This window comes from Vidua macroura, chromosome 2 (assembly GCF_024509145.1).
Source record: "Vidua macroura isolate BioBank_ID:100142 chromosome 2, ASM2450914v1, whole genome shotgun sequence".
Taxonomy (NCBI): domain Eukaryota; kingdom Metazoa; phylum Chordata; class Aves; order Passeriformes; family Viduidae; genus Vidua; species Vidua macroura.
In genome coordinates this window covers 73,223,701-73,349,706 of record NC_071572.1, presented here as the reverse complement: position 1 = coordinate 73,349,706, position 126,006 = coordinate 73,223,701, and the positions used below count along the sequence as shown (strand labels likewise).

At 49.0% G+C, this 126,006-nt stretch overlaps 9 protein-coding genes, 1 long non-coding RNA gene and 2 other non-coding genes across 27 annotated transcripts; 7 read left to right on the top strand and 5 right to left on the bottom strand.

The window, feature by feature from the left end:
- The first annotated feature begins 4,306 nt into the window (after positions 1-4,306).
- CHD4 (chromodomain helicase DNA binding protein 4) lies at positions 4,307-25,342 on the top strand. 6 transcript variants are annotated; one of them, XM_054004375.1, is made up of 40 exons: positions 4,307-4,326; positions 5,391-5,556; positions 7,505-7,632; positions 7,818-8,009; positions 8,357-8,475; positions 8,898-9,139; positions 9,224-9,351; positions 9,484-9,619; positions 10,056-10,237; positions 10,360-10,599; positions 11,323-11,526; positions 11,609-11,814; positions 12,048-12,179; positions 12,487-12,583; positions 12,961-13,152; positions 13,240-13,440; positions 14,401-14,538; positions 16,472-16,593; positions 16,703-16,876; positions 17,178-17,319; positions 17,784-17,915; positions 18,028-18,145; positions 18,385-18,509; positions 18,792-19,029; positions 19,193-19,365; positions 19,530-19,710; positions 19,787-19,897; positions 20,064-20,152; positions 20,241-20,374; positions 20,861-21,005; positions 21,183-21,348; positions 21,708-21,817; positions 22,050-22,185; positions 22,330-22,407; positions 22,523-22,660; positions 22,755-22,863; positions 23,182-23,314; positions 24,196-24,391; positions 24,493-24,668; positions 24,781-25,342. In XM_054004375.1, exons 2-40 carry the CDS (start codon positions 5,460-5,462, stop codon positions 24,796-24,798), a joined length of 5,778 nt encoding a protein of 1,925 aa, XP_053860350.1. In that variant the 5' UTR covers positions 4,307-4,326; positions 5,391-5,459; the 3' UTR covers positions 24,799-25,342. The 6 variants fall into 6 exon arrangements, with proteins under 6 accessions (XP_053860350.1, XP_053860368.1, XP_053860362.1 ...); XM_054004393.1 differs by lacking the exon at positions 4,307-4,326 and adding an exon at positions 4,458-4,549 and having other exon boundaries at positions 19,811-19,897; positions 22,053-22,185; XM_054004387.1 differs by lacking the exon at positions 4,307-4,326 and adding an exon at positions 4,458-4,549 and having other exon boundaries at positions 19,811-19,897.
- Positions 21,376-21,514, top strand: LOC128804433 (small Cajal body-specific RNA 11). The gene has a single exon (XR_008436071.1). It is a non-coding gene; the product is annotated as a small Cajal body-specific RNA 11 (non-coding RNA).
- Positions 25,343-25,982: 640 nt separating the features above from the next.
- Positions 25,983-31,996, top strand: NOP2 (NOP2 nucleolar protein). Its single transcript, XM_054004403.1, has 16 exons — positions 25,983-26,154; positions 26,231-26,276; positions 26,352-26,443; positions 27,527-27,792; positions 28,084-28,127; positions 28,249-28,403; positions 29,175-29,374; positions 29,477-29,566; positions 29,646-29,733; positions 29,826-29,966; positions 30,143-30,282; positions 30,547-30,636; positions 30,907-31,029; positions 31,116-31,213; positions 31,311-31,441; positions 31,541-31,996. The coding sequence occupies exons 1-16, from the start codon at positions 26,049-26,051 to the stop codon at positions 31,798-31,800; spliced, it is 2,070 nt and encodes a 689-aa protein (XP_053860378.1). The 5' UTR covers positions 25,983-26,048; the 3' UTR covers positions 31,801-31,996.
- Positions 31,997-38,754: 6,758 nt separating this feature from the next.
- IFFO1 (intermediate filament family orphan 1) lies at positions 38,755-49,181 on the top strand. Of its 4 annotated transcripts, none has more exons than XM_053970350.1 (9): positions 38,755-39,467; positions 44,378-44,438; positions 44,520-44,615; positions 44,843-44,983; positions 45,922-46,082; positions 46,562-46,682; positions 47,386-47,478; positions 47,668-47,798; positions 48,416-49,181. In XM_053970350.1, the coding sequence occupies exons 1-9, from the start codon at positions 38,779-38,781 to the stop codon at positions 48,516-48,518; spliced, it is 1,596 nt and encodes a 531-aa protein (XP_053826325.1). In that variant the 5' UTR covers positions 38,755-38,778; the 3' UTR covers positions 48,519-49,181. The 4 variants fall into 4 exon arrangements, with proteins under 4 accessions (XP_053826325.1, XP_053826324.1, XP_053826323.1 ...); XM_053970349.1 differs by having other exon boundaries at positions 45,898-46,082; positions 46,562-46,670; positions 47,389-47,478; XM_053970348.1 differs by having other exon boundaries at positions 45,898-46,082; positions 46,562-46,670.
- An 11,246-nt stretch (positions 49,182-60,427) lies between these two features.
- Positions 60,428-65,979, bottom strand: GAPDH (glyceraldehyde-3-phosphate dehydrogenase). 3 transcript variants are annotated; one of them, XM_053969175.1, is made up of 13 exons: positions 65,784-65,979; positions 64,169-64,737; positions 63,603-63,646; positions 62,915-63,014; positions 62,673-62,779; positions 62,499-62,589; positions 62,215-62,330; positions 62,016-62,097; positions 61,728-61,879; positions 61,548-61,626; positions 61,235-61,318; positions 61,006-61,103; positions 60,428-60,731 (listed from the first exon to the last, which is right to left on the bottom strand). In XM_053969175.1, exons 1-13 carry the CDS (start codon positions 65,803-65,805, stop codon positions 60,662-60,664), a joined length of 1,614 nt encoding a protein of 537 aa, XP_053825150.1. In that variant the 5' UTR covers positions 65,806-65,979; the 3' UTR covers positions 60,428-60,661. The 3 variants fall into 3 exon arrangements, with proteins under 3 accessions (XP_053825150.1, XP_053825159.1, XP_053825164.1); XM_053969184.1 differs by having other exon boundaries at positions 64,169-64,701; positions 65,784-65,977; XM_053969189.1 differs by lacking the exons at positions 64,169-64,737; positions 65,784-65,979 and adding an exon at positions 63,966-64,013.
- Positions 65,980-66,205: 226 nt separating this feature from the next.
- Positions 66,206-68,577, bottom strand: LOC128802641 (C-type natriuretic peptide 2-like). The gene is made up of 2 exons (XM_053969201.1): positions 68,370-68,577; positions 66,206-66,985 (listed from the first exon to the last, which is right to left on the bottom strand). Exons 1-2 carry the CDS (start codon positions 68,466-68,468, stop codon positions 66,713-66,715), a joined length of 372 nt encoding a protein of 123 aa, XP_053825176.1. The 5' UTR covers positions 68,469-68,577; the 3' UTR covers positions 66,206-66,712.
- A 73-nt stretch (positions 68,578-68,650) lies between these two features.
- On the top strand, positions 68,651-72,922 carry LOC128802647 (uncharacterized). The gene is made up of 4 exons (XR_008435521.1): positions 68,651-70,415; positions 71,642-71,807; positions 72,417-72,637; positions 72,761-72,922. It is a non-coding gene; the product is annotated as an uncharacterized LOC128802647 (long non-coding RNA).
- Positions 72,923-73,557: 635 nt separating this feature from the next.
- NCAPD2 (non-SMC condensin I complex subunit D2) lies at positions 73,558-97,290 on the bottom strand. 3 transcript variants are annotated; one of them, XM_054004802.1, is made up of 31 exons: positions 97,167-97,290; positions 97,000-97,075; positions 96,844-96,902; positions 96,210-96,391; positions 95,549-95,688; positions 95,099-95,226; positions 94,891-95,014; positions 94,662-94,809; positions 93,547-93,744; positions 92,901-93,035; positions 92,255-92,339; positions 91,472-91,649; positions 91,146-91,267; positions 89,998-90,207; positions 88,368-88,542; positions 86,784-86,868; positions 86,515-86,648; positions 85,394-85,526; positions 83,771-83,852; positions 83,505-83,666; positions 83,050-83,264; positions 81,225-81,336; positions 80,805-80,928; positions 80,453-80,608; positions 80,069-80,246; positions 78,937-79,031; positions 76,746-76,826; positions 74,507-74,693; positions 74,151-74,277; positions 73,859-74,017; positions 73,558-73,694 (listed from the first exon to the last, which is right to left on the bottom strand). In XM_054004802.1, the coding sequence occupies exons 1-31, from the start codon at positions 97,288-97,290 to the stop codon at positions 73,615-73,617; spliced, it is 4,194 nt and encodes a 1,397-aa protein (XP_053860777.1). In that variant the 3' UTR covers positions 73,558-73,614. The 3 variants fall into 3 exon arrangements, with proteins under 3 accessions (XP_053860777.1, XP_053825136.1, XP_053825140.1); XM_053969161.1 differs by having other exon boundaries at positions 91,472-91,646; XM_053969165.1 differs by lacking the exons at positions 73,558-73,694; positions 73,859-74,017; positions 74,507-74,693 and having other exon boundaries at positions 74,189-74,277.
- LOC128804437 (small nucleolar RNA U85) lies at positions 96,462-96,783 on the bottom strand. The gene has a single exon (XR_008436075.1). It is a non-coding gene; the product is annotated as a small nucleolar RNA U85 (small nucleolar RNA).
- On the top strand, positions 97,289-98,268 carry MRPL51 (mitochondrial ribosomal protein L51). Its single transcript, XM_053969196.1, has 2 exons — positions 97,289-97,826; positions 97,997-98,268. The coding sequence occupies exons 1-2, from the start codon at positions 97,289-97,291 to the stop codon at positions 98,191-98,193; spliced, it is 735 nt and encodes a 244-aa protein (XP_053825171.1). The 3' UTR covers positions 98,194-98,268.
- A 2,285-nt stretch (positions 98,269-100,553) lies between these two features.
- VAMP1 (vesicle associated membrane protein 1) lies at positions 100,554-106,241 on the top strand. 3 transcript variants are annotated; one of them, XM_053970724.1, is made up of 5 exons: positions 100,554-100,588; positions 101,206-101,365; positions 102,191-102,349; positions 102,596-102,647; positions 105,996-106,241. In XM_053970724.1, coding segments are annotated over exons 1-5 (408 nt in total). In that variant the 5' UTR covers positions 100,554-100,586; the 3' UTR covers positions 106,031-106,241. The 3 variants fall into 3 exon arrangements, with proteins under 3 accessions (XP_053826699.1, XP_053826698.1, XP_053826700.1); XM_053970723.1 differs by lacking the exon at positions 105,996-106,241 and adding an exon at positions 104,286-104,685; XM_053970725.1 differs by lacking the exon at positions 105,996-106,241 and adding an exon at positions 103,040-104,371.
- Positions 106,242-110,843: 4,602 nt separating this feature from the next.
- Positions 110,844-118,598, bottom strand: SCNN1A (sodium channel epithelial 1 subunit alpha). 2 transcript variants are annotated; one of them, XM_053970721.1, is made up of 13 exons: positions 118,375-118,598; positions 117,406-117,779; positions 116,753-117,008; positions 115,690-115,874; positions 114,797-114,897; positions 113,959-114,122; positions 113,546-113,644; positions 113,266-113,383; positions 112,943-113,021; positions 112,575-112,632; positions 112,392-112,447; positions 111,768-111,843; positions 110,844-111,542 (listed from the first exon to the last, which is right to left on the bottom strand). In XM_053970721.1, the coding sequence occupies exons 2-13, from the start codon at positions 117,753-117,755 to the stop codon at positions 111,216-111,218; spliced, it is 1,869 nt and encodes a 622-aa protein (XP_053826696.1). In that variant the 5' UTR covers positions 117,756-117,779; positions 118,375-118,598; the 3' UTR covers positions 110,844-111,215. The 2 variants fall into 2 exon arrangements, with proteins under 2 accessions (XP_053826696.1, XP_053826695.1); XM_053970720.1 differs by lacking the exon at positions 118,375-118,598 and adding an exon at positions 118,048-118,187.
- Positions 118,599-126,006: the final 7,408 nt, after the last annotated feature.

The following is a 126,006-nucleotide window of genomic DNA, read 5'->3' as shown; positions in this document are numbered from 1 at the left end:
GGCAGGGGGACTTGGGTTTTGAAGAGACACAGATTCTGGGACAATAATCAGATATTGAGTGAAAGTTTGAACCATTTTCTTGCTAATTCCAAGGTAAAAATTACCTATCTCAGAGTTTGATACCCCCTCTCCGCTCAAAAAAATGATCTAGGGCAAAATTCTCTGCTTTACCAAAGAAAAAATAAAGGTCAAGGCTTCTCAGAAATCCTGGGATCTTCAGGGAGGGCTCCTTCGCAGAAGTGGTAAGAAAACCTTAGTTCAGTCATGGCAAGCCTCAGTATGATCTGGAGAGCTTACAGGGCTGCTGAATGGCAAACACAAGAAGTAAGTCCATCCACATTAGATACAAACAGTCAAAACTAGGTTAAAGGAAGAGGTGAAATGTAGCTGCAGCCTTTGCAGAACAGCATCACATTCACAGGTACATCGGGGGCTGCCAGTTTTACACAGATACTGAAAGATATTTTTCATGTTACTGGTTGTATGTAACTAGACAGAACAGATATTACAGACTGGCCGGAGCAACCCTCAGTCCAAGAAACAGCAAAAATGAGGAGAACAGAAGTATGGCTGTGTCCCAGCACACAAATGAAGCAATACAGTGGCAGCATTGCAGTGCCCAGCGTCTAAACCCATCAGCCCCTCTGAATTGTTACGGAATGCAAGAGGAGCTGACAAAAAATAGCCTGAAAGACCATAAACTGATCTTTCAGATCACATTGTCTGCAGCGCCAGCATGTCAAGCTTGTAGTCTGTTATCTGTGTCCCACATACGAACCATCCATGCTAGGCTGGAGAGTCTCCCCTCTTTCCAAAATGCTCTGGAGTTCCTTCCTCCCTCGCGTCCCACACTGGGCAGCACTGAAACACACATGACTGAGTTTTCCAGCCTACAACCCTGAGTTCCAGGGTGAAACAATGTCAAAAGCCTTGTTCTTCTTGTTACCTTGTTTAAATATGTTTAAAAGTGAACATAAATTAAAAGTGAAAGTGAGAAAGGGCTGTGGGCCTGATAAAAGCCTGGACGGGGGCAGCTGCCCACAAGGTGGAAGAAGATGGGGCAGGACTCTTCTGGGTCTTGCGCAGGGACCTGAACCCTGACTAACTTAGATGATGCACAAAATGACAGAAATTATTTAGAGGTCACCCCAGCTTGTTGCTGTGGGAGTACAGAGTCCACTTCACCCAGTTGTTCTTGGAATCAGAGCTGGGCAGGGGTGTGTGGAAGGTCCTCTGGCCAGTTTGTGTTTCCCAACATGGGCGCAGCACCAAAGCAAGATGTTGCAGGCGTTTTCCCCATGGGAAATATGCTGTGGGGTTGTTCAGGGTGTTGACACCCATCAGCACAGGTAGGGAAGATTGAATTACACAGATCTTGCTGTAATTGTTTCCAAGCCAAGTGCTATAAACTCAAAAGATTCAATTAAACTGGGTAATTGAACCACAGTAAGGTATGGCAATTCCAAGTTTAAAGCAGCCAAATAACTGGAAATCTATCTCATGGAAATCTATCCTTTCCTCGTCAAAGGAAAATATTTAGAAATATATATTCTTTAAAATCCATTTAATTTGCTTGGCCCTCACAAACAGTAGAAACATCATAATCATAATCATAATCATAATCATGTATATCCCATATGGAGTTTTGTTTTGAGGGAAAATTAAGATTTCTGCTAAGAAACTTCAAGTTAGAAAAGAAAAAAGGAGTTGGAGCTGAGGTGGGGACCTTGGGCACATTCAGGATAAAAATGTGTCCATTTGTCATGCAGAGAAATATTTCAGGGAGGTGGTGGCTCATTGGGAATGGGCCTTCGGAGGCACTGGGGCACACATTGCCTAACCAGTAGCAAGCAGCCTTCTTCAGACCATAACCGTGCTGGCAGGAGCGTTGGGAATCACCTGCAGAGAGAGCCCCAGCACCTAACTCCCTTTGCAGGATCTTCATCTGCATCACACCTCTCCCCTTGTGGCCAAGCCAATGGGGAAAGAGGCAAATGTGGATGCTGGGCTGCTCAGCTCAGGAATTTGGTGTGGCTGTCTGCCTGGCTCCTGTTAAGAGAGGATTGCAGCTGTCAGCACACGCAAGAGGGAATGAGAAGTCCCTGCAGAGGTCCATGAGAGTTTGGTGGTGGTGTCATCCACCACGTTTCTGTAGCCCTGGATGGTCTGCTTGATCCATATGAAGGATGGATAGCATCTGTGGAAGACCAGTGTGCTCTTTCCTACCACTTTTCCTCCTTGAAGGTGAGATAAATGGGGCAAAGGTATGTACAGGGACAGTACAGGGTGCGTGCTGCTGATGGCTGGAGAGGTAGGTGGGATTTTTGTATGTGCAGGAACATGGATTACACAACAGCCTGTTGGGATGTGTTGGTCTAGTCTTTGCTGGCAAGGCGGGAACAGGGGCACGGGAGGCGCAACTCGTGCTGTGGAGTGGCAGCACGCGTATTGTGCATTGTGGAACTCTGCGGGAGCACGCAGCGGAGACGGGCACATGGATACACGGATGTGGTGGTGGAGCCTGGTGGTATCTCAGCAGAGCTGCCCGTGCGAGGCAGCGGTCAGAGCCTACATGCACAGGTAAGGGAGAGCTTGCCAATAGCCAGAGCCACTTCGGCACACGGCCGAGGTGATGGGAAGGCGTTATGGAACACCTGCGTGCCCACTGTGTGCACGGATGTATTTTCAGTGAGCTTTAGCAGACAAAGCCCGGCTTGTGTTACAGGATCTGTAAGCGACTTGTTGCAGTCTGTAAACAGCCAATCCTCCACTTGTGTTGCGGCGTGTTTCACTGTGGTGGGACGAAACATGCACATGCACCACCAGGCTTGGGACAGCGGAGGCAACGAGCGCAGTTGTTGACACCCACACATTTACTGGGAGAGACGGACAGGACTGCACCTCTTTGTTGAGATTAATAGTGTTATGAAAATGCTCAACAGAGGATAAGGCGGCATTATGGGATGTGATTTTGTTTAATGGGAAATTAATGATACAGTTGCATGTGCGTAATTGGAGTGTACTTATACCGAGGGACCGTTCCTGTCTGTGTAAATCGATGAGTTTCCTGGTGGAGGCTGCAGCAGGGAGCAGGGTGCTGGGTGACGGGAGGAATGGAGCACATGGACACACCGTGTATCACAGAATCAGTTAGGTTGGAAAAGACCTCTGAGATCATCAAGTCCAACCTTTGACCACCATGGTGCTAAGTGCCACATCCAGCCTTTCCTTAAACAGCTCTGGGGATGGTGACTCCACCATTTCCCTGGCAGTGCATTCCAATGCCTGATCACCCTTTCCATGAAGAAATTCCTCCTGATGCCCAACCTAAGCCTCCCCTGGCACTGCTTGAGCCCACGTGCTCTCCTCCTGTCTCTCGTTGCCTGGGAGAATGCGTATCTCTGGGGTAGGTAGTTCTGCAGGTACCAGCAGCCGGGAAGCCTCGAGGTGCAGGGCAGGCACCAAAGTCACTGCGGGCTCCCGGCACACAGGCTGGCGGTGGCAGTGACCGCGCCGGGCGTGGATAGCCTAGGAGGGGTCCTGCGGCCCCGCGGGCGGAGCGTGCGGGATGGGCACGGCAGGACGGGGCAGGGAAGCGAGCGGGGCGCTCAGCCCCGAGGTCGGGGGCGGTCGGCAGCGGGAGGGCGGTGCCCGGAGCCTGTGCCCGGGGCCGGTGCCAGCGCGTAGGAGGGCGGGAGGTGCGCGGAGGCCGCGCGGTGCCAGGGGTCGGCCCCGTGCCCCGTGCCGGAGCGGCGGCTGGGCCGGTGCGGGCCCCGCGCCCCGGGCAGGGCGGGCGGGGGGGCGGCGGCGGAGCCCCGCGGGTGCGGGTGCGGGGCGGGCGGCCGCGAGTATTATGGGATGCCGGGCTGGACGGTGGCTCCCGGCGACTATTATGGGATGCCTGCCTGGGCGCGAGGCGGGGGGGGGGGAGGTGTGACTATTATGGGATGTGCGCGCTCGGGGTGTGACTATTATGGGATGTTCGGGGGGGTCCTCACAGTGCGCCCTCCCCCCCCCCCACCGCGCTCTCCCCGCGGGAGGGGGACGTGCCTATTATGGGATGGCAGCCCCGGGAGGCGCCCTGCCCCGGCGCGCGGGGTCCCGCGCGGGGCGGGGGGGCAGTATTATGGGATGTTTCTCGGTGGGGGTCACTATTATGGGATGCCGGAGGGAAGGGGTGCGAGCGTGGGGGAGTATTATGGGATGTTTCTCGGGGTGAAGGTGCGGGCGAGGGGGGGACAGTATTATGGGATGTTACCGGCGGGAGGGGTGGTTATTATTATGGGATGCCGGGCCGGGCAGTGAGTGGGAAGTTCTGAGGGGAGGGTGAGTATTATGGGATGTCGGGGGGGGGGAAAGGGGGTGTGTGTTTGCCGGGGAGACGGGGGCGGGGCCTGTTGCCAGGGTCCTGGGGCTTATTATGGGATGTAGGCGGGAGAGGGCGGGGCCTAGCCGGGTTTTTTTCCCCTTTAAGAGGCGGTGCCGCGGCCGGAGCCATTTTCCCTTCAGCGGCGGCAGCGGCGAGAGAGGAGCCGGGGTCCGGAGCCGGGTGAGGAGCCGGGAGGGAACGAGGGCGGGCAAGGCCATCTGTCGCCTCCTGGGGCGTCCGGGCCAGCATACCCGTCTCGCCGCCGGACGCCCCGTCGGCTCCAGCCGCAGCTCCTCCGGGGACGCGCCGTCCCCCTGCCCGGGCGGCCGCAGGACGGGTCCGGCCCCTCCTCCCCCGCCCCGCAACCGCTTCGCCGGTGCCCGCAACCCAGGCCTGCGCCGGCCCCCGGGGAACGTCGGCCCCTCGCCGCACGCCCGCCGGACTTCCCCGGCCCCGCCCCGCGCCCCCGCCCGGGAGACGGTGCCCCCCGCCCCCGCCCTGCGCCGCGCAGCCCCGCTCCGGGCGGGGGCGGCGGAGCGGGGCCGCCGAGCCCGCCCGGCCTTTTGTGTGCGGCCGGGCAGGGGCTGGGCCAGCGCTGCAGTGCCAGCTCGGGGCGGGTTGGGACTGCTGGCCAGGGCACCGCGCTGACAGCCGCCTCGCTGGCCCCGGGGCTCCTTTGGAAGCCCGGCTGCCTTGCTTGCCCCTCTGTCTTCTCCTGGCCCAAGGCAGAAATAACCGAGGGCACCCGGCTGCAGAGGACGAGAGAGTTTTCCTTTAGGACAGCTATTTTGGCTTCCTCGCCAGCGATGAGTTGCTGACTCCGTTTAATATCTAGTGTCTCCAAAGCCTGCTTTATCACAACTCTAAACTGATACTTGCTGCCAGTGGTTCTATTATCCATAGGCTCCAAAGCCAGTAAAGTTGCTGTCTAAGCTTTCTCACTTATCCTCTTAGTAGCAGTATTGCTTGGGAGAACGGAGTCCAGGTTTGCTGTAACTTTCTCTTTTTCTTTTCAATGAAGTACTGACCAGACTGGCCAGAAGACGACAGAAAACCTGTGTAAGCCCAGGCCTCCCCCAGTGTGGAGGACATGGCTTCGGGCATTGGATCTCCATCACCATGCTCAGGGGGCAGTGATGATGATGAGATGGAGATCCTGTTGAACAACACTATCCCCCAGCATCCAGGTATGGGGGGCCTGCAGGGCATGTATGTGGGGTGGGGATTATGTTGGTCTCAAGTGGAATATGTGAAATGCGTGATGTGTTGGGGAATGTAATTTTTTTTTTTTTCTGCAAGTCACACGTATGTTTTTGATATCCGAGTCCCAGGGCTGCTTTGAAGTGAGAGGCTCGAGGCTTTGTGTCAGGTGGAGCTGACTTTGTTCCAAGCCATTACAGGTTGTCAGAGCCTCTGCTTGGAGGAGGTGTAGAGAGTGGAGGCAGAACGTCCAATTCTGACCGGGGTACCAAAATGCTTGCGAGTTTCAGTTTTCATGAATGGGGAGGGGGAAGAGGTGAACCTGCCTGTGAAAGGGCAGGTTGCCTGGCTTGCTTTCATCTGGGAACTAAGACCAGCTGACGTCCAGAGAAAACTGCCCTGGGCTGTTGCGTGACCCACTTTCCTTCATCACCACACCCAATTATTGAGGATTCTTACTCCGTGCTGTTTGCTCACCTTTGCTTTTTTTTAGTCTTTGTATCTTGCTTTTTTCCCTTGTATTTGCATCCTCATCATCAACATGAGGCTTGAGTTAGAGCCCTGGGATTTCTTCTGGTTTGTGGCTTTTTCTTGTTGCTGCTGCTGTTGATGACCTGCTCAGTGGACATGCATCTGGATTCTTCGCTTCCCTGTGAAAAAGGAGTGATGTATATAGTCAGTTGTAGGACAAGTGTGGGATTTCCTACTAACTCATGCTCAAGTGTTGTGTCATATATGAGAAACGTAACTGGAGGAGGGAAGATGGTGTTGTGGGAGTTTTGGATTTTTGTTAGTTTGGCATTTTTTTCTTAAGCCTTGTCTCTGGAGTTTTCTGGCACCTCTTGAGATCTTGGGCAGTATGGGACTATCAATAATGAAAATCCATTTGCAAAAAACTGGTAAAATCACTGCAAAATTGAGAGGTTGAGGTGATACCTTGGAAGGGGTGGGTCATTAGAGGCTCTAAATCAGAACTTGGGGGAGAAGATGCATGATCCTTGAAGGACCTGGTGTTGCAAGTACCATGGGAGCAGAGACATCCATTGGTTGGGAATATGGCAGGGGCCAGGCATGGGACTCCAGGTTCTGATACCTCTTATCTGTGCTGTTTCAACCCCGGCTGCAGTAGCTCCTCTGACCTGTAGCTTCCTCCATCCTGCCCAGCTCGGGTGGTCAGGAGGCCATTTTCCCTTGGAGGGAGAAGGAGTGACTCTGGCTGTGTGCAGTGGGCGGGGCGGCAGGGGAGGGCGGGTGGCCGCGCTGCTCCTGCAGCCTGCCACAAAGAGAAGGAACGGCTGTCTGGCTGCCTCTGCCCCCTCGGGCCAAGGGCAGCCAGGAACGGGGGCACACAGATGGAAGTGTGCATTGGTGCTGGGGAACTGGCGTGTATTCTGGCCAGGCAGTCAGCTTGCTAGCTGCTGGGGCTGGGGGAAGGTTCTGTCTAATCTGGATCAGAATAGAGTTGCTGAGTAACAACTTTCCTATGGAGGAGGAAAAGTAGTGGCTTACTGGCCTGTATTTTGCATGCAGCTGTAGGATGTTCTGTACTGCTGAAGTGGTTAGATTTTTTTTTTTTTCCTGGAGGTCCGTGGACTGAAACAGTATCCTACTCAGGTTCTCAAATGCATTCACTGTTTTGCCCCTTTTAAATGTGGCCATCTGTTTTATGCTCTTTCCTCTTCCTGTTGAGTTACGAAAAACTTCTCGTCCCCAAGTTCTGAGTGCAATTCTGCTTGGAGAAGCAAGATTGTGGAAATAGGTGGTGGAGGGAACAACCATGTTGGTGGTACCTTAAGATACAATTTTTGTGTATCTGTTGGTAACAGTAAGAGTTGTAAGCACCTAGCAAGAAGAAAAGTTGGTCTCTGTGAAGGGGGGCTATACTGTACTGTGTAGAAAGGCGTTGAATAAGACATATCACCCCTTCACATCCAGAACCTGAAGAAGAGCCAGAAGAAGAGCTTCTATCAGAGGCTGACACTCCCAAAATCAAGAAGAAGAAGAAGCCCAAGAAACTGAAGGAACCCAAAGTGCCCAAGCTCAGCAAGCGTCAGAAGAAGGAGGTAAGAAAAAGGATGCCTAAGGTGACAGTCTAAAATATGGATATATAGGGTGAGGGTGCTTACTGTTGTTGTTGGCTGATAGCAGCAATCTTTTGAATGAATCCTGTAGAGCTTGGGGAGAGAACAAACACAAAAGTATTTATCCAGGGTATTTTCTCATGCCTGATCTCTCCCTCCCTCTCCAGCTGGGGGACAGCTCTGGTGAGGGGAATGAGTTTGTGGAGGAAGAAGAAGAGGTTCTGCGCTCTGACAGTGAGGGCAGTGATTATACCCCTGGGAAGAAGAAAAAGAAGAAATTAGGACCCAAGAAGGAAAAGAAAAACAAAGCCAAGCGCAAGGAGGAGGAGGAAGAGGAGGAAGAAGATGATGACTCAAAGGTAAGAAGCCGCCCTGCTGACTGCTTGCTTCTCATTCCCATGTTGTCTCTGATTTGGGGGATCATTGTGCTCTCCCTTAGTGATTGCACAGGGAGTTGGGACTGTGTAGTCTCTTCTTCCACCAGACCCTTGACTTCACCTTTTTCCCACCTTGCATTCTTCCTTCTCTACTTCTTTAAGCACACAGGGAATGACTTTTTTCATTTTCACTGATCTGCTATTGCAGCTGTGTCCTATGGTAGTGATAAGTGGATGTGGGGGAACAAAATTCCCTGGGTCATCTGTGGAATGTGGAAGATGTGTGTGTGGAAGCTCTGCTCAGAGTTGCCATGATTCTCTTTTCATAGGAGCCAAAGTCATCTGCTCAGCTCCTGGAAGATTGGGGCATGGAGGATATTGATCACATCTTCACAGAGGAGGATTACCGCACGCTCACCAACTACAAAGCTTTCAGCCAGTTTGTCAGGTGAGCTGCAAGCCTACACTCGAAATTACTTGGGAACAAAAAAAGAGATGGGGCAAAAACTAGATTCCTTGATTTTGGAACCTAAAGCACACTAGTAGTAGTACCTAGAGTGAAAACTGAAGCAACAGTAAAATAATTGTTCGCTAGCTTTTTTGCTTTCAGTCATCAAGATGATGCAAGTTCTCCCAGTCCCCTTTCTTCCCTACTATGCTAAATTCCATTTATTTTTTCCAAGCCTCCAAACATTTCCATATTTCACATAGTGAAGGATGAAAGTGGGGAGATTCATTGGCTGTTGAGATCAGAGATTAGAAAGGAATGTAGTTTGAGATAAAGGTGCTGATGGGGGTGGTGGTGGGGAGGAATAATCTGGATTTCAGGGTAGTTCAGTAACCTTTCCTTCATTACTTAACTGTACACAGGCCACTTATCGCAGCCAAGAACCCTAAAATAGCAGTGTCGAAGATGATGATGGTACTGGGAGCCAAATGGAGGGAGTTTAGCACAAACAACCCCTTCAAGGGAAGTTCAGGTGCATCTGTGGCAGCTGCTGCAGCTGCAGCTGTTGCAGTAGTTGAGAGTATGGTGACAAACGTGGATGCTGTCCTGCCGCAGCCCCCTGTAGACGTGCCACTCAGGAAAGCCAAGACAAAGGAGGGCAAAGGTGAGATGAAGAGTCTGGCAGGAGGATAAAACATGAGTGGTGTCAAGGCCGTAGCCCTTCTGACTCTGCCTCCTGTGTTCCCAGGACCCAATGCTCGGAGAAAGCCAAAGGCCAGTCCTCGTATTCCTGATATCAAGAAACCTAAAACAAAGAAGGTGGCACCACTGAAAATCAAACTGGGAGGATTTGGTTCCAAGCGTAAAAGATCATCAGTAAGTGATGCTCCTTTCTTGACCTTGTGAGGAGGGAGGTCATGATGTGATAGTAATCCGGGAGTTGTGTCTGATTGCTTGCCCCTCAGCATGTGTGTCTGAGTAACAAAACTTTTCTCTTACCTACCTCAGAGTGAAGATGATGATCTGGATGTGGAGTCAGACTTTGATGATGCCAGCATCAACAGCTACTCTGTTTCAGATGGATCTACAAGCCGTAGTAGCCGCAGTCGCAAAAAACTCAAAGCTGGGAAGAAGAAAAAGAAAGGTAAGGATACTTGCCAACAGTTGGAGACAAGCACAGCTAAATGTGTAGGAAGATTAGAGGGATGTCTGTGTGGAGTTTTGATGTTTAACAGTGTACTTGAGGTAGACTTGATTGTGAAGAACCTGATATTATTTAGAATAAGGAAAAGGTTTTCAGAAGTTCTGTCAGGAGTTCTTTTTTAGGGAAACAGGTGCAGTGCTGGATTTTCCTGGCCTTAAGTGTACCTTCTATTTCATGGGTGGAAGGAGGCACAAAGGAACTTGTTTTGCTTCTGTTTCCAGGTCTTTTTTCTTGCCCTATTCACTTACATGGAATAAGAGTTTTGTATTCTGGATCTCTAGATGGCTATGTAGGCTTCAGGGAGAATACCCTCCCTGGCTGTAGGAAGCCTGTACCTGTGGCTTGTACTGTGGTAACTTCTCATCACCCTCTGCAGGTGAGGAGGACTCCACAGTGGCTGTGGATGGTTATGAGACTGATCACCAGGACTACTGTGAGGTGTGCCAGCAGGGAGGAGAAATTATATTGTGTGATACCTGCCCTCGTGCCTACCACATGGTTTGCCTGGACCCAGACATGGAGAAAGCTCCAGAGGGCAAATGGAGCTGCCCACACTGTGTGAGTATTGGAGTCCTCAAATGGTGCAAGAGATCATGTCTGAGGGGGATGTCAAGTGACTTGGGGTTGTTTCTGTGGTAATGAAATAATCACTTTGTTTTTCTGATTTCCCTCTCCCATAGGAAAAAGAAGGCATTCAGTGGGAAGCAAAGGAGGATAACTCGGAAGGTGAGGAAATCCTGGAGGATGTAGTGGGGGATGCTGAGGAAGAGGATGACCACCATATGGAGTTCTGTAGAGTCTGCAAGGATGGAGGAGAGCTGCTGTGCTGTGATGCCTGTCCTTCATCCTATCACATCCACTGTCTGAATCCCCCACTGCCTGAGATTCCCAATGGAGAATGGCTGTGTCCTCGCTGCACTGTGAGTTTCTGCTAGTACCATTCTCCTATTGCTACAAGAGATGATTGATCTAATCCCTTTGGATCTTCATTATTTCCATGGAAATATACGATCCTTTGAAGACTGTCTCCTCATACACTTTTGTCATAAAGCTTAAAGGCCTGACTTTTTGTAGCAGTATTGTGCCTTGATTGCTTTCTCCAGACAGTGGGAAGAACCAGGCTGTAGCCTTTGGTTCTCATGAGATTTGTGCAGGGTAGTTGGGCAGTTTTTAGTCCAGCATGCCAGGAGTCACTTGTTTGGGCTCCCTTATGTGTGTAGAAGCAGGAGAACAAGTGCAAGTAAATTCAGTGCTTCAAGTAATTTAAACTGATGCTGAGACAACTGAGTGCTGGTTTTGCACTCTTGTAAGCTTTGTAATGGTAAGACCTTTCTTGGTAGATGGTTAGGAGAAATACCACACTTTTCCAGAAAGTTATTGAAATAGGTAGTATAAATAGTGTTAATTGCTTTCATAAAGTGATGAGCAAAAAAAAGCTGCTTATGTTGGGCCCTTAGTTCTACAGCAAAATATTTTTTGCTCAGACTTTCAATGAAGTTGTAGTTGGGGAGACTACTGGGCTTGTCAAGCCTAGCAAATTCTGTCTGTGTAGTGAAACTGTAAAACCGACTGTTTCTGCTCCTCAGTGCTTCCATATTAGAGTGCATACATTGTGATGCATCAAGCTCTCTTTAACTTCCCAGTGCCCAGCTTTGAAAGGAAAGGTGCAGAAGATCTTGATCTGGAAATGGGGTCAGCCCCCAGTTGGCCCTGCACCACCACGTCCACCTGATGCAGACCCTAATGCTCCACCGCCAAAACCTCTGGAGGGTCGGCCTGAAAGGCAGTTCTTTGTCAAATGGCAGGGCATGTCCTACTGGCACTGCTCTTGGGTGTCAGAGTTGCAGGTGAGCGGAGGAACCTAAATATGGCATAAGGGTGGACAATTGAGGCTAAAACACCTACTGACTGCTTGTGTCCTGACTGCAGCTGGAGTTGCACTGCCAGGTCATGTTTCGTAACTACCAACGCAAAAATGATATGGATGAGCCACCATCGGGAGACTTTGGAGGGGAAGAAGAGAAAAGCCGAAAGAGAAAAAACAAGGACCCCAAATACGCTGAGATGGAAGAGCGTTTCTATCGATACGGGATCAAGCCAGAGTGGATGATGATCCACAGGATCCTTAATCATAGGTAGGGGGTGTAACAAAGAGGATTTTCAACAAAGACCTTAAGCAGGACTAAGGGAGAAGGGGATGAGCTAAACTGCAGTATGACTGGGAGAAACAGTGGGAGTTCTTTGTTGGTATGACAGACATTGTTGTTCTGTTTCTGCTCATTCACTAAGAGTTCTTCCCTTCCATTTGAATGGACTGGGGGAATACTGCCATCTCACTGTGCTTGGGACTTACTGGTTTCTTCTGCAGTGTGGATAAGAAGGGGAATGTCCACTATTTGATTAAATGGAGAGACCTACCCTATGACCAGGCATCCTGGGAAAGTGAAGATGTGGATATTCAAGATTATGATCTCTACAAGCAAGCCTACTGGAATCACAGGTAGGAGAAGTATCTAGGGATTGTTTACCTTTCCCTTCCCTCAAGAGAAAGTACTTCAGTATATCAGGCTCTAGCACTGGCTGGATTAATAGATGGAAATGGGCAAGAAGCATTTTATTCTTGCTGACTCCTTATGCCTTTGGGCAGGGACCTTGTGCCTCTCTACCAGTGCATGAAGGTTCCAGCCCTGTTTGCTTGAGCCTATTTGAGTTGGGTGATTGCCCTCCTATTCTCTACAATAATTTTCTCTGGATCTGTTAATAAAAAGCCATTAAACTTGCGTGTACTTGCGACTGTGTCTGCATAGGGAGCTGATGCGAGGTGAAGAGGGCAGGCCTGGTAAGAAGTTAAAGAAAGTGAAGATGCGGAAACTGGAGAGACCCCCTGAGACTCCCACAGTAGATGTGAGTTACTGTTTCTTGTTTTGGAGCCATCTGATAGAGCTGCTTATTTTGGGGTGCCTGCAGGTAAATAGGAAACCAAAGAGTGAACACATATGGTTGGAGCTCCCTCATAGCCGAAAGAATAAATGGCATTAGCCTTCAGGCAAAGGTCCACTGTGTCCATTGGGTCAGACTCCCTAGCTCTTGGTGAAAGGGTTTTACAAACAAAAATGGCTTCTTGTTGGTTGCCTTTGGCCATTTGGAAACTGGGTTAGATCCTAGTCTGGTTGTCTTCTCTGAAGCCTCATTTGTACTAGTGAATATAAGGGTGGCTAAGAAAGGACTCTTGTTATCTAAATGAGTGAAAGGATTCCAGCTCTTCCTTCTTTCCATTATAGCCGACAGTGAAATATGACCGGCAACCGGAGTACCTCGATGTAACAGGGGGGACCTTGCATCCCTACCAACTGGAAGGGCTGAATTGGCTGCGCTTCTCTTGGGCCCAGGGCACAGATACAATCTTGGCTGATGAAATGGGTCTAGGAAAGACTGTGCAGACAGCAGTGTTCCTGTATTCCTTATACAAAGAGGTGAGAGATGGGAGGTCACTGCCCAGGGAGATTCTGCCTGTATTAGTGATTGCAGTCATCTAATGCTCTTACTGCCTCTATTGGTAGGGCCACTCAAAGGGTCCCTTCTTGGTGAGTGCACCACTGTCTACAATCATCAACTGGGAACGAGAATTTGAGATGTGGGCCCCAGATATGTATGTAGTGACCTACGTCGGGGACAAAGACAGCCGGGCCATCATCCGTGAGAATGAGTTCACTTTTGAGGATAATGCCATACGTGGAGGCAAAAAAGCATCCAGAATGAAGGTACAGAACTCTGCTTTAACACAAGCCTAAATTGAGATGCATTTGACTGACTTTCAGCAGCTGAGGTTCAGATACTCTGCTATGCCTGAGAACTGATTATGCTTGTTGTTTCCAAGGGGAAATAACTGCAAATTGATGACAAGTGGATGTTCAGACTCTTGCTATAGACAGGAGTGTTTAAACACTCCTGCTAGTCTGAACTGATTTAGTACTGGAGAAAGATAGTCGACTAAGGTAATACTGACCCTAGGCAAGTCCCTCTGTCTTCCCTACTTAACCTGTGAAGTTGTGCATCTTTTCTACAGATCTAAGTTGATGTCAGAATTGCTGCTGTGTATAAAAGACAAGTATACAAAAAAGTATGAACCTTTTCATCCTGAAGAATTGGCTGACAGGCCATACCGAGACATGTGAGGAATTGCATTTTGTGCCCAGACAGGAAAGAAGACTCTGACCTAGGTGGCTACTTTTTGTAGAACTGAAGTCTTCCTAGTAAAACCAAGATGGAAGCTAAAGCATTTTCAGTGGCAGAGGCAGATAGACTCATTTCCTTCATTTGAAATGGAACAGCCTTAAGTACTAACAGTAATTTAAAATTCCATGGTAAACTATATATCTTTTGAAGTCTTAGCTTTCTGATGAGCCACTCTTCTCCAAATATCAAAATCTCAATTCTCTAACATGCCTCTACTCACTACTTACTTGTTAAACATCTTTGTTAGGGTATTTGGTATCTGTTCAAAAATAGCAGGTACTGAGGGGGTTGAGGAGACTTACATGTGTTGAGAGCAATAAGGAATTTAAAGGCTGAAATTACTTGGGCAGCATTTTGAGACTTGTGACAGGAGACTGCGGGTATGAAAGTTTTTAATGTGCTGTTGACCGTGGCTCATCAGGATAACTTTATGGAGGAACACTACATCCTCTATCCCATTACATGTTCATCCTTTTCCTTTGCAGAAGGAGGCTGCTGTCAAGTTCCATGTGCTTCTCACCTCCTATGAATTGATCACAATTGATATGGCCATACTAGGCTCTATTGACTGGGCCTGTCTCATTGTGGATGAAGCTCACAGACTGAAGAACAACCAGTCTAAGGTACAGAGAAGCATAGGTGGTTCATGGGCAATGGCATATGTTGCAGAGGAGAGAGACAGCTCTTTGTCATTTGTTCAGTAGTAAATTTGATGTATTATTAAAAAGAAAAATCAACAGCCTGCATTTGGAGATCAGTCATCATTGGCAACATCTTTACTTATACAGATCACTGGTTAAAACAGCTTTCTTTCCAGGTGAATGGGCAATTGGTCTAGACTGAAAAACAGAAAAACCTGGATGTGGTTGTTGCTCTCAAATACAAAGTGATTTCTCTGAAAGCAGATCACATACCTGTGCCACCTCTATTCTGTAAAGATTTACCATGCTGAGCCTAAAACATGCTCCATGAGCAAAATTACCCTGCTTCCAGACTAGGCTTGTTCTCTGCGTTCATCTGGCTTTGTAGCAGAACTAATTAGGTGTTACAGAAACTGAAGGTAGGCAGAGGTGTTCAAAAATGCCTAGGTAGGTACTGAAAGCCATATCACTGCTTTAATATGAGGCTGCACCTTAACTAAGCTTGTTTGAATCGAGTAGACTTGACTGTACTTTCTTAATCCAGCCCCTCCCTAGGCCTTGTGCCTTAATTCTGGTGTTGATTTGTCAGTCTTCAGCTGGATTCTAGTGCTCAGTATGCTAAAAACAATTATTATTGGAAAGCTGGTTTTAGAGGTTCTTGGAGACTGTAAGACAAAAATGCTGCTTGATTTCTTTTTTTGTTTGTTTTGTTTAAATAGCTTTAGTGTTTTGGATCTTGGCATGAGGTGTCTTCCTGAGACATCACAGCTGTGCATGCAGTTCAGTTTCTAGATCTTATTTTATTGTAGGCACTAAGACTGAATGCCATTCTATGCTTAGCATTGAAACCATTGGAAGTAGGAATGAATGCTTACTATTAATATTCATTAATTGAAAGAGGATGTAAAGGCTCAAGGTTACACTATGACACTATGCAGAACCATTAAATCCTTTTCTACAGCACTTTCCTGTCCTATAAGAACAGCTTACAGGTGTTTGGCTGCAAGATAGATAGGTCAGATGCTTCTTGACAAATTTGGGTCATCTCCTAAAGTTTTGCAGATATAATTAGTAACTTCCACATTTGATTCCAAAATAAAAATATTTAAACTATAACTGCATAGGATAAATCCCTGTGGAGGCCACTAGAAGTACTCTTCTGGTGCAATAACCAAAATATAAGTGATTGGTTTTTGTTTGCCATCTAGTACAGCTGCTTTCATTAAGTTTGACCGTGTATCATGCTAAATGTAAGATAAGCAAAGAAATGGCCAATCTCAAAAATAAATTACTGCTTTACCATCAATTTGTGCAGGTGAACATGGTATACTTGTGCTTTTCAGTGCAGTAATTTAACTGCTCACTACATCTGTCTGGAATTACTTCATTTTTGTGCAAACCAGTGCAAATTACCTTCAAGACACATTGGCTCTTTTTCTCCTCTGCTTGTTCAGAGCTCTGGAACACTGCCAGGAGTGATATGAATAGGAAGAGTGACTTAGTTATTTCTAGAATTCTCAAGGCAGAGTAGTTGTGGGAATGTGGAACACTAATTTAGCTAGAAAAAATACATAGTACAGCAGTCTAGAAATGATTTGTGGTCTGAAAGAGATTGTAACTTGTAAGAGCAAAGGAAACCTACTAGCACCTGATGGCTCAGAGGATTTGGTGCAGTCATAGTTTAGCTATGCAGAACAATGATCCAAATAAGATCAGTCTAGTAACCCTGACTGGAATGTGAACTACTTGGAACTCTTGTCCAAACAGCTGATGTGATCTAAATTGAACTCTAGATTGGTGTCAACTTTCTAGATTTTTTTTTTTTTGTAAGCCTATGACTTAATAAGTCTTTGATGTATTTGTGTGTGTATTTTGGTTTATTTTCCCACTTTCTTCCCTGCTCTCTCCTTTCCAGTTCTTCCGTGTGCTGAATGGTTACTCGCTCCAGCACAAGCTGCTGCTTACGGGAACTCCCCTGCAGAACAACCTGGAAGAACTGTTCCACCTGCTGAACTTCCTGACGCCCGAGAGATTCCAGTATGTCTTGCAGTGCAAGTCAGCCTTGCCTGTCTTGTTGCTCCTTTCCCCTCACTTGCTCTTTTGCTTTTTCCCTTGTGCTGTTTGCTGAGTGTCTGTTTCCCTGCAGTAACTTGGAGGGCTTCCTAGAAGAGTTTGCAGATATTGCCAAGGAAGATCAGATCAAGAAGCTGCATGACATGCTGGGCCCACACATGCTGAGGCGTCTCAAGGCTGATGTTTTCAAGAATATGCCATCTAAGACTGAACTCATTGTCAGAGTGGAGCTGAGTCCCATGCAGAAGTGAGTGTGGGGATGAAGAGAGCGCCTGCTGTAGAGCTACTGTTTCTCTGCTCTGCAGTTCCAAAGAGGATGCTGAACAGCCTTATCCTTAGTCTGCAGGGTTTTCTGCACAGTGAGCTGCCACTAGAGCAGAGGAAGGACTAATCCTGTGCTCTGGTGTAAGGGATAAAGAGGTAGTGAGTGCCACTGGCAGAGCCCAGGTAGTAATGCCAGAGGCTGTGCAGAGTTTAGCAAGAGAAGAGTAGGTTAGTCATTCTCATGACAACTGCCTGAATTGTTTTATTTTCTTTTTTGTTTTCAGAAAATATTATAAATACATTTTGACAAGAAACTTTGAGGCACTGAATGCACGGGGTGGTGGTAACCAAGTCTCATTGCTCAATGTTGTGATGGATCTGAAGAAGTGCTGTAACCACCCCTACCTCTTTCCTGTGGCTGCTATGGTATGTCCAGTCACTTATTCTGTATAAGCAAATTCCCTGCTGGCTGTTGTCAGGAAGCCAGTTAGCTCCCTAGGTGTAGCATGGAGGGGTTCCCATTTCTCTCCTTTTGCTTCTGTGTGGTTTTTTTCATTCTGTCTTTATTTAGACCCAACATGCTGGAAGGCCATTTATTTTCCAGCACATTTATATGATAACTAGGAGATACCTTTTGACTCATGTGAGGTGGTGAAGACTGTGAGAATAGGGACTAAGTAAGAAAAGAGGAGGGTATGTAGGAGTCAAATTGCAAGAGAACAGGCACAGGGTAGCACTGATGTTTCATACAGGCAGTGCTATACCTTGCAGTTGTGCCAAGCTAAGTGACCAGGTGTGAGCCAGCATCAGCTGGGGACTAAGACCAAGTTAGATCCCTTCAAGCTGCTTTTGTTCCTTGCCCTCTATTCCCTCTTTCTCTTTCTTTTTAGGAAGCTCCAAAAATGCCAAATGGCATGTATGATGGTAGTGCACTTATTCGAGCTTCTGGAAAGCTGTTGCTGCTCCAGAAGATGTTAAAGAACCTGAAGGAAGGAGGTCACAGAGTGCTCATATTCTCTCAGGTATATGGAGAAAAACCCTTAGGCCTGGAATACTTTTTCTGAGAAAGAAGTCTGTTGATCTGGTATCCACATGTCCCTCACTCCTCTGTGGTGGTGTTTTTCTTATATGCAGATGACTAAAATGTTGGACCTTCTAGAAGATTTTTTGGAACATGAAGGATACAAATATGAGCGGATTGATGGAGGAATCACAGGGAACATGCGTCAGGAGGCTATTGATCGCTTCAATGGTATATAGTCACCTACTTTTTCTGTAAAATGAAAGCTTGCCTTGTATGTGCTTAATACTCATGGGATTGTTGTGCCCCAAGTCTTCTATTGCTTTCCTGGAATCTTAAATTGGTAGCAATTCCCTACCACTTGATGTGGGTCAATTACAATTACAAATCCTTCTTTGAGTACTGCACACTCTTGATTACTTTTGTACTTTTTTTTTTTTTTTTTTCTTTTTTTTTTTTTTTCTTCTAAGCTCCTGGAGCTCAGCAGTTCTGCTTTCTGCTTTCAACTCGAGCTGGGGGTCTTGGTATTAACTTGGCCACAGCAGATACTGTGATTATCTATGATTCAGACTGGAACCCCCACAATGATATCCAGGTGAGTCTGAATGGGATCGCTCATTAAGGAGTAATCCTGAGGAAGAGGAGTCATTAAATCATCAGGAAGAGCAATTTCCCCTCTAGAAATACGCAAAATTAGAGAGAGCAGTGAGGATGGGGTAGATGAGAAGTGAAATAGTGGAGGAATCTTCCAGGGTATAGCCTTCACTAATGCTAAGAGCGAATATGAAGGCAGGTGGGAGGCTTGTGGAGGTAGGTGGGGTATATCAGACTACTGCTTATGCAGCTCTAAATTGTTCTGAGCACATCTCTTTTCTAGGCCTTCAGCCGTGCACACAGAATTGGACAGAACAAGAAAGTGATGATATACCGCTTTGTGACAAGGGCCTCAGTGGAGGAGCGTATCACTCAGGTGGCCAAGAAGAAGATGATGCTAACTCATCTGGTAGTGAGACCAGGGTTGGGCTCCAAGACAGGCTCCATGTCCAAACAGGAGCTTGATGACATTCTCAAATTTGGCACTGAAGAGCTCTTCAAGGATGAGGCTACTGAGGGGGGTGAGTGCCTGGGAGTAGAACTGAAGGGGGTGGGGAGAACTGGCTCCTTATTTAGTGAGAGACTGTAGACACAGTGCTGATTATGCAAAGAGGGTCTAGGGTGGCATTCCCTTTCCTAGTCTATTGAGATGATACAGCAACGGTGCCTGTACTCTTCCTTCAGGGGATAACAAAGAAGGTGAGGACAGTAGTGTCATCCACTATGATGACAAAGCAATTGAGCGTCTGTTGGATCGGAACCAGGATGAAACAGAAGATACAGAACTTCAGGGCATGAATGAGTATCTCAGCTCCTTCAAGGTGGCCCAGTATGTGGTTCGTGAGGAGGAGATGGGGGTGAGTATGAGGTGGATGTCAGCTAATACATTCTCCTGAGTGATGGAGGATCAATTAAGTTAATTGAGCTCTGTAGCTTTTAAGGCCAAGTAGGCAGGCATATATCTGCTATGACAGGCTGGGACTTGGAGCATAGGGCCCTAAGTGTGTTACCTCTCTGGCAGGAGGAAGAGGAGGTTGAACGGGAAATTATTAAGCAAGAGGAGTCAGTGGATCCTGATTATTGGGAGAAACTGCTCCGTCACCATTATGAGCAACAACAGGAGGATCTGGCCAGGAATCTGGGCAAGGGCAAACGTATACGCAAGCAAGTTAACTACAACGATGGCTCGCAGGAGGATAGAGGTACAAATCCACAGGACTCTGAGGGAAAAACGGGTGTAAGTATATGTTGCTGGGAAGTAACGGAGTAGCGTCTCAGGCTCACGTGCTGTTTTTCTTTCAGACTGGCAGGATGACCAGTCAGATAATCAGTCAGACTATTCAGTTGCTTCTGAAGAAGGAGACGAGGACTTTGACGAGAGGTCTGAAGGTAAGTTCTACTGGAGCCAGAGTTCCTGGGTTGCTTTGAGTGTGGAAACAGTTGGGACTTGATTTGGGCAATTTATAGGTTTTGTTGGTGCTCTCCTGCTGGGGCAGTATTCACACAACAATATGCTGTGCATCGTCTTTTTACTTAGCTGCATTTCTCTCTTCAGCAGCTCGTCGGCCTAGCCGCAAGGGCCTGAGAAACGATAAGGATAAGCCTCTGCCTCCCTTACTGGCCCGTGTGGGAGGGAACATCGAGGTAAGTTGTACCAGGGAAGGCATTTGCATCCCAGCTGCTCCTCCTGTATTCCTCTTGCCATATCTGTCTGTCTGCTCCTTCATTCTAGGTGTTGGGTTTCAATGCTCGCCAGCGGAAAGCCTTCCTCAATGCTATCATGCGCTATGGAATGCCACCTCAAGATGCCTTCACCACTCAGTGGCTTGTTCGGGACCTCCGTGGCAAGTCAGAGAAAGAGTTCAAGTGAGTTTGCAGTAGGCAGGCATGGAAGACTGACAGCAACTAGATCTGTCAGGGAAGAATGAGAATTGGCCCTTTTCTTGGAAGCTACATTTCCTTAACGTATTGGTTGATTCTTTGTGGGAAAATGAAGTATAAGCTGGGGTTGTTGCTGACTCTCTTACTTGGATCTGACTCTTCAGTCACCAAAAGTAAATGCTTTTATAGGAGTAGCATGGCTCTACAAGCATGTAATGAATATTCTCCCAGAGTCTTTCTTGAGTTTATGATTGTTTCTGGCTCAAGACTTTTGAGTTAGCTGTGTGTCCTCTATGTACGTAGTGATTCTGTTAGGAAATTCTCCCTTAAAGGAGCCTGGAGCCCCAGAGCTTCTTGCTATGAGTTAAGAGTCTTGGGGTAATTTCCCTTATGTGCTAGAAAGGGTCTGACAATGCATGTCTCCAGGTAATCCAATTTATGGGTCAATCGCTTGTCTCTCAATTGCTGCAGGGCCTATGTCTCGCTGTTCATGCGCCATTTATGTGAACCTGGAGCTGATGGTGCAGAGACCTTTGCAGATGGGGTCCCACGGGAAGGTCTTTCTCGACAACATGTCCTTACTCGCATTGGGGTCATGTCGCTTATACGCAAAAAGGTGGGTGCCTAGCTGAGCAATGTGGCCTTTGCTGGCCATACATACAGCTGTAGTCACTGGGGTCTTGAGTTGGAGAGTTACCTCTTCTTTCACATCTACTATTTTGTATTCTCAGTGGTCTGCCTCTACAGGTGTATGACTCCTCCAGTGATACATCTTTCTCTCCCTCTTGTGCAGGTGCAGGAATTTGAGCATGTGAATGGCCGCTGGAGTATGCCAGAACTGGCAGAGATAGAGGAGAACAAGAAACTTTCACAGCCCAGCTCACCCTCTCCCAAAACTCCAACTCCTTCGACACCAGGGGATACGCAGCCGAATACACCAGCCCCTGTTCCTCCACCTGGTGAGGGCTCCCCTCTTGTACAGCCCTGCGTCCTGACCTTAGCCTGGCTGTTCCCCTCACCGGAACTGTGGTGGTGGGGTCTGGCGGTGGACGCAGATCAACTTACTCTCATGTTAGGAGGGCTGCCAAAGACATGTGCAAGCCCTTAAAGGCAAGAGAGGACACTGGCTTTCCTGGGATTAACTGATATCAGTGAGAAGCCCAGCACTTGTAGTGGGTAGGAAAAGGGAGGGTCATGTTAGTTCCATTTTGATGAGCCTGATCTCTGGGAGCAAAGAAGTGGTCTTGGTAATGGGGAAGACTTTACTGATTTGCTTCTCTCTTGTCTGCTGTGCTGCTCTGGCATGGGGAATACACAGAAGATGGAGTAAAAGTAGAAGAAGGAGCAAGTACTAAGGAGCAAGGAGAGCCTTCTGAACCAGAGAAGGAGCTCAGTGCCTCTGCTACTGAAACAGAGGCCCCTATGGAGGTGAGTTTTGGCTTTTTTGCCTTGTAATTTCTCTTGCGAATTTCTCTACTTCTGCCCCCCCCTTCATTTCAGCTGAGGCAGAGATGAGTTTTTAGAGTGATACTCGAAGATAATTCTCTGGTCCTCAGAATTGGCCTCACAGTTTTGTGTGTCTTTGCTTTTCAAACGACTTTGACTGTGTTCTGTTGTCATGTACTGCTATACTTTGTGTTTCACTGCTCACTGTCCTCAGCAGTGTGCTCAGCCTGTGGAGACACCCCCCCAGGAAGCAAAATCCCCAGTGAACTCCACTGAAGCAGATGAAAAAAAAGTAGAGGAAACGGAAGTGAAGGAAAGACCAGATGAACCAATGGAAGTAGAAAGCAAAGGTACAAAGCATGTGATCGTAAAGAGGCTTAAATGTAGAAAATCAGTGGGAAGTTACAGAATAGTATTGGGTTTCACTGGTCGAAGAACAAAACTGTGGACTTGCTATGTTCCTGTGCATCTCATGTTCCCCTTCTTTCCTGCAGCTGATGTGGAGAAAGTGGAAGACAGAGCAGCTACTGAAAATCCCCCTGACCCTCCTATAATCACTCTGGATGAGAAAGGTGTGGCATGATGACTCCCTTCTCTTCCTTAACCCTTCTTCTGCAAGAATTCATTGTGGTTCCAACTTGTTGCATTATCTGCCATGTTTGTTTTAATAATTTCCTGTGTGTACAGATGAGAAAAAGGATGATGATAAGAGAGATGTGGTGATGCTGCAGAATGGAGAGATGCTGAAAGAGTCAGTAGATGAAAGGCACAAGAAGGCAGTAAAGCAGCGCTTCATGTTCAACATAGCAGATGGTGGTTTCACTGGTATGTAATCTTTATCTTCTTGGACTTGTTTATAAGCTCCTGCTTATGTTTGTGAAGTAACTTCCAATTGTTCTGGTGTCTCTCGCCTTTGCAGAACTACACTCCCTCTGGCAGAATGAAGAGCGGGCTGCCACTGTCACCAAGAAGACCTATGAGATCTGGCATCGGCGTCATGACTACTGGCTCCTAGCTGGGATTATCAAGTATCCTTGCCATGACAGACACATTCTTCCACCTTGCACATAATTTATCACAGTGAAAGTGACCGTTCTGGATTTGACTGGCATAGGTTAAGTGAGAGAATGCTTTATCTTCACAAGTCTGAAAGTGATGGTGGGAGGGGGAGCTTCCTGCATCATAGTTAAGACTTAGCAGTACATAGTTCTCATTCGCCTTCCTTGGCTCCTGTTTGTCCCCTCTCTGTACCCCCTTTCCCCACTCCCTGTTGAGAACAGTACTGCCTGGGCTGTATATTCCCTTGTTTTCACTGCGTTTGTTTGCCTGAGCTCATCCCATCTCAGTCATGGCTATGCCCGTTGGCAGGATATTCAGAATGATCCACGTTACGCCATCCTCAATGAACCCTTCAAGGGTGAGATGAACAGGGGTAATTTCCTGGAAATAAAGAATAAGTTTTTGGCAAGGAGATTTAAGGTAAGGATTTCTCTTTAGTGTGATAACTGCCTGGATCTCTAAGAACAGGTTCTTGCAATTCTGAGTTTTCACCAAGAAAGTGAAAGATGTATGCGATGCCTTTTGTTTTAGGGGTAATAAAAAAAGCAATATATCTCAGGATCATGCAGTTGCTCTATGATAGGAGCTCCCTTTTTTCTGGAAATGGTATTGGGGAGCTTGGTTCAGTGCTCTCTATCCAGATGGTTATTGAACAACTGGTAAGCAAGAGGCTTAAGGGTCAAGCGGTTGTTTTCATCACAGCTTCTGCTTGGTCTGCTGCAACCCACTCCATGTGCCTGAACAGAACTGTGGTTGCTGAAAGGGCTGCCTTCAGTCTCTACTTCATCCTCTTTAGGACTGAACATAGCTTAGTTGTGGGAGTGATTTACAATCAAGTAAAAGCCACGTAGGTCTCAGTGTTGGGGCAAAACATTGATTGACTGTAGACTGAATGGTGAGTTCTCCACTGACAGGATTCGAGCTGATTTCTCCAAATGCTTACAAGATTTTAGACTCTTTCTATAAATAGGATGGAATACTTTTCCCTTGGGTTCAAAGAGTAATCACTGTCCCATTTGCCTCAAAAAGAATGTGTAAAACTAATCAGAGGAGGAATGAAAATACTAGAGGAGTTGTAGTCTGTTAAACCAAATGTACCCTGTTTTTTTTGTGTATCTGACTTTGCTTCATGAAGCCCTTATTGTTTCTGGCTAATCAGTAAAACCGGCTGGTGAAAGGAGATTCAGCTACACAATCTCATCTTATGAGATGGTGGGGAATTGCATCAGGAGAGACTAGGGGTACAGACAAGGCTCCCTCTCAGTTAGCTGCTGAAAGACTCATTCCTGCCCACCTTGCAGCTCCTGGAACAAGCGCTGGTGATCGAAGAACAGTTGCGACGAGCTGCCTATCTGAACATGTCCGAAGACCCATCTCACCCATCCATGGCTCTGAACACACGTTTTGCAGAGGTGGAATGCCTGGCTGAGAGCCACCAGCACCTGTCCAAGGAATCAATGGCTGGGAATAAACCAGCCAATGCTGTGCTGCACAAAGGTAATGCGGTGTGTTAAACAGGGGCAGCATAGGTGTTGAGCAGCACTGTCCCCTCTGGGGTGTCCCTTTCCCGTCCGAACAGATGTCCCTTTCTCTTGTAGTTCTGAAGCAGCTGGAGGAGCTTTTGAGTGACATGAAGGCAGATGTGACTCGTCTGCCCGCCACAATTGCCCGCATCCCACCTGTGGCAGTGCGCCTTCAGATGTCTGAGCGCAACATCCTCAGCCGCCTGGCCAACCGCAGCAGCGAGCCCCCGCCGCCGCCCCCTCCCCAACAAGTACGTACCCGCTCTGGTCAGTAAGGGACTTTGGGGGGAGGGGCCTCTGTGGGCCCGGCTGGGCTCTGGTGACCAGCCCCTGAGTCTCAGGTCCTCCTCTCTCACCCTACAGGTGGCCCAGCAGCAGTGAGTTCCTGGCCCAGTGCTGTTGACCTCTCGGCTAAGCTGAAGTGACTCCCCTAGCCCACCCTTCACACTCTACCCCTCTGCCTGACATTCCTGACTGGGTGCTGTTTCCCTCCATGGAAGCTGCTGCTCAGGTCTCTGGAAGGAGAAGAAACTCCTTCCTCTGCAGCCAGCCCGTTGGAGCAAGGAGTGTGTTTAGGAGAGAGGGGGATGGATGGATGATGGACTCTGTATATAGTGACTGGAGGCCCCAGCGCCATGTCTGTTACATGGAGAACCTGGCTGCATTGCTCATTGCCTCCGCCTGGAATTCCAGTTTTGTTCTTAATTTTATTTTGAGTTTGTTTACTGAGACAAGTGTGCAGGCAAGACCAAGCAAAAGCCAGGACAGAGACAAAGCTACCTCCATCAAAATCCTTTTTAATACAAAAACGGACCGGACTTGTCAATTAATAAGCAGCTTGAAGACAAAAGCAAACAATGAAAAAACAACAAAAAACAGAGCAAAACATTGATAAAACTGAAAAATAAAGTTTCCTTGTATTTTATTTTGTTGTCTCTAGTATCATGAGTGCACTACCATCATACATGCCATTTGGCATTTTTGGAGCTTCCTAAAAAGAAAGAGGGAATAGGGGGCAAGGGACAAAAGCAGCTTGAAGGGATCTAACTTGCTCTTAGTCCCCATCTGATGCTGGATCACACCTGGTCACTCAGTATTGAAAGAAGAGGTAGTCATGTCTTTATGCTGTATTAGAGAAGGTTTTGGGGCATCCTAGACTTCTGAGAAGAGCAGTAGATGCCCCTACCGTGGCAGTGTTTAAGGCCAGGCTCCGTAAGGCATTGAGGAACCTGGTCTCGGGCGTGGTGTCCCTGCCCCTGGCATGGGTCTTGGGCTAGATCTTTAAACGTCTGCGCCCCTATCTTAACAGTGTGATTCTGTAACTCCTTTCCCCACGCCTTTCTCTGCTGCCTGCCTTGGGCTGTTTACCCCCTGCCCCGGCTGCAGGACCGCACTCCCTCGCTGCCGGGGCCAGCAGGGCCGCTCCCGGTGCCGCCGTTCCCGCGGCCCCACGCGTCCCGGGGGCGGGCGGTCCGCGCCTTTGACGTTGCCGGCAGGGCCAATCAGCGATCGCGATGGGGGTCACTGGCCAATGGGCGGCGCGGGGGCGGGCCCGTGGCGGGCGCGTGCGCCGGGGCGGCGGGGAGCGCGGCACGTGTGGCGGCGGCGCGCGGGGGTCCCGCGGCGCGGCCATGGGGCGGAAGCTCGACCCCACCAGGAAGGAGAAGCGCGGCCCCGGGCGCAAGGCCCGCAAGCAGCGCGGGGCCGAGGTGGAGCTGGCCCGCTTCCTGCCGCCAGGTAAGTGCGGCCTGGACCGGCCCGCGGCCGCCCTGGGGCGCCTGCGGCCGTCTGACCGCCGCGTGTCTTCCCGCAGAGCCGGAGAGCAGCAGGAAGAAGCTCTCCAGTCACGGCAGAAAGAGGTGAGGGGGGCGGTTCGGCGGGCCGGGCCGTACGGGCCGGACCGGGGCTCATCGCCGCTTCCCCTCCCGATGCAGGGCTGCGAAGAGGCGGCTGGGAGCGGGCAGCGGCCCGGCGGGGAGGAGGCCCCGCGGAGGAGGCGGAGGAGGAGGAGAGCGGGAGCCGACGGGTGAGTGGAGCGGGTCCGAACCGGACTGACGGGCCGGCGGTCCTCAGTCCTGCTTTCCCCCGGGCGCTGCCGCCACCGTTTTCAAGGCAAGGGACACGTGGAATTTCATTATTTTAAATCACAGAATCCTAGAGTTTCCTGAGTTGGAAGGGACCCACAAGGATAATTGAGTCAGCTCCTGGCCCTGCACAGGACCACCTCAAGAGCCACACCACGTTCCTGAAAGTGTTGTCCAAACGCTTCTTGATCTCAGACGGGCTTGCTGCTGCGATCACTTCCTTGGGAACTTGTTGTAATGCCCTCTGGGTGAAGAATCTTTTTGTGATATCCAACTTAAATCTCCCCTGACACAACTTTGATTGCCGTACCCTCAAGTCCTGTCATGGGTCACCACAAGGATCAGTGCCTGCCCCTCCTCTTCCCTTCATGAGAAAGTTGCAGACTGCAATGAGGTTTCTCCTCAGTCTCCTCTTCTCCAGGCTAAACAGACCAAATGACCTCAGCTGCTCCTCAAACAGCTTCACCTCCAGACCCTTCATCATCTTGGCCTTCTTTTGGGCTCTCTGTAATAGAAAATAACAATGAGTTCTATCTGATTTCTGGTGGCTGCCATGCCAGGAGGCAGTGTTGTCTGAAGAGCTAGTCAAAGGTCTCTCTTCTGCACGTTAAATTCATTTTTTACTTATTCTCCATTTACAGCAAGGTTGTTGCAGGCTGCTTTTATAGCTGAGGTTTTAAGTCTTTGTGTTACATCTTGTGTAGCTGAGGAAACTTATAAAGCAGAAAGAAGGAAGGCTAGACAAAGATTTGGGACAGAAGGTACCATAATATGTCAGAGCAAATACCATAAGAGTTTTGTGGCAATGTTTTAATTTGGTAATTCTAGTTAGATCTCCTGAAAGGTCCACTGGGGAGAGGTGAGAATATGCCCAGTACTTTAGGAGATGCAAAGAGCAAGCAGTCCCTCCCTCTGGACAGGCAGCTCAGGACTTGGACTAAGGTCTTTTTGTGTAACAACTGAAAAAGCAGAGCAGCTGATTTTGGAAATAATGCCTAACTTTTGACTGCTTCTTCTGCCTCTAGCTGAAGAGCAGCTGTCCCCACAGAAGGAGAAACGTGCTGTAAAGGCAGCAGGACAAACTGCCCGTGGCCGTTCTGGCTTCAGTGATGGCAATTCCAAGTGGCTGGCTCCAGCCAAAGCCAAGAAAACCCAACCTAAAGGAAATCACGTGGAATTATCCAGCGATGGTGAGGTGGAAGAGGGCAGCTGGGAGATGGAGGAGGAGGAGGATGGGAGCAGCGAGGAGATGGTGGATGATTATGGTGCCTCATCATCAGAGGAAGAAGAGGTAGGAACTTCTTGCCCTTAATTACACAAGGAATACTTGGTGTTGTCGGCTGAAAGGGACCCCTCAGGCCTGGGAGGAGAGGATGGCTTTAGTGGCAGTGGGTGGTGAGGTGGTGGAGAACTTTCCCCTTCTTTCCTTCACAAGAATGATTTCAAGTTTAGCAGCCGATTCCACCATAACATTCAGTGCTTTTGTTTGCTGTCCCTTTTAAACAGAGCAAGTAAATTTCACAGATGGTGGGAAGGGGACGACTGTGGATGGTTTTTGATTAGTCTTTTTGTCTCTACTTAGCTGCTGCCTATTGAAAAAGCTGCCCTGAAGCAGAAGCCTGACAGGTGAGTGTGTAGAGCCTTTCCTGGATAGATGAGGAGACTGTGTTGTTATTCTTCTGTCTTTTGTGCCATCTGAGAAATGGTAGTTGAGAAGCAGCTGTGTGATCCTGTTCTTTGTCGTTAGGGAAGGCCTCAGTGAAGATGACAGCGAGGAGGAAGAGGAAGCAGAGGCAAGCAAGCAGAAAATGGGACAGAAGGAAGAGGGGCCTGATCTGCAGCTCAACTTGGATATAGATGAACAATTTAAACTGCCAACTAGCGAAGAGATTGAGAAGGAGGATATCCTTTTTATCTGTGACATCCATAAGCCATGTGTATGATGCAGCACGGGGCCTGGATACAACCAAAGAGCTTCCCTTGGACTTTTATCATGCATATTGCTTAGCAAAAGTGTCTCTGCATGACATGGTATTTTTAGCTGAGCTGTCCTAATAGATAGTGTATAATGCTGTGCTTCTGTATAGCACAGTTAGGAAATCTGTGACGCCCTGTATGGGGCTTGGAACCTGCCCTAATTTCCTTTCTAGTCCTAAATACATATGGATGACTTATGATGTGGTTTGTTCCTCCCTACCCTGATTTTCCTGGTGGGTGTTTGTGTAACCCATTCCCAGAGTTGCTGATGAATTCAGCAATTCTAGCATCCAAAGTGCTTGCTGCTGGACTTTGGTGATTTTAATTTCCTGCCTCCCTTCTTACTCTCCTCTATACCACTTGGTTGCCCTTGGGGAATTTCTGGTCTCTTTTTTTTCTGCAGGTAATGCTTTCAGTATTAAAACACTACATTTGTTGGGGTTTTTTTTTCCGTTTTTCTCTGTTTATCTAAACTAATTCTTTTAAACACCCTCTAGTTCTGCCTTGTGAACTTTTTTGTCCAGTTTCATCCTTTGAATCCTGCATCTGCTGAGCTCTGATGGAAGCAGTATTCCAGCAGAGCCTTTCTGGCGCAGGCACTGTTGTGACGCGCGTGTCCAGCACAGCTGATTGTACTTCTAAAGATCCCCTGTGCGAGTTCCTTGGCTATTGGTGATTCCTTGACGGTGTTCCCACCTGCTGAGCCACCTGACCTGCACGTCATTCACCAGCGTATCCAGGGCAACATGGAGGTGCTGCAGGACTTTGGGGTGAAGCGGGAGGAGGGGCGTTCCCGGCAGGAATACCTCGCGCTGCTGCGCCGGGACATGGCTGCCTACTACTCCTATAGCGACTTCCTGCTCACCAAGCTCATGGACATCTTCCCGCTCCCTGAGGTGGGATCCTGCCCTGCCCATAGCTGTGCTGACCAATGGGGGTTTGGCTGCCTCCCTGAGAATTCATTTCTACCTCTGTTCTCTGCCCCTTCTTCCATCCAGCTGATAAACTTCCTGGAGGCTAACGAGGTTCCGCGCCCTGTCACCATTCGCACCAACACACTGAAGACACGGCGGCGGGACCTGGCACAGGTGAGCAGGAGCCAGTGGCTGTGTCCTGAGCTGCATGTACCCCAGAGCGGCGTCTCAGTCCCTTCTCCTTGCCTTGCAGGCTCTCATCAACCGTGGCGTGAATCTTGACCCCTTGGGGAAGTGGTCGAAAACGGGACTTGTTATTTATGACTCCACTGTGCCCATCGGTGAGATCACCTTTACCGTACAGGGCTGAGCTCACCCGCTCCTGCTTCCCTTTCTTTCATGTGTCATCTTCTGTTCTGCCTTCCCTGCCCAGGTGCCACCCCAGAGTATCTGGCTGGACACTACATGCTGCAAGGAGCCTCCAGCCTTCTCCCTGTCATGGCGCTGGCTCCACAGGAGAATGAGCGCATCCTGGATATGTGCTGCGCCCCGGGAGGCAAGACCAGCTACATAGGTACCACCCTGGAGCCTTGGGAGGGCTGCTCTGTCAAGTGAGGCGTTTCTATTGGTCCACACAGAAAGGGGGAATAGAGGGGGACTGAACTCGAGGAAAGGAGGGGGTGGCTGTCACTGGAGACAAAGGCACGTGAGGTTTTCAGTCCCTTGCTGGTGTGTTTTGCCCTCTGGCAGCTCAGCTTATGAAGAACACAGGGATGATCCTGGCTAATGACAGCAGTGCCGAGAGGCTACGTAGCGTAGTAGGGAATTTGCACCGCCTGGGAGTCACCAATGCTGTTGTGAGTAACTGCGATGGACGCCAGTTCCCCAAGGTACGTTCCTGTTTGCAGTGCTAACCCAGAGCTGCTGTGCTGTCCCTTTAGTGAAGTCGCGCTCACCAGAGTCACCTGTCACAGGAGGATGAGCAGAGCTGCTGGGGAGTGTGTTTGTTATTTGATACAGAGGCAGGAAGGTGGACAGGGAGGAGGGAGAAGGAGTGTTTCCTGCCTTCCCAGTCTTCCAGTTTCCCTTCTAGTCTTGGCCTTGTTTTGAGTCCCCACCTGTGAGCATAATTCCAAATCTACATCTGCCTGTAGGTTCTTGGAGGATTTGACCGTGTCTTGCTTGATGCTCCTTGTAGTGGAACAGGCGTCATTTCCAAGGATCCTGCTGTCAAAACCAACAAGGTGGGTGGCAAGTGCAGACTCAAGTATGAGTCATGAGAGGAAAGCCTTTGGGGGCAGCTTTGTTCTTAAGAGATACCTACAATACATTTTTCCTTTTCTTTCTTATTCTGTGTGTTGTACCAGGGCTAGTTTTTTGAAACTACTTCTGCAGAAGATTTCAGACTCTTGTACATTATACGTGCTTTGCTCTCCTGTCATTCTCTCATCCACAGCAGAAGCCTGGGGTGCTTCCCTGTGCCTGTGGCATCCTAACCTTTCTTTCTCCCTCAGGACGAGAAGGATATTCAGCGTTGTGCCCACCTGCAGAAGGAGCTAATTCTTAGCGCCATAGATTCAGTCAATGCTGCCTCAGAGACAGGGGGCTACATTGTCTACTGCACTTGCTCCATCATGGTAGGTGCCTTCTACCATGATCTGCTGTGGTCACCTCCTCCTCAGGAGATGGTGGGTTTTGGATCCTAATGCTTAGCCTCTGGCAGGTGGAGGAGAACGAATGTGTTGTGGATTATGCCCTGAAGAAACGCAATGTCCGTTTGGTGGCCACAGGCCTGGACTTTGGCAAGGAAGGCTTCACCAGGTGCGTGCCGGGTCACAAGCTGCACATGTGACTGCTCCTCGGTGGCCAGGTTTGAGCAGAGGCGTTCTATCACTCCTCACCCCACTTCCTCCTCCAGGTTCAAGGACCGTCGCTTCCACCCATCCCTCAAGTCTACGCGGCGTTTCTACCCTCACACGCACAATATGGATGGGTTCTTCATCGCCAAGTTCAAGAAGTTCTCCAATGCCATCCCGCAGGCACAGAAAGGTAACGTAGTGCTGGAGCTCAGCTGATCTGGCTGGGCCTGCCCTCGCAGGCTGCTTCCCTGCAGAAGGCTCTTCTCACAGCACCTTTCTCTCCTTTCAGATGAAGAGCCTGCTGTGGAGGCGGCAGCTCCGTCCGCTGTCCCTGATCCCATCATCTCGGAGCCTCCGCCAAAAAAGAAGAAACTTGAGGAATCAAAAGCTGACAAAGAGCAGAAATTGCCCCAACCTGCTTTGAAGAAGAAACGTTCATTGCAAGCACAGAGGAGACCCTTGAAGGCTGTCCGGCCTTTTCTCAAAATGATGCGGCCTAAAGTGCCTACCAGGAAGAAGCAGCATAGAGTGAAAGCAAATGGACAGTGAGAGGAACTGCTTTTCCACGTGTTGGTCCCTTCCTTGGAGAACAAAGGCTGCTGCAGCTCTGTGTGTACCCCCACTTTGCTGCTCTGTGCAGATCATCTCTGCAGCTCTGAGCACCTGGGACAATGATAGCCCCCTTTGCTCCTTTCCCTTTGCATCAATGACTGATGCACTGATCCATTAAAAGTTTTATACTCTTGCTCAAGTCTTGTTCTTTTTCCTTAGAACACGAAATACAGAATTCTGCTGTGTCCCCTTATTCCTTTGCAGCAGAAACCCCTCTTACTCCCAGGTGATGCTCTGGCATTTCTGGTGTCTGTCCTTATTCCCTATAACGGGGATGTTTGTGAAGAAGCAGTGGGAGCTGAAATCCTTGCTGCCTGCATGAAGGCTGTATTGTGTGGAGCTGTCAGCTGAGTGCTTTGTCTGGCCAAGGCTCTAGCCCAGAGGTTCCCTAGTTCCCTGTTGTCACTTAGTTCACTCTTGTGACTGTCCCCATTTCACCATTTTTCTAGTCCTTAGCAGTGTCTCAGTTCTTGGCCTCCCAGACTTGAGCAGGAATTTGCTTTTGGTTTGTGGAGCTGTGCAGTGAAGTTCTTTTTGCCTTTATGTTCACCCAGATGCAGCTGCTTCTCCTTAAGACACAGTGAGCAGTGGTCTGGGCTGTTTCTATTTAAATGTCCTGGTCTGCTACATGTGAGGCTGCAGCTTTCCACTCTATCGATGTCACCAGGCACAGAGTGATCAGCAGAAACTGAGGGAACCTGCTGTGATGGGTGCCCAGGGAAACACAAAACAGCACTTAAAAAACATGAGCAACAAAAAAGGCCTAATCCTGTTCTTGCTCCCTGGCCCATCAAACCTGGGCTATGCTGGTGGATTGTCTGCCCACACTTTGGTGGGTCACTGGCAGCTGGTCCTCTGCTTGTGATCTGTCTGCTGCCTGGTTCTCAGGCCCCCTTTCCTGCTTGCAGGCTAGCCCAGCTTGCAGTTAGCCACACCGACCAGCAGCGTGCATGCCTGCAGGGAAAACAGCTGGGATTAGCTTAGTGCCAGGCCAGGACAGATGGTGGTAACTGGGAGCAGGGCTCAGCCACACCGACCAGCAGCCAGTCTCCATCTGATTGGCTCCTACTTATTCCTCTCTCCATTTCCCATGCTCAATTCTCCTTGATTTAGCTTGATGCCTCCCTTTCTCCTGCTTCGATCCTTCCCCTCAACATCCCATAGTAAATTTTGCTCCCATAATCTTCCTTGAAACATTGCACGATAAACTTTACACACTCCTGCAGTTTCCCTCAAACATCCCATCACAGATCTGCTCTTTCCCACGAAGCCCATGACAATGCTGCTTTTTTATCTGTTGTGAAGTTTCTGGCTGAAGCCCTTCAAGGTTGCACTTGAGTGATTCCTGTAATGGTTCAGTCTCTCAGTGTCTCAGGAGTCCTACTCTTTGTTACAGACCTTGTTATCTTCTGCTTTTTAGGGCTTATCTATCTGTGTTTTATTTACTATAATCCTGTTTGGAGTGGAGGGGGGAACTGACTTTATCATTTTGTGTTGAATAACCACTAAACAAATATCCTCATAGCTGAAAATTAACTTTTTCCCCATGCTTCCCCATGTGAATTAGGTCAGGGAGGAGCCGCCGAATGCAACTGTCTCACTTTGGGCTTGTGTCTGGATTGTTGGATACAGAGGACCCAAGGGATGATTTTCAGCATCTTTCAGAATAATTAAATAAATGCTAGGTGCAATAGCACTCAAGGGAAGGAATTACTGCTTCAATACTGCATTTCTAGTATCCCCCATCTGCATAAAGACTGTAAAACTGGGAAATGTTCAGAAAGGACAAACGCACCCTAAGTTTTGGTGAGAAAAGCAGCAAGAGCCTCTTTAAGCCCTGGGCCTGTCCTTTTGGAGCCTGTCCTTTCGGGAGCGATGCTGATCTGTCCTGTGTTGTTGCTGCTGCCTGCTGAGGCAACCATGTGAGTGTGCAGCCTCAGCTTGAGAACCAGTTTATCTTGATAACCCCATCAGCAGGGATAGAGTTTTCCTGGCTGGGATCCCAAGGTAACAGTCTGGCTTCCAGCAATGTCCAAATTATGATGGAATTTCAGCCCTGAAATGCAGGAATAGCCACTGCTTTAACTGTGTCAAGAAAACTTCTCTCTTGCTGAGCATTGTTCCAATCACTTGGCATGCCTGCAAACCTTTTGTTATAGCTGGGAAGAGATGGAATAAATTTTCATCTCTCTTTGGTGGTTTGATCTCTTGTTCTTGATTTCAGCTGTTGCGGTTATCACTGCTCAGAGAGATAATGAGTGTGACACATAATGAGTGTGACATTGAAATGCCACCATTGAGCTTCAGAGGCAGTACTGGGGATGCAGCAGCTGGGGACAAAGCTTGGTGGTTTCCTCTGCATTCTGGTACAAGGCTGTGGTCATATTAGGCTTGTGCTTGCAGCTGCCTCCTTACTCTGGGAATCTTTTGTTACCTGAAAGCTGAGATTTCTGGAGAATGTGACTGCTGGATCATCTTTCAGTACCTTCCTTTAATGTGTTTTAATATCTGAAAGCTGCTGATAACGAGGCTTGCGAGAGCTGAGACAGAGCAAAGCAAGAACTGAGGCAGAGCAAGGATTGAAAGCAGATCTGAGGGGTAAAAATGCTGTCACAGATGAAAAGCTTGTTGAGAGAAGTCGTGATATCTGTTCCACTGTGCTGCGTGCAGTCCTTCTCCCCAAACTAGGAGTCTGTTGGAGAAGCCTTATCAGGGCACAATGAAGACAGCCAGCTGGCAGCTCCTGCCTTGCAGGCTCCAGCAGCTCCCCTCTGCACTGCTGCACCCTTGGGGTGGTGCAGGAAGGAAAATGAAGACTTCTGGGGACAAGAGTGTGTAATGGAAAGAGAAGAGACTCCAGTAGCAATGGGGGTCAGTCACTGACTCCAGTGATGTCATGTGCTGTAATGTCTGCTCCGGGCCAGGCGTGCTGCCTCTGGCTGCATTGCCTCGTGTCTGGCTGTGTCCTGAGGAAGGGGCTGAAATCCTGCACTGCACATTTCAGGGACTTGGGTATGAAATCTGGATCTTTGTGCACACACTGCATTGCACATAACACCCAGAGATAGAGACACTTTTGTAGGAGCTGAATCCACAAATGGCCAAAAGAATCCAAAAGTCCCATCAGAGGGTCTTGCTCCCCCAGGCTGTCCATCCCTGCTAGGGAGGATGTGGAGTTCCTGAGGACGATGTCTGCAAGTCCCACCTGCCTGATGGAGTCAGGGGGAAACTGCTGAGAAGGTAAAGTCAGTTGGGTCCTGGGCTCTAGTACTGCCTAGAACTGCCTTCTCATGAAGACCTGGCTCCAAAACTCCGCCCCCCCCCCGCCCCCCCGGAGTGATGTTTGTGTATTTTCAGAAGAAAATCCATTCCCTCCTTTGCTGTTAGACAGGAACATTTCTATGTGTTAAGTTTGGCCATCACCCACCTGCTGCTGGCAATTGCTCCTCTGCACCAATTTCTCCACATTTGCACCCAAATCCAGGCAGCTGACTGGCCTGATGACTTTGCTAGGCCCAAAAGTTGTGTGTGCATTGCAACACCTCCCTCTGGTTGTGGGTAGAAGCAATTTTATGGGTCAATTTTAGTGCAGAATCTTGGAAGTTGGAAGACTTGAGAGTTTACACAGAAATACTTCAGCAGTGTTGTGCAAGGGAGAAGGTACCATTGAGGTACTCAGAGGGAAAAGGGAGCAGGGAGATGGGGTACAGACACACCAGGCAGACCTATGCCTTACAAAAAGAGCCTCTGTGAAAGCTGTGGAGCTGATTTGGGACAGGTTTCACCTATGAAGTACCTTTGCAAGGAGAATGTGTTAGCTACCAAGAGCTTCTGAGATCTGGGAGACAAGGAGAATCTCAGCCTGGTAATGGATGTTACAGCTGGGCAAATTCAAAGGAGACAGGTGATTTTAATAGGAGGTGGCCACCTGGGGAACCTACCTTGATTTGCCCCTGGAGGATAGTGGTAGAGACTTAATCTCTTTTACTGTCAGCAATTAGAGACAGAGTCCCACACGAGTACCTGATCTGAACTACAGGAATTTGCACTGTCTGGTTTTGCACAGGGTAGAAAATGCAGTGCTTCTTTCTTGGCCTTAAAATCCGTGGAAGATAAATACCACCATGTTTGCAAGTAAGTGTCTTTTTTCACATTGGCTACAGGAATGATTTTAAGAGCTTTAATGAGCAGCTCTGCATGTCAGCAGCTGCAGCACAGCAGTGCTACTGTTGACCCTGAGCTGATAAACTGGAAGCAGGAGCAGTGGGAAGGTCTGGAGAAGTGCCAGGTGAACCAAGAGAGGAAGATGAAGAGAAGGAGCTGTTGTGCTGCAGTGAGATTGAGGCCCGGAGGAGAAGTGCTGTGGTCCCCTGGGTAGCAGGATTGTCTCTAGTTCCTGGGCTTCTGCAGGAATAAGTAGAACAAGTTGGCCCTTTGCCCCACTGTGCATCAGTAGGAATACTTTACCCCAGCAAGTAAAGGGAAATTAAAGAAAAAAGGAGAAATTAAAGAAAAAAGGAGAGTCCACACTGCCTCCTGTCCAGGAGGCAGCAGGAGTGTTGGTGGGAAGAGGTGCCGGAGGTCTGTAGCCCAGTTCCTGCTGTAAGCAGGGCTGTCCTGGCACTAGGTCACATCACTGGATTTGCACAGCTGAGCCCCAAGAACCACCACAGACAGAGATCCCACCACCTGCTCCAGTGCTGTGCTGGCCTGCTGGTAAAAAAAAGCTTTTCCTGATGGATGGCAATGCCTTCCTCCACTGGCATTTCATTAATCAGCTCCACTGGCTGGGTTTCCCCAGCCGGACAGGAGCAGGCCAAGCAGAGCTTGAGAAAGCACTTGCTGCACACTTTGTGGCATTGCTCTTGCCTGTGCTCCTCGCTGGCTACACGCAGCAGCAGATGCCCCCGCTCTGACCTTGCTCGCCCAGGTGCAAGGGTGTGGAGGGGTGAAACAGGAGTGTGTGAGGGGGAAGGATGCTGGCAGAAAGCACGGGCTGCCAGGCACGCAGGCAGGCTGGCAGCGTGGGGGGCGGGTGACAGGACGTGGCAGAAGGAAGGAGGGAGTCAGTGGTGGCTGAAGGTCACATGCTGGGAGGTTTCAGAGCTGGAACTGTCACTGCTGCTTCAAAACAAGCTTCTTGACTGGGATCCCTCTTGTCCATCTGTCCTTCTCTTTTCCCCGGGTGTTTATTTGGTAGCATTGCTGCCTGGCACGTTGCTCCCTACTAGCTGCAGTTGCAGCACTGGCTTTTGGAGCATGGAGATCTCTTCTGCATGTGCATGAAGAAAGCCTTCCTGCTCTCCTCTCCCTGGACAAAAGCACTGCTTGCCACTGCTCAGCCTCCCTAGTCAGAGGCAGAGCAAAGGAACATCTGCCTGAGAAGAGGAGAAGCATTAAAAAGGAGGTGACAGAGAGGAAAGCTCACTTCTTCCCCAACCTAAGCCCATCTCAGAGGGAGTGAAATCCAGTTGAGTTCCAGTGGACATGGGTGTGCCAGGGAGGATGCAGATGGTTACTGGTGGGAGAGGAAGTATTATAAATGCTGTGGGGAGCCTTGAGTCATGGGCAGGACAGGGGAGATAGGCAGGCCACAGGATATAACTGATGCTGGACACAGCAAGGCAGGAGAGGGAAACAAATTTGATTTGGACTGCTCCCAGGTCAGGATGGCAGAAGAGTAATGGAGGGATGGAGGAGACCTGTAACCTTGGAGGAGAAGCAGCAGGGAACATGCAATAGGCAGACTCAGTCAAGACTCACAAAGCTGGCCATCCTCAGTGGAGCCAGGAAGCTCCTGGCAGTGTGGATTGAGCCATGCATTGGATCCCAAGGGAAGGGCTGTAGCACACTGCCCCACTGGAGCATGCCCAGCTCCTTCCACAGAGCTCAGTGTAGTGTGGTGCTGGGCATCTCTTTGAATTCCAGCCCACTGCTCGCTCACCCCTTGCTGGTGGCTCATCTGAGACATCAGAGACCACTTTGCGCAAGTGCCACACTCGGCTCAGCTCCTCAAGTCCTGGGGGAACGGGCCAGGAGCACACAGACAGCAAGGGAACACAGGCGTCCACATCCATAAAATATTTAAGTAGTGATCGATTTGTGCGCGGTCTCCTCCCACCGGATAATGGGGTGAGGGGTGACGCCAGCGCTTTCTGCAAAATTCACCTGGGGTCGGGGGTAAGAGGGAATGACCTAAAGTAGGCTGAAATAAGGGACATGAAACAAGACCTGAGGCTGCTTTGTGAACAAGGAAGGAGGAAGCCAGTTGCAAGCCAAGCATGATATCTGAGAGGCTGCCTGCACACAGCCTCCTCCTCTGCCCGCTGGCTCGCCATTGTCCAGCGGCAGCTCCCCGTAGGCGGGCTGCTGGCACAGCAGGGGCAGGGCTGTCTTGGGGGGCTCGAGAGATGATAACGAGAGGGTTTGGGGTGCAGAGAAGTTATGCCCTCTTTAAGGGGGGCAGCTCTGGGAAAGCACTAAATTCTATGCCAAAAAAAGGAATAAAATATTAAAAAGGAGGCAGAAGCACACTGTGTTGCGGCTGGGCTAGTTACGGAAATCAGAAACAGGCGGGGCTTCAGCTAGCGGTGCCGGAGAGGGACTTCCCTCCCGGGGAATCCTGCTGGACCGGGCCGCGTCCCTTCGCCCCGGGGCGCCCCGAAACCCTCCGGGGAGACCGAGCCGCCCCTCGGCGCGGGGAGAGACGGGGGCCGGCAGAGAAAAGGGAGGTTCTGCCGTGCTCCCTCTTCTGCTCGCTCCGCCCGGGGCCGGCGGCGGGGAGCGGGCGGGAGCGGGGGCGGCTCTCGGCGCCCGCCGCCGCATCCCCGCCGCAGCGGAAGCCGCGCCCCCGCCGCCGGGGCCGGCCGGGCGCATCCCCCCGCCCGGCGCTCCCCGCCCCGTCCCGCCGCCGCCATGAACCCGCTCTTCGGCCCCAACCTCTTCCTCCTGCCGCAGGAGCAGCAGGGGCTGGCGGGCCCCGAGCTGCCGCCGCCGCCCGCCGCCGAGCCCCTGGCCGGGGAGCCGCCCGCCGGCCCCTTCCCCGCGCCGCCCGCCGCCATGGCCCTCCGCAACGACCTGGGCTCCAACATCAGCGTCCTCAAGACGCTGAACCTGCGGTTCCGCTGCTTCCTGGCCAAGGTCCACGAGCTCGAGCGGCGCAACCGGCAGCTGGAGAAGCAGCTGCAGCAGGCGCTGGAGGAGGGGGCGGGCGGCCGCGGCCGCGGACCCCCGCGCCGGGACCAGGCGGTGCAGACCGGCTTCGTGGGTCCCATCCGCACCCTGGGGCTCGGGCTGGGGCCGGGACTGGGGCTGGGGCTGGGCTCGGCCCGGGCGCTGGGGTCCCCCGGCTCCCGCCCCGGTGGTCCCGGCCAGCCCTCCGCCTTCTCCGCCGGCTCCCGCTTCATGCCCGGCACCATCTGGTCCTTCTCGCAAGCCCGGCGGCTCGGCCCGGGGCCCGAGACCACCCTGGTGCAGGGACCGGGCGTCTCCTGGGTCCACCCCGACGGGGTGGGTGTGCAGATCGACACCATCACCCCCGAGATCCGAGCCCTCTACAACGTGCTGGCCAAGGTGAAGAGGGAGCGCGACGAGTACAAGCGTAGGTGAGAAGGGGCGGCGGGAGCGAGGGGCACCAGCGGCATTCCCCGGGGGACCGAAACTATCGCCTGCAGGGCTCTGTCCGGTGGGCGATGGGAGGGGGAAGCAGGGAGGGAAGGCGACAGTCCTGGCCAGACTTCTCGGGAACACAGGCAGCGTGAGGAAAACTGTGGACTCCTGAAAGCATTTGTTTGTGCCTGGTTCTCCTCCCTTGCCGCCTGGTGTGCGAACCCTCCCGGGATGTTCGTTGAGCCTTTTTCCATCTTACCAATCTGGCATGAGGAACTAGAAATGCTTTTCCAGGCAGGGAAGGAATAACTCCAGGAGCTGTGTTTTAAAACCAAGGGGATCTGGAAATGCTCAGTAGGAAATGCTGAAAGTAGGTGAGGAAGGTGGACATGCAGCAGTGAGCGGGTTTGGATAGGAGAAGGCTGCTGGGAGAGAAAGAGTTCTCTGGATGTGTCAGAAGGTGTTGAGAAGCCCCTCAGCAGGGTGGCTGGCCTCTCCTAGGCCCTTTTCCTCGCCAGTGCTCTCCAGCTGGCCCCTCAGCAGCAGAGAGCTGAGGCAGGACACCCCACTCCTCGGGGGCTTTCCTCCCGACCCAAAATAGCTGTGGCTTGGCATGTGCCTTGGAGAAGGGTGAAGCAGAATGCAAAGCTAATCTCTTGGCCGGTTATTCTTTCCAGTGCAGGGTGGCCGCCGCTCTCGCCTCTTGCCAGCGCCTCTAGCCTCTTGTGTCAGGCCAGTTTCCGAGGCTGCCCCGGGATCCACACGTAGGATGAGATCAGGCTGGGCTGGCGTCGCGGGGCCAGAGCTTGGGGCCGGGCGAGAGCGTCACTGGCGACTGACACCACCCGAGCGAGTGCTTTGGGGTTTTTTCAGAAGTCCCGTTATGACTTCACCTCTTGTCACTGCAGGCAAAAGGTCTGGTACAACTGCTTTGGATGCAGTTAGATAGTTTGTGATTCCACACCCAATTCCCCACGGGGGCTGTGCCACCCACCGGTTCTGCACGGCCACGGGCTCCAGTGCCAAGATCGAGGCTGGGGTCCAAGATGACACCTTATGCTTTTGGCTTTTTAAGGCTTAGGCTGAGCAAACTTGCCTGCCAGATGCTCTGGAGGCACTGAGCAAGGCAGATGGAAAGTTAGAGTTGGCATCTCTTCTTTCCCACCAACTGCTGCATGTACCTAAGGCCTTTTATTATTAAGCCTCCTTCTCTAGAGGGGAGCAGCACTCCTTGCACTGCATTTTCACATCCGAAAGTGGTGAGTTGGATCCAGTTTTTTGGCCAGGAAAGCTTGAGCCTCAAAGTGGGTCAGCCAAAGAGGACCAAGTTGGGTTTGTTGGTGCTGCTGAAACTTTGGAACAATGGAGAGCTTTTCAGGGTTGTCCTGCTCTGGCAAGTGAGCTTCAGGGAAGGCTGCAGAGGCATTGACAGAGGGACTGCTGAGGGTGAGATGGTGGGGCACCACAAGCTGCTATGAGCCAACGTTATTGGTGGGGATCTATTTTTGGAGTGTGTTACCAGGAGCTGGGGGAAAGCAGACCCCACCCCCAGACCCTATCCAGCACTGGGAACTTTCTGACGGGTACAGCCAGGTCCCAAACAGGGGAATGGGACAGAAGGATTCAATTTGCACACTCTTCTCCATGCTGGGGGCTGACACCAACATCCCTTGGGAGCTGAGAGTTCCCTGCCACGGTGGGCTGTGATCTGCCATGGGGACAAGTGCAGCTGGTGTCATGCCTTTGCCACCTGCCTGGAGACAGATGTAAGAGGCCATATTAACACAGGACTTCCCAGTTCTCTTACCCATGGCTTGGGTGCTGGAGCTTGTGCTTTTATCAGGACAGCGTTGCTGCTGTGCGCCCCACAGCACTTGGAGCAGTGCAGCAGGAACTTCTCTCTGGATACACAGGGCCTGAAATTCAAGCCAGGGATCCAGGAAGGCTCTGGGGGCTGTAGGGAAGGATGAGAATAATTGCAGCAGCAGGAGAGAGGCTCACAGGAGCTGCGCTTGGGAGGAGGTGGCCTGGATAGGGGCAAAGGGTGCCTGTGAATATCACACAGACCTGCTAAGTGCTAGGGATCTAGGAGTCTCATCAGGTTTGTGCTGTCTGCTACACCTAGTACTTGTATTCACAAGTAGTTCTTATCCTGGATGTTGCCAGGACACACTGGAGGTGTGGAGTGAGTAGTGCTACAACACAGTGTGTTAGAGTCACAGAATGGTTTGGGTTGGAGAAGACCTTTAGGGGTTATGCAATCCTGTCTCCCTGCTGTGAGGCTTCACTAGGTCAGGTTGCTCAAAGTGCTGACCTTGAACATTTCCAGTGATAGGCCATCCACAACTTCTCTGGGCAACCTGCTCCAGTGTCTCACCACCATCATAAAAAATTGTTCCTTATGTCTAATCTAAACCTGCCTTCTTTCAGTTTAAAACCTTCACCTCTTATCACTGCAGGCAAAAGGTCTGGTACAAAGTCTCTCCATCATTCTTATAAGTCCTCTTGTGTATTAAAATGCTTCAAGAAGTCTTTTGTTGTTGTAATTGCCTTCTGAGGAGCTGTGCCAAGCTGCAGGGCCATCCCCACTGAGGTGAGCTCCAGCATAGTTCAGATGTGGCAAGAGGGGGGATAAGTGGAGCCTTAGGCCCCCGAGCAGCCCCAAGCCCTGGTGTGCACTGACCCTACAGGATGGGGTAAGTGCCTGTTGCAGTGAGCAGGAATTTTAAAGATGGGGGAATTGTTGATTTTTCTAAGTGAACTTGTTGAAGGGACACACCTGGCAGGGACAGCACTGCACCTTTCCACATCCCTGGCTTTGGGACAGCTGTCCCCTAGCTGGCAAGGAGATGGTCAGGTCTGCGTGCAGCCGGGACCCTCCTGCCCTCGCTGTCTGCCTTTAGGCAGATTGTTGCTTTGCAGCAGTGCAGGAAGGACCTCCCCTCTCCCCCTGGTGCACCACTGGCCCTGGGGTTGTGTGGGGCAGCCTTGCTTCCAGCTGGCAGCGACCTGGCGGCGGGCGCAGTGCTGCAGGCAGGTTATTATTAGGAGTGGTGCATTGCAGGAGGGAGCAGGGGAGAAGGAGCCAGGCAGGAGATGAGGGAGAGAGGTTTCTAGTGGATGGGTGCATGGATTTGTCCCTGGTGGGGTGAATCGCTCTTTTCTCCTGCCTTTTAAGCCGGTGTGTATGTGACCTGCTCTCGTCTTCCACAGCATTGGTGTGAAATTAACTCTTAGCAGGATTTGCAGCTATGTTTTATGCCCCCAGTGAGTCTGGGCTATATAGAGACCCAGAGGGAGGCGGGGACCAAAAAAGAGGCAGCGCCACACCAAGAAAGATGCTGAAATTTTTTTATTATGGTGGAAGGCATTTTTGTCCCTGGGGAGGGAGGCTTTGTTTGAGCAGTTCCCATATAAGGGCAATTCTACCTTTTAACTTTCTCCTTTCTTTTCCCTTCATCTCTCTTTCCCCAAAGGGATGGGAACACTCTTTGATTCCCCTTCTGAAGCTGTGGTATGGGTCCAACACCAACACGAGCAGTGCACACTTTTGTCCTTGTTTGAGTAAGGAGCAGCATTGCTAGCTTTAAGAGCTTAGAAATTCACAAGCCAGGGCTCTCCCACGTCGTCAGATTGTCCAGATACCCCGAGATAACAAATGTGAGGGCTTTTCATATGCTTTCTGGCCTCCTAGACCTTAGGATTTATTGTTCAAACTTGGTGTGGGTAAGTGAGAGGAGAGATTTTTCACATCCTTGTGCAGAGTCGCAGTGTCTGTGTTGGTGCTTGCAGGCATTAAATAGAAACCAGACCTCACAGAACCAGGAAGAGCCCAGCTCTGGTTGCTATCCCAGAGTGATCTCGCTTTCTCAGAAAAATCTGGCTCTCCCAAAAGAGCCAGGAGCTGGGTAAGAATGCAGCAGCCTTGCCCCATGCTGCACCGCAGCACATGCCAACCCCCTTGCTCTATGGGATCGTCATTTAGCCAAGAGCTGTAGGACTTGATGGCCTCCCAACAGACCGTGGGCTGGGCCAACACTGCAGTGAGACCCAAGAGGTTGATCTCATGCAGTGAAATATAATATAATAATTGCTAGGGGAGGTGTCTTTGCACAGCAAGGCTGGGTGCCTTGCAGCTCCTCTTTTTGCAAAGCTGCAGAGCCCAATACCCACCGGACAGCCTGCATAAAGTGGCACAATCCATCCTGCTTCCTTGTGGGATGACACAGTGTTCTTTAATCCAACCTGTTACAGAGCAGTAGAGCCAAGGGGTCTTGTGCCCCTGCCCAGGCAGCGAGGCCTGGCCCAGGGCAGCCCTCTGCACCTGGACAGGCAGAAGAGCAGCCCTTCATGCACATCGTGGTCACTCACACCGTGAGGTGGTTTGGTGTCAAGATCAGGGTTTGTGCTTCTGGACAGCCTGAACTGCAACACCGCAGACACACAAACGTGGTCACAAAAATTATGCAGATGGGGGCAACTCTGCAATACATCTGCACACCTGTTGTTGAGGGTTGGAGCTGCTGTGACCCAGGGCTGTGGGGCTCATCTGGGGCAGATGGAGAGGCCGGTGGGCTGTGACAGGCCGTGGGCCAGCCCCGCTGCGGCAGGGCGTGCGGCCCAGCTGCCGCGCAGAGCCTGCGGTCGGTGTCCCCAGCTCCCCCCATTGCAGGGCGGACGGCTGTGGTGGGGCAGCGTTTGTGGCCAGGGGGGCAGATGGGCTTGGCAGCTGCCATCCCTGAAAACAAGAGGCCATGCATTCCTGGGCACGTTCTCCTTCCTGCCCCAGTGCTGTCATCCCCCCCTTCTCGGATAGCTTTGGGGTGAGCAGCTGCCGCTCCGTCCTCTCCCTTTGGCAGCCAGCGAGGCGAGGCCGATGGGATCTGACCAGCGTTTGTCTCCCTAGATGGGAAGAGGAGTACACGGTGCGTGTCCAGCTTCAGGACCGGGTGACTGAGCTGCAGGAGGTGAGCCTTGCTGTTCCCCCTTTTGTACACCCCAGCTGCCCCACACTGGTGCTGATTTGCGCATCCCTCTCCCTGGCGCAGGAAGCCCAGGAGGCCGAAGCTTGCCAGGAGGAGCTGGCCATGAAGGTGGAGCAGCTCAAGGCAGAGCTTGTTGTCTTCAAGGGACTGATGAGCAATGTGAGTCTCTAATCCCTCTCCAACCCCACAGCAGTGTCCTACCCACGTGGCATGCCTGTGTAGAAAAGGAGTTCCTTGGTGGGGCCCATCCAGCAACTGGGAGGGTTGGTCTGGGGCGCAGTGAGCAAAGCAGGGATGTGGGAGCGGTCGAACGTGGGGGCATCGAATGCCATCTGTCTTGTGTAACATTCCTCCTCTGTTCCCTTCCTGTGGTGCCGTGGGTTCAGAACATCACGGAGCTGGACACCAAGATCCAGGAGAAGGCCATGAAGGTGGACATGGACATCTGCCGTCGCATCGACATCACTGCCAAGCTGTGTGATGTGGCACAGCAGCGGAACTGCGAGGACATGATCAAGATGTTTCAGGTGAGAAGCACCTGCTGCTGCTCCAGACTCAGCCACCAGCTCTGGGGAGGAGAGATCCCAAAGGAGGTAGAAGAGACAACACCAGCCCCCTGCCAGGGGAGATGCTTGGTCACCCTTGCCCTTGCTCCTTGCTTTCTGTCTCTCTTGGGAGGACCAGGCAAAAGGGCACAGAGTGGAGGTAGAAAGCTTCAGATGTTGCTTTGGACATCAAGAGTCCCCTCAACCTCTTGCTGACCTGTTGTGTTGGGCCCGGGGACCCCACAGTGCTAGGGGAACAGCTGCAGGAGGGAGACAAGTTGCTTGAGTGTCTGTCTCTAACTCCATCTCTCTCCTTTCCCTTCCCCTCTCCGTCATCTTCTCTCTGTCTCTCTTCTCTGTCTCTGTCTCTTTTCTCTTTCTGGATGTTGCTGCCTTTCTGTCTCGCTCTTTGTCCCTACAGAAGCAACTGGTTAGTTCCATTCAGTTGAGAAATTTTAAAAATTTTAAACTTTCTTTAAAAAAGGTCGGCCTATAAATATTGACATATTTCACCTTTTTCAGACTGTCTCTTTTTTCCTGTTTCTGTCACTGTGTTTCCCTGTCTCTGGACTGGGGTGGTGGGTGATTTGAGTTTTTCTACAGTAAAACCACATTGTTTTTTTTCTCATCAAATTCATAGATTCCATCTTTAGTTGCTTAGTTTTAATTTTAGAAAATGCTAAAACCATGTTTTATCCATTGCATCCATCTTTAACCTGATCATAATGAGCCCATCTCTCTCTCTCTCTCTCTCTCTCTCTCTCTCTCTCTCTTCTTCCTTCCTTTCTTTCTGTCTTTCTCTCTCTCCCTGCCTTTCTGTCCCTCCACCATTCCTTTCCCCTCCATCTCCTCTCAACTACCTGCTCCTGACCTCGGACCCGGCCTCGTTTCTGTAGTCTCTGCACTTGTCTCCCGTTAAGGTCCCAGCCTCAGTGGGGCGGAAGCGGGAGCGCAAGCAGGTCAGCGACGAGGACACCTCGCTGTCAGAGAGCGATGCCTCCCGGAAACCTGATGAGGAGGAGGAGGACGAGACCACGGCCATGAGTATCAATGAGGAAATGCAGAGAATGCTAAACCAGCTGTGAGTGCGGCTGCTGTACACCTCTGCCCATGGTGTCAAGCCAGGCTCCAGCACCAGACTCCCTGCTGGTCCTGGGATGGGGAGGGCGAGGGTGGTCTGTGGCTTCCCTTCCCAGGTGAGGGTGAGATGAGAGATGCTGCTGTGGAGAGTGGTCACCCTGTGCTCTGTGGCACAGTGGGAATGACCCCATGGGTGACCTGAGCCCACCTATGCCGAGAGTGGGAGCTGGTCCAGCTCCCCTCCTCTTGCCCTCCTTCCTGTCTTTTGGGAACTGCACCTGGATTTGCTGGGGCTCCTGACCATAAAGCCAGCCCCTTCCCCATCAGCTGTTGGGTTTGGGCACACCTGAGTTCACCCTAACCAGGCTCCCAAGAGCTGCAGCCCTGCCCGTGAGTGGGTGCAAGGCTTTGGCACCGACACAGCCCCCTTCCTGCTGTGCTCTCCTGCTGGGTGCTGACGTGCTGTTTCCTTGTGCCCAGGAGGGAATATGACTTTGAGGATGACTGTGACAGCCTCACGTGGGAGGAGACAGAAGAAACACTGCTCCTCTGGGAGGACTTCTCCGGATATGCCATTGCAGCCGCAGAGGTGCAAGGGGAGGTAACGGTGGTGTCAGGGCCCTGAGGTCTTGTTGGGTTGGGACGCTCGATCCTGCCTGAGCCTGGGAAGATGCTGTCTCAAAGACCAGATTTCAGCCCCTTTCCCTTTGCAGGCTGGTACAAGATGCTTTCCTGCCTTTTCTGCATGAATACATTACAGCATCCCTGTCGAGGTCTCCTTTTTAGAGACAGGCCAGGGACCTGTAGCCTGAGGGGTGTGCTGAGGGCAGGGTGCACACAAGTGGGGAGAGCCACAGCCCATCCAGAACAGAACACTTCCTCTGGCTGGACTGGTTTCTGGTGATCCTTGCTCATGTTCTCCAGCCCACCTACCCACTGTGCAGCAAAACTGCCTGAAGGGGGACCTTGTTTTCTGGCCAAAGCCCTTGTCATCCCAAATCTTTGGCTCTTGGCAGTCCCCTGGGGATGTGTCATGCTCAGGAATGGTCTATGCTCTCCAAATCTTCAGTGCAATGCTGAACTTGTTCAGGCTGATGTGGTCACTGCCCAGTGTGGCGAGTCCTGAGTCTCTCAAGTCCATGTTGACAGGACTGACTCCTGTCTTACTTGTACTACACTGTATATATTTCTTCCCCTTTTCCCAGTGCTGCCAGTTCTTTCTCTGATTTGTATCTCTCTTGCCTTTGGTTCCTCATGTTGGACGCTTCCCTGCCTCTAAACCTGCTGTCTGCTCTCCTCAACAGCAGGATGACAGCCTGGAGAAGGTGATCAAGGACACAGAGTCGCTGTTCAAGAGCCGTGAGAAGGAGTACCAGGAAACCATCGACCAAATAGAGGTGGGAGAAGGAAGAAATGGGGGAGCCATGGCACAGAAGGGTGTGATATGGGGGAGTGAGTCCCTGGGGGAGGGAGACACAATGCTGGAGCAGTCACTGGTAACGGGGGTGACAGCCCTTGGTCTGGCCATGCCCACTGCCCTGCACCACATGCCCTGGGATCATCTTTGCACTGTTTCCCTTGAGCAGCTGGAACTGGCTACAGCCAAAAATGACATGAACCGGCACCTCCACGAGTACATGGAAATGTGCAGCATGAAGCGGGGTTTGGATGTGCAGATGGAGACTTGCCGGCGGCTCATCACCCAGTCTGGAGACAGGTGAGCTTCAGCAGGAGAGCCAGGACACCCATGTCCTGGGTCTGAAGCCAGGGTGGTGGTGAGAGGGAGCTGAAGGACATGGTAGAACTCCTGCCCTGCCCTCATGTGAAGGGAGGGCAGTTCCCAGAGGCTGTTGAACTCCTGGCTGGCCTCCACACAGGTAATGGTGCTGCCTCTGCAGAAGGTCAATTTTGACCTTTTTGACACACAGGAGTCACTTTTGACACATGAAGGCAGAGCTCCTCCTCCGAGAGAGAGGAGCTGCCATTGTGCAGGGACATCGTGTAAGTCCCCAAAGGCCTTTGGAGCCAGAGTGGCTCCAGACTGGGGACCCCTGTGGTGACTTCCACAGACCCCTAGCCTTACATACCTTGTCAAGGTTCTGCTCTGGCCAGGCCCCTCCAGCATCTCCCCCAGCTCTGCTGCATGCTCTGGAATGGAATGGTATCCTCTGGAACACCCCCCAGCACCCAGGGATTCCTGCAGACACACACATGCCCAAAGGGGCACTTCAGCTTCTCTCCTTCTTGCTCTGGTGACCCCTGCCCACACCAAACTGGGTCCTTTCCCTCCCCCTGGGTGATGCTATGACTGCTGTCCTTTACTGTTCTCTGCAGAAAGTCTCCTGCCTTCACCCCGACCTCCAACAGCGAGTCAGCCCCGAATGAGGAGAGTGAGGAATCTGACCGTGATCCCCCCAGCGATGCTTCCATCAGATAATGAGGGGAGGCCCGGCTCCCTCGGACCCCCTTCCTTGCACGGGGTTGCCTGAGTCACACCTGGGAGAGACTGTCAGGGACGTGGAACTGCTGGTAAACGTCTGTCGCCCAGGCTCACTCCCGTTTTGGGGTGCTTGGCAGATCCCACACACCCCTTCACCGGATACCTTGCAAATGGGAATAGCTAGATAGACCTGAGGGCCCTTGCCCGGGCTGCTCTGCCTTCAGCCCCTTCTCTATTCCCTTTCCCTGCTTTGGTTAAACCGTGGTTTGGGCAGGGAGGCTCCAAACCTGCCATGGTGGCGTTCTGCAGGACCTGTTCCCAGGCGCCCCCAGACTCTCCTTTGGCCTCCATCCTGGTACACTTGACCTGCCCCTGCCCTCCCTGCGCTACAGAGCCGAACGAGAGCTGTACCTCCCTGCAAACTGGACCTGACACTGGTGCCAACTGGACTGAGCCCGGGGCTCTCCCTGTCCTCGCTGCTGGCCGGGCACCTGACTGGTCCCCACACCGTGCCGGGCACCCCGAGCCCTCCCACGCCTTCTCCAGGGCAGGGGCTGAGTCCCGCTCACTGTGCACTTTGCTTTGCCGCCCGTCGGCGATGCGCTCACGTCTGTGTTATGGGGGCGAGGTCATTAAATGGGACAATTTCCTTTTCTACAGCTTCGCTGGGTGTGGGCTCTCCCTGTGCTGCCGCGGGCGACGCGTGGCTTGAGGCAGGGCTGTCATCCATCAGACCCCAAGCCCACATCAGTGGGTCTTCCCCATGGGAGTCCCATCCCTTGGGCATGCCAGGTGGGACTGGCAGATGGGACAGTGGTGAGATCCCTGTGCTTAGAGCCACTGGCCCTCAACAGGCATTGGTGCTGCATGGGCTGCCTTGTTTTTAACCTGGAGCATCATCAATGCAGAGGCTGAAGGATTGAAAATGGAACTGATCCTGGCTTGTGAACCTCTTCGTGTTTCCTGGCCTCTTCTGCCACAGCAGGGCATCCCAGAGCACCTTCTTGCCTGCCCTCAGTCCCATATCCCACCTCAGTGTAACTGCAGTGGGGGATCCCCTGTCCCACCATCTCCTGTGGCATTTTCCTGGCTGGCTGCAGCACCTGCTCCTCTGGTGATGGTGATGGGAGGCTGGGGCCTGGCAGGGTGTCAGGAGGGAGTGAGCAGCCTCCAGAGAGGCAGTGTGATCACTGAGAAGTGGACACAGCCTGCACAGCCAAGGCAGGTGAAGCTCTGGAGAAAAAATGCTTCCCACTAAAGGTACTGAAGGGAAGAGAAAGTACATGGCAGTAGAGTTTTTGGATCATCGCTAAGATTAGGTATGGAAGATAAAATGGGGGCTAAGGGATGCACAAGAGTAGATGTGTAGATGTGGCCTGGGTGGCTGATGCTGCTGGGTGCTTGAGGTGGGAGCGCTGTGGCATCCATGCACTGCACCACAGTGTCCGTATTTGGGCAGGGTGAGGTGCTCTGCCCGTGCCTGCACAATGTGTTAAGGCATGTATTGGCATTTCAGCAGGGACTGAGCTGGTTAGAGCAGGCAGGGAGGCGAGTCCCTGCAAACGGCAGAAGAATTGAGCAGGAAACAGGAAATCAGGGCGCAGGTGGAGCACTGCTGGTGCTGGGGAATGGCAGTTCCTCAGTCTGTGGTCTGCTGCAGCTCCTGACTGCTGTCTTCACTCCTTGCAGGAAGTTGGGAAAGTGTTTCATGGGAGCAGCAGGGTGCTGGGAAGCAGTGGAAGCCCTGGCTGCCTGTGGGTGTGTGGGTAGATGGGAGGTGCGTGCCCCAGTGCCTGCCATGGCCCTCACCTCTGTGCCACCTTGTTCAACTGTTTCCATTTCTTTCCCTCTTCCCTCTTTATTTTTCTACCTAAAAGAACTAAAGCCAGTGGAAATATTTTACTATTTCAGTTTTCTACTTTCAAGTGATGATGTCTCACACACACAGTAGATCAGGAGTCACTTCCTATCCTGTCTGGAGCCTCTTCAGTTTCATGCAAATCCCCTTTCCTGTAGGCATCTTTGCACTGTTTTCAATCCTTTCTCTCCTGTGGAGAGTTCTGTGAGTGGCTGACAACTTCTGCCTTCCCCCGTGCATAATCCAGACATGCATACCTTTGCCTTGGTACTGCTTAAGGAACGCACAAGACGGCAGAGTACACACCCTGAGAGATTTCAGGAATGAAGCACAGAAGGACTGACATCTCTGCCTTGAGCAGTCATTGCCCAGAGGAGCAGCAGGTGCTAGACACCCGTGTCCCAGGACACGTGGTGACCCTGGTCCCACACTGCCTGCCCATTTGCAGTGAAACTGAAAATCTCTGCCACCCATGTGTGCAAGATGCTGTTCCCTGGTGAATTGTATCACCAGCAAGAGGCTCTATTCCCCCACCAGTCTGACAGCCTCCAAGATCTCTCCGGCAGGATATGGGGCATGGATCCTTTGCCTCAGCAATTCCTCAGTGTGGGAAGTGCAGCCCAAGGCCCCCGGTGTTAGCTGGGCCACCTACCTGTCCAGCAGTGGTGACTCCACATCTTTGATGCTGAAATGAGATATGGTCTCTCCATCTCTTGAGTTCTTCTCTGTGGACTCCTTTTCATTCTTTGGGGAGTGTGGAGCCTGCTTTTCTCCACCATGCACCCTGCTGGGAACTGTGATGTCTAGGAACTACGCAGTGCTGTGTTGCTTCTTGAGTCCCTAATGTCACCTCTTTTCCAGGACACCTCTTGGCAGTGCCTGCTCAGGAAGCAATATCAAGTCCTGTCTAGCTCACTGTTGGTGCATTAATGTGAATGTTTTATGCCCAAGAACAGTCTGAGCACAGACTGAATGGGGTTCCATGGCAGGATGCATCTGGGCAGTCCCTCTGCCAGCATTCAGCTCAGGACTGTGGCTGCCGAGTGCTGACCTCTTCAACATTTGTCCAAGACCATCCTTTTAGGATCATATCTCTGGACTTGCAAGAAGGTATTCCCACTGAATATTTAGGCAGACTGGTTCATCAGCTTCTTACCCCTCAGGAAAGTTGGAAGGAAGATTCTCCCTTGGGCAGGGAGAATTGGGTTAGAGATCACCTAGGGAAATGGGATATCCACAAATCCATGGCCCTTGTAGGGAAGCATCCACAATGCTGAGGAGCTGGTGAACACCATAGTGGTCATCTTTGAAAGATCTGACATCAGAAGAGGGGCCTGAGGCCTGGAAGAAAGCAAATGTCACCCCATTCTTCAAAGAGGCCAAGAAGGAGGACCCAGGAAACCAGTCAGCCAGTCAGCCTCACCTCAATGCCAGCAAGGTGATGGAGCACCTCATTCTGGAGGTTATCTCTAAGCCTGTGGAAGAAGGTGAGCAGGAGACTTGGCTTGAATTCACTAAAGGCAAATTATGCTTGACCAACATGATTGCCTTCTACCATGAGACAACTACCTGGATGAGGATGGATGAGGGCAGAGCAGGGGATATTGTCTGCCTCGACTTCAGCAAGACTTTCAATACTGTCTCTCACAAGATCCTCATAGACAAACTTAGGAAGTGTGGACTGGATGAGTGGACAGTAAGGTGGATTGAGAACTGGCTGAACAGCTGATCCCAGAGGGTCATAATCAGTGGCACAGGATCTAGCTGAAGGCCTGTTACATGTGGTGTCCCACAGGGTTCAGTACCACGCCCATCCTTGTTTAACTTACTCATCAATGACTTGAATGAAGGGTAGATGCTGTCTCACCCTGTTCATTGATGACACCAAGCCGGGAGGAGTGGCCAATACCCCAGAGTGTTGTGCAGCCCTTCAGAGGGACAGGTTGGAGGGATGCGCAGAGAGGAATCTTCTGAAATTCAGCAAAGGCAAATGCAGGTTCCTATGTGTGTGGAAAAATAACCCATGTCCCAGCACAGGCTGGGGGCTGACCTGCTGGGAAGCAGCTCTTCAGAGAAGGACCTGGGGATGTGGGCAAGAAGCTTTCCATGAGCCAGCAGTGTGTCTTGGGGGCAAAGAAGCCAGTGGTGTCCTGGGATGCATTAGGAAGAGCATTGCCAGCAGGACGAGGGAGGTGAGACTCCACTCAGCCCTGGTGAGGCAAATCTGCAGTGCTGTGTCCAGTTCTGGGCTCCTCCATCCACAAGAAACGTGGATCTCCTGGAGCAGGTCTAACAAAGGGCAATGAAGATCATTAGGTGAGGAGGTGCCTCATGAGGAAAGGCTGAGGGAGCTGGGCCTGTTTAGCCTTGAAAAGAGATGTCTGAGAGGGGACCTCATCAATGTCTATAAGTATCTGCAGGCTGGGTGTCAGAGGAAGGAGCCAGGTGGTGGTGCCAAGAAGACATGAGACAATGGGCAGAAACTGGAACACAGGAGGTTCTGCCTGAACAAAGGAAGAACTTCTTTACTGTGCACGTGTCTGAGCACTGGAGCAGATTACCCAGAGGGGTTGTAGAGTCTCCCTCACTGCAGATATTCCAGAACCGTCTAGAGGCAATCCTGTCCCATATGGTCTGTGATGACCCTGCTTGAGGAGAGGGGTTGAGACCATATTAGTCTAGTGGTGTAGTCCCTTCCAACCCTACCCATTCTGGGATTCGGACCAGGCCCACTGAACTGCTTGATGAATACTAGCAGATGTTCCCACAGAGAGGGTGGGGAGCATCACTTTCCTTGCACCTGACCACATGATGGGTGGGATGGTGCTTTACTTGCTTCAGAGGATTCAGGAAACCTAACCACTAAGTAGCCTACATCTTTTTCCTTGTGCTAAGTGAACCTGCACCCTCCCTTCACTCATTCCTGGATCCCATCTCTTTTAGATCGTATCACTGGAAGAGTCTGACTTGTCTGTCAAGTCAGTCAAGGTCCTGTATTTTCCACCCAGCACTCTTCTGCTGGAGGCACTTTGTCACTCATCCCGCATGACTTGCGGTGGTGTGAGTTAGCTTTCCCCATATCAGGATTCCTTGGATGGACCTAAATGCAATGCTGACAGCCTTCACCAGAACACCTTTGGATTCCAGCTAACCTGTGTTATTATTTTATTTATCATGTTTCTTAGTCAAGAGTTAAGAGAGGACAAAGCTGCATAGAAAGTCGTTCTTGTTTCTCCGTTTGATCTGGAAGCTTGACTTTCCTAACCCTTTTACCTTTGGCCATACTCTTTATATGTTTATTGTTGCTATGTCTCAGGTACCTGTGACATAGGGTGCCCCCAGAACTCAGAGGTGATGACCAAGTAGGTCAAGTACTCTGGCTGCAGGGAAGAAACCTCCTTTCAAGAGGAGAAGTTGGAATTAATGCAGAATGGTGAAGGTACTGTCTCATTGGAAATGCACGTGGATGATGCATGGACAGGCTCCTGAAAACATCTGGCAAGCCACCGCACATGGTGATTAATGCTAGGAGTGATGGTAAAGCCATCATGATCAAGCTGGACAAATGTCACAACATGATGGAAAGAGGCAGCATTTCCAGCTTTGAGAGCAGACTGCATCTGGGCTAAGTGCAAGAAGAAACAGAAATCATCAGGGTAGGAAGAAATGTAGTTAACTGATATTTTTAAGGGTCACAGCCATATGGTACAACTGCTAGATCAGTCTAACCTGTTGGATAAAGGAATAGGCAAGAGCCATTGTGAATTTGCTTTACAAGTGATGTTAAAAGTCATATTCACTCTAGAACTGATAGCCAAACATGCTCTGACGCACAATTTCATCAAGGCATTCAAGGGTCTTCTATAAATACTCCTGAATCCCCCCAAAAAACATGTTGATTTATTTTGTAAGTACCTCCCTGCTTTGCTTGACAAGGAAAATTGTGTTGTCAGTCGGAGACTTTGGCTTGGGATACCAAAGAATATGGTGTGCCAGGAGGAGTTTCTCATCAATTTACAAGTGATGGAATGCCCAAGTAAGGCAATGATTTTAGATGTCCTTATGACAGATGAAGATTGGTTTCAGATTGATGGTTGCCTAAGGACAAGGGATCAACCTTGATCAAGAGTAATAAACTGAGACATCAGCCAGAACAAAATGCCACAGCTGAGAACTGGGTGTTGTTCTGTAACTTTCCTTAGAGTGAAATGAGTGAACTTGCAGCTCGTGGAAAGAGTGGTATTTTTCCAGTTTTTCAAAAGGCTGTGATTTAGTAACATAAGATAACTTTCAGTGAGTGAACTTCCTTGAGTAAGTGGCCATGTGACAAAAGTACTTGGAAATAAGAATAAATAATAGAAATAATAATAAAGCTTGACCTACATTAACAAAAAATAATCCTTGTAACAACTACAGCAACTGTGGTTAGGAGAAAAGGAATAGAGGGACAACAGAATAATTCAGCTGTCTGAAAAGAGGTCTTGAGCTGCTCATATCACCTCAGAGAAAAATAACAATACTTGAATGTTTAAGGAACTAACATGCTGTTCTAGTTATAGTTAAAGAAAAAACAATCATAACAGTAATATTTTCTTTTTATTGGCTGAAATTGGGAAAATAATCAAAGCAAGGCAAAAAAAAAGAGAAGTACTCACCAGATAAGTCTGCTCTGTGTATGGAAAATGCAGAATGTGCTCAGAAGGGAATGATGAAGCACTTTCCAGGCAGTTAGCAATAAGGAGGATCCTTGACAGGATCTCCAGCTGAGTACTGTTGCAGTTCCAGGCATGGATGACCTGGAGCACACTCATATCTGGGTGCATGGGGTGCTGTAGGGAGGAACAAGCCCCCACACAAAACCTGAGGGTGCCTGGGGAGTTGGAGTGAGCAATGCTGAAAGTAAAGCACGGCGCTGTCGCTGCCTTCCTGCAAACGGTGTTTTGCAAAGCGCAGTAACCACGCTGAGAAAAAAGCACTGGCTGCTGAAATCCATGGTTTGCCGAGGTCAGTTTTTAAAAGCATCAGGGAAAACATTTAAAGAAAAGCCTGGGTGGATGGGCAAGCAAATGACGTCAGTGCTTAGTCTGACAGGGCATGGACAAAAGCCAATGAGAAACCAGTGGTGGGGGGAGGAGGCAAGAAATCATGAAGGAATGGAAAAAATCTGCAGTTTAAGTAATATTTATAGAAGGACAGGGAATTGACAGACAAAACTGGTACCATTTTTGATACGTAGAAATTATACAGACTCTCAAAAGGGCTAAATATCTCAGCCAAAAGTGCCAAGAGGCATTACAGAATATTTCTGAATAGGGTGAAAAGAGAGGTTCTGTTGCCAGACATATATAGCCATGCATAGATACATCCAAGAGCAATAAATAGTGACTGACCTTGTCTGGGAGAACAGCAGGGTTGGAAAGACCTAGGGAGCAGGGCTCATGTGCAAGTTGTCAGCCAGACACTGAAGATGTCTTTAAACATCTTTCATCCACATGTGACATTGGTGTCCTTTGTTCTGCTTTGCATCAGAAATTGGAATAGATGGATCAAAGACTCCTAACCATGATTCCAGACTGAAAAAAAATGTTTTGAAAGTGAAAAGTTTAGTTACTTTGCTCCTAAAAAGAAAGACAAGTGAGCATTTTTGCACAGTGCCTGAAGTCACTTCATGATGTTGGTCTAGATGGCAGTTTAATCAGGCTGCTAAAGGCATACGAGGATTCTGAGGAGATTGGGGAGCTGGAGGCCATGTGAGATTTGGTACTTGGTATCCAGCACCTAAACCAGTATCCAACTTGGCAACTAAAAAATGGAGATTGCAGGAATTACAAACCACCTTTTTTATTTTCCCCTTCTATCACAGGACTCGGACCAAGGTCAACAGAAGTTGCTCACTTGTTTGTTGGAGGTTTGGGCAATGTCAAAAGAGGGCTTTGGGGCCTGCATGTTGTATTTCTCATTTAGCAACCTTGAATTTCATCCAGCATTTTAATAACCCAGTCACTTGGTCACAAGATCCTTCTTCACCTTTCCACAGGCTCATTCAGGGCCGAATGTTTTGGGTCATTTTGCATAATCAACAACACCTTGGCATCCCATGCTCCATTTTTTTCTGAAAGTGTTTATTGGTGAGGCAGATGGCCTCAGATGCTGGCCACTCACATGCCTCAGCTGCAACCAGTCTTGCTGCAAGTTTTCAACCTGGAGAGAGTGGTCTTCCCTCTCCTCAGGCAGTTCTGTGAAATATTTTGCCAGCCTGTTTTTCCAAAATTCCACTGCTTTTCATCCTGGGGGGGTTGAGGTGAGTGGTGAATTACTTGCAGCACAGTTACCTACCTGTTCATCCATTTCATGCTGGAGACCACCTGAATCTCCCATGGGGTTTTGCTGCCCTTCATGTCACAGACATGTTCTCAAGTCCTGATGCTTCAGTTTTCAGTGGTGCCTTCATCTCATTGCTCCTGAGTAAAATCTCCTGTCTGGCAACACCTCAAAGCTCCTCTGACAGCAAAACATCAAGTTTACTTTTCATTCATGGACTTAAGCTTCCCTAATCACTCCCACGCCATCTTACGGCTTTTTGGCAGCTTTCTTATCTCCAAGATGCATTTGAAAGAGGTTTTCAGCCTTCCTTTTCTATTTGCCACATAGTCTCCTTTTTTTTTTTTTCCCTTTACCTTACTAATGCTCATTTACTAGTATTTATGGGTTTTTCTTTTGTTTTCATTCGACTACAGCTTCTGCTTTTTGACAGCTGCCTTTTCAAATCTTACACTGTGAAGTAGAACCCAGCACTGCTGTTCCTTCTAGGGAACACTTAATTAACTCCCTCAAGAAGATGATATTTCTGTAGTAAGGTAATATATGGAGGTAAGTCAGCTGTCCTAGAATAAGAGATTACATTCAGCTCAGAAGAGTAAGTAACAAATTACTTGTTTTTGCAGCATGTACACATTGTGATTGCCCAAAGGTAGGCAGCTTGGTTTTGATGAAATGTGAGCACTGCTGGAGCCTGCAGGGGTATTTGCATACCCTAAGTAATGAACCTGCATTTTGTGAATGGCATCAGTTATGAAGGAGGTTGAAACACCAACCTTTAAGATGTTTGTCTTTTGTAACTATGTCATAAGTCTTTCAGAGACCTGTATCTCCTCTTCCTTGCCCTGGTCTTGCCAATTGCTTTGCTTAAACATTGATTTACTTCAGAAGTAGATACAGGATGTTTTAATTGTTTTTCACTGTGCTTACAAGGTTACCATTTTGTTATGTTTTGGAGTGACTTTTCAAGTGAACTTAATTATTTTCCACATCTGCTCAAGCTGGTTTTCACTACGTGGCATCTTCCTTAATGCTGAAGTTTCATGCTGACATCTCAACATGAAGGTGGTCTGAGGACCTTTCTTGGGGAAGCAATACATATGTAGTAGTCTGTGCAAATGCCAAAGAAGTATAAAATAATTGCTCTAAATGTTCAAAGTTACCGTAAAACTAAATTTTTCTGTAACACCACTGCTAATTACCCTTAGTTGTCCTAAAAAAAGGAGAATAAAACGTAGAGCTTACCACCCCTAGAAATGGTTGGCTGCCCATGAGAGAAGCTGTCTCTTGGGTCAGCCAGAGAACTTTCCCAGGTGCATCCCTCTCCTACAATGGCTCTGCACAGTGAGCCCTGGTGCTTGGCCAGCCAAGGAAGGCAGAGTCAACCCCTTAGCCAGTATCCGTGTCTTTCTGTACCTTCCCCTTGCAAGGTGCTCACAAACCAGGATGGATTCTGGCTTGTGGCTGCTGCTTTTGGAGTTGGTTTGTCCTAGCAAAGTGTCACAATTGCTTTTCACTACCTTGCTGAATGAGAGCCTCTTTATGTGTGCCTGAGCACTTGCCTTGCCTGATCAAGCATTTCTATCTGCTTTCCATAACACTGTCAACAAACCTAGAGCTCCCCTACTTGGGGGAAAACGACTCTCCAGAGACAGAAGCAGCTGCCACAACAGATCTCCCATCTTTATTTCAATACCATCCACAGTCATATATGTCAATTTTGCAAACTGATGAAAAAAAATTACATGGATTTTTTTAGGTCAGGGTTGCAATTCTCAGACAGGCTGGCCACTGAGCTAGTTTCCGTCTGTCCAGAGGGGCCTTGCTGTGGTGCCATCTGTAGGCACAGTGTCTGGATGCAAAATAAGGATTTAGAAGAGCTGTGCATTTTAGGGAGGTTATATTAGAGAGAGGAAACCAAGCCCTCCAGGCAGTCCAAAAGCTGCATGACTAGTTTGCCACACTCACTCTCCCTGTTTCCATACAAGACCAACCATGTTTTAAACGCTGTGATTCCTGGCTTTCCTTGCCTCAATACCATATAATTTTTCTAGGAGAGATGAGATTGTAAACCAGTTGAAATAGTATTTGAAAACAGAGTGAACCTTTATTCGAGACATTCCCAGCAGCTGTTGGTCTGAGAGCACATACTCTTCCTCCACCCTGGGGCTGTATTACTTAAGAGCAATTTGATCTCAGGTTGGATAGGGCTGGTTCACGCTTGTTAAATAACAAGAATTCTTAGCTCTACCAATTTTTAGGTAGTCTTATCTTACTTAGGAAACATAAGGCTTTTTAGAAGCAGAAGTTGACTTGTAGAAATGTTCCAGCTTTTAACCCAGTTCAAAATATATTTTACATGGGAAAACAGGACATCCATCTTTCCCCCCCTTTAGATGTTTCAGTAGCCTCTCTGAACTTCCAGATCATCAAGAGGCGCTGACTGGCACACACACAATATGCAGGCAGCAGCACAACCATTCAAAGCACCCAGGCACAGCAATCAAGGACGGGATGGGACCAACCCAAGACTCATTTGTAATCTTGACAGGTCTCCAGGCTACACAGCCCCCCTAGCAGAAACCCAGCTCCACGGGAGGGCTGCCTCCAGTGAGCTCCAGCACCGTGCAGCTCCCATTTGATGCCAGTTACCTAAAGCTCCAATGATGGGGCCATTTGTGGTGTAATCCAAGTATTTTTGCTGTCCCATGGCTAACAAGCTGCTCAGAATCCCAGTTCCTATCCAGAGGCAGGTTATTCAACCTCTTCTCTTTGCAAAATAACTTTAGAGTCATTGCCCTCTAGTCCAGCAAACATTTAATTCTTACACAGCCCAAGTGCTAGAGATAAGCTGCTCTGGGAAACCATGTCCAGCATACCTTGATCCTGAGAGTTTAAATCCTCCAGCTTACGTCCTTGCAGCGTCCAGATCAGGGTCTAAAGCAGTCGGGGTCCGGACAACAGCTCCAACCATGCCTGCCAGGGAGAGAACACATCAGCCCTGAGATGCTAAATTAAGCTGCTAAAAATGGAGGGCCACGTGATTTTGTGCAGTGCATTGCTTATCTGTCCTGGTGCTCACAGGTCATGGAAGGCTCCGTCACTGCCCAGCAGCATTCATGCTTCCAGAACTAATGCAGGGAGGCAGAGGGCTGACACTCACCTTGCAGAGATTTGCTGCTCAGCAGCTTAACTGCAACTGCCCCCCCCTCCCCTTACGCACAGAATTAAGCCAGAATTAAGACTGGCCACCACCATACTGATGACGGCCTCCAACACGTCCCTAGGCAGCCATTTCCTCTAGGGCAAAAGCCAATTCATTTTAAAAGGTAAAAGCAAGTGAAATACCCGCCTTGTAATACCAGGGAGTATCTTCCTTGTCCCCCACTGAGGCAGGGGAAGAATTAATTTGTTTCTTGTGCCCCTTGACCAAACCAAATGTATGAGTCATCTGCTCAGCACTTTTACTCTGCATGCACCCATCAGACAAGCAAATCCAGAACTAGGTGGATGGAGCCAGAGCTGCTTTCCATCCTACCACACAGGAACACAGCCCTGCACACCTCATTTTGGCTCACAGGCTGGACTCTCCCACGTGGAACAAGCAGCTCAGTAGGCTGCACTCCCCAGCTTTTCACTGCAGCTCGCAGAGACTGTGCCATGCAGGCACCTGCAGCTGCTCATTACATACATGGCCCCCTCCCATCTCCCCCTGATAGACAGACAAGGCTTTTCAGATGGTGATCACTTTTATTGATGTAAGGTGGTACACAAACAGATCAGTTTCTATCAGCCTCTCCACCTCCCCCAGGCTCGGGGAGAAGTTGGAGGAGTGGGGGAGACAAGGGAACAGAACTGGCCTCTCACTGCAGGATGCAGAGCTAAGCGGTGGTGAACAAGGGCAGGGGCTCCAACAAAGGAGAGTCCTGCTTCCCTAGGCAGCAGGGGGGGCTGTGTGCTCGGCTTACTCCTTGGATGCCATGTGGACCATCAAGTCCACAACACGGTTGCTGTATCCATATTCATTATCATACCTGGGGACAGAAAACAAGCGCTGTCATGGCTGACTCATTTCTCACACCCCTTCTTCGATTCCTCCTGCTCCACTGCCCCATCCCACACAAGTGAATTCCCATCTACCCTCTGGAGGGAAGGAGGCAGCTACAGTAATTTCAGATAAGAAGCAATCTCACTCCATGGTGAGACTGGAGGTCTGTGTATCCACCTGGATCACCAGTGGTAACCAACAGGACACCGAAGTCTGCAACCTGTCTGTGCCAACTCCCACATCCCCAGGGCTGCACCTACCAGGAAACCAGCTTGACAAAATGGTCGTTCAGTGCAATGCCAGCACCCGCATCAAAGGTGGAGGAATGGCTATCACCATTGAAGTCACAGGAGACAACCTGAAACACAAGAAATTGTAATGCATATGGTTGCCCACAGTCTCTACTCCAAGTGCCCAAAGAGGATCCTGGTAAAGCTGCTGACAACAGCCTTTTAGAAAAATGAGGCCAAGAGAGCAGGCATTCCTCACCTGGTCCTCTGTGTATGCCAGGATGCCCTTCAGGGGCCCATCAGCAGCAGCCTTCACTACCCTCTTGATGTCATCGTACTTTGCCTGAGGAGAGACAGATCCAAGATGATCAGATCCCAACTCACACAAAATGTCCACTGGGGACAGGGGAGGGAGGAGACACACATGGGAACACCCTAGCAGGTGATCTTTTCACAAAGATCTCATCTTCAGGACAAGATGGATGCAGAGAGGGCAATTCCAGGTCCAATGCAGAGCTTAGAGGAAGAGGGGCACATCTGCAAGTTGTTAGGACCTCAGCCACAACACTTACTGGTTTTTCCAGACGGCAGGTCAGGTCCACAACAGAGACATTAGGGGTTGGCACACGGAAAGCCATTCCAGTAAGTTTCCTGTGAGAGACACAAGTCAGTAAGGAACAGCATCTGGCACTCCTCTGCCAGCCTAGGAATGTTCTGCCTCCTCCTGACACCTGAGAAGGGATAACACTCACCCATTGAGCTCAGGAATGACTTTTCCCACAGCTTTAGCAGCTCCAGTAGATGCTGGGATAATGTTCTGAGCAGCACCTCTGCCATCCCTCCAGAGCTTCCCAGAGGGCCCATCCACTGTCTTCTGTGTAGCTGTGATGGCATGGACAGTGGTCTGAAGAAAGAGCACAGGAATAAGAACACAGCCAATACACTCCAGAAAGAGCATCCCAGCTGACACAGATACTTTCCCTCTCGCACGAGGGGATCTGTGGTAGATCAGCCTCCTCAGCACCAAGCTGCAGACCTACCATGAGACCCTCCACAATGCCAAAATTGTCATGGATGACCTTGGCCAAGGGCGCCAGGCAGTTAGTAGTGCAGGAAGCATTGCTGGGGTAGAGAGATAAAAGGCACATCAGCCAGAGGCAACACTTCCACTGAGGTGAAGTGAGACCCCTGGCAGCTGGTGAGAGCTCCAGGCCAGAAAGCATGCTCCTCTCTCCTTACCTGACAATTTTCAGGGACTTGTCATACTTCTCATGGTTGACACCCATCACAAACATGGGAGCATCAGCAGAGGGGGCAGAGATGATCACACGCTTGGCACCACCCTTCAGGTGAGCCTGGAGAGAGAGATAAGAGATTACATAACTCAGGATCCTTCCAAGCTTGCTTCTTCAGATCTCTTCTCCTTCACAGCCCTATCTTGAGCAGCTCTGTACATGGTGGTGTGCCCAACAGGCAGAAAGCAGCACTATCCCTTCTCTCCTATGCCTCCGTGGCATACTCACCCCAGCCTTCTCCATGGTGGTGAAGACACCAGTAGACTCCACAACATATTCAGCACCAGCATCTGCCCACTTGATGTTGCTGGGGTCACGCCTAAGGAGGGACAAAATTTTATGAGCTGCTCCATGAGACAACTGCTTTCAATTTCCAGAGGAGCAATGGGGAAAGATACTCACTCCTGGAAGATGGTGATAGCATTCCCATTGATGACAAGTTTCCCATTCTCAGCCTTGACAGTGCCCCGGAAGTGGCCGTGAGTAGAGTCATATTTGAACATGTAAACCTAATAAAGAGAGGGGGAGCAGAAGGTCAGGCACCCAGGCTGCCATCATCCTCTAACACCCTGGGAAGTTACCAGAACAGATCCAGAGGAGCCCTACTCAGAAAGGCCCAGAGGGGGCACTGCAAAGCAACTCACCATGTAGTTCAGATCAATGAAGGGATCGTTGATGGCCACCACTTGGACTTTGCCAGAGAGGACGGCAGCCCGGGTGACCAGGCGGCCAATGCGGCCAAATCTGGAGAGAGAAAGACACGGGTGAGGAGGTGCAACAGAGAAGCAGCCCAGCTGGGCATGGGAGGCAGTCCTTGGCAGCCTTCCCTCGGAATCATCAGCTGCTCCCTGGCCGGTAGGGCGGGAGGGAGCCCTGCAGCTCGTCCAAAGGCAAGGCACCCCGGTTAAAGATTAAGAACGACCCCCGCCCCAGAAAGGTCAATCGCTAAATTTACTGAGAGCCCCGGGGATCCGGTTACTCCTCGGCCCGGCACGAGAAGGTCACAGCCCCGGGGCCACCATCGACACACGATCCACTGAGAGACCTTTTGGTGGGGGGCTGCAGGGATCCCCGGGAATGGGGAGGGAAACTGGGGCAGCCGAGCAACGGCAGCCCCTTCCGGAGTGAGTCACCCCGAATCCGAGGAGAAATGAGTCAGCAGCACCGCTCTGTGCCCCGGGGGGCGCCGGCGGAGCGGGACCGGCGGGATTCAACCTCTCCCTCATCTTCCCCCCGCGCCCTTGAGGCGACCTTGCCGCTCCCCCCCAACCCCCCCCCCCACCCCCCACCCCCACCAAAATCCCTGCTGGTCCCGTCGGCCCCGGCACTCACCCATTGACTCCGACTTTCACCATCTTTACCGCTTCGGGATGTTCCTGCGGGCAGAAACCACCAGTAGGGGCATGAGGGGAACCGGCAACAGCCACCCTCGGCAGTCGCGCCCTCACCCGGCGCCGTTAACGTCTCGCCTGCGCCGAGGGGCGAGCGGGCATTGGGGGGGAGGGGTGGCGGGAGGCGAGGAGAGCGGGCGAGCGGGGGCCCGCGCTCCAAGCTAGCCCCACCTCCCCGGGCGATCACTCCCCCGCCCCGGGCGATTAACCCACCTGCCCTCCCCCCCCCCGCGACAACTATCCGCCCCCTCCTCCTCCTTCGGCGACCATCTCCCCCTTACACCCCTATCCCTCCTCGCCTCACCGCCCCCCTTCACGCCGCCCCCGCCATTTTGCGCCGCCTTTGTGCCCGTGGGCCCCGCCGCCACGCGGCTCCGCTCCGCCCGGGGGCTGCCGCACCCCCTGCCGGTGGGCGGTGCGCTTGTGTGGGGAGAGGGCTCTCACACGCCCACCCCCCCGCCGCCACCGCTCTCTCCCCCCGCGCATCTCCCCCGCCCCGCCCGTTACCTGCTGCCTCCGAACCGCCCGGCGCGCAGTGAGGAGGTGGCGCAGCGCCTCTCCGCCGCCCTTTATAGCCGCGTGAGGGTAGGGCGGGGGCCCGCCCCGCCGCGACGCCGTCGAATGGCAGCGCGGGGGCCGGACCGGGCTACGTGCGCCCGTGCTGCGGGTGCGGCTGCCGAAGACCCCCCCTGTTTCCCCCGCCCCGCCGCCCCCCGTTAACAAAGGCCCCGCTCTGGGAACGGAGAGTCGGTAGCGATCACCCTCCCGTCGAGCCACCCCAAGGGGGTTGGTGGTGCTGGTGGTGAAAGATGCACCGGTCCTTGCGGGGAGGTGTCCCCAGAGTGGGGATGAACAGATGCACCCCTGCCCGAGGAGGCGGGGAGGGTGATAGCCGGTCACGAGCTGCTCCCGCCGGGCTCGCTGCTGTTCCGGAGGATGGTATGCGCTGCTTCCACCTGGTAACAAAGGGCAGATAGCCACCCGCCCCGGCTGCAGCCTGTGCCCAATTGGATGGAGTAGTATCCAGTATCCGAAGGGACCTACAGGGAAGCCGGAGAGGGACTCTTCGTCAGCAGCTGTAGCGATGGGAAAAGGAGTAATGGGTACAAATTGAAAGGGAGGAAATTTAGGATGGATATTAGGAAGAAGTTCTTCACTGTGAGGGTGATGAGGTACTGTAACGCGTTGCCCAGGGAGGCTGTAGATGGCCCAACCATGGCACTGTTCCAAGCCAGGCTGGATAAGGCCTTGAGCAACCTGCTCTAGTGGGAGGCGTCCATGCACGTGGCACGGGGGTTGGAACTGGATAATCTTTAAGGTCCATTCCAACCCCTTAACATTCCATGATTCTATGGCTGCAAGGGTAAGGGACTGCAGGGATGCTCAGGTCACCCAAGGGAGCAGCAGATCTCCAGGCGTCCCCCCACACCCCCCGGCACGGGAGGTACTGTCTGGGAGTTCTCCCGCCTCCAAGCTGCCACCCCCCTCTGAGTGGGCTTATCCAGGCGTGCTCTGGACGGGGCCCCTGGCCGGGCGCTGCCCCAGCAGGCCACGGGCTGCAGCGTGAGCACCACGTTAATGAGGCACTGCGGCATTGCTGCCGCTGCCCGCGGGACGTGACGGCGGAAATCCTCCTCGTCTGCCGCCTCGGCCCGCCTTCCCTGCCTGCCTGCGAGGAGGAAGCGCTCTTGGCATGGCCGCTGTCCGGTGTCCCGCCCCCCATGCTAGGCTCCCTCACCGAGCCCTGCCGCCTCCGTCCCCCGGCTCCGTGCGGGGCAGGTGCGGCGGGACAAACCCGCCTTAGGTACAACGCCCAGAGCACGCACAAATCCTGAATCTCCCATCCCGGAGGAAGGTGTGGGAACAGTGGGGATGCAAATCTGGACTGTCAGAGCAGGTGGGGGTGGCGTGAGCTGGAATATCCCTCTTGCTGCTCGGCTGAGCAGGGCTTTGAGGATAAGGGAGGGGGGTGGGCAGGCCGGGGGAACCACGCAGTTACTGGGGTGGGGGACAAGAGAGGGGTCATGCAGCTCAAACGTAACCCTACTCTCCTTAAACCACTGCTATTCCCGGTGCTGCTGAGGGGCTGGTGGCTAAGTTTAGACCCAGCTGAGGTTACAACCTTTTCTTAAAGGCCAGGACATGGTGATGGCTCGCGGGGCACAGCAGCAGGGCTACGAACTCGTGCCGGGTTCGGTGGTGCCCGAGCCGCAGCCCACCGAGGCAGGCTCTCGGGGGAAGCTTCCGCGCTAACAGGAGGCCCCGATGTTTTTTCTGGCGGGGGCAGAGTGCGGCCGGGGTGAGCAGCGCGGCCCTTGTTCCCGGTCGATACCTCACCCGTGTCCGCCCCCCTGGCCGCACCGCGCCGCAGCCGCGCGTGCCGCACGCCCCACGCGGAATGGCGGCGGCGCCGGCAGGGCCCGGCACTGCCCCGCGCGTGGGGCCGGGGGCGCCGGGCGGGTTCTGACACCGCCTCCCGCCCGCCCCCCGGCCGGGGGCAGCCACCGCCGAGCGCGGACGCGGTAAATTAGTACAGCTTGTTTAATGAGAGAGTCCTCAGGCACGGGGAGCAGGGAGGGGCTGCCGGCGGAGCGGGGATTCAGCGTCCGCGGGGGACAGCTGCGGAGCCGGGCAGCTCCTCCTCGTACCGCCGCGCCGCTTCCTCGCTGCCGCAGCCTCCCATTTTCGGGGCGGGAGCTTCAGGGCTTCGCGCAGCGGTGTGCCGTGCTGGTTCCCGAGCCGATGCTGGTTACCGAGCCCTGCAGGTTTCCGAGGCTGGGTGCCCTCCAGCTGCGGAGAAGCGGGCCCGGTGAGCCGCCCAGCGGCGTCCCGCCCACCTGCTCTCGCCCCTGCCGGGCCCCAGCACCACGCCGGCAGCACGGGGTGTCCCCGGTCCCGGACTTTGCCCCGGCAGCTGGCAAGTGGTGGCCCCACAGCCTGATCCGCTGCCCCATCCCCTCGCTGTCTGTGCACTCAACTCTGCCCTGAACTTCCCTGCCCGCTCGCTCGAGCCCACATTCTTATCCCTCTCACCTCGGAGGCCCTCCAAAGCTAACACCCCAAACCACTGAAGGTCCCGATTCGGTCCAGTTTCAGCCCGAAGCAACCCCTGGGCATGGCCTTCCAGGCCCAATCTCCAGGCAGTGCCCACTTGCGAGTGGACAGGTTCTTGCGCCAGAGGGATGGACGGGCAGCTCTAGCCCCAGATGGGAGGAAGGGGAGAGTAGAAGAGAGCAGCTGAGGACCAAAGCTGGACCCCTCCTTTGTGTCCTCTTCGGTCAGTGTGGACTCAGGCTCCAGGGGCAGCAATCGTGAAAGGAGCATCTGGGATAAACGGAGGAGAGCGGGGTGATGCCTGTGCTTCTGGTGATAAGCCTTGTACCCCCTGGTACCCCACTGCCCATGCCCTCCTGAGGGCTCAGGCAGGACGTTAAAGTGATGCCTACTCACAGCACTGTGCCTGTGACATTGCATCCAGACACGGGGAAGGGCTTGACCAGCAGCTCCCACTGTCTGAAATGACTTTGTCGTCCAAAACAGCAGGCAGACAGCTGCTGTGAGCTCTGCCTGTGGGCAGATTGCCCTACTCTTGTAAAACCATACACACGTCCTGCCCTGCCCCAGATTTGGAAGGTAACTCTTCAGTCCTTGCTCCTTTTATAGATGCTGAGCATCTCTATGTGCTCAGGCTGCTGTGTACTACTTCATTTTTCCAGAAGGCTGCTGGGAAGGGTGGTCCTGACTCAAATACCTGATAAAGATGAGGGAGAGGCAGGAGCAGAGCAGGTGTGAGGAAGAGGGACTCCCCGTCTGCTGGAAATCCTCTAGGTTAGCTGTTCTGACTGTAAACCCTCAGCACTGCTGGGAGACAAGGGCCAGGGGGTGTGTTGGGTGCAGTGGAGGCATGGCATTGCTGCCCACAGAAGCAGCCTGCAGGAGCCGTTCTACATCTGTCTCTCACATGGATGCTGAGCTAAGGCTGAGGATGCCTTTGTGCAGCTCTTTGTGGTAGCAAGTTAACTGAAGCGGACACAGGCATCCTCAGCAAGGAGTGAAAGTGGTGAGTCATAGCAGGATCAGTCTTGTGATTTTAGTTCATGTCCTGACTATTTCCCTGTGACTTTCCCAGGGTATGTGATGGCAAGGTGCTGGGGCTCAGGTTAGGGTTTGGGTAAGAGGGAGCTGGCTAGATTGGAAAGTCAAAAATATTATTGCTGTAATTGCAAAGGATAAAGATTTACTCAAGTGAAGAAGCCCTTAGTTGGCATCCTGACAGGGCTCTTGGCCTTAAAGACGATATTTAAAAGGGGTAATACTGAGCTTAGGAGCAAAACTCCTGGCTGTTAGGATGCGTCTTCCCTCTGAAATATCAGAACCAGAACCATAATGAGAGACATGACTGTAATATCTGGTGGCTGCTGACACAGAGTGGGCTTAGAAAGGACCAGGCCCTTCACTGTTAAAAGCTTTTACAGAGCACTAAAAAGCTTTTGTCTCTTTCCTGTCTTGAAATGCTTGTGCTCCTTAGGGACTGGATTATAAAGTCACCCTAGAGCTGAGGCTGATGAAGGGGAGAGTGCAACAAGAATAGACAGCAGCCTTCTTGTATTTGGAATTTGGGACCACCTCTCATTCGAGGTTCAAACACAACCTCCCTCCTCCCCTCCCCTCCTGAAATCAACCTCAGCTCTGTCCCACTCCCTCCTACCTGTAGCCTCTGTCCTGGTAAGGACACAGTCTGAACGCTGGCAGAGAGCAGAACCAAGAAGAGGAAAAATGAGCAAGGCCACGACCGAAGCCCCAGCATCTTCTTAGCCCAGGGCTGTTGGGAGGCAAGGCAGGACTTGCAGCATCCGTGTAGGATGTGGTCCCTAGCCCCTCTCTGCCTTTATAGCTTTGATTCTGGCAGGCAACTGGCCCCAGCTCCCTGCTGAACCACCCCCTGGAGCTCCTTAACCTTTCAGCCCTTTTGTCCAGGGTGATATATTTCAGGGTGAGCTCAGCAAGACCCCTTCCTCTAAAGAAAAAGGACACAAAGGTATTTACTGAGTGTCTGGGAAGACAAATGTGAGTTGAGCTGCTGCTGGCCAGGACCTGGAGGTGTCTGTCAGGGTCAGGGACAGGGTGACACACTGAAACACATCCCAAAAGGAGGATATTGAAGGCTGCATTGTGTAGGAATATTGAACATATTCCTCATAGGTAGAGTGCTGTTAATGCTATTTCTCTGATCAGTGTGAGCATGAACTGCAGCTAAATTAGAGGTAGGCACACTGCTGGCTGCACAGAATGGACACAAATTCAGGTCCGTGACAACACAGGCCTGTTTTTAATATTTCTAACTTAGTGAGACAGTTGGGCTGGGAATGAAGAGCTCCTGCTGCAGAAGGTGGATGAATTTCAGTACTATACAGAATTTGTAGCAGTTACAGGAGTGTGGGTCTAGTAATATTAGCATATAATTTGCGGCTGTCTGTCCCAAGTCACCATCTGGAGGACTGGGCTGAGTTTCCAGAGGAACCGTCACAGAAAAGAGCTTGTTGAGACTCAGCTTGCACTTTGTCAAGCTCAGGCACACAATGGGAGCAGGATAGCAAGAAGCAGATTCCTACCTCCTAAATCTTCTGGCCATTAGTTCCCCCCACTTTGTTTACCTCTTCCATTTTACTGTAGTTTCTCACCAGCTGAACAAGGCAATGAGGTCACTGTTTAGAGATCAGGGTGCAGAAGTCAGCCTGGGTATGAAGGCAGAAACTAATCAGCAAAGTTTGTCAGGGGAGAGGAATGGGGGGACTGTACCCCAGTACAGGATTAGCAGTGTGCTGTTAATAACACGCCGAACTTCCCTTTGTTCAGTACTGTTGCACAAAACAGTCAGGTGAGAATTCGACAGAACATGTTCTTCTGCCTGCTTTTATTTTTTTTCAAAGAAAGAAGAAAATTAGAAAAAGGTCTTCTCCAGAGATAACATAAGTCACAGTTCAGATATTTGCTCTGTGTCTCCTTCCCTCCTTCCCTCCCTTTCTTTCTTCCAGGCATTTTGCACTTGCAGATGCAAGTTTGTAGGTCCATTTCTTCTCTGCCCAAGGAGATAGAAAGTTCTACAAACCTTTTGCATCCAGTCCTTGAGAAGTGAGTAGGGCCCTTCAGTCTGGAGCACTGATGCTGGAAGCAGTGCTTTGCACAGCTGTGGACATACAATTTTGTTAACTCCAGCTGATGGCTGCAACCCATGGTTGGTGCTGTGTCCAGAGCAATGTGATGCTCTAGTGACATTCTGACATTCCTGTCACCCTGTCACCTGGGCAAGCACATGGAGGGGCTCCCAAGGTCCCACCAAGACATTTTGTGGGAAACAGGATTACTTTCATACCAACCTTTGAATCTACAAAGCAGAGGGGACTGCTGGGGACATGCACCCTGCATGGGCATTTGGATGTGGTGCCTGGGCACAAATGGGGTACAGGATGTGTGTGCACAGCCAGCCCCTCCTTGTGCTGGATGCTGTGGCGTAAGGAGTCCTGTGGTGTGAAAGTTCCAGAGGGATGGAAAAGAAAGGAAGGACAGGAAGTCAGCACATGTTCATGCTGCATGCAAGGTGTCCCAGAGGATGCTGTTCTGTACTTCCCAGTCACATATGGCTGTCCAGAAAGAGCTGAGTCACTGTGCTTGAGCACTCCTGCTGCCGGCAGGAGCAGCTCCGCTGGAACACGCTGGTTACATGAGTCAGAGTCACTCCTTTCCTGAGTGAAAGGTAAGTGCAAAAGCAACAATGCTTTGGTTTTGATATGAAATGTAGCAGCAGTTTGATCTGGCATCCCTTGAATGAGGTGGCCCCCATACTGCAAGAAGAATGCCAGAAATGTGTTTGCAACTGCTCCACAATTCCAGTTCACTTGCACAAAGACTGAGCCCTGCAGGGGTGGACAGGCTCTGAGAACTCAAATGGCAAGTGCTCTCTTTGGGTTCAGCAAGAGCTGGGGCTGCAAGAGGGAAAGAGCCATCACTCTCCCATATCAAACAAGAAACTTCAGAGACTGCAGAAAATTTGCATATTTTCTTGCAAGTTCTTGCAAATCCAGCAAAGCCTGGATAAAATGCAGGTGCTCAGTGACTCAGGTGCTGTGATGTTGCAGCTGCTCCATGTCCCAGATCCTTGCTGGGACTGCAGTAGAACTGAATAGTTACTTTGACATATCCTGGCAATGACTGTGAAGTGAAAAGGCTTTGGCAGGCAAGTCCTCAATTGCCCCAGTTTTCTCAGACTCAAATAGGTTATTGTCCTTTTTTCCTCTCTGATGCTAACAAGTTTCCTTTATAAAAACCCTTCCCCCTTGGGTGCTGGGGCACTGACTCTAGGGCTTGCAAGACCAGAAAAGTGGTCTGTTGCTGAATCACAATCAGCCTTCTACAGTTGCTTGTATAGGAAAGGAGCAGGACAACTGGAGACTGGGAGATCTGGGAACTGAGCGAAGTACCCTGAGGGAACACCCCTTGGCCCAAGGTGATAGAAAGGGAAGATGGTTGCTGCAGGCTCTAGAAGTGTACAATATTCACATTATTCCACTGGTACCATTTGTAGGAGTTCAGAGCAATCATGGTCAGGAGTCCCCAGAGAATGGAAACACCATTGATCTTGGCACTGAGTAATCTCACTGCCTCAGGAGCAGGGGAGTGGGATTACTCCTTTGGCAGTGATTTATGGTCATTGTGGCAGCCACCAAAATATATGTTTGTGTGGAACAGAAGAGCAGCAAGTATCTTCTTAAGGCTGTAGCCACTGTATAGCTGCCCAAACCCCTCCTGAGTTTTGCCTCATCTTTCTTCAGGACTTTCTTCGTCCATGACACAGGACAGCTAATTCTTCTGGTATCAGGAGAGGACAGTGAGGAGAGGAGGGTGCTCCACCTGAACAATGTCCAATCAGAAAGCGACCAATCAGAGCTCTCACCCACTGACTTCTCACTCCCACTTGCCCAGGCAGCACAGCGTCTGAGACTGAGCAAAGGACAGACTGCAAAGCAGTGAAGGAGCCAGCATATCAGTCCAGTCACTGATTGCCAGACCCTCCTTCCAGAAGGGTGACTGTGTGGATCTCCTGAAGGAAAAAGTTCAACCACTTGTAGTAGAGAAGTATGGCCTGAAGGTGAGCCAATGCTTAAAAGTTTTATGGCCACCTCACTTCCTCTATCCACCCATTCATATCTCCCCTACTGTAGCATTAGCAACATATTATCTCACAAGATTTATTGCTTGTAAAACCTTGAGCCTGGGCAGACATCCATATATGCTGTCCTTTTTTTATTCCTGTATGTGAGTATCATACCCTGTGGGTGGTGAGGGAATCACGTATGGTGTGCATGACTCTGTGCTGTATTTACTGTCAATGCTGTAGCTGCTACCTTTGCCTCCTGGAGCCTTCACTGAATATTTTATCAGGAAGGAGGGGAGAAGGACAACATTGCTGTAGCTTTCTGATCTTTGTATTTCATGTGATTGTCCTGAGGCTACTGGCATGCTCTGGAGTTGGAGCATATCTATACTGGTATTTGGCTATTAGGATAGTGGCAAGTGGGCAGGTATTTTCACTGAATCATGGGACTCAAGTGAGGTGTTTATAAATACACCTGTTACCCCATCATTCCCCACTTTACTTGTTTCTGGAAGCATTTAACCTGATTATGGCCATTCAGGTATGCTCAGGTTAGTGCACAGCTATGCACTTCCTAATGATTGTTTTTTTTTTTTTTAATAGGGATGAAAATAAGCTACAGCAGCTACTTCTGCAGCCAGAACAGAAGGGAACTGAGCAGCATGCTCTACTTGCTGGGTGAACCCAGGGTGACCACAACTGTGGGAAGGTGGTAGAGCCTCAGAGACAGAGACTACAGATCTCCGGGAACCAGTGGAGAGGAGGAGCACCCTTCCCATTCCTGCCCAGCTAGTGACTAGTTTGCTTTCTAGGCAGCTGACAAGGTAAGAGGAAATATTTCTGTAGTAAGAGCTCTGGGACAAATGCCAACCTGCCTCTAGACAGAAGGTTAAAGGTTATTTATGTGATTAACACAGAATCTAATTTAGGGTACTTCATGTTCACAGGGCAGTTTAAGGAGTGCCGGGACTGACTTGAAAACTGATGTGGCATTCATGAAAGAAAAAACCCAAGTGCTAATTTTACTTGAAACATAACTGGATTTGCAGCAAATACATTCCAGAAAGCAGTAAGACAATCAAGGGTATCAGTATACTTAGTAACTTATCAAATTAGCATTATTACAAGTTACTTCTAAAGTTTTAGTGTTGGATTGGTTTTGGTTTTTTAGCTTTTAAAAGATGTATTTTTTCTATGAACTTTACCTACTGTTTATTGAAGTGCTCTAGTCTAAGTTAGCCTTTCTCACTCTTTCTCCTCACACTCCACTCCCTGAACACTTCTCTGATGAGATATGCACAAGAAAAAGATGCAGGTACCTTCACCTCAAAACCCTTGGCTTGGCTTTATAGGATAAGAGCTTCAAAAAGCATGAAATATAAAAGGGCCTAAATCCAGCACCACTGCACTGGTCCTGTGATAAAATCTGAACAGTGTAGTATAAAGCACATACAAAATAAGAAAGGAATGAGCATTTTGTACTCTGTGGGTAGTTTGGCTCTTCTTAGAAAGACTTTCTTCCAAAGATTTTTGGTTTTTTTTTTTAATTTTAATAAGAGCAGCTTATTCTCATCTGCAAAGTCAGGGCAAAATCAGTCCAAGTGGCAACTATGTTCATCAGCACTGCCTTTCTTTGTGGAGATATCAGAAGAAAGGGTTGGGATTGCTTTAGCCTGGTGTTAACTTCCATTTTGTCCTCATTTAAAGCACTGCTGAATTATGGGGTAGTTCAGACAAGAGAAGGTGACGGTTGCATCAAGGGAGTTTTATTTTTAGTTAAAGGCAGTGGCAGATGGTTCCTTCAGCGCAGCCGTCGGGCTGAAGATCTGGTGATGGGAGTTGTTTTGGTGGGGGTTTCTTCTCTTAATTCTGCCAATAGCTCTAAAGAGAGTAAAACGTGTCAATAATGAACACTCCACTGCCTTGAGCAGAGAAATCTACAGGCAACCTCCACAGTGGTCTGAAGCCCATGACCAAAGGGACAGCCCTGTTGGGCCAGATCTGTAGTCCTTCCCCCCTTAGAGCACACGTGTGCAGTGCCTTACCATCCTCAGAGTTGTTCTCCTCGTCGCTGGAGAAGGTAATGATGGCTTTTTTGCGTGGAGGGCGCTTTTGGGCACGCTTATGATTTCGGAGGGTGCGGGGTGGGGGTGTGACAAAATCATCATCTGTGTTGGCTGGACTTAGGGGTGGGCGGCGTGAACCTGTCAAGAAAAAGGGAAAAAAAATAGAGAAAAGCAGCAAACTTCTGTCTGTAAGGGTGAGATAAAGTCCTTAGGTGTTTCTGCTGGACTGCAGGATCAGGGGGAAGCTGGAATCTCACAAAAAGGAACGTACTTCCTGTTGGTTTCCTCTTGGCTGGTGCTGGCATTGGAGTCTGACTACCATCCTGGCGTATCTCTGTGGAATCCAGTCCTCGGTTATGGGAGGCAGACAGCTTCTGCTCCAGCTCTTCAGCTAGAGCCTGATGGAGATGTAAAACAGCAGTGGAGGGGGGAAAAAAAAAAAAGAGAAGGTGAGGGGAGAGAAGTATTACATCCATAGCAGAATTGCCATCAAGTTAAATAAATAAATTGATAAATTGTCGGGGGTGAGGAATAGTCTGCTTAAAATGAAAAACTGCAGGGCTTTCCAGTCACTGTATGTAAAAAGCAATTGTTTTGCTGGCCTGGACCCTTGTCCCACACCCTTACTTTAGTCTCAGGTTTGATGCCTGCTCTGCGGAATCGAGCCAGCACAGTTTGGAAACAATTGTAGACAGCTGGATCTTGGAGCTTGTCTGCAAAGCAGTCATAGTTGTCCTGCAGCTTGTGAAGGCCCCGTTCTGAGACTGGAAGCAGAGCAAGGCAGTGGGACAGATCCCGATACTGACGCTCAGTCCTGGGAAAGACAAAGATCACCATTAGGTCCTACAAAAAGGGGTGTGTGAGGATGAGCACATCTCATCCAGAACTACCAGGTGCTTCTACCCTGCAGGACATGAGATTCAGGTTGTTCTGTTATAGGTCAGTGACAGGGTGCTGTGCCATACCACAGATAACCACCACTGTATTCCATGACACTGACTTAGTGCCTGTTGGAAAAACATGAAGGTTCCACTGCTAAAGAACACAGTCACTTGTTTGAGAAGTGTCAGAAGTTACTGGTGACCAGGAGGAAAAGACTCAGTGAGGTCAGGGCTCCTCTTGAAGGACCTTATTTCAACCACATAACAACCCCCCCCCAGCTGTTCATTTTTGCATGTTTGAGATGATCTCAAGCAGAAACTGTATTTGATGTTCTCTCTTCCTCTCCTGGTTAGTTACATAAAGAAGGTCATATTTATTAAGTTATAAAGTCAACAAATAACAAATGCTGTATCAGAGAATGACTACATCCAAATTCCAGCAAAAGTTACTGGAATAAAACCAAAGGGAAATAAAAAGAAAAGCACAAACTAACATCCCTAATGTAGATCACTGTGATGGAATGGGATGGGAAAAAGCAAGGCCAAAGCCCCTTTTTTTAATATACACAAAGTGAAGGCCTCAAGTCTGTCCAGCAGAAGCTGTCTCAGGATGCTCTGCTCAAACCCAGACAGATGGAGAACAAAGCTGCAGCATCCAGGTGTTTCCACCTTTACAGTCTGAATGATACATGGCAAGTTGCTACATTTAGAACTACAGAAATGCTGAGGAGGGTGATGGTGGCTGCAAATCTTTTCTGTTAAGCTCCTGTTTTAGCCTGGAGTGAGAGTCTTGGTCTAGCAGTACCACTAGTGTGCACCAAGCTGATCACCTTCATGGTACAGAAATATCAGGACAGTCTACTAAAGGTGAGACACAACTTACACACAGACGGTTATTTACAAATGTGGTGTGAAGAGCTCACCAGTGCTCCTGGGAGGCAACTTTGGAGAGAGGGACCACTCTCCACTCTTGCTCAGGAAACAAAATCCAAATATTTTGAGAAATATGCAACTCCCTGAGGCAGCTGAGCAGGTCACATGCCCAGGCAATGTGCACGAATGGCCAAGATAAGCAGACAGCTTAAATCTCAAGGGCAAAACCACAACAATGAAGAAGGAAAACCACAGGAATGGAGGGAAGCAGGGTACACCAAAGCCAGTGGAAGTTAAAATTAAGATATCTCACTGGAATGGAAGGAGATAAATTTCTATTATTATTCTTCTTGGAAGGAAACAAAAAGTGTACGCCTGGGTCAGTGAAGTTACAGCTTGGGGAGCAGAAGAAAAGCAGCAAAAAAAGCCCCAAAACCTAGAAAGCTAAATGATATCCCATATTCACAGTGTGAGTCCTGCATTCTATACTCTGTAATCAGCAATGCACAAGCAAAGTATGCATATCTTGGAAATGGAGCAGAGCAAAAGCCAAAGTGTATGGTGGCACAAGCCCTTAGGTAAAATAATAATAATAAAAAAACAGAACAGAGTCCCAGGCATAGACTTGGTACTGAGCAGCCCATGCACACAGAACAAGGACAGGCCTATATCAGCTTGATAGCTGAGATCACCCCAGACAGGACTGCTGGAAAGATCCCAACTTCTCAGCTGAACACACTAATTTCCTAGCTGAGCTTCAAGGGAATAGCCCATGGAGAAGGATCACAAAGGTATGTAAAATCCACATGTGGGATGTCTCCTTGCTCAGCTGTAATGTAGATCTAGACTGTCACAAATTTTTTTCCTTAAAAAAGGAAGGAAGAGGGGGTCAATCACTGCATAATAAAACCAAAAACCTTAATTTATAAGTATTAATGTATTTTTAGGAGAAGGTAGTTAAAAAAAAAGGGGGACCTAAACCAAGTTATGTTGCATTTGTCATGTGAAGAATATAATGGGAACCTTTCACAACCACCACATAAAAGCTCATTTCTTCTGAAAAATCCTGAGAAGCAGAAGCGCTTGGCGGGAAAATTAAGATTACAACCCACCTGGCAGTCCGGAATCTCTGACAAAGTTTCTCCACCAAACTCTCTGTTTGTTTGTCTTTTGTAATATATGAGAACAGATGTCTGCAAGGGGAAAAAAAGTGCAAAAGATTAGAGCCCACAGAGGAATTCCCATTTCAGGTAGGAGGGGTGCTGAAAAGGCAGCAGTGCTGACTTCTTATCTGCTCCTTCCACCCAGTTTAAAGAGCATGCAGCACCTCCAGACAATCTCCTCACTTCACAAGTTGCACTGACAGTAGTTTGACAAGCAAACCTTGAGGGGAGCACTGTGGCATGCAGTGTTTTCCCTCCTCAAAACCACGCTTATGGCTTTTTCACTATTAATTTGCTGAAAGTGTGTTGTTGTATTTTGGATCAATGCAAAAGTAAACACTACTTTGCACTAAAATAGGAACAAAGTCTAACAGAACTTAAATGCTAACTTAATCCATTTTTCCTTAGTGTCTTAAGGAATAGAGACACCTGGACTTTAGCACAGTTAAGTGCTGGTGCATTTTGCACTATGTCCTCTTAGAAATCACTGAATAACTTCTATTTATTAAGAAGGTCCTCCTGCTCTCCCTATTTCTTGTACCAACATTTCCGTTAACTCTACCTCAGTCAGGTTGCCACTGGCCTTGATACAGTTGTTCTAAAGCACTTCCTTGTTCAGTCTTTGTTATGTCTACAACCACCACACCAAGCTGCTTTTCTAAGATACATAACAGAGACAGCATTCTCAAGAGCCCTCCCTTTGCATTTTTTTCCAGCATCAATTAATCTTTAACTACTAATTCCCTTATTTTCCTCTTTAAAGGATATGTGGTGTGTTAAGTGATGATCAGGTCTTTAAAATTAATTATCCTTAAGCTAATTTGATACCTGTCTACATTGTTAAATCAATACTGCCTCTTCTTTGCCAGACACCTCCAGTTCTCTCCATATATGTTGCTGGAAGTCAAAAGTTCATCTTACACCTGTCTTAACCCCACCAGTCACACTTTAATGCAATTGCTACACTTATTATGCTCTATGTCTGTGGTAACACCTTCAGTTTGATATTAATTAAAAACAGTACTGAAAATTCCAAAGTTATTTGGATTTTTTAAATGTGGTACCTCTTGTCTCCCTGTGATGGTTTGCTTCACTTCAGGCATTAACTTCCACTTCTATGTGTACAGTCAGGAACCACAAGCTGTAATTCCCAGTATTTCACACTACTCTCCTTAATTAAAGCTGAAGCAAAATATTAATCTACTTTTGCCACCATAAATTAATTTTAGTCTCAATTAAACCCTCACTAGTAGACCTTTTCTGTGTCTTGCAATTCCTACCTATCCAAAATCCCATCCCTCTTCCTCAATGCACTGGACTCTCATAGACAGAAAGACTAGTTGAAAAATCATAGGAGATTTTATTGTTCTTCTCTTCAGCAACAGCAATACTTTTGTCTAACACCCCTCCCCTCTATAATCCATAGGGATTCAAATGACTCAGAAAACCCCTCATGTGGTTAAGTTTCATAAATGAGAGGAAAATGTCTGTACTTTAACAATGAAGACATTATTAGTGCTGTCTATGAGCCACCAATAACCTCCGATTGAAATATTCCAATATCTCTATACTCCAGAGTCAGGCTTTCTTGAAAAACACTGAACCAAACAAAAAAACCAAAACAAAACAAAAAACCAAACCCCAAAACCCCCAAAAAAACCCCAAAACCCTAAAAAAAACCCCAAAACAACAAAAAAAAGCCCCCCACAAAACAAACCACCAGAAAGCAAACCCAGATCCAAACCTGTTACTGTAACTACAGCTTTACTAAAACTGCTTACAAAACTCCAGTAGCCACCAATTACAAAGGCAGCAGTCTTTAAAACCTGTTGTGTTTTCCTAATGTTGCATATCCATGTTCCCATATGTAAAACCAACTATTTTCCTTTTCTAGAGGGAAAGTAATTTTGAGTTAGTGGTTACTCTTTGTAGAATCTCTCCTCACCCCCAACTGTGTAGCTCTAAAATCAATTCCCCTCAGCATGACTCCATTTCCAGTACAGACTGAAAAAGTCAGACCAAAGAGAACAACTGAAAAAGCATTTTGTACATGTCAGTGTAGTTTTTCTTCCCTTGATATGACACCCCCTTTGCATAAACATAGTCCTGGCAATAAGAGATTTATTTAACCTCAGAATACCTCATAATAGTGTGGAAGGATTCCTCCTCTATGCTGCTGTTAGGATCTGAGAGATGACTGATGATGTCTGGAAGCAGGTTATAGACAGCATTACCCTGTACAGAACACAAGTTTCTACATGAGATACAGAATTATAAAGGATAATTTGAGTCAAGCCAAATAAGCTGCCCACTTAAAATTACCTCCTTTTTCTCCACCCCAAATCTACTGACTGAAAGCATCAGCTTTTTGAAATGAGCTGTACACAGCCAGCCAAACCTATCCAGGACTATTTGGCTGGGGGGGGGGGGGGAAACCCCAGCCAACCAACAAGCTAAACACTTCACCCCAGCTCTGCTCTTTGGCAGACTTGGATGCAGTTTCTTTGCCTTCCAACCTTGCCACAACCCAACAAAAAAAGCTTCCTGTTAAAGGAAACAGTTCTTCAGTTCACAGAACTGCTTCCCATCTTCTTGCCCAAAAAGGTCCAATCCATATTCTCTTTCCCACTTCTTTTACATAGCTTTGTCATGCACGCTGCAGAGATAGGAAGTCAGTGCAGTCAGTTGGCCAGTTTTCCTTTAACAAAGCAAACCAAGACAGAAAAGCCCCAGTGTCAGTGCAGCCTCTCAGGCAGTAAATCTCAAACTCTGAAGGGCCCATGTGAGGCTGCACATGGAATGAACAGTGTACTGGGGGTAACGCTGCTCCTGTTCTTACGTGATTGGGCAGAAACTGCTACAATTTAAGTATCTCAGTGTCCCACAGCCAAGAATAACTCAGAAAGGTTTCAGAGAAGGTGCACAGCCTGAGCCATAAGGTCAGGGAACTCTGCTGTAAGGCCTAAAGGCAAGCTACAGAAAACTGCTTCTAACCCTGTGCTGGGCATATACAAGCAAGCAAAGGGAAAAGGCAGTAGTTTGGAGCCTGCCTTCCAGTGTGAATGGATGAGGTCAAATTCAGCAACATCAAGCAAGGATGAAGCAAAACCTGTATTGCAAAATTTCTTTTAACTACCCTTATTTAGTCTACAGAGAGACAGACCAATGGCTCTACGCCATTAACACACCTTCTCCAGGGCTCATGTTATTGATCCAGCCTCCAACAGCCCTTGCCTAGTCTTGTGAAATAAAGTCCCTGAGCATCCACTTGCCTTGTTGGCCAGTTCTCCAAAGAAGTTCTGAGCCACTCCCACGATTGCCTCCTCTGGGTCTATGAGCAGAGTTGCCATTTCGCTCACTTGGCCCTTCACCTTTACCATGTCTTTGAGGATGAGGTGAGTCATCACCAGCCCAGCCGTCTGTCTCACAGTCGGGCAGGGGTCCCGCAACCTGACAGGAGCAAACAGTTACTGCAGAAAGCAGCAAGGGAGTGTCTCTGAGTTACTGGTACTCATGACAGCCCAAAGCTCTGGTCTCCCTGCACCAGTATCTTCAAATTTGCCTTCTTGGGTCATTCTCACCTTCTGGAGGCCCAGTGTCACCCTTTCACAGGGTTTTCATCACATGTCCTCTCCCAACAATGAGTGTAGTGTTACCTGGCATAGAGATGTGATGTCCAAGGCTCCACCAGGTTGGGGAAGCGGATGGCTAGGTCTCCTGCGGCAATAATGAGGTTGGATCTCACATCAGGCAGGGTAGATTTCTCCATCATTGTGAAGAGCAGACGCAAGTGGGAGTCACAGAACTCAGAGCTAACAAGACGGGGTACAGGAAAGAAGGGATAGATAGTAAAATTCCATCTCTCAGAGAGCAGAGAACAAAATAGTTTAAAAAAAGCAATCTGTGAACACTGTGTTTGTTCTTTCCTTGGGAAAGGAATTGCAACATTTGCTTGTGCTTTAATACTGGGAAGGCTGGGAAAGGAACTTTGGCATGGCTCAGCAGTACCTGATCATGCAGAGTTTGCCAAGAGTGAGGGCTGCGGCAGCTGACAGCGCCGAGTCACTGTAGAGTCCAGGGTTGTTGCAGATCTTCAGCACCAGAGGAACAAAGGCAGAGAGCAGGTGCTTCCCTAGAGAGTGGGGATAAAGACAGTGAGCATGAGAGCACTGTTTGTGCATCGTGCTTTAAGAACAATTACTCCATTTATCTCAGAGCTGCTGCAAACTGCAGTAACTGGTTGACTCACTTTCACCACTGAACAACCACCTCCAGAAAGGCAGAGCCAAGAAACAGACAGCCTACATGGAAACTGACAGTGCTTGCTTCCAGAGGAAACAGCCTTCCTTCTTCAGGACCTGTTACCCACTGTACCTGCTCTTTCACACAGGCAGCCAGCCAGTATTCCTCGGTGGCAGCCACACTTACCATCTAGAAGTTCTGTCTCACAAATATTGCGGATGAGCTCAGCCTCGGTGTCATCAGCCGTGGCTCCCACGAGGCCTAGCTCCTCCTCCATAGTGGTCTCATTCCCTGTGCTCTGTGCAGAGAGGAGACTGTAAGAAAGATGTCAGGCAACAATGACCTCTTTCTTCACAGGGTTCTCTCTGGCGAAGTAGATGCATGTTACCAGCTGTACAACTAAAGTGGAGAACAGACTGACACAGAGTGTAATAACCCACTTTCCCCCAAGAACTGAATGAAGCTGTGAAGGGTAGTCTGGGATTTGCCAGTCCACATACTACAGAACACCAATCACAGGATCAAATAGTTAGGTTGGATGGGACCACAATGGATCATCTGCTCCAGCAGGGTCTTCCTAGAACAAAGATTGTGCCCAGATAGTTCTTGAGTATCTCAAATGAGGGTGACTCCACAATCTCTCTGGGCAACCTATTCTAGTGCTTGGTCACCCCCACAGTAAAGAAGTTCATCCTCATAATCAGATGGAACTTCCTGTGCATCAATTTCTGCCCACTGCCTCATGTCCTAGCGCTTGGCACCACCAAGAACCGTCTGGCTCCATCCTCTTGGCACCTCCCTCTTCAAATATTTACAGACATTGATGAGATGCCCTCTCAGTCTTGAGGCTTATAAGAGGCCCAGCTCCCTCAGCCTTTCCTTCTAAGAGATACTCCAGTCCCTTAATCATCTTTATTGCCCTCCACTGGACTTGCTCCAGGAGCTCCACATCTCTCTTGTAATGAGGAGCCCAGAATGTAAAGAAAGCTTAAACTATTGACACTACTAAGACAAAACAGACCTAGGATACATCCAGCATCAGTGTGTGAGTCCTGCATAACTTAAGGGACATTCAAATACTAAAAGCAAGAAGCTCAAAGCAGCCTTTGAATTGCTGGTTTCATGAGCAAGATTATGGGAAACCTTATGGCAAATAAAAAGCAAGACAAGGGAAGAAAGGAGACATGGGCATTGCAGTGGGGACCAAATCTATATCCAACTGCTACTTTTTGAAAATCTCCTAATAATCTCCTACTGTGTGGAAAATGGTAGTGACACTGATAAGCAGGTAGATGAGGAAATGAACTACAAAGTTCTCTGTAGACTTAGGAGTATAAGCATCTAATAGAGACTGGATACCTAGATGGACACAACATTTTTCTCTATTCTTACCCAGGAAAGTCAGCCTCATTACACTCTGGAAAATATACTAAGGTAGACCTAACCAAACAGGGCATTTGTAGTATCCAAATCATGTTAGAAAGACTACTGTTAAACCTTCATCATTACTACCTAACAGAGAATAGGACTCTCAAATCTTCTGGACTAGGGTTCTAGAAAGCCTTTTTTGAGAACTCAGGGTGTTTCTTCACCACTGTGGGTGGTATTGAAGAAACAAAATGGATGTTTTTGGTATTGAAGAAACAAAACAGATGTTTCTTCACCGCTACAGCATCAGTTGCAAAAGGCTGCACTGGTAAAAAAAAAAACGTGATGAGTGAAAGGGGAATGTTTGCCTGAAGCAGGAGGATAAGCATGGCCACGACATCATCCTTCACTCCCTCCCCTCTGCCTCTTCAAAACTCAACACCAGTGTGGGAGTTCTAGTGAATAGGGTCATTAAAGGACCTCAGCTCTCCCTGTCAATCCTGACCAATACTTGTCTGTTTCTATTCCTGAAGCACAGATTGTCCTGTACCTCATGCAGCCTCAGGATTGAATTCTCCAGAACTTTACTGCAGCTGGGACACTAGAAGAGCTGCCCATAGGAAAAAAAACCCTTGGCTCTCACCTGGTGTCTCTGCTTCTTTGTGCTGGTGTCATATTGCTTCTTGATCTTCTCCTCTTTGAGGAGGCGGCGCCTGCGTAGCTCTGCACTCACTGACACTTCCAAATATGCTACCTGCTGCAGTGCCACCTGTCCCACAAGGGCCACCAGGTGCAGCAGCAGGAATGTGGAGAGACTGCCAGCACCATCAGAGACTCTGCTTGGAGAATCCCTTGCATCTAAAGGAGAAAAATGGCCACAGTTCAGTGTTGATCTAGACCTCCTCCCCACTAGTTAGTGCCACATCTCACCGAATAACCCATCTCCACACTCCACAAACTGCTTCACAGCACTTGTGCCTTCCCATGCCTACACTTCCACCAGCCCCTCAGCTCTGTTCTCCTGCAGTTACTCAAGGCCACTCAAAGCGGCACTGGAAACAATAGGTACAGATTTCCTTCATCAGCTTTTTTTCTCACCAGCTTTCTGCTCATCAGCCTCCTGCAGCTTCTCCAGAGCTTGCTGACTGCACACATGCAGGATGTCAGCACAGATCTCCTCTGCCCCTTCTGCCAACTGGTAGATGAGAGTTACAGCTGCCTCCATGAAGGGGATCCAGTGACTGCTTGGCTGGGCAAAGCCTGATGAGAAGAGGGAGCAATGTACCCACACATACCAATGATAACACAGGCGGCCTCGCAGCCCAACCCCATCTCCTCCAAACCTCCTGCTGACCTGGGCTCACCTTTACTCACAGTCTCACTCAGGCAACCAAAGAGCATGTGGTTCTGTGGCAGTCGAAAAGGGGCACTCTTTTCCAGTGCTGGCTGCAGAGACAAAGGTGAGTTACTCCCATGGGAGTAGCACATGAGATCTCCCCATGCCCTTCCCAGTACTCAACCTTCCTGTGTGCACAATGTTAATCAAACCCATGCCAGGGACATCCAGTACTGCTCTGCAACTAAACATGTAGCAGGGACACTACTGTCACTTGTGACAGCATGGTGACTACACTGGGTGGATTTAAAGCTTGGCCAAATGATGATCCCAGGCCAACCCAGACAGTTCCACCATCTCACCTTAAATCAAAATAACTTTTTTGAAATGTCAAAAGGATTCATTTAAGATCTGATATTATTTACTCACTCTCTGCAATAAATAAAGAGGGAAACCTCTGGAGCATCTTAGAGTCATTAACAGTAAGTCAACTTGCCTTGGGGTACTACAGAACCATATGGGTTTGTTTAAAAGCAAAGTATCATCAGTGGAAATAACACAGGATAGGTCTGGATCCAAGACTACCTCACACTTAGGTTGTTGTATATATTCTGTATCAGTCACACCACCTTTTAGGTTGGGAATAAGATAACCTAGAGAACTACTAAACCAAGTATGACAATACCTGAGGTGTCCCAGCACACCTGTGTTTGCCTGATGGATATATACTTGAACAAAACAGAATTTACTTGAGGATTTACCAGCTTTCAGTAGCTTGAAACAGGAACTCCTGATTCACCACAATCCTGTCCTCTCTACTAAATTTCTGGTTGGGAGGATGGATGGGAGAAGAGCTACTGCCAGTCAGTCAGCCAAATATTTTCAGTTCAGTCCCTTTTCACATACAAGCTTAACTGCAGACTTAAGTCAGCCAAAAATTGAATTACAGCCATCTTTAGAACATTTAAGAATGTTGTAATACACATTAACTCATGAAGTTCATGCAGCAACATCTCCAGTGGAAGGGGCTGTCACAGAATGATGCTGCTCTGTAAAGAAGGACTGCTTTTGCGATAGAACTCCTGAACCAAAATACCCCAAATGTCTGAGTCAAAAAAATCTGATTTTTTTCCAAGTGTATTTAAAAAAAAAAAGTATAAATTGTTTCCTAGGGAAAGAAGCCATCAACCATCATGTTGTTCTAAGTACAACATGTACAACATGGACAGGTTTGAAAGCCTTTCATGTTTTATATTCTGCTGTACAGCTGACAACTCCTGAATATCAATTAATAGGGAGGGCAAAAGAATCACACCACCAGAAAACATGAGTAGAGCAAAAGGCTTCATGGTTGAGAAAACACAAATCAGTTTAGAATTGGGAGTCTGAAGAAGAGAATTGAAAGGAAAACATATTTTCTTGTGCACTGAACTCTTTACTAATTGAATTCAGCCTGTTGCCTAATGAAAATTCTTTTATTACATGTTCACTGATGTGTGCTAAGCTTTCCAGACAGTGCTGCTGAATGGTCTCAACCTACTTAATTTCAAAATCTGTAAAAATGTAATTACCTCTCTCTTTTCTTCCATGCAAACAATTTCCCCCCTTTCTTTGTTTCTGGATGACCTCAAGAACAAACCCATAGACTTACCTTAGGGTTACTGGCAAGCTTGGAAATAACATTGCATACTTCTTGAGGCAGCCTGTAGTCTTCACATGCCTTCTCAGACAGCCCCATTGTCACCAAGATGTCCAGGTTGCTACCTATGATCTCTGGCTTTCCTCTGTGGAATGGAAGGGATGGGGATATGACATGAGATGCTGCTGACAGTTTACAGAAGTATGGATAACCAAGAGAAATACTCTTTGTGCTTTGTGGAAGGGAGCGGTTTGAATAAGAGGGGAAAAAAATAAAACCCATCCAAATGACTCAAGATACAGCTAGAGGAGCAACAAGCAGTATTCCACAAAAGCCAATGTAATACACTGTCCACCAGGAGATGACTTTCTCCAAAGTGATCAACAGCCTCTTTGTAAAGAAGATTCTTGACTCTTCTTTCCTATCAGAAAGGACCAAAATTTACAGGGGTAAGAAAAACAAAAATGTTGGAAAATAGGAAAGAGCAGAGGAGCTCAGGATTTGTGACCTGAGGAATATATCATTCCTTCCTCTACTGTGGGATACAAAACAAACCAAACCAACATTTATCCAAAAAAAGCCAATCCCAAATCCACACCCACCTGTTCTCCTTTCTGCCTGTGAAAGAACTTTAGGATTATCATAATGCAGGCCTGTTTCTGACTAATGAAGGACTGAAGTAAGAAGAGCAAGTAAGTTGAATGCCAAAGGATTACTGGGCTGGGAAACAGAGAAAGTGAAAACTTTTTAGTGCAGACACATTTTTTTTTGCCCCCAGAAAGTGAAACAGATGCGTTTTTCTTCATGCTAAAGGCTCCAGACATCTCTACTCAGCAGCTTCTCACTGTTCTTATCCAAACACAGACAAAACTGCAGAGTTGTGACACTGTAAACTCTGGGAAGGGATGGGCATTCACACAAGGAAAATAATCTCATCATAACCATTCAGAGGCTATGCTGGTGGGATCCAACACAACTATGTTTAGTTCCAGGCTTCATTACCCCATGATAGGGTTACTATTTTTGAAGCTAGAGCCAAAGAGTCAGCTGATGCAGCACCCACAGTTCTTCAATAGAAATCGACTCCCTGTACATCCTTCCACTCACAGGCTTCGACCTGGCCCCAGGCTCACCGTGCCATCATCCCCAGCAGCATCAAAGCAGCACGGCGTTCGAGCGACGAGCATGGAGATTTTTCTGTGAATCGCTCCCAAAGCAGCTGGGTCACAGCAGGCTTTATTTCATCTTTCTGCACAAACTCTGAGATCTGCAAAAGGAATGCAATTTAAAAATTAGAGAGAGGCAAAGGAGAATGAACTTCAAAGTAAAGACGTAATCTGCAATGGCTACCATTTGAATAAAACAGATACACAACCCAAAGCCAGGCAAAGCAAATACTCACTATTTCCTCTAAGCACTGTATCGTTCCCAGTGATGCATCCACCATGATGAGAGAGAGAGAGTGCACCAGGGCCTGTGCCTTGGCCCTTAGAAAGGGGAAAAATAACAAAAAAAAATTAAAAGGTAAAGAAAAAGCAACTGTCACAATTACTGCTCTATTGAAAGAGCTGAAAACATTTCTTAGATAACAGAGATGATTCACAGGATCAAGAAAACTCCCACAACAAGCTTGAGTTCTTGAAGTCACCCAAGTGCCAATGGCCATGATGTGTGATAAGTCCATTGCCTCGTGCGCTGGTGCTCCTTATGATGTTTAAAGATCTAATCAGAGGCACTAAGCAGCCACTTCCCAGTTTATTCCCCACCACAAGTCAAAGTACAACTCCCTAGAAACTGAAAATCTCTCTATGAACAAATGAGGACAGAGCACAGACCATAGAAGTGCTGTTTCCAGCCAATATTATCAGGAAGAAATAAGAAGCAGCACGTGCTCTTTATTGCCCTGATGCTACAAATGAGGGTGAGTTATGGTGCATCTCACCAGGAATCACGCTTATCTTATTGCACGAGTATCCAACAGGATTTACAAGTGGGTAAGCACTAAAAAAGGGCAAGTGCCAAAGCAGAGAGAACACACAGCTCTTCTCTAGTATGGAAGAAGCAAACTTCCAAGTGGTAGCAAGCTCCCACCACCAAATCCTCAAGAAGGATAAGCAACAAAGACCCTTTAACATCCTCCCATCTAAGACATGTAGAATTTGTTAGAAAAATATTTAAGATTGGTCTGACTGAAATACAAGTAGAAATACATGTGAAAGCACCCAAATAAGAACTAACCTTGTATAGTGTAAAGGACAAAGAAATGGGGAATATGTTGGGTACATCAGAAGTAGAATGCCTACACATGACCAAGGCCACAGCATGTATGACTTGTCAGCAAAAAAACCTTAAGTTTGGTAACGGAAATATAGTTTCAACTTTAGACCACACTGTTCCTCTTATTATTCCAGCAAGATGAACAACTACAGTTACAAGAAACTCAAAATGGGACAACTGACATTGGCCAACAACTTTGCCCACAGAGTGAAGTATATAAGTCTCCTGGACATGGGATGACTCCATATCAACAGGTGACTCCTAATGGGCTGAAATTCATTGTTGCCAATCAAGAACCCTGCTAGCAAGAGAAACATTCATAATTAACATTTCTTGTTCCCTATCAGATAGGGACCCTACCCAGACTATTTAGGCAATGCTTTGTATGAAAGTGACATTTATGAGAACAATAAATATTAGTGCCTGACAACAGTTTAACTTCAAGTAATTCTCAGCATCTGCTTTGCAAGGTCTCACAGAGTTTTGCTGCATGGATTTCCTACACATGAGCTCTATGACAAACCAAGAACAGAAGCTCAGCAGGGGGTTCTGCAGGAAGACTGGGATACTCAGACAATAACTTTATGTTTCAGCTCAGCATGAAGCATGGCAACTCTCAGTTCTCCTCCTGTCCATACCCCATTCACAATAGCAGAAAGGGGATGGGGGGAGGGAAAGGAAAAAAAAATCTGATTAGGAAGATCCATACCTCTCTGAATCCTCGCTGGGGCTCAGATAGAGTTGTCTGTATGCATTCAGCACAGCCTCCTTAATTCCAGGCTCCTTTGACCATATGAGGGGCAGCATCCTGCGGACTCCAAGCAGTGCCTGGGGCACGCCAAACTGTGAGACTGTCACGAAGAACTCAATGGCTTCCTGCACCACTGCAGAGAGAACAGTTGTGATGGTGCAGTTCTTCCCCAGTTCCCATTAAAGAGGCCATTAAAACAAATTCATAGGAGTACTGGTCTCACAGCAAGCTTTACAAGCATCTAGAGATCACTGCTACTGTCTGCAGAGGCCTTGAGTCAGAATGGGATCACTAGTACAAAGATGTAGATGTCCCAAAAAAAGAGACACAAATTAACAATATTACAGCTAAATCCAATGTGATATGGTTAGGGAAAGAGCACGGAAACTATCTTTGAGAAAAAAAAAAAAACCAAAATTCTCTTCTGGGAAACAGTAACTTTGAGAAAAAAGGTCTCATAGTCACAGCAGACAGCTGAATATAAGCCCCAGTGCAATGCTATAACCAGAGGAACTAAGCTATTTGAGGTACACAATCAAACCCCAGGTGTTTAAATACCAGGTAGGGGAATTTCTTGGCCTTGAACTTCAAAGGACCTGTAAAGACTTAACCCAGGAGTTCATTTTCGTGTGTGTAAACAGCTAATGACACCAAACTTTGCTGGGGAAGCCCACATGCTTATCTCAAGTAATATGAGCCCTCAACAGAGATGAAGCCTCAGAAGTGTTTGCATGAAGTCTGGGGCACTGCGGTGCCCACACCCATCAATACCCCAGATCTGTGCAAGTGGATGTGCTGGAAAGGACGGGAGAGGGACTTGTGCCCCTCATCCCTTGGAAATGCCAATTTCTGATAAACACTACAAAAAAGTCTAAGTGATTACAGTAGTTCTAATATGAAATATGAACAGCTGAATTAACTCAAAGGCCTTCTGATCACCACCTTTCTCTACAGCACTGAAGAGGACCAGGCCACAGAACCTGTTGATCAGGCTCATGCTTAACTAGAGAATAAAGTTTGAGGAAAGGTGAGTTAGAGGAGACCAGCTGCTTAGTTCCCCTCTTGTGGCCAGCATAACGGCTCAAGCTGTGTCAGGGCACTGAACACGTAACTAAACACAGCTTCACTGGCCAGGCTTACTCTGAGAGAACCTCAGCTGAGATGATGAACATCCATCCCTCCCCACAGAAGGCAGGACAGCTTCCACATTTGGTCACCTGGTTGTTTTTTTTTTTTTTTTTTCATTTCAGAAAGTTCAAATACATTTTATTTCATATGTTTTTAAAAACAACTTTTAAACATATTAAAAAATATTTTCTAACCTTGGTATTTAAAAAATAAATAGACATTAAATAAATAAATATTCCCCAAAAGCCTATTCAACTCCTTCACGACACTCATTTAGATGGTTCTTGCTTTTCCGATACCCTGGAAGTGTCTGTGACATCTGCTCAATGAAGAGCAGCTCCTTCAATCTTTTCTCCTTCTCCTGGAGCTCTACCACTCCAACATTTTCTCTCAAGCAAGGAAAGATCTAGAAATGCTGAATGGGGAAAAAAGGTTATTTTCACATGGTTATTTCACATACCTGAGACAGAATTTTCATACATCATCTTGCTGATCAGGTTCAGAGCTTCTGTGATTTTCACAGAGAAGTTGTAAGCATCTTGCAGGTAGTGCACCAACATCTCCTGTTTGACCAGCTCTGTTTGAGGCTGTTCTTCCTGGATAACTTCTTCAATCTTGTCACTGCTGTTGTCATGTGGAGGATCCTCACTGTTCTCGCCTGGGCATGAACCTACACAGCACACTTGTTTGTGAGCAGTACTGAAGATACAAGAGAAACAGGCACAGTTCAGGGCATTTTAACCCTCCTCTCCCCATCCCACAGTGACACCTTCCAAGAGCCAGGATACAAAAATCCAAATTCTGCAATCAGACCTAGCTACAAAATCTTGGCATGCTGTGGAGCAAGTTCCAGTACTAGAGTGTGATGCTCCAGAGAACTGCCAGCATGGTAAAAGGGTATAGAAGGACATGGCCCATTTGGGGTGAACTCCATTAAAATGCTGATAAGGTTAATCTGAACTTGATAATTCCCCAAAGATAGATGAGGGACCTAAAAAGGAACCAAGAGACAGCAAACACTATTACTCCATAGCAAAGTTTGTGCAAGTGTGGAGCGTTCACAAAGTTAAGATTTTTAGACAATAGACTTCCAACAGAAACATGCTCAACGTGATTGGCTAAGCAACCTCATGCTGAAACAAACACCAAACAAAGAGTGTGAAATCTTGAAAATACACCCAGAGGCTCAGGCCCCAGATAACCAAGACTCTGCCTGAACCAGATACTTGGTCAAGGCTGCTAGGGGTAAGCATTATGTGCCACCACCTGTTCAGGAAGCAGAACTCCTGACAAATTCAGACAGGGCAGAAGGGTGTGAGCAGCAACACTGGCTTCACTCCCTTCAGATATTATGCGAGTTAAGGCACCAAAAATGCACTTCTACCGGGACCATGGAACTATTCCAACCAAAAATTAAGATCTGTATGATCCAGCTAAAATGCCAAGGTACTTGAACAAACGATGCAGAGATGCTGCAGCTCTGGGAGCTGTCAGGTACACACAGACTGAGCCCCATAGGTCAGAAGGAGGGATAGAGCATTCCAGAGGGTTTTAGTCTGGCTCTGGCATTATCTTGGACTTGGAGAACAGACAGAGTGATATAGTTACCTGTGTAAAGTCTCTTCAGAACACCCAGGATTGTTGCCTCCTCGTTTTCCTCCCCAGGGCCAACAAAAGGTTCCTTTCCCTGGAAGCGACACAGGGCCTTCTGTGTAAGGCGGGCTGCACTCCTGGACAATGACATTGCCCAAGAGAGTATCAGCAACACATCAGAGCAGAACATAAGGGAAACCATCCAACTTTGCCCTGAACACCTGGGAAAGCAGCTCCTATCAGCATCTTGTACTGGGTGCCCACATCAATCTCTTCCTACAGAGTAATGTTACTGGAAATCACCCCGTGGGATAAACACTGTCACCGCAGAGCCTTCTTACTTGTAATTCAGCTTCTTCAACAGACCAGTGATTTGCTCCACTGTCCTCTCCACTGTTTCTTCAACTTCCAGGACCTCCTCTTCCCCTTCCTGCAGTGGCTGAAAGAGCTGCTGTGTGGCAGCCCTAACTTCTGGCAGCATCGCTTGCCACTCTTCCTCTGGGGCGATCACTGGAGCTACTTAAAAACCAGAAGGATTGAAGAACACAGACTCAGGTGACACCTTTAATGGGAAGGAAAAACTCATCTGGAAATTAGAAACTTCCCCTACCCCCTCCCCAGACAGGTACTGTTCCCATTGCTGATCCCACCCAGACTGCAGTGAGAATAAGACAAGAACTCTGACTAAAACAAATAAACCACTGAACGTAGAAAAAAAGACAGATAAGAAAAACATAATTTGTTTAGCCTTGGACTTTGGTGCTGCCCACAAATCAAGTTTAAATAACATCTGATCAAAATCATGACTCAAGCAGTCCTTGAGTGGTAGAAAAGAGAAACCTGGGAGAGTGTTCATAGACATTTTCAGTTCTTACCCTGAAAATAGGATATATAGCTATAAGGACTGTTGATTTAGACCTGGATATTAATATGATCCTTTTATAACACCACCATAAGGAAAACTGTTGTGAGTTTAATCCCAGTTATCTGGTCTCACCATCTCACACTGAGATCTGAGGTAAGATCTGAGACAAAAGCTGTCACAACCTGGGAGCAAATTTAATATGAGGAAAAGTACATTCTGGACTGCCCTAGAAAGTGGAAAGAAGAAGAAAGGAAATTACCTGCTGTGGGTCTGCTACGATCCCTCATTTCTTTCAGTTTTTGCACTTCTTTCTTCAGTGGCCCATCCAAGTCAGTCCAGCTTAGCTGAAGATGTCAGGAAGAGAAGAAGAAATATGTAAGTTATCCTCCTTTTCCTGAAATGCCAGAATTCTCCTCTCTCTTCCACCCCCTGCTTTAGTTGTCAATCCCCATGGATGACCCTGTTTTGGGAAACTGGAAGAGTAGACTCTGGCCCCAATCCTAGAATGAGAACTGCTCTAAGTTGCTCATCTCAGGCTCAGAAACTCAGGAGAAGGTGCAGCTAAACAGAAAGAGCTGTAGATCCACGAAGAATATTCTAAAAAACTAATTTTGATCCTAAGGAGAGAAACCTCACAGTGGACTCAAAACTGCTGCAGGTTTTTTACCTCAATCACATCCCTCCTGGCCTTCAGCAGGAGGGCTATGAATTTCACCAAGAGAGGGATGAGTCCAAGAACTCAAAATCTGAACCTGAGAAGACCAGAAAGCTGCCACCTGCAGAATCAAAGGCTACACCATTCCTCCCACAAGACACAGAAATGCTACTGCCCTGGCTATAGCACACTGCAGATATTTAGCCTGCAAAGAGACATCTAACATATCCACCATATTAACTGGATTTACCTTGCTGGAGAAGGGATTATTGGACAAAAACGCAGCCAGGAGCTGGATTGCATTTTTAACCACTAAGACAGATTTGTCTTTGAGCCGCCCAACAGCCAGCGACACCACAGATTGAAACTGAGTCAAAGGCAGGGCCTAGAACACAACAAGAGCACAGATAAAGTTATCAAGAAGGCTCAGAGACTTGGGAAGAGTTTACTGCAGATATATTAATGTACTAAAAAGCACAGATTATAGATTTACAGAAAAGTCTAGGGCTCAAAAGACCTCTGGATATATTCTGGTCCAGCCTCCACTGAAAGCAAGGATTTAGGTTATCCAGGATCCTGCTGAGTTGAGTCTTAGTATATCTGGTAATTGTGATGTTCTCCCATACTAGTGTGTGAAAAGAGGCTGTATCTATGCTCTTTCTTCTAGTTTGTCCTGGTAAGAATGAGCAGCATCTAATTCCACCCCACAGTTCCCCCACCCCTAGGATCTTTGGTCTCTTGGAAGAAACTGCCGACACCACAGTACACAGGGACAGCACCTTTCTCTGTTAAAACTTCAATCTGTGCAAACAAAAAGCAGAGTGGCAGAAATTCCCTCAAAACACACAAGATGGGAAGAGATGACTGAGGCAATGCCATTTGCCTAGTCAACTTGCCTTGCACTGCACGATGCGAGTGAAGAGCTGCAGCACACGGCTGCGAACAAAGCCATGGACATCACACACGTGGGCTTGCAGCATATCCAGGAACTTGTCCCGAGTGCCACGGGCAGCTTCCTCCAGCTGGTCACCATTCAGCACCTGCACCAGCACTTCTGCCATAGCTGCCAGAATGGCATTTCGCATCGTGTAACTCTGCCAAGACAGGAGTTGTTGAACTAGGAACAGACCAAAAGACATGATTTGATATGCCCAGAGTTTGGGCCTTCCAAATCCCAGGTTCCAGCCCTAAGTGAATTTTTTTAGCATGGATATTGAATTAGGTTTGGGTGAACATAGCTGTGCATGCAAGACAGAGTAACCTTTGCTATGAAGACAGGCTGAGACTTGGTCTTGTTCAGCCTGCAGAAGAGAAGGCTTTGGGGAGGCACCTTCCGGTACCTAAAGGGGGCTGTGAGAGAGCTGGAGAGGGACTTTTTACCAGGGCATTCAGTGATAGGGCAAGAGAGAATGGCTTCAAAGTGAAGGTAGGTTTAGATTAGATATGAGGAAGAAATTCTTTACTGACAGTGTGGTGAGACACTTGATCAGGTTGCCCAGAGAAGCTGTGGATGCCCCATCCCTAGAACTGTTCAAGGCCAGGTTGGATGGGGCTTTGAGCAACCTGGTCTAGTGGAGGGTGTCCCTAACCATGGCAGAGGTGTTAAGGTCCCTTCCAACCCAAATCCTGCTATCCAGGTAGGTTCATAGAAGCCAAGAACTGACATGAGAAACACTTACAGCAGATAAAGAAAAGGTAACACAATGACAAACTTATTAAGTGCTGAAGAACAAAGGACAACAGCAGGGACCTCAGACGAGTAGGCAGTCTCCTGTTCTCTGACATCTGATAGTCTGATAGTGACAACTAGACAGGAGATGCCATGGTTTCTGTTCCCTTTGCATCTTTTAGGTTCCCTTTGCGTCTTTTAGGTAAGGGCAGAATCTATTCCAATAGAGCAGGTTTTGGATACTTGAGCTCTGTGAAAGAGGTTCTGTTTCAGACAGAAAAATTGGATAGCAGCACCTCTACCGTTTGACTTTTCTGGACAGGTGACTTTGCAGAAACGTACCTCCCCATCCAAGTGAGGCAGGAGAACACTCATGTTGGAGAGCACCAGAGTTGGAATCTGTTCAGCCAGTTCACTTATAAAAGTAGCATAACCCTTGACTCCAGAAGCCTCACGAGCCAAATCCTGGGGACATTTCTGTCCAATTTCCCTGTGCAGAAAGATGAAACAAGGAATGGGGTGTCTCAAGTTGCTAGGGATAAAAGGACAAGCCTCCAAGTATTTCTCTCACCTTAGCAGTTCACCCACCAGGCTTTTTAGACCATACTCTTTAGCCCAGAGGCTCACGGCCTGTGCAAACACTGGGGCTACATGTTCAAAGTGCTGCAGCATCTGCGTGATCTTCAGAGTGGCACCTTTAACACATGAGAAGGAAGAAAGAGGTCAGGGAAAGTAACTGGGAATGACTTCAGGAAGAAGGCAGAATGGCAGGAACTCACTGAACATGTGGTCACAGTGAACCAGAGCTGCAGCAAGCAGATGTGTCAGAGCCTCCCGTGTGACCCGGTACCTCTGAAGGCCGATACTTGGATTCTCCAGGATACGGTAGCAGCTTCCCGTCATTAAGCTAAACCCACAGAAGACAAACTATCTCAACTCACTATCTCAACTTGCACACACATCATTCTAGCACACCACACATTTCTGTTTGAGAGATTCTCCAATGGCCTCTAAAAATTAGCAGGCATCTGAATTTTTTTGTGGCCTACATGAGGAGAGGAAGTGATTCCTATACATGTTGCTTTTGCCTTGAGCTATTTCCTCAGTTTCCCAATGATCTGCACCCCACAGAGCGCTGTAATACCATCTAATTGATAGAGCTATCATTTAACCTTTTATCCCTCAGAACCAGTTACACGTTCCACCAATACACCTGCTCCAACTCATACCTGACAAACTCTTCTTCCACTGCTAAACCACCCCAAAGCTGACGGAGATCCAGCTGCAGCAGCTGTGTAAGCAGCTGTAAAAGCGGCTCCCGCTCCTCTTCCCACAAGGATCCAGAAGTCTTGGCATGGTTCTTCCTGCTCTAGAAAGCAGATTACTTAGTGAGATACATCAGCAGCTTCACAACAGACAAAACTCTGTCACTACCCTGTTTCCTTCAAAATTTAAGTCTGTTATAGCATTAAGAGACACACAGTGAGATTTGTGAGATCACAGGGGGCTTTTTTCCCCCCGCAAGTCTTCTCTCTTAGCTCGGGCAAGCACCAGTGCCTTGTGTGGTTTAAGGATTATACCTGCATCCACTGCCACCACAGAAAGGAAATCTTGAGAAAATACTGGCATACTAAGTTCCAGACAGAAACTGAAGAATGAAATAGAATGGCCTGGGCATCCAAGTCCCTGCTGATATTTAGAAACATGATTTCCTTTGGCTGTTTTCCATGCACAGTTTCAGAGAAGCACCAGTGCTCCACATTATGTACTGCTCTTGCTGGCATCATGTTTATATAAACTCAGCTATAAATCTGACAGATACTACAGAGTTCAGCAAGCTTAAAATTTTATTCTGACTTTTATCACCTTTCCCCCAGTCCCTTCACATACCTTCCTACCAGGATCTGCCTCCAAACAACTGTTCTTGCAGGTTTCCATTTCAAAGGCATCCATCAGGCCAGTCAGCAAATAGCAGTTCATCTTAAGAGCATTGAGGTGAGCAGCACGGTCTGCATGGCTCAGCCCAGAGTCACTCAAGATAGCAGGAAGATCACTGGAATGATGGGACACCACTGAGGAGAAGCAGAAAGTCATGAGCACTCCTTGCCAGGTCCCTCAGCAATCCTCTCAGAGGCTTAGAGCAGCCATCAGATTACCAAAGATGTGTGCTCACATCTCACCAGCTGTAACATGGGCTGCCCCCTGCAACCCAGACCTTGGGCATGCTGTCTTGTCCTATCTCCACAGCCCTCCATCAGCTCAGAGAAACACTCGCTCTGAGCTGATACATCGCACAGATGTATTTTCCAGGGACCAGGGCAAGAGGATTTTCTGTCGGTCTGCCCTTACAGCGAACATGCACAACTCAGCATCGTCCACCAAGATTACAGACCGTATGACAGGAGTGGGCTGAGGGTGCAGCCCAGCTGGCCGAGTCACATTAGCCTTTATATCATCATTGAGCTGCCAACGGAAAACAACCTCTCTGTTAGTCCTGCGTCGGCCGGAAACAACGGGTACCCACCGTGCATCATCAGCTCCAGGGCGTCCTCCTTGACAGCCGTGCCCAGGGTTCGGAAGTGGCTGCGGGACAAACACAGGGCGTAAGGGCGGCGGGCAAAGAGCGCCTGGCAGTGGGGCGAGAGCCCGCCCCTCCGCCCCATCCCTGCCCCGTACTCACTGCAGCACGCTGTACACGCAGTCGAAGTGCTGCAGCACGGCCAGCGCGCCCTGCGCACGGAAAGCGGCCCGGAAAGCTGCGGCAAAACACGGAGAGAGGCGTGGGGATGGCCATGAGCCGGCGGCAGGACCGGGCCCGACCGGGAAGGGGGTGTGGGGACACCTTACCGGCGAGTGCGGGCGGCAGCTCGTGGACGGACAGCACCTCCTGCACCACGTAGCGCCCGGGGCCGCCATCCCGCAGCAGATCGGCGGGAGCGAGGGGCAGGTGGAACTCGGGGGCCGCCGCCATGGCCGCCACAGCCCCGCACGGCCCCGGGCGCTCGAAACAGCGCGCGCGAACCGCGCTCGCCCCGCCCCTTCCCGCCACGGGCCTATCAGCGCCCGGCGGCTGCGCCGCGCGCCGGCCCCTCGCCCAATCGCCGGCTCCCCTGCCCTCCCGACCGTTGGCGCAACGTCACCCGCGCGCCTCTGCACTCCGCGGCGGAAGGGGCGGCCCGGCGGCACCGCCGCTCTTCCCGTCCCGTCCCTTCCCCGGGGCACCGGGGATCATCCCCATGGCGGCGGCGGCAACGCTGCTGCTGCAAGCGGCGGGCCGGGCCCTGCTGGGCCGTGCCGCTTCTCTGCCCTGCGCCCAGCGGGGCTTTAGCGACTGCGGCGGGGCTCGCTGGGCGCCCGCGCGGCCCGGCCTCCCCGTGCCGCTGTCCTCGCCCCTGGCAGGGCTCTCCCGGCCCATCCGCATCAAGGAGCCGCCCAAGCGCAAGCCGGTAGACCGGTGGACGAAGAAGCGGGCCTTGTTCGGGGTGTATGACAACGTGGGGATCCTGGGTAAGACACACACCCCGCCCGCACCGCCCCGGGGCAGGAGGGGAGGGAGGCTGGACTCACCTGCGGGCTGGCGCCTCTGCCGGCAGCGATAGGGCGTGGAGGATTTGGGCCGGCCGCCTTGGGAACAGCCTTCTCCAGTGCCTGGCTTCATCTGTCTCTCCTGTTTTCAGGCGGCTTCCAGATCCACCCGAAGAATCTCATCATGGGGCCCACTTGGCTGCGAGGCTGGCGGGGGAATGAGCTGCAGAGATGCATCCGCAAGAAGCAGATGGTGGGCGATCGGATGTTTGCAGAGGACTATCACAAACTCAGCAAGAGGATCCGGTACTTGTACAAGCGCTTCAATCGCACCGGAAAGCACCGCTAGGGAACAGCAGTGGCTTCAGCCTGTGGAGTGGAGTTTTGTGGCATTGCAGTCAGAATAAAGCCAGCTTCCACACAATTGAATTCCAAGTGCTTTCTACAACCTTTGCTGCATATTTCTACCCCAGTCCCAAGGGCCTGATGCTGCTCCAGGCCTGAGCTCCTCTGTGCCCCCTCAGTAATTTCTGACGTACTTCTTGCAGGCATTTGTTCCAACCTGCATCCCTGAACTTGACCCTCTGGTCCTCTGTTTTTTTGGCCAGGCTTCTAGCATCCTTTCAGTCTCTAAGCCCCAGGTTCACACATCTAATGTGACAATTCCAGTATTCTCCAGCTCAGATTTTTCCTCATAGTCAAATTTTTCAAGGTCCTGCTAATATATCTTCCTGCTCATGGCTTTCCCCCTTGCCCTCCACTCATCTGTGGTTAAGTGTGAATGATCCAAATGTTAGTTGAAATGCATCAAAACTTGTCTTAAGAATGGGATTTGTCTCATTCCACACTCATGATGACTTTAGCCCCTGCTAATAATATTTAATGACCAAATGGCCTTTTGTTTATAATTTAGGCAGGATTTGCAAAAGTAATTCAGGTAATTAAATGTTTTTAAAAATTCTTGCTTCTAGTTTTCCGTAACTGTTGCCAGTTCCTTTAGAGAAGTTACGGTGAGTCACATCTGGCATCCCTGTAGTGCAACATCACACCACTGTACACTTGGGAAAACTCCATTAGATGAGCAGGCATTTGCATACCAATTCTGCCTTAGCTGTTAATTTAGCTGCTAAGTAATTGGGGAGTTATCTTCTGACTTGATGTATCTTGCTAAAGAGCAATGCAGCTCTGAAAGCATTTGGTTGGAAGCGGCAGGGAATGAATGGAAAGAACTTTCTTTAGGCATAAGCCTGAGGAAAGTGAAGGCAAACTCTGTTTAAACAGCTGAAGTCCACATTCTCAGGAGCAGGGTGACATACCTGTGGGACTTGCCAAAAGGTGTTGTGGATTGAGGAAGCTTGAACAGATCCAAGTGGAGACTGAGCAGGTATAGCAAGTCCTTGACTGAAAATATGTTGGAAACTGGAAAAGTATCAAGAGAAAGTATCTTGTACCATTTTTCATCTCTTAATCCCTAAGCACCAATCTGGCAAAAGCTCTGAGAACACTAATTCCATAAGCTCAAATTTATTTGCAGTGCTTATTGGAATGGTCCTCAGACTGCAATGCAAAGGCTGCCAGGCTACAAAAGCTTCTTCCTCAACTTGTCCCTTCCGTCTGAAAGCAGAGTGTAAAAACCTGGAGTTCTGAGGTCAGTGCTAGTCTGCTCCTATCTGCAAATCACCTGTCTCTAGTCACAACACTGCATTATTCTTTACCTTGTATCCACGATCTTCTAGTTACCATGCTGTAATCTGCAACATACCTGTCTTGTGTACCTAATAATCTGTGAGATCTGACACTAAAAACTTACGTGAATGTCCTGCATCACCTTAAGGAAGGAAAAGGTAGTGTGTGAGCCTATGCTTGTCACTCTCTACTCACCATGCAAAATTCTGTTTGAAGAGTCTTCCAGTTCCAGTACACTCCTGCCCCCGTTTTTGTCCTGAGTTGGAGAATCTCCCCTTCTGATGCAGCAGGCTTCTCCAGATATTTAGACGGAAAACCCCCATATTGCTGTTCTTAGGGCTGCTGTGGGAGCCTCATTTCTCCCAGTAGGCTGCAGAAGCTCAACTGGGACTCGTTCAGCTTCGCTTTCATGACGTGCTGTATGCTGGAAGTGGGCCAGCGACACCATCTCTTAATTGCAAGGACAGCGGCTTAACCAGAGCCAACAGACATACTGCGGAGGTGGGATTTCGGGAGCGCTCCGTAGCCTCCACCTCAGCGGCGCCAGCCGGGCTGGGCTCCAAAAGGAAAACTGAACGGGGCAGGTAACCACGATCAGGCCCTGCGTGACCTACACGGAGCGCGGCGGACGCGCTCGGGGCTGTCGGGGCCGGCGGGTCCAGCGGCAGGACCGTGGATCGGGAGCGGGGCCGTGCGAGCCCCCGGCCCGCTGGGGCGGAGGCAGCGCCGGGCACCCCCGGGCGGGCACCGCGGGACCTCCGCAGGGGCGGGGCCTGGCCGGGGCGGGGCGCAGGGCGCTGCTCCCATTGGGCAGCCCCACGGCGGGGCGGGGCTTGTCCCGCGGCGGTCTGGGGGCGAGGCTAACATTACGGCCGTTTCCGTAGGGCGCGGGGCGCTGATTGGCTGAGGAGGAACCCAGGGGCGATGTCGAGCAACTTTTGATTGGCTGCTGTCTCTGTGGGCGGGGCCCCACCTCTTATAAGTGCGGGGTCCGGGGGGCGTGGGGCGCTGTCGGTGCGGAGCTCCGTTCGCGGTGTCTTGCGGTTTTGCTCGGCCATGTGAGTGTCCGCCCGACCGGCCGGGAGCGAGCTGCGGTGGGCGCGGCGCGGGGGTGGTGGCAGCAGCGTGAGGGACGGGGGTCAGTGCAGAGCCCGCGTCCTGGCCGGCGGCGGTGGGGTCGGGTGGCGCATTGCAGCAGCCGCACGCAGGGCTGCCCGCACCGCCCCCGGGCGGTCCTGCTCCCCCGCTGACTGCGTGGGTGAGTGGGTGCGTGGGCCGTGCCCCAGTGGTGATATGCGGGGCCCCAGCTGGAGCCAACCTGGCCGGCGGCCACCACTGCGCTCAGTCCGGTGGCTGCCGGGTGCCCCCACGCTGCCTCCCTGTCTCACTTCCCCCACCTTCCTTCCCCGTCTCCTGGTCACGTCCGTGCGGCCAGGTCGCTGTCCCCCCGGGAGGCCACAGTGCTTGGCACGACCGCACCCGCAAGCTCCTTCGACGAGGGGCCTGTTCCATTCCCGCTTGCACCTGCTTTAGGCTCTCCCACGAGCCCGCCTGTTCCCGATCCGGCGGGATCCAGCGCTGCTGCAGCCTTGGGACACTGGGGTTCGTGTGGATTTGGGGGCGTTCTCTCTCGAGCGGCTGAGTTTTCTCTTTGCTCATGTGTGTGTTCCCTTAGGTCTGAGCCAGCTCAGCAGCCTGCTCCCGGGGCTCCCGAAGGAGGGGCTCCCGAAGGCGGTGCTCCCGAAGGGGCAGCCCCCGGTGGGGGTCCCCCCGGGGCTCCCCCCAATCTGACCAGCAATCGCCGCCTGCAGCAGACGCAGGCCCAAGTGCAGGAGGTCAGTAGCTCTACCAGCCCTGATGGATGCCTGGACTCTTCTCCCACTGCTCTGCAGCAGCGATGTTCTTGTCCAGTGTCTGTCGCTGAGGGAGTGGCTCCTTTTGTCATGCCAAAGCCAGAAATTAATTAATGCTCAGTACTCAAAAATAGGGTGGCAAACCTATTAAAGAAGCTGGAGGAGACATTGCTTTTTGTTTAAAAGCCTCTTAATTCCAGATATGACTTCCAAGGACCAGGCTTGCTAGATTTTTTTTTTTTGGTACCTCGTTATCGCGCATCTCTTATGGGAATAAAGCTGTACAGCATCCAGGACAGCTCTTAATCCCCGCGGGCTGCTTCAAGGGAACACTGTGTGCAGTGATGTGGGGGAATCCTTGCCTGGCTTCCCGGGATCAAAGTCGGTGGCTTGGCTGCTGACGCGCAGTAGCGCCTCTGTGCCTCACTGGGGCAGCAGCATGAAGCTCATAAGGTAATTTTGCAGCTCTCGGGGGGTGAGCGAGCGCATGACTCCTCTCATAAGGAGGGTGGCTTTGGCTTGCTGCTGGAATGGAGAGCTCTTAGAAGCAGATGAGAATGTGAGGCTGAGGACCTGATTGAAGTGTACTTGAACTGATGTTTTAACAGTGACTCTTGGATTTTTTTTTTTCATTCCAAAGTAGGCAGTGACTTGAAATTACTTCTTTCTTACCCTGATCTTCCCCTCCCCCTTGTTCATGTTTTTTGTTCGTTAGTATTACAACATCAGTTATTGGCTAAGTTTTTCCTCTTACGGTTTCAACTGTCTTTGCCAATATAACTGCTCCCTCTACTCTTCCTTCTGCAGGTGGTTGATATAATGTGTGTAAACGTAGACAAGGTGCTGCAACGAGATGAGAAGCTGTCAGAGCTGGATGACCGGGCAGATGCACTTCAGGCCGGCGCCTCAGTGTTTGAAAGTAGCGCAGCCAAACTCAAAAGGAAGTACTGGTGGAAGAACTGCAAGGTGAGTTTCCTAGTGCCATGATCTCCTTGTCAGGAGGGAACTGGGCTACTCCTCTCCTGCAGAGCTTTCAAGTATAGCTGGGGCTTACTAACAATTTCAAATGCTTAAGATTCTTTCACTATGGGAAGGTTTTGAGGCCTTGGCTGTCATGCCTTTGGGGCCTGACTTAGGTTCCCTGGCTGTCAGGAAGAATGGGAACTTGTCAATCTGTTCTGAGTATTGCTCTTGGACAATCTTTTTCTTCAGATGATGATCATGATGGGAGTGATTGGTGCCCTTGTGGTGGTGGTGATTGCAAGTAAGTACCAAAAACCTCAGGCTCAAAGGTGAGGAAACAGCAGCTCTAGAGTACTTTAAACTTTTCCTTTTTGTTTTGAGATCTTGAGGGTCTTAGTTGCGTAAGTGTCAAATCCAGGCTTTGGGAAAGGGAGGTAGAAGTGCTGGAACTCCCTCACTTAGTGTGGAAATGGTATGTTTACCTAGTAATATGAGGAATGGGGAATGCCATCATTGTAGAAATGGGAAATTCTGCCTCCCAGGTCAGATAAACCTGTAAGTATGAGAGGCATGTACCCTGGAGTGGGTGGGTTGGCAAGTTCCTTCCCTGGTGGGTGGTTTGGAGCTCTCTGAGGGACCTTTGGTGTAACTTGCCCTTTTGTTCTTTCCTTTTTTCTATTGCTTTGTCTCCAGTCTACTTTTTTACCTAAATATAGCTCCTTCAGTCTGCACCCTCCTGTCCCCTGTTACCATGCCTGTCTCTTCTTGCCTCTGAATTTTTCCTTTCCTTCCCTTTCACCTAGCTTCTTCATTGATTTCTTTATTGGTTTTAATTTATCTTCCATATAGGGCTCTGAGCCGCTTACTAAACATAGGTAGACTTTTCAATAGCTGCTGCAGCTTTAGGGAGCATCCTCTAAGTTTAGAGGAAAGGGAAGTTGAGGAAGAGTGGGTAGCTATTTGCTGCTGCTCTTCTGCAGAGATTTTTTTCTGTTTCTTTTTGGGTGTAAGCTTGTCAAATAGTGCCTGTGTGAACTCTAGCAAAATAAGAATGCCTTAACACAGTGCCTTTTGGGATGAAGGACTTCAGCATGTGAGAGCCTTTAGTGTTCTGCCTAAAAAGAGTGGCAGCATGACTTGAGCTTTTCATTGAGCTTCTGAAATAAAAGCTAGTTTGTGTTGGCCAGTGGCTGTGAGCCATCTAAGCTACACGTAGTGATGTAGGTTTCTCTAGCCATGGAGAGGTGAGCACTTGAAGAAATGATTTATTCTGCCTGTCCTTATTTCCAGATGACTTGCTGCCTGCACATGGCCATTTCAGTTTTTATAAAGGAGGGCCTACATGATTACCTCAGTCAAGTGCAACAGGCTAAACACAGTTAAGTGAAAGGAGCATTGCTACTATCAAAAAGGCACTTGTGGGAGTAAAGTCTCTCTCCACAAGGAACAAATGAACAACAATTAGTCTGGTGGGGAGTGTCAAATATGCCTTTCATCTATGCACACACAAGCCAGGACCCTGTAGCTTCCTGCTGTCTTGTAGCTTTCCAGAAAGAAGACTTTGGAGTAGTGGCAGGATGGGAATTGGTGTTTTGCTTTTGTGTGACTGGGTTGAATGTCAAGGAAGCTCACTGCCATAGCAAATAGAGGTGAAGGGGGCTGGAGGTATTCCAGATGAGACTGAATGAGCTGCACAGCTTTCTGATTAGATCAGATTCTGATACAGTTATCTGCTCTGTATCTGCTGCCACAAAGCCCTAACTTTCAGCAGGAGTTAGAAAACACTTGAAATGGTTAGCTGGGGATTCAAAGGGAAATGGTGGTCTGGGCAAGGATATTGCAAAGTAACATCAGATGTCCCAGTTTGGCAACTTATGCCTCTAGAGATCTTACTGACCAAACTGAATCCCCCTACTTGCTATGGTTCTCTTGAATTTAGGTCCAGGGTGGTCTCTGATGGAAGTAAACTTGTGGCTGTGGCTTTCTGTGAGTGATTCCCTTGTTCTTCTCCATCAAAAGTAACAAGAGCTGCGAGTTGTTTGAATGGGTTGCAGACATGGGTTAAATGAGCTGCCCTGTTTCTGTAGAGTCTTCCGAGAAATGTTTATCTTGTCTTTTAACTTTTTTTAACACACTGAGCTGTGGCCTGTAATCTAGACTGGAAAGAGGGTACTTGTTTAATTTAGAAAGCTCTGCCTCTGTTCTAGAATGCTCTGGGATCTGTTTAGGCCTAAGGGGAGGCAGGTAGGACATCACTGGAGTTCCCAGATAGGAGCAAAGTACAAAAGATGGGAGGAGCAGATGCTTTTTGTACCATTGGATGTGTTGGGGAAGCCCCTTTCTGCCTCCCAGGGCACCTGGCAAGGGGCTAGGTTTTGCATGCTCACTTCCATGCCCCAGCATTTTCATTTGAGTTCATCTCCCTGCAATTCCATTCCTCTCCGCCTTGGGGGAGGGCAGAGATGAAGATCTGGAGTGAAGCGGCCCTCGTCCCCTGAGCACTTCCCTAATTCCCTGTGGAACTGAGATGGGATGGACGGTCAGAAGTGCATCTACTGAAGAGGAGCCAGGGCCTGCTTGTGCCACCTACTGCTCTCATTTTAGGGGATAGGCTTTTACAAGCTTGAGGCCCCCAGACCAGCAATTCTCTTGAACTCTTTTAAACAAGCCTTTGGTGCCCCATTCCTCCTGTCTCTCTGGGAGCTGAGGTCCCCCTAGGCTGTCTCTTTCATTTCTCTCTCTTAAATGTTGTATGTTGCCTCCTCCTCTGCTCCCTTTCCCCTCCTTTGTGTCTCTGTGCATGGGCAAAACAAATCACCAAGGCCCTCTTAGTAAAAGCAAGGGACTCTGCTGCCCACAGCATCACAGCCACTCATGCACGTGCAGTTTTACTTCCTCTATAAACACAACTGTAATCTCCTCTGGCATGTTCTAGAAATCAGCTCATGTACTTTTAATGGTCTCTAAGAAACACAATTTACCACCTTACTGAGTCTGTCTGGTCTGTCAGTGAGTGGGAAGGGGTTGGGATGCCAAACTGTTGGAATTTTTTTTTTTTTTTTTTGGTGAATTCCGTAGCATGCACATACCTGAAGTTCTGTCCCTCAAAGCAGTGGCTGGTTTCCCATTGTAAAATGATGGTAGTTCTAGCTGTGCTGGACTGACTCTGGTAAGTCTGTAACAAAATGCGAGAACCAGCAACTCTGGGGGAAGAGGCTGCCCAAGCAAGTCAACTTTCAGCCACCAAGTGTCCAGCCACTGTCCTGTTCAGGGGACTGCCTTCTGTGCATTAGTGTGTTAGTGGGAGCTCTGGCTCTCAGGCTGTGCTGCCTTTAGATTTCAATAACCTGAGATCCTGAAACCCAGAAAACAATTCTCCATTGGTGTTGGAATATAAGTTCAGGACACAGATGAAGACCTCCAAGAGTAGGATGCTGTTCACAACATATCTTGGAGCATGACTGGAATAAAGATAAGTGCCCCTTTGTTTTGCTTCACTGTATATTTGAAACTCATTAAAAGGAAATGACAGAGCTTTGTCCAGTGCAGACTTCTTTTAAAATTAGGTACTTGTGCCCTTATTACTACAAAAGCTAGGTTGTAAAAAACAGTCTTCCCTGTGGCTTCTGGTTCCCTTATCATTGTCCAGTCTTAAACATCACCAAAATCACACCAGAACAGTGAACACACCAGAGCAACTCTCAATGGTGAATTTGGAGCAAGGCAGCTAGACTAATTCTTCGAAGATGGAAGCCCTTCTGGGAAAGGAGGGTGTCTGGACTGGCTGGTGGATTAAAGCAGCATGTACAGTCTAAAATTCCACACAGTTCAAGCCTGCACAACCTGAACGAACGAGTTGTGCTACAATTCTTGCCAAGTTTTGTCTTGCGTTCCTGTCAGTTCTCAGCCTCACTCATGTAGGGGCATAGGGAAGATGTTTTCATAGGACAGATGCATTTTTGGACTGTTGATAATGCAGTGTCCAAGTCCCCAGCCAAAACTGGGGATTGAATGCTCATTTTCCAAAGCTGGCAGCTGCTCTGGAGCACAGAGCTGGGGCTGAACTTAGTGCTGAAAGTTGCCCCAGGGTTGAGCCCAGTTCATGAGTCATGATGTGGCTGTTTGCAAAGACTTGCACGTCTAGCCATAAATCCTCTGAAAATATCATGTTCTACTGGAAGCTCTTCTGAGGTGCCATCCTTACCTGCATCAGCGTTTCTGCTGCTCCTGTACTCTCTTATTCCAGACAAAACAGGATTTTAAATGTACTCCAAAAGCAAAGCCAAGGCTTTGGGAGAATAATTCTTTATATGTCTAATTAAAAATTCAAGCTCTGCCTTTAAACATGGAACATGTTTAACATGCCTTTGAACTGGAACAAATTGCCCAGAGAAGCTGTGGATGTCCCATCTCTGGAGATACCCAGAGCTGGGTTGGCTGGGGCTTTGAGCAACCTGGTCTAGTGGAAGGTGTCCCTGTCTGTGGTAGGGAGTTGGAGCTAAGATGATCTTTTAAGGTTGTTTCCAACCCAAACCATTCTGTGCAAAATGCAGCTCCCATATCAACTGCTTCATCCTGACATTTTCAGATGTGGCGGAAGAAAAGCCTCAAATGTACTGCTCCTAAATGGATATGCCCTAAACCTTCATATCTCTAGATGCCTGAGGCATTGCTCTGGCCTTTCCTGAGGTGTCTCTGTGCTGGTCAAGGCCAGGTACAGGCTCTCATCAGTGGTGGGGTTTGTTGTCTCAGCTGGAGAGCAACCAAATGATGGTGGGGAAGACATTTTCTTCAGAGCTGGAATGCAGCATAAATACTTTCTTAATGAACCTGGCTTCCTTGGGAAGTGACAGAGGTCCCTGCTCTGATGTATCCACTGGGGTTGGAAGCCTTAACTTGATGAAGAGAGGTAATAAGGGGGAAGTTTTATCTTTGTTCTGACCGCTAAACAAATGATTGCTCTCAGAGATGTAACATATAAATATATAGGTTTTACAAATAGACAGCTCAGCCATGTCTGTTGGATACCTGAGCCTCCACACTCCTGGTAATATCTGACCTATTTTTGGCCTGAGATAGAGTGCAACACTTACTCAGAGCACCCTTACTTGCTCCCCAGGTTTCAAATATGAATAGCCTCATAACGCCCTTTCCTTCTGTGCACAGACCCACTAAATGATTTCTGCAGAGGACAACATGACACTTTATGTACTTTCCTCAGAGGCTTCTTTTCCAAAAGCCTTTGTACTATTTTTTAAAACTAAATTTGCCATAAATTTGTTAAAAATTTAATAAAGATTATAAGTTAGTTTTTAGTTCATTGCTTTTAAGCTTGCACTTGGAAGCTGAAGGCACTTTTCTCTCTTGTGCTCACAAACCCCCTTTACATATTGCATATTGTTAAATACAAAGAAGTGTGACTGTGGCTGTGCCTCTGGTATGTTGCTGGTCTCTGTGGTTCTCCTGTGTCCTTTCACCAGCAGCACTACTGCCTTTCCCATTTCTTGATGTAGCCTGTAACCCCTCAGATTTTATTGAACTTGTCCCAAGAGCTCAGTAACTCTTTCTTCAAATTCCTTCTTGTTTTGACCTCAGTCTGTGCAGACACACCTTGACCTATCTGTCCAGCTTCTCTCAAGCCCTCTAGCAAGCAGGGTTTAGTTCTTCTAAATATATTCTTTATTTTCCAAAGTGATGGTTCTCTTGTTTTTTTTTTTTCTAGCTTCCCTAGACACTTATGTTGTACTTCCATGCCTTTCCTCTATTACCTGAATTCTTATGCAAAAACAATAGTTTTGACATCTGTTCCCAGTCCAAAAAGACACAACCTTCAGCTGTTCCCTGCATGTTTTCCATGTCCTCAAAATAACTCTGCTATGCCTCTAGCACACCCATGACTACTGAGCATTTACATCCCCTCAACTTTCTCCTCTTGTACAAATTCATCCCAGCTCAGACCTTTAATTTGCCTTTTGCTGACCTGCAGATCCCCCTACATACACACTTTCTTCCCTTTTCTCCAATTTTTCACATTCTCAGTGAAGCACTTGCATTTTTTTGGCTCTTACTCTAGCACTGCTGGCCTTGCCTCTTGTTTTCAGCCAGACCAAGCTCACTATACATCTGCTGAGCTCATTTGTGGTCTTGCCAGCCTACAAGAAGTGTAGGGATTATTTCTGGAACAAGCATCTGATTTCTCCCAAGATGGCAATTTTTGCACTGATTCACAGGGCAGGGAGGGTTCATCTATTTATCAACATGTATAACTGCTTCTTCATATATGTACAGGCTTTTTACTCTGGATTTACAGCTATCCTGAATGGTGCCATTACTTTGAGTTCATCAGTCAAAGCCCATTTTTTGGCATTTAAACACTTTTATGGAACAGATAGGATATGGTTCAAGCTTCTCCCATGGAATAAATCACCACCTTCTGCAGCTGTAATTCTTTATGATGAAGAGAACTTACTGTTTCAAGTAGTTATGTCTCTGATTAATCTTGCTTTAATCACCCACTTGACTATGCGTGATGCAGCAGGTGTCATCAATTTTATGGTTATTACAAGGTTATTTATGGTTCTCTGATGTGAAGAATTGTGTCTTACTCTTTGGATACTGAGGAAATATCATGCTTACCATATGAATCACCTTATGTTTATGGTATACAAAGACTATTTTAGGTGTTGCACCTGCTCTTTATCCTTTCTTGATTAGTGAAGCAAACAGCTTTGTGTCCAGTGTCAGGTTTTTGCTCATTCATATGCTAGAAAACACCCAAGGCATCAGTCTGCAGTACTGAATTTATGACCAAGAACTGGGTGCAGCATCCTGCCTGCCTTTTGTATTTTAATTGTGGCCAAAGTTACTTTGAGCAACTAAACCTAGCTTTTACCTCTGCCTCTTGGGCAGTGTTTTTACAGAACATGAAAGTACCTTCACAGAGGCAATTCTGAGATTTCATTCATTGCTCACTCTTTTTTACTTCATTTAAAATCAGACACAGAAATGGATTTTTTCATGTTTGCAGAAGCTCTGATTTTTTTTTTTCTAGTGGAGGCCTCCAAGGAGGAATACATGCTCCCAACCCTCTTAAGTGCTTGTTGCAGGCCCCTCCCTCCTGCTGGGCTGCCACCCTTGCTGAAGGACACCTCCCGAATTACTTGCTTCTATTCCTAGCAGAGAGACATTATCTTCACTTTTAAACAAGAGTTATCAGCTGAGCACTGGGATAAAATTTGTAAAACCAGGAATATTTGTGCAGTAAAGAACATAGCATTTGTGTGTGTATGTGAAGAAGAATAAATCACTCTCTGCTGGGAATTGGAAAGTGCTTTTAGGTAATCAAGGCAAGAGCAGTACAACCAGCATGTGTTTAGCATCTCAAAAGGAAAAATTAGGCAACAGTTTAGATATTGCAGTAAACTCCTCCAACTTCCCAAGGGCAGTGCATCTGCCTTAATTTTTAAAATAGCTTCAGTTTTTCTTTTGTTATGATTAACTAGTTTTTAAATTCAAAAGTGGCTGTTTGCAGTGTGATTGGTTACAGGGTTCCACGGGTGTTTGCCTAAACTGCTTAAATTCTGGTATCTCTGTTTGTCTGTGAAGTGGATAATCCTGTTTTTTAGGGACATCACCCTTGCTCTCTTGATACTCCATAAAGTGCAATGCAAACACCATTGCAGCAGAAGTCTGAGTATTTGTAAGAAAAGAGTGTGGCAAGCTCACCGCAAGAAACGCGTTCTCTTATACAAAGGTCCCCAAGTTAGTTCCTGAGGACCATTTTTGCCCATATGGTCCAATCAAATAGGCTAAGGCTTTCCTTGGAAGCACTTTTGATTAAAGCCTGCAGTACTTTCCTGTGCTTCCTTCAGGAACAAGAGGCTCAGCAGAATTTCTGTGGGCGGACCAGACAAGGGCTGGGAGAAGCAGACCCTGCACGGCATGACCTGCGCTGCTCTGATCCTCTCTTGCAGGATCCCATTGCAGCAGAGATAACGTGGAATTTTTGGAGGGTGTTCTTAATCCTGCCAAACTGTTTCCCTCAGGAAGAAAGCAGGGAGGGTCAAGAAATTGTAGAGATTGATTTGTCCCAGAGCTGTTGGCAAACAATCAAATAGCTGGATGTACGTGTATGGTGTATCCCAAGGAAGGGGGGGACACCCAAGATCTACCAATGCCACAAAGGCAGCTTGAAAAGGAAGCCTTTACTTTGCCAGGGGTGTTTTGTCACAGACCTGGGAGTGGCAGCAAGCTTCGAGCACCTCTCCAGAGTATTGTGCGTAATACAGATTAAGATCGTGCCAGTGGCTCTTGTCTCAAGTAGCCTCTCCTCTGGGGGAGGAGAGGGTAGGTGACACAGTCTTGGGATCAGAGCTGATGAAGAATGAGGAAAGAGCAACCAGTTTAGGGAAAGCTTAACAAAGCTCAGCCTGTGGAGAGATTTGTGCCCCAGCTGAGACTCCATTCCTGTTCCTTGTCATACCACAGAGGAGGCCAGTCACACCTGCCAAACCTCTTTAATTAATGACAGACCAGAACTGTGGCAGCATCCTTGTTGGAGGGAAAAGAAAGCATGCCTGCACATGTAGGTGTGCACACGCACAGAGCATAAGGAAATCGAGAGGACATCTCCCCCATACATACACTAGATCAACTCTCATCCCTGGTAATCCCACAGCAATAGTATTTTATGAGACTCAAGAATGTGCCTACAGAAGTGAAAGCAATGAGCCCAGGCCAACCATGGAGCAGTCTTTTGCTGTGGTCCATGTTCAGCACCCGAGAAAGAAGGAAATGCAGGCCCCACAGACAAAGTGTGCAGCCTCTGCTCCAGCTGCCAGCCATCTGAACAGTGGAAGAAGCTGCTGCCTCACTCGTGTCCCTCCTCACCGTCTCTGCTTGGCCCACGTGGTTCCAGGCTGTTGTAGGATGGCAGCGTGGTCACTACAGCCTCAACAGTGAAGCGATGTGGGGCACAGAGAGCTGGTACCTCGTCATGGAAAGCAGCGTTATCCTGACTGTTCAGAGGGGGTATCGGTGGAGGCAGCTTCTGCCGAGAGCGGAACCAGCGGAAGCCCAGGATAAAGGTGATGGCAATGAAATCCAGAACCAGCTCTGCAAGCTCCATCACAGACAGGACAGAGGATCCAAACCAGAGACTCCACTGGTTCCCAAGCTGGGACAGCAGAGTCACTACCTGCAGGAGATGGAGAAAGAGCAGTGACAACAGCCCTCATCTGAGACTTTGCCTCCCTGCCCGTTCCCTCTTCCCTGTGGGGCTGGAGGTGGGGGGGGTTCCCCTCACCCTGCCCAAGGAAAAGAGACAATATCCAGCAATCCTGCTGGAACAAAAGCTTGCCACAGTGGAGGGACATTGTGGAGGAATGGGTGGCCAGAGAAGACACAGTAGTAAAGTGTGTACCGTGAAGGCTGGAGACTCCCCATTGGTCTTATAGTTCCACTCCTTAAAAAAGATATTCACTTTGGCAACTCCATTCCTGTGAATGAGAGATGACACTCAGTAACCCCAACTCCTCAATCCCTGCATTTCTTCACCAAGTCCAATTGTCTCTGTCCCCTTCTGCCCCCCATCCTTCTCCCACACATACTACCCAGAGGCTTTCTCCCATCTCTGCAGTTCTCATTCTGCACTAAATACAGTCTTTGGTACTTACAGTGCACTTCTGACACTGTACTGTAAAACCCAATGTTTGTGGTAAAAGCTCCTGCACAGCTCTCCTTCCCACTTTTCCACAAGCACTTACTGTGACTCTGGAACACACAGCAAGTGCTGGGGCTTAGTATTTTTATATCAGCATCTGACCTCTTTCAAAATTTTTCACTTGGGTCCCCAGTCCTTGCTGAAGTCTCACTATGTATCTACTCTGACTCAAATCCACTGCCCTTGTCCACAGGTCCCATGCCTGATCTCTTCCCATCAGTGATTTAATCTTAACTCTGACATAGCTGGATGTCAACATTCACACACACATTCCACTGGGATGGTTTCTGGTTTGGACACAGTCTCTGTTTAGGGGGCTCTCACCTCTTGGATGTGATATTGTATTTGTTCTGTTGTGAAAGCATGTAGAAAACCCAGTCCTGAAATGAAAGTGCAATAAATTGTGTCACATGATCACAATCACCTCCTGCAGGTTTAGTACCCGTTGAGGAAGGACTAAATGGGAGGTGAGAGCAGTGCTGGGAATCCAGGACACCCTATCCTTACCTCTGAGACAGCAGAAGGCCAGCGGGAGTATCCAGCTGACAGCTGGTATTCTGTCATTCTGCAAGGCAAGAGGAGGCTGTGTTAGCTGTTTAAGCTGTAGGAGCCACAGGGCCATCCTCAGGCACACCTGGGGATTCCCTCCCATGCTGCAGTTCCACCCACTTCCCACCATGTGGAATGCACAGTCCTTGGGAGCTCACCCCTAAGCCAACCCACATGCTCCTCAGCCATTTTGACTTCCTGATGGGAGAAATACCATTCCAGGTTGGGGCTCAGCTATTGCATCAAGCTTTTGCCCGTCAGTGAACGCTTCCCAACACTTCTGGGAATACTTTCCAATCTTCCTTCCTGACTGATGATCAACTTACTTGCAAGGTTTCCGACACTTGCGGAAACAGCCCAGCACGTCAGCTTTGAATTCAGCCAGGAGTTTGTAATAGCAGTAGCCTGAACAGCAAAGAAAGTAAATCCAGGTAAGCTCACAGTATCTTTAGACAAAAGGTGGTGTGTGACAGCAAGGGGAACCCAGGAGAGGTTTCCTTCCACAAGGGGCTAATCATTCAAGGCAAGACTGTCTTTTGAATGTCTCACACCAGGAAGCTCATTGAAGATTATGGGATGTGCTGGGACATGGGCTGAACCAAACAGGTTCAGGGGGGCATGAGCTCTACTGTCCCTGCTGTCCACTTACCCCAGGCTTTGTGCTTCGTGTAGTCACAGTACTCTGCTCCGCCGGGCAAGGGGTAGAAGTAATACGCACAGCCACAGCGTTCTACCATGTTGAGCTGAAAGCAGGAGCGAATGCAGACCTGGGAGGCACAAAAGGTGGAAAAGGCTGATCAAGGGAACCAAACCCACTGCTGCCTGTATCACACACTATTAACAGAGCCCAAGGAAAGGCATGGCCATTAGGGGGCTGAAGCATGCCAGAAAGTGGAGAAATAAGGTCAGGAGGGGTCAGCGTGGGTTACCTGCTCAGTGTAGCGGGATGAGTACAGGTTTTGCACTGGCACGTCGCTGCCATCCTCTGTGCAATCGCTGTAACTGCCCCCAAGGCGCACGGTCATCTCCTGCAACAGCAAACTCTCACTGCACAGAACAACTCCACTTTGCTGTCCTCTTCCCACTCTCCCATACCACACACTGCTCATCCATCAGTATCTGCTCTTTATGCTTTCCTCGGGATGCCAGCACCCCCTGCTTGCCTCCACTTCATTGTTCACTGATAAACTGTAGCCAAATGCTTCTCATCTAGTCCAGCAAGCCCTTCTTCTTCTTCCTCTCCCTTCATTCCATGTGATTAGCCCTCTCCCTTAAACACACACCATAGATCTACCAAGTTAAACCTCCCATCCACAGCTCTTCCCCCCTTCTGCTTGCTCACCTTTCTCATGCTGATGGAGGTCTCGATGCCAGGACGAACATTGAAACCCCCATCATCCATGAAGGCTGGCTCATTCTGATCATGGACCATGACCCTGGCTCCTGTCACTGTGGACAGCAGAGGGATGAAATCATTCTGCTCGGTGCGCACCACCAGAGAGAGACCTGAGGGAATATCAGAGAGAGGGAAGTCATGGCCAGCTGTGGTGCAGCAGAAACAGGAGAGCAGGATGGTTAGAAGGAAGTCTGAAAGAGATAAATGAGAAGACAGACAGCAACCAGGGCTGCACCAAAGCCTGGCAGCAATAGAGAGTGGTTGGAGAGAGGCCAGAGAAAAAGCTGGAGGCTCCAGAAGAGGCCAGTGAAAACTGGATTTAATCACTGTGGCTTAGAAAAAACAGAACCGGGAATTGAGAGAAATTTCATGGAGAAACTTGAAGCCAGATGGAAGAAAAGCCTGAAGATTTGGTCTGGAGAGGTTTCAGGGGGTTTAGGAACACAAACAGGTCAGTTTCTTGAAGGGGAAAATGGGGAAGGTGAAGATCAGGAGCACTGTGGCTCACAGCAGAGGACTTCAGGAAGGGCCAGCACAAGTCCAGAGGACACAAAGAGCATAACGATCAGGCACTGATGAGGGAGAGAGAGTTCAGTGGGCAGTGGTGAGGGGCAGCCACGTCCATGAGACAGCTGTCTCCACATGGGGGAAAGCAGCTTGGGTGAGACAGAGCAGGGCTGCAATCTGCCACCACCAGTACTAATCACAGCAGGATGCCCATAACTCCTAGGGAAAACAGAGCTAAGCTGTTCTCCTTACTCACCAAAGAGTGCCTCTCACCCACCATTATTGATCCCAGGCATCGAGGATGTCCACACACTGCTGCTGTTGTCATTAAAGGTATAGCAGTTCCCATACAAGGGATGGTGGAAGTGGGTATAGTTCCTGAGAGGGGAACACAAACAGAGTGAGAAGGGCTGCGAAAACAAGGGGAAGGGCTTTCTGAAAGTAACAACTCTGTTTTCCATCACCAGGGACAGGGGCTTACAGCAGATGGGCAGTATTTGTTATGTAAACTCTCATGAACAGGGAAAAGCAATTAAAATGTGCTATAAAAAATGTCCTGGAGCTGGACAGGTTTTTACACGAGGTTTTTCATGCTGCTTTTCAGAGCCCAAATGGGTTTTTAGCAGTGCTAGCAAAAACCCATTTGCTGTATTAACTTCCTAATACTGATGAAACTCCTAAGATTTTCCTACCCCTTTTCCCTCCTTGCAGATCGTTTTCATTCCACTACCTGCTCGGGGCTTTTTGACCAACAATGGCAGGAGAAAAGTGTGATATGTTTTCACTGTCTTTTTGTATCAACTCTCTCCTCCTACTCCTTTATGTGCTGATATGTACCACTTTACCTCTGTGGAGGGTAGAATAAAAATACTTCTACGCTGTACATCTGTGCCCTCTCTGGTGTTTGTACCAGTATAATTATTTAATTTGTGTGAAACCCAGAAACAGGCAAATCCATCCTTTGAGGTTCATACTTCCAGATCACAGAACATATGGTCCTGATAAGCAAAACCCACAGGAAAGATTCAAGAAAGATCATTTGACCTTTCAAATGGGAACTGAAGAAGGAATGATCCCACCTCGGAAAAGAGGTTCTCTAATGTGGGTTCCTTGATTTCCCTCGACCCCAGGCACAAAATAAGCGTTTTTAGGGGCGTTTCCACTACTTACGCCTTGTCACACGTTGCCTCATTGAAGCGGCAAGCATAGATGAAATTCTCAAAGTCAGACTCATCCAGGGCTTTTGCATCAGGCACCTGCGCCAGGATGTTGATGTAGTGAAAGCTGTACCATTCCCGCACGGCATCCACTCCCGAGGAGTACGCCTGATGGAAACAGTCATTGTTTTCATTGCACTGTTAAGAAGAAGAAAAGCCGTGTCAGAGAAGTCTTCTCATCCAGGAGACAAGGCTCTGCCCGTGGATAAGCTGTGCTCCCTCAGCACAGGCAGATAACCGAGGAAGTGAAGAGTTCCACAGGACTCCTGTGGAACCAACAGGTTCCTGTGTGATCTCCTTTGTGACCAACAGGTGATCAGATGGAAGAAAAACCCAGGGCAGCTCCTCGGTGGAAGGGCAACGCCAGGTGAATAAGCGAGGCTGAGTAAGACCCAGGAGGCAGCAAGGTGCACAGGGTAATCTGCACATAAATTCTACCTGGTATAAAACCAGGAGCTTTAAATTCTTGCGTGGGGAGCCCTTCCTTCAGGGTGTGTCCAGAAAAGTTTGTGATCCTGTGGGAACTCCAGTGAGCTGCTGAGCGATTAGCTTCAGTCCTTCAGTGCCTTTTTAAATGCAAACACAGATACCCTAGGGCGAGGAAGCTGCTACCTAGGAGCAATTGCGACCATGATCACATTTCAGGTGGCCCAGGACCATCAAATACTTTCTCCTTTGCTATTATTGGGCAATGCAGCAGCTGATGCTGATAAAACTTGCTCTCAGAAGCAACTGCAAGACTGATGTACCCTCAGGAAGGACAAGGTTTTCCTGCTCTTGGGAAGAGATGTACACTGACTTGGACATGTCCCCTGGAGCCTGCATGAACATGAATAGAATTTGGGGAGCAGGTTTGTATGGAGCAAAGGATTCAGCTCTACCTTTATCTGTCATTAGCAAAAGCCAGTGGAGATTAATGAGACTTCTACTAAGGAAAGGCATGGCCAAGGGTCTAACAAGACAAAAGTAGCCAGGCAGACTGGAGTGGGTAGGGCATGGGTATCTAGGGATCTCACCAGAACAAAGCCAATTTTCCAGTCATTCTTGTCCACTGAGGGACTGTTCTCTGGCAAGTTGACTAAGTTGTCCCGCTTCTGCCTCCGCAAAGGATGGCGCTGGACATGATGGAGCAGGCTCCTTGAGCTACGCTTTTGTGTGGACGATGTGGACCAGTCTCTTTGTGGAAGAGACATGTTGTAGTCGTAGAGGTCTAGCAGTGTCTGGTGGGTGATTTGGTCCAGCTTATCCAGCTGCTTTCGGATGGCGCTGTATCTGTACGGGGGGAGAGAAGACCAGCACGTTTAGGGTTGGATGCACACAAACAGCTCTGAATAAGACATGCAGCAAAGTTTGCTGGGGTGATTCCTGCCACCAGCTGTAAATCTAACCCCTTGCTGGAGGCTATCTTGCAGGAGAGAAGTAAATCTGCTCTAGCCCTGTGGCAGTTTACATCGCAGCCTGCTAAATACACCACCAAGCAGAGCTGCCTAAGCTCACATGCCTTACTGTGAGTGCCCTGCAGCAGCAAAGGCCTCTGAAAAGCGTCCTTTCCACCGGCACAGCTACAAGAGTGGGCAGTCAAGGACCACGAGGAGAACCAGAGTATGTGCTTTTATCCTGCACTCATCAAAGTCAAGGCAATCAACATCTCTGCAAGTCTATTTCTTACCTGTACGGATTGAGGGTGCACAGTGTCACGGCCGGGAAAGTCAGCCTGTCAGAGTTCAGGTTGAGGTTGAGGTTGACAGGGTAGCTGAAGTACTCCCTGTAGAGGATTCCGAACTGCCAGTACATTAAGCCGAAGGTGAGAAAAAAGAGGACGGACCAGAAGGCTGTCTTCATCTTATTCTTTTTGGAGCACACCAGGCGGATAGCCCCGTGGATGGTTGTGTTGCTGCAGAAGAATTGGAATAGCTCCTGGTAGGAACTGTAGAATTCGATGAGACCCTCCCGCTCCTCTTCTTTCTGTTGCTGCTCCTCTTCTTGCTTACATTGTCTTATTTTCTCCCCTTCTGGCATCTTCCCTGCCTTCACAGACCCACTCTACAGCACAAACTCAGAATTAGTCGCCCAGTAAGACTGTGGCTCCGGGAAGCCATGCCCGCTGCACAAACCGGCTCTGCATCACCATCTTCCCCAAGCCCCGCTGTTTTCACCCTCTCCTCCCTGACCCCCGCCCAGGCTGCAGGTCCCCTTCCGAGTCCTCCCGTCCCACATTTCTCACGGGGTCGATCCTCCCCCGCGAAGAGCCTCGTCCCGCCCCTCCCGCGGCTGCGCCCCCCGCCCACCCCGCCGGGGCCGCGGTACTGACGGGGGGCGCGGTGCCCATGGCGGGCGGCGGCTGCTCGGGCCGGGCCGGGGCCGGCGCCGGCGTGCTCTGCCCAGCGCTGCCGGCTCTCCCGCAGCCTCCCCGGCTGGGCTGGGACCGGTTCCTTTCCAGTTGGAGCCAGCACCCCGCCCGGCTCCTGCCCTGCCAGCCTCTCCACGCCCCTCCCGCCTGTCCCTCCTGCCTGCCCCCTCCTGCCCCTTCCCCTTCCCTCAGGCGCCGCTCCCGGGGAAGAAAAGCTTCTTTAAAGTCCCAAGTGTCGGCGGCGGGGCAGCGGCGGCCGCGGGACAGGGGACACGTCGGGGCGGTGACCTTGGCGGTGCCGGCGGGGTCAAGGCGCTCCCGGGGCAGCGGGGCCCCCCGGCCCCCCGAGGGGAGCCCGGCCCCCGCCAGGTACGGCCGCCGAACAGCCTGAACCTCCTCCTCCCATCCCCTCCGGCGGGGACGCGGCGTCCCAGCGAGCCCAGGCGATGCAGAAAGAAAGTTGGCAGCTCTGGTCCCCCAGGCAGCGCCGGCCGGCCGGGAACCCCCACGGTCCGTCGCCCCCGGGACCTTGCCCTGCCACCGACCGGCGGCGAGGGCCTGGCATTCATCGCAAAATTGTGCTTTCCAAGGGCAAAGCCGCGAGTTTCGGGTGAGATCTGCGAGGGGGATGAAGCTGGGACAGAGAAGGCTGGGGGCGAGTCAGTGATACACCTCAGTTACCGCATCGCCTTTGCTGGTGCCTTAACTAAAGAAATCTTTTGTGTCCACAACTGCCTGGCCCAACCATGAGTGGGAACTTGTTTTGCTGAGCTGTGCCTGGGAAATCAAGGCCTCCCGGCATTACCCAAACCCTTCCAGTGTTTCTTTGGACCACGGAAATGAACACCCTGAGCAAAATGTGACTGAAAGTCCCAAACACTCTCCCATCATTATAACTGTGAAACTCATTTACCAATCTTTTCTCCCAATGATTTTCTTTTAAACTAGCTGTCTCTGAAGTTTTCATTTATTTCTCTTTCTGGTTACCTCCTTCAGATAAGTTCTTCTTCAGAGTCTTTGGATATTGAATTTTGATCCTTATTGAGTTAGCAGTGGTTTGGTTAGTGACTCAAAATACTCAGCCACTTTCACCTCTTCATATTGCAAAATCCCATGCTTGGAAATGGCAAGCAGTACACTTTTGAGGCCAGCAGTTAAATGTCATTGTGCCAGAAACAGCCTTGTGACAGGTGCTTGTTATAAACGTACAGCCACAATTTGGAGTGTTCCGCTAGCTCTGTCCCGTGACAAAGAGCAAAGCAAAGCAAAAGCATAGTTTCCCCTGCAGTTCTAAACTTAATTGTATCTCCAGTAAATCATTTTTGAACTTTCATCAAGATAAAACTTGCAAAAAGTGGATGGTGTGAGGTGAACGGACTAATATTGTCAAATGCTTATTAAAATGCAGCTTCCTTAGAGCATTACTGCGCCCACTTCTGGGGGCCCCAAGTCAGGAAGGATATGATCCTTTTGGATGGAGTTCAGAGGAGGCCATGAAGATGATCAGGGGGCTGGAGCACCTCTCCTGTGAAGGCAGGCTGCGGGGAGAGAGTTGGAGTTGTTCAGCTTGGAGAAGTGAGGCCTGCAGTGAAACCTTATTGCAGCCTTCCAGTATCCAACAGGGCTACAAGAAACCTGGGAAGGGATGGTTTATCAGGATATGTCGTGATAGGACAAGGCGGAATGGCTTCAAACTGAAAGAGGGAAGGTTTGGATTAGATGTTAGGGGGAAATTTTTCACTGTGAGATTGGTGAGGCACTGGAACAGGTTTCCCAGACAAACTCTTCAATCCCTGGAAGAGTTCAAGGCCAGGTTGGACGGGGCTTTGATAAACCTGATCTAGTGGAAGGTGTCCCTGCCCATGGCAGGGGGAAGGGTGGAACTAGATGACCTTTAAGGCTCCTTCCAACCCAAACCATTCCTTGATTAGAAGTATCCTGGGTTGGGCCGACAGTCCGTGCAGCTCTGTACCCTGTTGTATACAGGTGAAACCTGGTGAAATTGTCAGCCTTGTTGCCCTTGTGAAATCATGGCTCAGGCCTGCTACTTTGGCTAAGTAGAAGAGGACTATGGGAGAGTGACTCAGCTGGAATAGGGGTAGGGAGACGTGAGAGACGTGCTGCGAAGACTGCCGCATGTCCACATCGTGGTGTATGCTGATTGGTTGACTTGGGCTTGTTGGGTCTTAAAACTATGTAATAACCAGCTAACTGCTAGAAAAGCCTGGTTTTTGCAATAAAGTGGGCTATTGATGCTTGACACCATCTTCAGTGTCAGTCTTGTGTCCACCATTAGATGGTGACCACAGACATGTTAGGTCGAGACTGCGGACCTGAGAGCAGCTAGCGGTGGAGCTCAGTCAAGCAAAACAGGCGGCCCTGAGAGCCTGAAAGTCCGGATGATTTAAGAAAGCAGACACCTGACTCCAGGTGAGCGACTGGGAACAGAGACATGGGGCCTCAAGTATCTGCAGAAGAAAAATCTGTTTGGAACATTCTGTTGTGAATATTACAGAAGAGAGGTATCAAATATGAGAAGCGGGCGCTACGCAACTTGCTCATTTGATGCAAAAGAAATAGGTGAGAGCGGATGTACAGACTGCCTTTTTTGTTGAAACATGGGAGGAAGCAGGGCAAGTCTTATGGGAAGCAGCTACAAAGTGGAACGAAATAGCCAGAAGATGGCTAACGATGTGGCTAGTGGTTGGTTTGGGACTCATTGCCACAATTAAAAGTCAATAGGCAGCAGTTGCTGCTGTCACCGCCCACCTCATGAGAGCTCCCCCGTTTAATACCCCCCCTTCCAAAACTCGTTCTATCTTCTCTGCCTACAAATGACGGGAGATGGGATTACGGTGAGGAAGAGGTCTGGGGCCAACAACAAAGCCCTGCAGACCCAAAGCACCAGGATACTAGATTGCAGTGATGAGATGGACTGTGGCTTGGCAAGGCAGGCCCTTACAGATACTACAGTCATTTCTCCACATTGGAGCAGCTTTTATTACAGGTTAAAAAACCCTGTACCTTTTTCTTAGATGAGAGAGACCTTGATGTTAAAAACTCCTGTGTGTACCTGCAGCAGGGAGTCCTAGACAGATGTAGATAACAAACTCTGAGCATAGATCCAGGACATGGATCCTGGGAATGGATTGATCCCCCTGCCCACAGTAGCATCAGGCCTGGTATCCACAGTGGCTACCACTATGTCTGGGATGGCATTGATGGGACTCCACTCGCTCTGGGACCTCGATTCCCCAGACTTGAAAGCCCCCAGTTAGTCAGAGCTCCCCTGTCCCCTCTTGGGCCCCCAGATTGTACAGCCCCCCACCTAGCACTTGCTGAGATGCATATGGGTGGCATGGCAGGATCTGGGTTCTTTGGCAGAGATACTGATATATTGCATGATTGGTGGAGCTTACTGTGTGGAGTGTGTGCTCCCTTTTCAGGAATTTTTATTTGAGGTCTGATTGAACTGAATTGACACTGAGTCTTTGCTAAGTTATAATGGTGTTAGCTATTACCATGGTAATTAAAAACTTACATACCTGGAAAAATATTTGCAAGTGGGTAATGTTTCAGTTTGTGGACAGGAAGGTTCATATTTGTAAGATACAGTGCCTCCTTAGAAAATTCGGGGGATCCCTCCTAGCAAATATTTTAGGTCGATGTTAACGGAACAGCAATTAACTTTCAAGCCTGCAGTTGGCACAAGTCGTAAATTAGACATTCTTTTGCTCACATTCCAGGCAAACCTTGAACTTTATCTGCAGTAGCTGTTCGAGACTTAGTTATAATTACAATGTGAAATTCCTCTGCAAAGGCAGACAAACTCATCCCAGCTTTACCAGTTCGCTTGCTTTTTACCTCACAGCTTTAACGAGGTAATTTTATTGTGAATCTTTTGGTATCAAATCAGTTTATCAGTCTTACACACCCACTAACCTAACCAAATTACTTGTGTAAAACTCATGGTGTTTTTATATAAATAAGTTCTTACTGTTTTAGCCTTGAATATTTATGTCCCATTGACCTTTATAAGGCCAAGCTCAAATCTATTGTACTGGCAATCTCAAAAAGCTGCAGGTTTGCAGGACAATTTGCCAAAAACTACACTGTTGTCATTTTCTGAGTAAAGCTGCACTTTAAAAACAAAACAAAATTAAAACAAAAACAAAACTCTAGCAAAGAGTTACTTACACCAGAAAAATCCTCGCTATGAATGCATAAAATCACAACATATTTGTCACACCTTTATAATCTCTCCAGTAAATCCATGTTACTGCTATTTCAGTTATGAAGCAATTGTTTGCCTGCATGTTGTTACTTTGAAGTTCTGTTACATTTAAGTTCTGGCAGGTTAAGGTTCTGGTAAATTTAAATTCTGGTAATTTCTGTTAAGATTAATTTTTGTTAATATCTGCTCATTTGAATTACAAGATAAAATTATTTTGTTATAGAGATAAAACCAACTGAAATAACTGATGAAACATTAGTAGCCACCTTTTTAAAAATATAAGATAGTAAGTTGTGTAAAATATGTGAAGATACGGTTTCTTAAATCCTTAATTTCATCAAGGATTTTATGAATGTAAATGTTTCACACTGATTAATTGACATAATTATTTTTAACAATCGCTGCAGTTTATCTTCCATAGGTAACACTGAAGAATGAGTAACAATTCAAGATTATGACTGTTATTAGTTATAGGCTGTTTAGTACTTTCTTGCTTTTATTCTGTTTTAATGTCATAACATGAATTCACTGACTTCCTATGACAGGTATTGTCCATAAGATACTATTTAACTGAGGATAAATGACAAAGCTGGCTGCTTTACCAACTTTAACATATCTTTGTATAACTATCTGCAAGACGTCCATCATTTTAGGAAACTTTCCTAGCTGCTGTTAAGGAGAGGCTTGTTTTTAAGGAACGTTAGGGAGACCCTTCCAGTTAAGGCCTTGGCTCTGGCCAAGCCATGGCTCTATCTGGTTGGGAAGTACACCGAACAACCCAGGTGTTTCCTGCATAAAAACAATACTCCAGTCACTTTGACTTGCCAATTTGGACTCACGCTTCTTTTAAAGTGAACTTGGAAACCTTACCTGGGAATGGTTCTTCATGTCCTCACTAAAAACAAGGCTTGTCAGCTGTTGCAGACTCTGGGTGATAGTACAGTATTTAGGGAATTGGTAATGTATCATTTTTAATTACCATCCTATCTCTTGTATGCTACTGATTTAGTGTATGTCCTTGCCTATGTCTGCTTAGTGTGAGTTTGTTGCTTTATCATGTATATTGTTTTACTTTCATGTTGCCTTCATGTTCATAGTGAGAAATGTGCATGTTGCAAAAAAAAAAAAAATAAAAAAAAAAGGGACACAGCTCTTCAAGAACATTTCGCTAATGCAATATTTACACTAGAACTTTTGAAAATAAATCATCAAATGTAATCCCCAGCAGAGCGATACTGCTCTGAAGATTTGCATGTACAGAACCAATTTCTAGAAGTTTCTACATAAAGATTCCCAATTGGATGTGCAATGGCAAGGCCCAGCTGATTTACTAACCTAGGGGAGAAGGTATGCATGTGTTTAATTGCCAGCAGGTCGAAGGTGGCTGCCTGGTCATCTGGACAAACATCGATTGCTTCCGAGAGGATGAGGCCCAATGAAAAGAAAAGTGACCTAATCAGCATCCAGCTCTTGTGGCCAAGGCGGGAGCAGAAGTAGGACTGCCAGAACATGGCTGTGTCTGGAGACTTACAGAGGCCACCTGCCAAGAGCCGCCTTATGTCATCGTCATGGTATTGTGTTCCTGCTAACCTTCTGCAGTTATTCCCTGTTCCAGGCTTCCAAACAGACATTCAGTGATGTCAAAGTCAGCATTTCCAGCTAATGGACTTCCTCCTGCCTAAACAGCACGGCCCCTGAACTCCAACCATATGAACTTTACAACAGTAGCCATTTATTTCCACTTCCTAGGAGACCTCGGACATTATCCTTTTGTTCTCCTATACTGTGAGTCTCTTTGTCAGTGGCATGGTTGTATTCCATGGGTTTTTATTGATTGTTATCTGTATTCCATGTATCTTATCCTGTGTCCAGCAGATGACCAGTAATACTCTTAGTAAATTAATAGCCTTACAAGTGCAAACTGTTTTAACATCAGGGTACATGAACCCTTTGCATAAAAAATAGAAAAGGGGGAATTGTTGTATATAGGTGAAGCCTGATGAAATTGTCAGCCTTGTTGTCCTTGTGAAATCATGGCTCAGGCCTGCTACTTCGGCTAAGTAGAAGAGGACTATGGGAGAGTGACTCAGCTGGAATAGGGGTAGGGAGACATGAGAGATGTGCTGCGGAGACTGCTGCATGTCCACATCGTGGTGTATGCTGATTGGTTGACTTGGGCTTGTTGGGTCTTAAAACTATGCAATAACCAGCTAACTGCTAGAAAAGCCTGGTTTTTTGCAATAAAATGGGCAATTGGTACTTGCCACCATCTTCAGTGTCAGTCTTGTGTCCACTGTTAGTACCCCATCTTGGGCAGTGCCAGTAGGAAATGTCATTTAGTGGAGGAATGTGAGCTCTTCTGACTTGTGCCACCTGCAAGTTTCATGTGCTCAGATAGAACTGGAGACTGGGGATTAAGCAGTATCGGTGCTTACAATTACCAGTGGAACCTATGGAGATGTAATCCAGTTGCTTCACAGAGAGAAACTTGAGTGACTTTTATTATCACAATTTCCTGAAATTACTGTTACACTAATGGACTAATCTTCCAGTACCACCTCTCTCTTACTGGAATTGTGACTCTGTCTTACTGGAGTAACAAAAGTCATTTTGCCCCTGAAAATGCCTTTTATAAATGAGTATCTTTTATACTCATTTAAGTTGACAGCACCTACCTAGCAACTACAGACAAATTTGGTAACCCGTAGGCATTCTCTGATTTCCATAGCATGTAAAAGGATTTTAAATTGTCTTCAACTGATCTTGGCAAATTACTTCAGAAATACAGTCCTCTTTGTTGGTGTGAGACAAAGGTAACTTACATGTTTTGTTTTCTTTTGACTTGAGGAATAATTAAGACCTCAAACATCTGGACTGATTTGCTGTGTTCAAATGACAGTCTAAAGCAATTTTCTCAGCATTTTGTCATAGCTGACAATTTCCATCACCATGTTGTTTGGAAGAACTTTTGGCCTTTGACCAGATTTGGACAAGAATAGCAGATAATGATAATACCCATCTATCTGTGTATCTCTCTATACACATACACATCTAAATTTATTTTTCAGAAGACTTTATCCATGGGTCGTTAGAAGTTTTTTTAAGAATTAAAAAGCCATGTACTGGCTCTTTGACCATTTCCAGTGGCCCTGACAGCTGTGCTCTGAGCAATTCCCCTTTCCCTCTTTGTCCCCACAGTGTGCTGCTTGGCTGCCATGAGTTATCTGCTGCTGTGTCATGCCTTGGAGCATGTATCAGCCCTGAGGTGACTTCCAGTTGCTTCAGTCCTGCGAATATCACCTTTGGCCGTGGCTCTGTAAAAGTGCCTATGTCCCCATGGTCACACAGGTGTGCTGCAGATCGACTGCCAATGCACAAAGGGGCCAAACACTTATCTTTAACATCGCTACAAACACAATTATCACTTGATTCCTCAAATACTTTAGAGACATTGCAGACAAGTCTCCTGTTGCCAGCTCAGCTGACAGTCTCAATCTCCATCAGAAGAAGATCAGAATTTGCTAACTCTTCAGGGTTGTGTTTTTTAAATTATTACTTACATCTTCCCAGTTTTTATGCTGTTTTGTTTTTTTTTTTTTTCCTAGCGTGTACATGAAGTAGATCACTAAAGTGACCATTTTCTGACCCAGATTGTCAGTCATAAATGGTACCATTTTCCTCAGGCA

Excerpts from the sequence above, each read along its gene's own strand:
- CHD4 (XM_054004375.1), top strand. The coding sequence starts at position 5,460 with ATGGCTTCGGGCATTGGATCTCCATCACCATGCTCAGGGGGCAGTGAT. Across the intron at positions 18,146-18,384 it reads GGCTATTGATCGCTTCAATG|CTCCTGGAGCTCAGCAGTTC; the intron begins GTATATAGTCAC and ends TTTTCTTCTAAG. Across the intron at positions 22,864-23,181 it reads CTCCTAGCTGGGATTATCAA|TCATGGCTATGCCCGTTGGC; the intron begins GTATCCTTGCCA and ends ATCCCATCTCAG.
- NOP2 (XM_054004403.1), top strand. The coding sequence starts at position 26,049 with ATGGGGCGGAAGCTCGACCCCACCAGGAAGGAGAAGCGCGGCCCCGGG. Across the intron at positions 26,277-26,351 it reads TCCAGTCACGGCAGAAAGAG|GGCTGCGAAGAGGCGGCTGG; the intron begins GTGAGGGGGGCG and ends CTCCCGATGCAG. Across the intron at positions 30,637-30,906 it reads CTGCTGTCAAAACCAACAAG|GACGAGAAGGATATTCAGCG; the intron begins GTGGGTGGCAAG and ends TTTCTCCCTCAG.
- IFFO1 (XM_053970347.1), top strand. The coding sequence starts at position 38,779 with ATGAACCCGCTCTTCGGCCCCAACCTCTTCCTCCTGCCGCAGGAGCAG. Across the intron at positions 44,616-44,842 it reads TCAAGGGACTGATGAGCAAT|AACATCACGGAGCTGGACAC; the intron begins GTGAGTCTCTAA and ends CCGTGGGTTCAG. Across the intron at positions 46,683-47,385 it reads CCGCAGAGGTGCAAGGGGAG|CAGGATGACAGCCTGGAGAA; the intron begins GTAACGGTGGTG and ends TCTCCTCAACAG.
- GAPDH (XM_053969175.1), bottom strand. The coding sequence starts at position 65,805 with ATGTCCTGGCCTTTAAGAAAAG. Across the intron at positions 62,590-62,672 it reads GCTATCACCATCTTCCAGGA|GCGTGACCCCAGCAACATCA; the intron begins GTGAGTATCTTT and ends GTCCCTCCTTAG. Across the intron at positions 61,319-61,547 it reads CCTGCCGTCTGGAAAAACCA|GCAAAGTACGATGACATCAA; the intron begins GTAAGTGTTGTG and ends GTCTCTCCTCAG.
- LOC128802641 (XM_053969201.1), bottom strand. The coding sequence starts at position 68,468 with ATGCTGGGGCTTCGGTCGTGGCCTTGCTCATTTTTCCTCTTCTTGGTT. Across the intron at positions 66,986-68,369 it reads TACCAGGACAGAGGCTACAG|ATGCTCCTTTCACGATTGCT; the intron begins GTAGGAGGGAGT and ends CGTTTATCCCAG.
- MRPL51 (XM_053969196.1), top strand. The coding sequence starts at position 97,289 with ATGGCCGCCACAGCCCCGCACGGCCCCGGGCGCTCGAAACAGCGCGCG. Across the intron at positions 97,827-97,996 it reads TGACAACGTGGGGATCCTGG|GCGGCTTCCAGATCCACCCG; the intron begins GTAAGACACACA and ends TCCTGTTTTCAG.
- NCAPD2 (XM_054004802.1), bottom strand. The coding sequence starts at position 97,290 with ATGGCGGCGGCCCCCGAGTTCCACCTGCCCCTCGCTCCCGCCGATCTG. Across the intron at positions 83,667-83,770 it reads GAGTGAGACTGTGAGTAAAG|GCTTTGCCCAGCCAAGCAGT; the intron begins GTGAGCCCAGGT and ends TCTTCTCATCAG. Across the intron at positions 83,265-83,504 it reads GGCTGATGAGCAGAAAGCTG|ATGCAAGGGATTCTCCAAGC; the intron begins GTGAGAAAAAAA and ends TTTCTCCTTTAG.
- VAMP1 (XM_053970723.1), top strand. Across the intron at positions 102,350-102,595 it reads ACTGGTGGAAGAACTGCAAG|ATGATGATCATGATGGGAGT; the intron begins GTGAGTTTCCTA and ends CTTTTTCTTCAG. Across the intron at positions 102,648-104,285 it reads TGTGGTGGTGGTGATTGCAA|GTCCAGGGTGGTCTCTGATG; the intron begins GTAAGTACCAAA and ends TCTTGAATTTAG.
- SCNN1A (XM_053970720.1), bottom strand. Across the intron at positions 117,009-117,405 it reads TGCACCCTCAATCCGTACAG|ATACAGCGCCATCCGAAAGC; the intron begins GTAAGAAATAGA and ends CCCCCCGTACAG. Across the intron at positions 114,123-114,796 it reads GATGCCTGGGATCAATAATG|GTCTCTCTCTGGTGGTGCGC; the intron begins GTGGGTGAGAGG and ends ATATTCCCTCAG.